We start from the raw sequence: 144,179 nt of genomic DNA, 5'->3' as shown, positions 1-144,179 counted from the left end.
TTGGTTTATTATACAGAACGTCTCTGGTTATAGACTGGAAGCCATAAGTAAGAGCTGCGCCAAATCCAGGTGTATGTGGGACCCTGAGTTTTTGTCTACCCCACCTTTGTATAGAGCTATTTTTGGGGTAGTCTAAGCCCAATGAGGCCTGGTGGCAAATGTCAATTTTACTTAGTGCTCACACTGGCCCCTTAGAAGAGAATATAAAAAAGAATGCTTTTCTAGTCAATTGTTCCTCAACCCAGTCCTTAATCTTAATCCTCCCAGTACTTATCAGCTGCTGTATGCTCCACAGGATGTCGTGTAGTTCTTTTCTGTCTGACCAGTCCACAGTGCTCTCTGCTGACACCTCTGTCCATGTCAGGTACTGTACAGAGCAGGAGAGGTTTGCTATAAAGATTTCCTCCAGCTCTGGACAGTTCCTGATATGGACAGAGGTGGCAGCAGAGAGCACTGTGTTCAGACAGAAAAAAAATCCCAAAAGAAAATAATTTCCTCTGTAGTATACAGCTGCTAATAAGTACTGGAAGGACTGGAAAGAACTGCACAACTTCCCCTAGAGCAGTGGTCCTCAACCTGCGGACCTCCAGATGTTGCAAAACTACAACTCCCAGCATGCCCGGACAGCCGTTGGCTGTCCGGGCATGCTGGGAGTTGTATTTTTGCAACATCTGGAGGTCCGCAGGTTGAAGACCACTGTCCTAGAGCGCACAGCAGCTGATAAGTACTGTAAGTATTAAGATTTTTATATAGAAGTAATTTACAAATCTGTTTAACTTTCTGGCACCAGTTGATTTGAAAATATTTGTTTTCCACAGGAGTACCCCTTTAAGGCCCACCAACATTCTGGGGGGATTTCAGTTTGTCCATTGGAAAAATTTAAATCCTGGACTTTTGGTGGCCTCGAAGACTTGGATTGGGGATCTCGTAAAACAATTTGTAAATTACTTCTATTTAAAAAAAATCTTAATCCTTCCAGTACTGATCAGCTGCTGTATGCTCCAGAGGAAGTTGTGTAGTTCATTCCAGTCTAACCACAGTGCTCTCTGCAGACACCTCTGTCTGTGTCAGGAACTGTCCGGAGCAGGAGAGGTTTGCTATGGGAATTTGTTCCTGCTCTGGACAGTTCCTGAAATGGACAGAGGTGTCAGCAGAGAGCACTGTGGTCAGACTGGAAAAAACTACACAACTTCCCCTGGAGCATAGATCAGCTGATAAGTACTTTTATTCTAGGTCCACACAATGACATAAGTCACACAATAAAGTATGATATATCTAGCATTTTCCATTTTCGGTAATATATCACAGAGAAAAATAAAAAGCTTCTATATGTTCCTCACTCAGTCATGCAGATGCTTTACATGCCTTTTTTTAATGTGTCTAGCTTCTGTATTTGGCTCACAAATGCCTTTTTTCTTCTGCTGCTTACTCATTCTGACATCCACTGCTCAGGAAAGGGCGTGTCCATGGCAAGCACTGAGCCCGCCCTCACTCACCACGCATTCACTTCCCCCCTGAGTCTGCTGTGCTGTACTGGGTCTCTTCATCGCTTCTCGGCCTTTTGGCTAAGATCAAGTGTAGTACCTTTCCTGTTAGTTGGCGGTGTCGAAGACCACCATGGCAGGATGGGGAACCACACAGTAGGATGGGTGTACCAGGGATGGCTGTATAGCACAGCAGTCATCCCCGATGAGACCTGTTCCCTGCTGGATCTGGCCTTAAGGTCTGGGTAGAGTAAAGGCCGAGGTGCGCCAAGTGCCCTGGGAGTGGTGACCCCAGGGTGCCGGAATTAACTTGGGATTGGCAACCCCACTTGAATGAAAGCACATAGCACGCACTTTTTCTCTCACTCTTCTGGGCACTCACCCTTAGTATCCCGGCCTTCCGGCTAGGATCGGGGAATTTTTATAGATCCGGTTGGATTGCCGGGCAGTATTACGCACTGCGCACATCCACTTATTTATTTATTTATTTTTGTCACTGTGTCCACTTTTTTTGTTCGTTTGTCCACTAGGATTTGGTAGGGTGCGGTAGCCCTTCTGGGTGTCCCTCCTGCCGGTCTAGGGGAGGTGTTTGTGGCCATTAGGTTCCTCACCTCCCTGCTATACCCCATGGCATCCTGTTTCGGCAGGATGCCAAACCGGTTTTACTGGTTCCTTGGTGACAACCTGGTTAACGCCTAGTTGTCTGCCGGGAACACCTTTCGGTCCCTGAGTAGCTTCGGTGAAAGGGGACATCGTACCTAGAACCTTGCAGGTGTCTTTTGGCCCGGAGGCGAAGGGTTTGGTTTGTTGGGGGGCCTCTCTCCTTTCGGAGAAGGGCTTGCGATAGACCGCATCCTCATGCACGTTTTTTTGTGTGAACACTTGCACTTTTTACTTGCACTTGGGTGATTTGAGAGCACGTACCTCGGCTTTCAATAAAAAAAAAATATTTAGCATTTTCCATTTTCGGTAATATATCACAAAGAAAAATAAAAAGCTTCTATATGTTCCTCACTCAGTCATGCAGATGCTTTACATGTCTTTTTTTTATGTGTCTAGCTTCTGTATTTGGCTCACAAATGCCTTTTTTACTCATTCTGACATCCACTGCTCAGGAAAGGGCGTGTCCATGGCAAGCACTGAGCCCGCCCTCACTCACCACGCATCCAATTCCTCCCTGAGTCTGCTGTGCTGTACTGGGTCTCTTCATCCAATCACTGCTGGCTGCTTTGTAACTTCCTCTTCTCTGTTTTCATGCTGCAGTCTGATAGGACAGGAGTGAGCACAGAGGAGTGTTAGTCCCACCCTCACTTCCTGGACTTTGTCCCAGCCTGTGCCCCAGCTGGGACAAAGATGATGCTGCAGCCGGACAGGATTATATTCTGGATGGTATGGGGACCCCTAGTGATCTTTGTTTATCAGCCCTGATTTCTATAAAAAGGAGAAACATTTTTTAATGAATTATATTAGAAAGGGTAATGTTTTGAGAAGATGCACAACATATAAAACGTTTTTGATTCTGACAGCGCCCATTTAAGAGTGTGTACAGCCAATAAAATGGTCTTGTGATGCGCCGGCCCACCTACCAGGGGCCTGCAATTAAGTAGACAGAAAACTCCAAATCAGAAAAAGTGTTTCTTCTCTTATTGCCCTTGTTTACATGCAAATGTTACGGCACTGTTTCTCAACCAGGGTGCCTCCAACTGTTGCAAAACTACAACTCCCAGCATCCCTGGACAGCCTTTGGCTGTCCAGGGATGCTGGGAGTTGTAGTTTTGCAACAGCTGGAGTATGCTAGTAGTTGTAGTTTTTGCAACAGCTGGAGGCACCCTGGTTGGGAAACACTATGTTAGTGTGGTACAATGGGTGGTGTAGGGAAATACCTTATCACTTCGTGACGCCAGGGCACTGTTATCCTATACACGGTCTTAGGTTGGAGACAGCTTCTCCTGGGCCAGACACAGGGAGTAAAGGGACAAACAGACGTCAGGTTACAGATAACTGTCCTTACTGAGCAGGGTGCAGATGTTGATACACAGACAGTATGGTGAAGAGTGGAGAGGATGCAGTGTAACCCTTTGGGTGCCTTGTTGCCTTACTGGGACTTGTAGTACTTTCACCCAATAAAGTGATACTGACTTGAGAGACTTGAAGATTGATCCAGGTAGCTAGGGTTCTGTCAAGGTCTTGTAGCTTCCTCCGCCAGGGCATGAACTTCCACCGTACAGGTGATCCTTGCAGAATGACCGGATAAAGTAGATTTGATTGTAGATTTGGGCTTTCTCTTGAGGCTTCTCCCCGCACCTTACACCTTTATCACACTGATTCTCAGAAACAACTGAACTCAACAGTGACTAGCACTGAACTTGGGAAACTCCTTCCCCCACTACACTCTATGGGCTAGAATTTAGGGTTTCCTATTGGCAGGCAGGGTCACATGGGCTCACACCGCTCTCTCTTAAATGGACCATAACACTCATAAATCACATACATAGAAATAACATACTGTATATACTCGAGTATAAGCCGACCCGAATATAAGCCGAGGCCACTAATTTCACCCCAAAAACCCAGGAAAAAGTTATTGACTCGACTATAAGCCTAGGGTGGGAAATACATCATCCCCCCATGTCATCATCCAGACCCCCGTCATCATCCCCCCCCTTCATCATCACCGCCTGTCAATCCCTTCATCAGTGGTCTTCAACCTGCGGACCTCCAGATGTTGCAAAACTACAACTCCCAGCATGCCCGGACAGCCATCGGCTGTACGGGCATGCCGGGAGTTGTAGCTTTGAAACCTCTGGAGGTCCGCAGGTTAAAGACCACTGCGGCCTTCGTCATCATCCAGACGCCCCCCCCCCCCCTTTAGTTTTCTACTCACCTCCCCTCGGTGGGAAGGAAGGGTGAGCTGGTCCGGGCCATCTATGCTGCAGGGACCGTCCGGTAGGGAGGGTTAGTCGTTCCGGGCTGTCCATTTTCACCGGGGGGGCCCCTCTTCTCCGCGCTCCAGGCCGGCCCCAGACTAGTGACGTTGCCTTGACGACGACACACAGGGATGTTCATGCGCATGCTGGGACTTGTAGTTTTGCAACATCTGGAGGTCCGCAGGTTGAAGACCACTGATGAAGAGATTGACAGGCGGTGATGATGAAGGGGGGGATGATGACGGGGGTCTGGATGATGACATGGGGGGGTCTGGATGAGGACATGGGGGGATGATGTATTTCCCCCCCTAGGCTTATAGTCGAGTCAATAACTGTCCGGGCCAATGGCTGTCCGGGCATGCTGGGAGTTGTAGTTTTTCAACATCTGGAGGTCTGCAGGTTGAAGACCACGGATGAAGGGATTGACAGGCGGAGAATTCACTCGAGTATAAGCCGAGGGGGCGTTTTCAGCACGAAAAATCGTGCTGAAAAACTCGGCTTATACTCGAGTATATACGGTAACAAAATAATTATAAAGATATATTAAGTCTTGGTAAAGTGCTGGGACATAATTACCGCAGCAAGAAGTCCCTCAGGGGGCCCAACACCTGTGCCGCAGGTCTGCCTGAAGCAGTCCGAAGCCACAGGACAGTCTGGGACGCCACATTAGGGTATGTCTTAACGGGGTTGTCTGATCATCATAGATGGTGAGACATCATAAAAAGTTAAAAAGTGTCCATCACTGTGTTAGACCCGGCCCATCCGTATATTCCATGGTTAGTCTTTTCCGCTGTATGATTTACCTGGTGATAACCGATCTCCAGGGACGTCTGAGAAGAACGATTGTCTGTCCTCAGTTGAGGTGGTTGATCTGAGAAATTAATCCGGTTAAGTACATTCTAACAGGCCCATGGGACCTTTCTGGAGTTAACCCCTTTAAGGACTTATATTTTTATTTTTGCACTTTTGTTTTTTTCCTCCCTACATTCTAAAAATGTTAAACGTTTTCAATTTTCCACCTACAGACCCATAATGAGGCTTGTTTTTTCTGCCACCAATTTTACTTTGTACTGACATAAATTATTTCACCACAAAATCTATGCCAAAACAATAAAAAAAATTACTTAAAAATAAAACAAAATGCCATTTTGTAACTTTTGGGTGCTTCTGTTTCTATGCAGTCTGTAGGTCCATACGATTACTACGATACCCAACTTATATAGGTTTTATTTTGTTTTACTTCTTTTAAAAGATTATAACTTTTTGCATGAAAATTATTTTAGATTTTTCTGTATGAGGGGATGTATGGGGGCTAATTTTTTTGCACCGTGATCTGTAGTTTTTAATCGGTATCATTTTGTTCTGATGGGACTTCTTTTTTTATGGTATATGAAGTGACCAAAAATATGCAATTCTGGACTGGGTTTTTTTTATATTTAAATTTTTTTTAACGTAAACACCATTGACCGTGTGATTTAATAATCATTGTATATTAATAGTTCGGACATTCTCGTACGTGTCGATTCCACATATGTTTATGTTTATTTTTGTTTACATGTTTGTTTGTTTGATTTTTATGGGAAAAGGGAGGTGATTCAAACTTTTGTTAGGCAAGGGGTTAAATCCCATTTATTAACTTTTTTAAATTTTTTTTTTTACAATTTTGTAGTCTTCATAGGGGACTATTACATGTAATGTTCAGATTCCCTACACTGTTCCATAGAGCAGCACTGACCAGTGTTATCGGCGCTCCATTGCTTCAGCCTGCCATGGCTGACTGGAGCATAGGAGCACCTATCAGACTGTGAGGAGGCAGGTAAGGACCCTCCTGCCATCTTCTCAGCTGATCGGAACACTGCAATCTCACCGTTTTTTTTGCATTTTAGACACCGGAATCAACTTTGATTGCGGCATCCAAAGAGTTCATGCGATCGGTGATGTCCAGCTTTAGCCATGGGTCCTGGCGACTGATATTGGCTGGGACCTTCCCACTATGTCATATGCTCAGCTCCTGAGTGTGTGTCATAGGAGGGGAGTGAGCGCAGAGAACAAGGGGGTAATATAATAGCACATGGGGGTAATGAAATGGCGCAAGAAGGAAATGAAATGGCACAGGGGGGGGGGCTGCCATGTCTTAAAGCTGTGACAAAATGTTTGTGGGAGCGGGCGGGATCGGACACATATTCTTTTCTTGTATAGTATTATCTGATCTTCTCATTACTTCGTCACCATTTTCCTTCAAAGCTAAATAGAACGCAGCGCATCCTGAGAGCTCCGATAGCTCGTTTACCAATGTGATGGCGGAGCGCAGATTAACCGATCTGCCAGTTTTCATGTGCAGCTTTGGCTGTAATGGAGCATAAAGCTGTTATATGTGGCTCTATTCCCACCAAGTGACATTTGGCAGCACAAACGTTCTAAAGTCAAGGAAACAAAACAAATTGTCTTAAACGTTTTACGAAGCAAAGACGACCACATGTTACGTGATCGGAGAACCGGCAGAAAACTGGCAGCTCATTCCTCCCTAACTGGTGTTAATCAACGGCAATAACTTCACCGCCCTCCCCGGCCCGGAGGACAGAGGTCACGGCGTAATATCACACATGGTCAGATCAGGTTTCCCAGCTGGGATTGGGAACAAACGATGATCTAAACAAAACTTTAAACACTCGAAAATAATTAGGTTTATGAACTTCACAAAAAAAAAAAAAGTCCTCTGGCAGTGAGATCCAACTCCGGAGTTAATGCTAATTTACTTTAATGACTTTACTTTAATCAGACTCTTATTTTATGGAAAGATCATAGAAAGTGATTTACTTCATGTTGATGAAGTGGATGATATGAAAATAAAAACTTGGATCCAGATCTGGCACTCCTCCAATAGATTTTTTCTTATAAAAAAGAGTGTAATAAAAGTAAAAGCATAGAAACGTTAGCACATCCAACACGTTTCGAGTTTGTAAGGAACTCTTTCGCAAGTGAGCGCAGATGCGTTTCTCCAACAGATTTTTTCTAAACAAAAATTTTGTAGGTACAAGTATAGAAATGTTAGCGAATCCACACGTTTTGAGTTCATATAGAATTCTTTCTCAAGTACGTTCAGACGCCTTTCGAGTTCGTTCTGAACTCTTTCTCAAGTACAGAAGTATTAGCGCAACCAACAACTTTCAAGTTCGTACTAAGCTCTTTTTAATAAGTGAATTTAGGTGCGTTTCGAGTATGTACTGAACTCTTTGTCAAGTATAGAAATGTCAGCCCACCATCGCGTTTCAAGTTCATACTGAATTCTTTCTCGTGTATATGCAGACACTTTTCGCGCTTGTACTGAACTCTTTCTCAAGTGCGTTCAGATTTGTTAGGAGTTCAGACTGAACTCTTTCTCAAGTATAGAAAGGTTAGCGCAGCCAACGCGTTTCAAGTTCGAACTGAACTCTTTCTCCAGTGCGTTTAGACGTGTTTAAGGATCGGACTGAACTATTTCTCAAGTATAAAAACGTTAGCACATCCAACGCTTTTCAAATTCATACTGACTGTTTTTCATGTGTGTTCAGACATGTTTTTAGTTTCTACTGAACTTTTTCTCAAGTATAGAAATGTTAGTGCACCCAACCCATTTCGAGTTCGTACTGAAGTCTTTCTGAAGTGCCTTCAGACGCATTTCCAGTTTGTACTGAACTCTTTCTCAAGTTTAGACATCCAACGTGTTTCGAGTTCACACTGAACTCTTTCTCAAGTATAGAAATGTTAGCATATCCAATGTGTTTCAAGTTCATACTGAACTCTTTCTCAGGTATAGAAATGTAAGCGCATCCAATGCGTTTCCAGTTTGCACTGATCTCTTTCCCAAATATAGAAGTGGTAGCACATCTAAAACATTTCAGGTTCAGGCTGAACTCTTTCTCAAGTGCGATAAGACGTGTTTCGAGTTCATACTGAACTCTTTCTCAGGTATAGAAATGTTAGCGCATCCAATGCGTTTCCAGTTTGCGCTGATCTCTTTACCAAGAGAAGTGTTAGCACATCTAAAAATTTCAAGTTCAGGCTGAACTCTTTCTCAAGTGCGATAAGACGCGTTTCGAGTTCATACTGAACTCTTTCTGAAGTAAAGAAAGGTTAGCCCACCCAAAGCATTTTTAATTCATACTGAACGCTTTCTCAAGTGCGTGCAGACGGGTTTTGGGTTCGTACTGAACCCTTGCTCAGGTACCGAAATGAAGTGTTTTGACTTCATACTGAACTCTTTCTCAAGTATAGAAATGTTAGCACATCTAACACGTTCCCAGTTTGTACTGAATGCTTTCTCAAATGTGTGCAGACACGATTCGAGTCCGTACTGAACTCTTTCTCAAGTATAGAAGTGTTAGCGCATCCAATGAATTTCAAGTTTGTACTGAACTCTTTCTCAAGTACGTGCGGACGCGTTCCGAGTTTGTACTGAACTCTTTCTCAAGTGTGTACTTTTATTACACTTTTTAAATAAATCTGTTGGGGAAGTGCCAGATCTGGTTCCAAGTTTTTTTTTTTCATATCGTCCACTTCATAGTATTCCATTGCTGAAACCCCAGAGGAGATGGGGATGTTCTAGGGCTGCTGACCAATGCTATCTTTGTGATATACTAATGGAAATGTTATGCTTTGAGCACAACGTAATTGTTATGTTCGGTGCTCCGGCCGCACATGCTGGCCGTGAGCGCATGGCCCCGTCTCCTTCTGTTGTTGGCGGGGCTGGGATTCGCATCGTGGGATGCGCCCGCATGCGAGTCCCAGCCTGTCACTCACCTCCTGTTCCTCCTGCCTCCTCTTCTGCCACTATGCTCCGGCGTGTGTGTAACTGCCCCCTAGGGCGCACGCACTGGAGCTCTGAGATTCAAAGGGCCAGTGCGCCCATTAATTAAGTAACACCTGTGGCTCAGTTAATAAATTCCTCCACCTCCCTCGCTTCCCTGCTGGATCTTTGTTTCCCTTGTGCCTGAGAGAAACCGTTCCTGAGTATTGCCTTGCCGTGTATCGTACCCTTTGTTTTGTGACATGACCTTGCTCCTTTGTCGCCCGCCTACTGACCACTTGCTACATTCCTGACTACGCTATTTTGCCACCTGCCATGACCTCCTGCTATCGAGTTGCCTTATCCCACCTGTACCTCGAATTTCCTCAGCCGCCTGTGTGGTCAAGCCGTGCCAGGGATAGTGACCTGGGTGCCGCCTGCCGCAGCAAGTCTATCCTACTTTGCGGCCGACTCTGGTGAAAACCAGCGGCACCTTAAACTCCACTCCCTGGTACGGTCCGTGTCATCTGCCACACAGGTCCAGCGGATCCACCACCTCCAGTGTTCCTGTCTACTGAAACGTGAGTGTTACAGTAATCTGGTAAGCACAATCGCTTATAACAAAAATTATTTATTATTTCATAGTTTTTCTTGTAGTTGCTTCATTTTGAAACTAAATCAAATTTAACAGCAAAAAAAAAAATTTGGTTAAAAAATAAAATAAAATAATCAGACTCGTCGACGTGGGTTAAAAAAAACATGATTCCCAGTGAAGGAAGTGCAGAAAGATGTCAGCTATGAAAGGTCACCCGGCCTCGGCTCTGTGCCGCAAATTGGGCGACCTGATCACACAGCTGTTACGGATCAGATTTCGGAGTCACCTGCCCTTACAAAATACAGGAACCTGCTTGTCAGCCCCGGACTAGTAATTGCATTACTCACATCCACCTCTCTAATATTTGTCTCCGCACTAAACTTTCTACTTTAAAAAAAACAAAAATGTGAAAAAATAATTTTAAATTGAAAAAAGTTCTCGGCAAGAACTAAGAAATGAAACCAGACCCGGTGAAATGCTCTATGTGGTTTGAGAGGATCCATCAAGCTGGGCAGATATCCCCGAATTGTACTTTGGGGCAATCCGCATTTTAGGTCCTAATAATAGCAACAATGTAAAAATTTTGGCTCCATCTGTTAAATAATACACTTGGAGGGTAAGGTAGAATTTCCATTTAGGGTGACATCTGCACATGGCCCATAAAAAGGTGGAGCAATATAGAAAGAAGGATCAAATGCTCCCGAATCACTGACAAGCTTGTCATAAAGTTTCAATAGCTGCCGGCTGAATGTTCTCTACTGGTAGATCGCCGCTACACATGTACATACGCATTCTGGGCTCGTGCATGTATTTTAAATGGTTAGAGGGGAGAAGCTGCTGCTAGACACCTCAGGTGGCTGCTCATCTCCCTGAGAACAAAAGGATCGAGCACGTTGACATCACATGATTCTGACCTCACTCTGTAACCCCTCCCATTCAATGTGCCATTTTAGCGTCTTTACGTCTTGTCTATAAACCTGGATGCGCGCAGGCTCCCGGGGACAAGGTAAAGTGTTATGACGGGGGGGGGGGTTGAGTGTTCACCTATACAGTATGCCTCCAGTTTCCCCACTACAACTCCCAGCATGCCCTGACAGCCAATAGGGCAAGCTGGGAGTTGTAGTGGGGAAACAACTGGAGGGACACTGAATAGGTGAACTAAGGGGGGCGGGGAAAGGGAGTGGGTTGAGCGGAGCGGCGGGGCCGGGGGGGTTGCGGGCTGTGCAGCGGGGAGGGCGTACTCTGAATGGGTGAACTAAGGGGGAGTGAGTTGAGCGGCGCGACGGGGCGGGGGTTGCGGGCTGCTGTCACAGTTCTTTTGGGGGGGTTGTGGGCTGCTGTCATTGTTCTTCTGCCGGGGAGTGGGTTGAGCGGCGCAACAGGGCCGGGGGGGGGGGTTGCGGGCTGCACGGCGGGGAGCGGTATGTGCAGCCATCACAGATCCGGTGTTCACCTATACAGGGTGCCTCCAGTTGTTTCCCCACTACAGCTCCCAGCATGCCCTGACAACCAATAGATGTCAGGGCAAGCTGGGAGTTGCAGTGGGGAAACAGCTGGAGGCACCCTGTATAGGTGAACTACTGGCGGAAGTGTCAGCCCCAGCAGGCATCAGTGACATGGTGCCTGCTGGGGAAGTCTGCCTGATAAGTGAGCACACTGCCAGGCAGACAAAAGGCATTTTTTATAGGTAAAAAAAAAAAATTAAAGGCAGGGAGGGGGTTAGGGATAGATGGGTAATAGGCAGGGACAGAAAAAAGAAAAAAAGTGATGGTGGGAGCTACCCTTTAAGATTTTTTAATAGAAGTAATTTACAAATCTGTTTAACTTTCTGGAGCCAGTTGATCTAAAACAAAAAGTTTTTTCCTGGAATACCCCTTTAAAACTGTGGATGTTGGGTATAACCCAGAGGGTTCTGGGTATTGTATTTCGGAGAACTAGTGCAGCACAAGCAAAGTCTTGGAGACGGTAGTGAGAGGTTCGCATTATGGAAGATGTTTTAGATTATTTGTAGAGAGCACGTGTAGGGTGGTAGACAGAGAGAAGGGAAGAGATGTCGGGAGGTGCAGCACTGCTGAGAGCTTTGTGGGTGGTTTATCATGATGGGGGCACTGGGGCAGATTTTTCACAGCGGAATTTACGCCGCAAGCCATTGAAGTCAGTAGGGACTGATTGAAGTCAGTCCCTACTGACTTCAATGGCTTGCGGTGGATTTTCCGCAGCGTAAATTCCTCTGCGGAAAACCTGCAAAAACAAATAGCGTGTGAACGCACCCTTAAGGTGTATTTCCTTATCAAGTGATGGTCTATCGCCAGGATATGACATGAATTTATGATAAGTGGGGTCTGACCTCATACATATAGTTGATCTTGGATCTGGCCAAGAGCTCAACCCTATTAAGACTCTAACTATCATAGGCATGCTCCTTATACTCTCTGTCCTGCCATTTTTAGGGTATCTGGCATATTCTATGGTATAATAAGCGGCTCTATCAGATTTCATGATACGAGATCAGAAGAGAAGCTTCTGCTGATGAAGACGCCATTGACAGTTGTCTGGACTGGAAATGCTCAATTACAAGGAATCTGTTTGCCAACTGCCTGTGGATGTTCTTCTCCGATCTGTCAGCCACTTAGAACTAAAGTGCAAGGTTACAATTAACCTTTATGCATTGCAGACTGTATGAAGTGATTCCCGGGGTCAGACGGGCACATCACAGGACCAGCACCAGCTGGAGGATTATTTCTTCATTATAAAATGTTTGGAAGTGTGAACGAACTATAAAGCATAATATAGTGCTAAATCAGCAAACAGCAAATTAAGGTAATTATCGGTAAAAACACCATAAATACACATTAATAACAACTGTTTTCATGACTCTTATTAAAGGGGTACTCCGCCCCTAGACATCTTATCCCCCATCCAAAGGATCCAAAGGATAGGGGATTGGATGTCTGATTGCGGGGGTCCAACCGCTACGACCCCCTGCGATCTCTGTTGCGGCACCCCAGACATCCGGTGCACAGAGCGAACTTCGACGAACTTCGACTGACGATTTGAGGCGGAGGCTCGTGACTTCATGGTCATGCCCCCTCAATGCAAGTCTATGCTGTACCCGACATTTGTTTAGAGCGTAGGGTGCAGCGCCAGAGGCTCGTGACGTCGCGGCCACACTCCCTAAATGCAAGACTATGGGAGGGGGCATGACATCCGTCACGCCCCCTCCCATAGTCTTGCATTTAAAGGGATATTCCAGGATTTTTTTTTTATTTGACTATGCTACAGGTGCTGTAAAGTTAGTGTAGTTCATAATATAGTGTCTGTACCTGTGTGCGATGGTTTTCTCACAATTCTTCTGTGATTTTCACCCCAATATTTATTTTTAACAGCATACAAAATGACTGTTGTCTCAGATTTTTCCCAGGTTGCAATGCGGCCGAGACCTGACATCACTAGTCAGCTGATGACAGGGAGCCTGTCTGCTTCAATGGGTGGAGGGATCGCTTGGTGGGAGAGAGATCAATCTGCAACTAATGCAACAGCTGTAGGCACCCTGATTGAAAACCACAGGTCTTTTGTTTCAATGGGTGGGCTGGCTGATGTGTGTGAGGGAGGAAAATGGAATCGTGGGATTTGTAGTAAAAAAAAGAAAAGTCAAACAGGAAATACAAGTTCACAAAAAGCTAGCCACAGTGTTATGGTAATCTCATGACATAGTCATTTATCCCCAAGACAAGCGCAGATCCTTCCTAAGCATGTCCATTACTGTCTACCAGGTACGTACTCAAATCACTTCATGGTAGAGAACCCCTTGAAGGAGCATGAGGCGGGAACCCTGCGCCATAGGCGGGAACCCCGCGATTAGACATCTTATCCCCTATCCTTTGGATAGTGGATAAGATGTCTAAGGGCGGAGTACCTCTTTAAACTATAATAAAGGGAATACATAGTACAATTGTTCCAGCTACTATCCCAAGAAAGTTGTTGTATAACTGAGAGTACAAGGTTTTGCATGATGTATAAACGTGTATGTATGTATAAAGGTGCTGGAAAGTTAATGTAAATGTATTTTTTGTGTTGCATCACTTTAGTTGACTACACTGAGGTATTCAAAGTGTAAAGTGTTAACAAATTGCATTTACTGTACACAGGAGAAGGATGATACTTTGGTCACATGATTCTCCTCCCCAGTGACTGCAAGGAACTTCTCTATCCCAAGAGAAGGGGTAGAAACCCGAAACCTTGTAGAGCCTGTTAAGGCCTGGTCCTAGCCTGTGCTATGTGCGCACTTTATAGCTCCGCTATTGCTAGGCATATGTACACCTAGGCCACATGTAACACAGTTCATAAGTAACACAGTTCATAAGGTTGAAAAAAGACCAGAGTCCATCAAGTTCAACCTAATGAGTCCCTACTGAGTTGATCCAGAGGAAGGCAAAATACCTCATACTAGAGGTAAAAATTCCTTCCCGACTCCAAATATGGCATCAGAATAAATCCCTGGATCAACGTTCTGTCCCTATAAATCTAGTATCCTTAACCAGTAATGTTATTACTCTCCAAAAATCCATCCAGACCCCTTTTGAACTCTTTTACAGAGTTCACCATGACCACTTCCTCAGGCAGAGAATTCAATAGTCTCACTGCTCTTACAGTAAAGAACCCCCGTCTGTGCTGGTGTAGAAACCTTCTTTCCTCTAAACGTAGAGGATGCCCCCTTGTTATAGATACAGTCCTGGGTATGTCTTATTCCTAGTTACAAATCCTGTCTACAGTCAAGTCACTGTTCCTGCCGATTCTGTGAGGATAAAAGTGCTACAAGTTTCTTTAACTGCGAGAGGGAGAATATTGTCTGTGCCAGAGAGAAGAAGTTGAACAAGGACCTCTCTGCAATACAATAGCCTTTTTGGTTGGAGATAGTGCTGCTTGGCTACCACGTCAAGAAGATTTATCTAAACACCTCCCTTCTGGTAATGTGTGTCAGAACCAGCGTTGAGTGAGTAAAGTCTGCATATTGCATCATTGTAAGCCAATCTGTGAAACTCTTCATCACTATTTTCAATAACTTGGGACTGAGAACTAGGAAACCTGAGCACATTTACATCTGCATTAGACACAACATGTACAAGTGCTAGGAAGCACCTCAAAAACCTGCAAAATGTAGTAAAGCTGGTAAAGAGCAATACTTAAAGGGACCGTGACTGAATATTTGTTCTTCTGGCTAAAAGCCTTTAACATTTTAAGCTTTACCAAAGCACAAGTTTAAGTACTGCACTTTTCAATAGGGAACAGCTTGACCAAAGATAGTAGTCAGGTCACAGGGAACAACACCCTGCCACGTTACAAATCAGATAAAGGACTACAACTCTCAGCTGACCTTCCCCATAGGTCTCTAGTTACTAGTGTTGAGCGGCATAGGCCATATTCGAATTTGCAATATTTTGAGAATATATGGACGAATATTCGTCATATATTCACAAAATTCGCATATTTGTAATATTTGTGTTTTATTTTCACATACGCAAATTTTTGCATATGCTAAAATTCGTACACCAGTCTCACACAGTAGTATTAGAGCCTTCTTTACACCACACAAGCTGGAAGTAGAGTAAAATTTGCATTGCGAATATTCGCGAGCAACACTACTAGTTACTCCTCGCTATGCATGTATATTGTCCAGATTTCAATGGACATGATGTATATAATGTCTGTGTTCTGTGTTTTTCTGTGTTGGTGTGTATTCACACCTGTTTTTCGCCAGTTTTTCCATGTTGTGTGCTTTGGTCAGGATGGTGTTAATGTTTGCAGCCAATAGGCTCCTGGGTGGGGTTATTTAGACCCCAGCTCTGTTGGTATTCTGAGCTGAGATGTATCTATGTATCCTCAGTTCAGCCATGGTGTCTTATCCTGTATTTGTGTATCTAGATTTTAACTCTGTTATGTTTGTACTTTGGGGTTTTAGTGTTATGCTTTGTATATATTAAGTGTTTCTTGGTTAAACCTGTGTTCAGATTGTATTCTGTTATCTGTTCTGTTTGGTTCGGTATTTAGTATTCCTGTTTAGAATCTTGACCTGTATTCCTCCTGTGATAGCCTGGGGGGATGTAGGGTATGGGGATGGTAGCTGTGCGGTGATTAAAGGGTGTTTGTTAACCCTTGCTATTCGTGACCCCAGGGTGTGGGCTCCTCAGTAATGGTTGTCCTACCGCCACCCTTCCCAAGAGCAATAGGGAGGTAGATAATAATGGAATGTCCACAACCGGAGAGTTTTCTGAAACAGGTATAACTTTTACTGAATATTTTCTGCAAGCTTCATAACCGGAACAGTCTCTATATATACAACTGCTTTCTTGGAGATTGACAAAGGTTGGGACTTTAGCAATTTAGAGTCTATGAGGTAATGTGCGCTGTTCCACTGGATTTAGGGGGTTTAGTTGCGGTCCAGTAGTCACGCTAGCTTTAGCGGGGGTAGTTTAGAACTCACGGTTTTAGTTCAGCTGAGGCCGGTAGGTTTTCAGGCCTAGCTTGTCTTTGCAAGATCCGTCCTGCTAGTCCGGCATGCACGAGAGCAGCAACCCAAGAGAGCGATAATTGGCTACAGCTCCCTTATATGGGCAGGGGCTGGTCCACACTTGTGTCAATCACCATTACAAAGGGTTGTGGGTAACATGTGACCCAAGGGCCTCCAAAGGTCCCCTAACATACCATAGAGGATAATAACATGGTCACATGACCGAAGGTTCTGCGACGTTAAACAAGGTAAGTACTATACATTATATTAAATATACATTATTACTAAATATATACAGGTATAAACAGTACAGAATTATAGTAAAGAAGAGGCGACTAGGGGCTGTCCCACTTGAGGGATCCTACCTGAGCGTAGTTATTCTGACTTTGGGGACCTCTACACTAGGTACGGTATGCAATACAGTAGCGGGACACCACACTCCATGTTATGGAGTTTGGCTTTTGAAGTTTTTCTTGTATAGGTCTAGTGTGAATTGTGTTCTAGTTATCCTGACCTGTATGGTGTCTGACCATCAGTTAACCCATACACCCCCTGCATATCCTGGTCCTGTTTAGCCGTGTTATTATCCTGTTATTTAGTCCTGTTCATATTATCACATCTTCTCTTTATCTTGTCTCTGGTTCCTGAACTGATTGTCACTATTTTATATATTGCCCTGATATTTAGCATTCCTACTGTGTATTAGGTCTTTAGTCCTGTTTGTTTTTAATTTGTTAACCCCTTGTGTTCTTGATGTGTTCACCGACTTTGTACAGTTTTGCTTACTATTTTGATCCTAATGCCCCAGCACATTAGTGCAGTGCATGGACTGGCTCCAAATTGTGATTCACCGCTAGGGTGTCTGTGCAAGTAGAAATTAATATAATATACATTATTATTATTATGATATATTACCAATCATTATATTATTTATTGTTTAAAAAAAATAATTTAGTTTACATTTTTTTTAACTGTAGTAAAATAAAAAGATATACAAATTGAGTATCACTGTTATTGTACTGACTTATTGTTACGCCTAGCGCTCCGGGTCCCCGCTCCTCCCCGGAGCGCTCACGGCGTCTTTCTCCCTGCAGCGCCCCGGTCAGTCCCGCTGACCGGGAGCGCTGCACTGTTTTGGCCGTTGGGGATGCGATTCGCACAGCGGGACGCACCCGCTCGCGAGTCGCATCCCAGGTCACTTACCCGTCCCGGTCCCCTGCTGTCATGTGCTGGCGCGCGCGGCTCCGCTCTCTAGGGCGCGCGCGCGCCAGCTCTCTGAGACTTAAAGGGCCAGTGCACCAATGATTGGTGCCTGGCCCAATTAGCTTAATTGGCTCCCACCTGCTCCCTGCCTTTATCTAGTCTCCTCCCTTGCACTCCCTTGCCGGATCTTGTTGCCTTAGTGCCAGTGAAAGCGTTTAGTGTGTCCAAAGCCTGTGTACCTGAACTTCTGCTACCCATCCTGACTACGAACCTTGCCGCCTGCCCCCGACCTTCTGCTACGTCTGACCTTGCTTCTGCCTACTCCCTTGTACCGCGCCCATCTTCAGCAGCCAGAGAGGTGAGCCGTTGCTAGTGGATACGACCTGGTCACTACCGCCGCAGCAAGACCATCCCGCTTTGCGGCGGGCTCTGGTGAAAACCAGTAGTGGCTTAGAACCGGTCCACTAGCACGGTCCACGCCAATCCCTCTCTGGCACAGAGGATCCACTACCTGGAAGCCGAATCGTGACAGTAGATCCGGCCATGGATCCCGCTGAGGTGCCGCTGCCAAGTCTCGCTGATCTTCCCACGGTGGTCGCTCAGCAATCGCAGCAGATTGCCCAACAAGGACAGCAGCTGTCGCAGTTGACCGCCATGTTACAGCAAATTCTGCCCCTGCTACAGCAGCAACCATCTCCTCCGCCAGCTCCTGCACCTCCTCCGCAGCGAGTGGCCGCTCCTAACCTCCGCTTGTCCCTGCCGGACAAATTTGATGGGGACTCCAGACTCTGCCGTGGATTTTTGTCTCAGTGTTCCCTGCATATGGAGATGTTGTCAGACTTGTTTCCTACAGAACGGTCTAAGGTGGCGTTCGTAGTAAGCCTTCTTTCAGGAAAGGCCTTGTCTTGGGCCACACCGCTCTGGGACCGCAATGATCCTGCCACAGCCACAGTCCAGTCCTTTTTTGCTGAAGTCCGAAGTGTCTTTGAGGAACCTGCCCGAGCCTCTTCTGCTGAGACTGCCCTGCTGAACCTGGTCCAGGGTAATTCTTCCGTTGGCGAGTACGCCATACAATTCCGTACTTTTGCATCTGAACTATCCTGGAATAATGAGGCTCTCTGCGCGACCTTTAAAAAAGGCCTATCCAGTCGCATCAAGGATGTGCTGGCCGCACGAGAGATTCCTGCCAACCTCCAAGAACTCATCCATTTGGCCACCCGCATTGACATGCGTTTTTCTGAGCGACACCAAGAGCTCCGCCAGGAAAAAGACTTAGATCTCTGGGCACCTCTCCCACAGCATCCTTTGCAGTCTATGCCTGGGCCTCCCGCCGAGGAGGCCATGCAAGTGGATCGGTCTCGCCTGACCCAGGAAGAGAGGAATCGCCGTAGAGAAGAAAATCTCTGTCTGTACTGTGCCAGTACCGAGCATTTCTTGGTGGATTGCCCTATCCGTCCTCCACGCCTGGGAAACGCACGCACGCACCCAGCTCACGTGGGTGTGGCATCTCTTGGTTCTAAATCTTCTTCTCCACGTCTCACGGTGCCCGTGCGGATTTCTCCTACAGCCAACTCCTCCCTCTCAGCCTTGGCCTGCTTGGACTCTGGTGCCTCCGGGAATTTTATTTTGGAGTCCTTTGTCGATAAATTCTGCATCCCGGTGACCCGTCTCGCCAAACCGCTCTACATTTCCGCGGTCAACGGAGCCAGATTGGACTGCACCGTGCGTTACCGCACAGAACCCCTCCTGATGTCTATCGGACCCCACCACGAAAGGATTCAGTTCTTCATTCTCCCCAGTTGTACCTCTGAGGTCCTCCTCGGTCTGCCATGGCTCCGGCTTCATTCCCCCACCCTTGATTGGACCACCGGGGAGATAAAGAACTGGGACTCTGCCTGCCATAGGAAGTGCCTCTCCCCCCCTCCCAGTCCCGTCAGGCAAACCTCTGTGCCTCCTCATGGCCCCCGTCCTGGTGTCACACTGCCCCGTGCCCGGCTTCGCCCTCTGCCCTCCCTCCCCATTCCCACTCCTGCTGTACTGCCTGCCGTTGAGGAAACCCTCCATTCTTTCCCGGGGTCCTCATCCCAGGGGAGGCAGTTGCCGGTCAAAGAAAAGGGGAGACCTAAGGGGGGGGTACTGTTACGCCTAGCGCTCCGGGTCCCCGCTCCTCCCCGGAGCGCTCACGGCGTCTTTCTCCCTGCAGCGCCCCGGTCAGTCCCGCTGACCGGGAGCGCTGCACTGTTTTGGCCGTTGGGGATGCGATTCGCACAGCGGGACGCACCCGCTCGCGAGTCGCATCCCAGGTCACTTACCCGTCCCGGTCCCCTGCTGTCATGTGCTGGCGCGCGCGGCTCCGCTCTCTAGGGCGCGCGCGCGCCAGCTCTCTGAGACTTAAAGGGCCAGTGCACCAATGATTGGTGCCTGGCCCAATTAGCTTAATTGGCTCCCACCTGCTCCCTGCCTTTATCTAGTCTCCTCCCTTGCACTCCCTTGCCGGATCTTGTTGCCTTAGTGCCAGTGAAAGCGTTTAGTGTGTCCAAAGCCTGTGTACCTGAACTTCTGCTACCCATCCTGACTACGAACCTTGCCGCCTGCCCCCGACCTTCTGCTACGTCTGACCTTGCTTCTGCCTACTCCCTTGTACCGCGCCCATCTTCAGCAGCCAGAGAGGTGAGCCGTTGCTAGTGGATACGACCTGGTCACTACCGCCGCAGCAAGACCATCCCGCTTTGCGGCGGGCTCTGGTGAAAACCAGTAGTGGCTTAGAACCGGTCCACTAGCACGGTCCACGCCAATCCCTCTCTGGCACAGAGGATCCACTACCTGGAAGCCGAATCGTGACACTTATAGTGTAATGATATCAAGTCAGTTTTACTCTAAAGTACACTTTTTAAAGACAAAGACAAAATGAAAATTGGCCCGATCATTAAGAGGTTAAAGAAACAGGTACATGGCTTTACACATATTTTTATGCTCCCTATTAAAAAAAATGACACTTTGGACGCGTTTCGCACCATTCCTAATGCAGATATACAGTGTACCACAATCTGGAAGGCAGGAGACCTCCATGCCTGATCTCACATACTTCTGCAGAGTTCCCCCCGGTGATTCCTGGAATGTATTGTAATCTGCTATTGCTGAGCCTGACAAGAACTATTATAGAGGGAGCAGTTATCAGACCAATAAAACCTCAGGACCTCCTGGTATTTCACTGTACACAAGTACTATAGCAGACACTCACTGAGTATGAGGTTATATGAGCGAGTGGAGGAAGGACGGACATCAGATGACATGGGGGGGGGGGGGGATTAGAGCTCTATCTGAGGGGTCACTGCTGATCCATAAGTAGATACGCAGTGGATACGCTGTAGATACGTGGGACAAGCAAATGCATTATCAAGGCATCTACATTTCTGAAGAATTGTTGTATAAACTTTTCCTGTTCCCTAACCTGCGTCTCTCCGGCTTGGTGAAGTTGGATGACCTCACTACATTCAGATACGAAATATATGAAGGAGGGGACTCGGTTAATAAAGGGGTACTCCGCTGGAAAACATCAACTGGTGCCAGAAATTTAAACAGATTTGTAAATAACTTCTGTAAATAAAATAAAAAATGTAAATAAAAATCTTAATCCTTCCAGTACTTATCAGCTGCTGTATGATCCACAGGAAGTTTTATCCTTTTGAATTTCCTTTCTGCCTGACCACAGTGCTCTCTGCTGACACCTCTGTTCATTTTTGGAACTGTCCAGAGTAGCAGCAAATCCCCATAGCAAACCTCTCCCGCTCTGGACAGTTCCTGACACGAACAGAGGTGTCAGCAGAGAGCACTGTGGTCAGACAGAAAGGAAATTAAAAAAGAAAAGAACTTCCTCTGTAGTATACAGCAGCTGATAATTACTGGAAGGATTAAGAATTTTTAAATAGAAGTAATTTACAAATCTGTTTAACCCCTTAAGGACCCGGGGGTTTTCCGTTTTTGCATTTTCGTTTTTTCCTCCTTCCCTTTAAAAAATCATAACTCTTTAAATTTTGCACCTAAAAATCCATATGATGGCTTATTTTTTGCGCCACCAATTCTAATTTGTAATGACGTCAGTCATTTTACCCACAAATCTACGGCGAAACAGAAAAAAAATCATTGTGAGGCAAAATAAAAAATAAAAAAACGCAATTTTGTAACTTTTGGGGGCTTCTGTTTCTACACAGTACATTTTTAGGTAAAAATGACACCTTATCTTTATTCTGTAGGTCCATATGGTTAAAATGATCCCCTACTTATATAGGTTTGATTTTGTCTTACTTCTTTGCATTGATAGGACTTATTGATCGCTTTTTATTAATTTTTTCATGATATAAAGAGTGATCAAAAATGCACTATTTTGGACTTTGGAATTTTTTTGCGCATACGCCATTGACCGTGCGGTTTTATTAACAATATATTTTTATAATTTGGACATTTCCGCACATGGCGATACCACATATGTTTATTTTTATTTAAACAGTTTTTTTTTTTTTTATGGGAAAAGGGGGGTGATTCAAACTTTTAATAGGGGAGGGGTTAAACGATCTTTATTCACTTTTTATTCCCACTTTTTTTTTCACTTTTTTTTGCAGTGTTATAGCTCCCATAGGGATCTATAACACTGCACACACTGATCTTTTACATAAGAAACCACTGATCGATGATTCTGACGCTTGATTGCTCATGCCTGGATCTGAGGCACTGAGCAGTCATTCGGCGATCGGACAGCGAGGAGGCAGGTAGGGATCCTCCGGCTGTCCTGTAAGCTGTTCGGTACGCGTACGTCATGGGTCCTTAAGAGGTTGACTTTCTGGCACCAGTTGATTTAAAAGAAAATGTTTTCCAGTGGATCTCCCTGCTGCACCCAGCGTTCGTTCACAGAACATACACGCATCCTATGATCCTAATAGTAGACCTCCCTTTGTTCCAGCTGAAGAGTCACAGGTTGGGGGCACTGGCATAGGAACTTACAAATGCTAAAAGAAGCATTCACATGTAAAAGATAATGGGATTCGTCCATGCTCCAGTTCCGATGCTCATGTGCAAATTGTAGGCACCTTAGGTGGACAGGGGGCAGCATGGGTATCCTGATTGGACTGTAGCTACACAGCCCCTTACACAGCAAGCTGGGATATCCTGTGGCAAAGGGGGCCCCAAAGCAAATTTCGACATGGCCCTCCTATTATGGCATCTGATTTAATCCCCACAGGAGTGAAAGGTCTGGTGTATATTTCCCCTTCATTTTCATGACCCACTGATTCCCAATCTCCTGAAGCCCAAGCACTGATAGACTGCTTGTCCTCCCTGCACTCCTCACTGCAGGACCACTGCCATCCCCTCTCCCTGCCCTGAACTGATGTCTTCTCTCCCCCTTACTCTTCTTTCAGCCCTCAATAAATCCCTCCTCAGCCTGTACCGTCCCCTCTCCTTGCCTTGCACTATTCTCTGCACCTGCCTGCCGGACAGTTAAATCACACTTTACCATGACATGATGTTGGTCTGGCAACAGGATGTTTCAAACTCCTAGGCAATCTCCACAGCTCCAGAGTAAAACCACCAAGGATGTATCGGAATCCCCATAGATTTGTATGGAAATCCTGATCACGTTACTCTTGGGCTTTGGAGATGGAGCTTGTCAGTATCAAGACATCCCTAAACTCTACTACACTTTTATTTGACATGTGAGAAAGATGTGTACGAAACTTAAAGGGGTACTCCGCCCCTAGACATCTTATCCCCTATGCAAAGGCTGGGGACCCTTGCGATCTCGGCTGAGGCACCTCAGACATCCGGTGCATGGAGCACACTTTGCTCCATGCCGGATGGCTGGCGATGCAGGGCGGAGTCACGGTCACGCCCCACTCGTGATGTTACGGCCATGCCCTCTCAATGCGTCTATGGGAGAAGGGGGGCATGCACGGCCTTAACGTCTTGAGCCTCTGGCACCAGTGGCGTCGCTAGGGGGGGGGGAAGGGGGCCCCCCTAGATCAGGCCGTGCCCCCCCCTTGTGCCCCCCCCAATTTATAATAAATAGGGATGTCCCAATACTAGTATCGGGGCCAGGGGAGGACTGACTGGCTGGGTAAAGAGCCCGCTGCAGCTACTGGGGATATCCCTGCGCTGCTCCTGGTCTGCGTATCATTAGCAGAGACAGGCAGAGCAGGGATGAAGGTACCTGATGATGGCTCCGCCCCAAGACTGGAGAGGACGGGGGCCGAGAGTAGTGTTGCTCGCGAATATTCACAAAGCAAATTTTATTCGCGAATATCGCATATTCGCGAATTCACGAATATTCGCGAATATAGCACTATATATTCGTAATTACGAATATTCGTATATATATATATTTTTTTTTTCACAGTACACATCACAGTGATCACCCCTCTCGGCTTCCAGCTTGTGTGGTGTAAAGAAGGCTCTAATACTACTGTGTGAGACTGGCGTGCGAATTTTCGCATATGCGAACATGTGCATATGTTAATTTTCGCATATGCTAATTTTCGCATATGCAAATTTTCGCTTATGCAAATTTTTGTCCATGCTAATTTTCGCATATGTTAATTTAAATAAAACGAGAATATTACGAATATGTGAATATTCGCGAATATATGACGAATATTCGTCCATATATTCGCGAATATTCGCGAATTCGAATATGGCCTATGCCGCTCAACACTAGCCGAGAGCTGACAGGCCTCCAGAACACAGAGCAGCTTCATGTGAGGTAAGTGATGTCCCGTATCCTCCCTCTCTCCCCCTGATCAGCAGTATATCCTGGGGCTGAGTAATGTGTATAGTAGCAGTCCAGAGGGGTCACTTTCCCTCCTCCAGTGTCCACAGGTCACCAACAGGTCACATTATCAGAACAATTTTTGGGGAAAATCGCGGCAAAATTGTGCGCTTTTACCGCGATTTTTCGTAAATCGTGGTAAAACTGCACAATTTTTGCCGTGATTTTTCCATAAATTGTTCTGGTAATGTGACCTGTTGGAGACCTGTGGACACTGGAGGAGGGAAAGTGACCCCTCTGGGAGGACAACATGTGAACACATTAACCCCTCATTAACCCCTCAAGGGTACATTCACATGTACAGGATCTGCTGCATATTTTTTCTGCATATTTTGTGCAGCTCATTTTGCAACCCATCAGCTTCAAAAGGTAACAAAATCAGCTGCAGAAAATATACAGCAGATCCTGTACGTGTGAATGTACCCTAAGGGCTCATTCAGGGATGGATCCACAGTGTATTTTATGCTGCAGATCCACCGACAATGGACCCTACAGTGCTGCCTCCATCTGTGCCTGATAATAACAGCAATCCTCCGCTACGAGCAGACACGCTTTGATGTGTATACTCGCGCACATCATGGACGCTCCTCCTGATCTCTGAGCTAGGCCGAGAGCAGCCGCGATGTGTGTGAGTATGCACATCAAAGTGTGTCTGCTCGTAGCGGAGGATTGCTGTTATGAGCAGCACAGATGGAGGCAGCACTGTAGGGTCCATTGTCGGGGGATCCATCCGTGTAAATGAGACCTAAGGACACAAGACGTATGTGTACGCACAGCGCCTGCTCCCACTGTGTTGTATAAATCATTAGCTAGAACCCTCAGCTAATGCCAGACATCACCAATCAGGCTGATGTTTAACATTAACACTTTAGATGCCGCTATCAAAGTTGATGGTAGTGTCCAAAGGTTTTAACCCCTTAAGGACATAGCGTTTTTCCGTCTTTGCACTTTAGTTTTTTCCTCCCCTTTTAAAAATCATAACCCTTTCAATTTTGCACCTAAAAATCCATATTATGGCTTATTTTTTGCGCCACCAATTCTACTTTGTAATGACATCAGTCATTTTACCCAAAAATCTATGGCAAAAACGGAAAAAAAAAAATCATTGTGCAACAAGAATGTATGAAGATTTTAAATTAAATTTTTTTACATTTTTTTTAATTAAATATGTTCTGCACAATGTGTGTGTATTTATTTATGATATATATTAATATATACATATATATATATATATATATATATATATATATATACATATTCACATACACACACACGTTTTAAAATTGCCTCCCCACTTTTGTCACTGGCCCCCCATGTGCCCCCCCTAAATATGAATGCTGGAGACGCCACTGTCTGGCACTGAACCCAATGCTCTAAACAAACGCCGGGTGCAGCATGGAGATCATGGGGGGGTCCCAGTGGCGAGACCCCTGCGATCAGACATCTTATCCCCTATCCTTTGAATAGAGGATAAGATGTCTGGGGGCGGAGTACCCCTTTAATCAATATATCTACAGCCATTTAGCAGATATGCTGGTACATACATATACACATTTGAGTTTTGCATATATATATATATTGTGAACCTTTCATTAATGTAAACCCAATAACCCTTGCGTACACCCTTCGGCATCATTCTCAATTACCATTAATGCATTTCCAAATCTGATACGATACAACGGTCCCTCCAGGTATCACAGTAGACGTTCCATCCCTCCGGGCCTCCATTGCTTCCCTCTTACGTGATCTCTAAAGATTGTCCCTTTTTTTTATAACCCTGAAGTGTCCTGTTATAAACATCAAAACTTCAGTTCATTCATCACAGGGTTTTCTTCGGCTTCCAGTTGAGATGTTAGCTCGGAAAACGACCGCGTGTAGAATTTTCCACATTCAGAAGAATGGCACGTTCCTTTGGGATACACTAAATTGAAAATAAGGCTGTGTCAGTCGGCCTACAGGATATGCCTGTAAATGTAGACATATTGAAATTGTGAAAAAATCTGTTTGTGCCCATTCATATAAAGTGAATGGATTAGAATGTTTGCAGCCCCGGGGAATGGTGGCTGGAGGGAGGAAAGACGGCAGGAAGATGGAGATGGATTTGACATAAGCGCGCTGCTGTGGGGGGGGGGGGGGGAGGCCTTCTCTCCTCTCCGCGGTTTAATTGCGGGGTCCTCTGGGCTTCGGAGGAAAAAAAATAGATTTCTGTAACTTGTGTCTATAGCAAATCCTTAAACAGGTGTGAGGAGAGAGAAGATCTTTAAAGGGCTTTTAATGAGTAGCTTTTTTGGCTCCGGAGCCAATGGGCTGTCATTGTACATATTTATACATGAAATATAAGGTATATAAAATCGGAGTTTACAGGCCATGCTGGAGCTGTGTACAGGGGGTGGATCCGTCTGCTTTATCTATTCATTCCATGGTATTTAAAAGGACCCAAACTAATATTATTTGCTTAGGCCATTAATGGGTAAATGGCCCAAGCATGAATAATGGGACTCCTACCAGTTATAAAAACAAAGGGGTCGAAGCATTGTCTGTGACCAGTAATAAAGCTTAAGCCCTTTGAGGTATTTGTTTGAGCTATAATCCCATTTTCTTACCTGGAAACCATCAACATGCTGTTAACAGATGTATTTTTCTTATTATGTACCTCTCAGGAGCACTGTATCCTGTATTTCCACTCCACAAGGGGTGGGCACTAGCTGCTATGATGTTCTCCCATGCTCAGAAGCATCGTATCCTGTACTTCAGCTCCACAAGAAGTTGGGCACTAGCCGCTATCATTTTCTTCCATTCTCAGAAGCACTGCATCCTGTACTTCAGCTCCACAAAGGGTGGCTGTACTAGCTACTATAATGTCCCCCAACACTCAGGAGTAATGTTACCTGTACCTCAGCTCCAAAAGGTACTGGTTAACTGCTATGATGATCTCCCCATATTTACTATTGCCATGAGCCATGATTTCTTATCCTCTGGTTTATAAGGGGTGGTGTCACGATTCGGCTAGCTGGATGTGGATCCTCTGTGTCAGCGAGGGATTGGCGTGGACCGTGTCGGTGGTTCGGTTCTAAGATGCTACTGGTATTCACCAGAGCCCGCCGCAAAGCGGGATGGTCTTGCTGCGGCGGCAGCAACCAGGTCGTATCCGCTGGCAACGGCTCAACCTCGCTGACTGCTGAGAAGGCGTGTGACAGAAGGACTAGGCAGAGGCAAGGTCAGACTTAGCAGAAGGTCGGGGCAGGCGGCAAGGTTCGTAGTCAATATGGATAGCAGAGGATCTGGAAACACAGGCTTTGGACAACACTAAACGCTTTCACTGGCACAAGGCAACAAGATCCGGCAAGGAAGTGCAGGGGAAGTGAGGTATTATAGCCAGGGAGCAGGTGGAAGCTAATTAGGCTAATTGGGCCAGGCACCAATCATTGGTGCACTGGCCCTTTAAATCTTAGAGAGCTGGCGCGCGCGCGCCCTAAGGAGCGGAGGACATGACAGCCGGGGGCCGGGACAGGTAAGTGACTTGGGATGCGATTCGCGAGCGCTCGGCGTAACAGTACCCCCCCCCCCCTTAGGTCTCCCCCTTTTTTTGTCCGGCAATTGCTTCACCTGGGACGAGGACACTGGGAGCGATTGTAGGGTTTCCTCAAAGGCAGGCAGTACAGCAGGAGTGGGAATGGGGAGGGAGGGCAGAGGGTGAAGCTTGGCACGGGGCAGGGTGTCACCAGGACTGGTCTGACCGGGGTGCTGCTGAGAGAGGAACGCCGCGAACGCTCCTGGGAGGAGCAGGGACCCGGAGCGCTCGGCGTAACAGTACCCCCCCCCCCCCTTAGGTCTCCCCCTTTTTTTGTCCGGCAATTGCTTCACCTGGGACGAGGACACTGGGAGCGATTGTAGGGTTTCCTCAAAGGCAGGCAGTGCAGCAGGAGTGGGAATGGGGGGGAGGGTGTCACCAGGACGGGGGCCATGAGGAGGCACGGCACGGTCCTGATAGGCCTTGGAGAGACCAGGTGTAGGAGGAGGCACTGAGGCTTGCCTGACGGGACTGGGAGGAGACGTGACGCATCTCTTGTGGCAAGCAGGACCCCAATTCTTGATCTCCCCGGTGGTCCAGTCAAGGGTGGGAGAATGATGCTGGAGCCATGGCAGACCGAGGAGGACTTCAAAGGTACAGTTGGGAAGGACGAACAATTCAATCTTTTCATGATGGGATCCAATGCACATTAAGAGGGGTTTTGTGCGGTAACGCACGGTGCAATCCAATTTAACTCCGTTGACCGAGGAAATGTAGAGCGGCTTGACGAGACGGGTCACCGGGATGCAGAACTTATTCACCAAAGAGTCCAGAATAAAATTTCCAGAGGCACCAGAGTCCAAGCAGGCCACGGCTGAGAGGGAGGATTGGCAGAAGGAGAAATCCGTACGGGCACCGTGAGACGTGGAGAAGCAGACTTTGTACCAAGAGACGCCACACCCACGTGAGCTGGGTGCGTGCGTGCGTTTCCCAGACGTGGCGGACGAATAGGGCAATCCACCAAGAAATGTTCGGTACTGGCGCAGTACAAAGATTTTCTTCCCTACGGCGAGTCCTCTCTTCCTGGGTCAGGCGAGACCGATCCACTTGCATAGCCTCCTCGGCGGGATTGCAAAGGATACTGTGGGAGAGGTGCCCAGAGATCTAGGTCGTTTTCCTGGCGGAGCTCCTGGTGTCTCTCAGAAAAACGCATGTCAATGCGGGTGGCCAAATGGATAAGTTCTTGCAGGTTGGCAGGAATCTCTCGTGCGGCCAGCACATCCTTGATGTTACTGGATAGGCCTTTTTTAAAGGTCGCGCAGAGAGCCTCGTTATTCCAAGATAATTCGGAAGCGAGAGTACAAAATTGGATGGCGTACTCGCCTCCTGAAGAATTACCCTGGACCAGGTTCAGCAGGGCAGTCTTGGCAGAAGAAGCTCGGGCAGGTTCCTCGAAGACACTACGGACTTCAGCGAAGAAGGACTGGACTGTGGCTGTGGCAGGATCATTGCGGTCCCAGAGCGGTGTGGCCCAAGACAAAGCCTTTCCAGATAGAAGACTCACTACGAACGCCACCTTAGACCGTTCTGAAGGAAATTGGTCCGACAACATCTCCATATGCAGGGAACATTGAGATAAGAATCCACAGCAGAGTCGGGAGTCCCCATCAAACTTGTCCGGCAGGGACAAGCGGAGGCTAGGAGCGGCCACTCGCTGCGGAGGAGGTGCAGGAGCTGGCGGAGGAGATGGTTGCTGCTGTAGCAGTGGCAGAAGATGCTGTAACGTGGCGGTCAGCTGCGACAGCTGCTGTCCTTGTTGGGCGATTTGCTGCGATTGCTGAGCGACCACCGTGGATAGGTCAGCGAGACTTGGCAGTGGCACCTCAGCGGGATCCATGGCCGGATCTACTGTCACGATTCGGCTAGCTGGATGTGGATCCTTTGTGTCAGCGAGGGATTGGCGTGGACCGTGTCGGTGGACCGGTTCTAAGATGCTACTGGTATTCACCAGAGCCCGCCGCAAAGCGGGATGGTTTTGCTGCGGCGGTAGCAACCAGGTCGTATCCACTGGCAACGGCTCAACCTCGCTGATTGCTGAGAAGGCGTGTGACAGAAGGACTAGGCAGAGGCAAGGTCAGACGTAGCAGAAGGTCGGGGCAGGCAGCAAGGTTCGTAGTCAATATGGATAGCAGAAGATCTGGAAACAGACTTTGGACAACACTAAACGCTTTCACTGGCACAAGGCAACAAGATCCGGCAAGGGAGTGCAGGGGAAGTGAGGTATTATAGCCAGGGAGCAGGTGGAAGCTAATTAGGCTAATTGGGCCAGGCACCAATCATTGGTGCACTGGCCCTTTAAATCTTAGAGAGCTGGCGCGCGCGCCCTAAGGAGCGGAGCCGCGCGCGCCAGGACATGACAGCCGGGGGCCGGGACAGGTAAGTGACTTGGGATGTGATTCGCGAGCGGGCGCGTCCCGCTATGCGAATCGCATCCCCGCCGGCAATGTCAGTGCAGCGCTCCCGGTCAGCGGGTCTGACCGGGGCGCTGCCGAGAGAGGAACGCCACGAGCGCTCCGGGGAGGAGCAGGGACCCGGAGCGCTCGGCGTAACAGGTGGGCACTAATTGCTATGATGTGATCCGAGACTCAGAAGCCCTGCATCCTGTAGTTCAGTAGCTACTATGATTGTCCGCAACACGTAGGGGTATTTCATCCTGTACCTCTGCCCAAATGGTGCAGGCTCTAATTGTTTTGATGTTCTCCCATAGTCACCAGCACTGTACCCAGTCCACGTATGGTGGGCACCTACTGCTATGATGTTCTTGCACTGCACCTGTACCTTAGCACTACAAGGGACATTCACTAATGCCTAATTTGTTTTCCCACACACAGGAGCACTGCACCCAGTCTACCAGCCCACAGTTCTGTCCCTACTTTTAAAGAACTTACAGAGGTTCTCATCAATGTGCTGATCAAGCTCCCTGTATTCTTTAAGCTTTAATACTTGCACAGTCTCTCTGCAGCTCTGCTGCATTTTATATGATCCCCGAGACAAGTCACCACGGCTTTGTTGAATTCAGTGAGTGCAGTGATTCTGGGCAGTTATATATAGAGTAATAGACAGTTACAGGAAAACAGAAGCTTATGTGTGACATTGCAGCTCAGTTCTATTAACGTGAATGGAGCTGATATGTAATACCACACACAACCTGAGGACACGTCTGGCTCTATCAACAGATTTTATGTTAAAGTTAAAGAAAGACACACCTCCATCAAGCTGAACCGAGGAGGTAAAGGGAAGGGGTATGGGTGGATGAAGAGCAGGGGATATTATTTTAGATTACGGCATAAGCATTAATGTAATTTTTCTTCTAAGCCTGTTTTGAAGCCCTCGATTGTTTTTGCTGTGAGCAGTTCCTGAGGTAGACTGTTCTATAAATTCACAGTTGTTACGCCGAGCGCTCCGGGTCCCCGCTCCTCCCCGGAGCGCTCGCTACATCCTCGCAATTGCAGCGCCCCGGTCAGACCCGCTGACCGGGTGCGCTGCGATACCTCTCCCAGCCGGGATGCGATTCGCGATGCGCATCCCGGCTCCCGTACCTGACTCGCTCTCCGTCGGTCTTGTCCCGGCGCGCGCGGCCCCGCTCCCTAGGGCGCGCGCGCGCCGGGTCTCTGCAATTTAAAGGGCCACTGCGCCACTGATTGGCGCAGTTAGCCTAATTAGTGTGTTCACCTGTGCACTCCCTATTTATACCTCACTTCCCCTGCACTCCCTCGCCGGATCTTGTTGCCATCGTGCCAGTGAAAGCGTTTCCTTGTGTGTTCCTAGCCTGTGTTCCAGACCTCCTGCCGTTGCCCCTGACTACGATCCTTGCTGCCTGCCCCGACCTTCTGCTACGTCCAACCTTGCTCTTGTCTACTCCCTTGTACCGCGCCTATCTTCAGCAGTCAGAGAGGTTGAGCCGTTGCTGGTGGATACGACCTGGTTGCTACCGCCGCTGCAAGACCATCCCGCTTTGCGGCGGGCTCTGGTGAATACCAGTAGCAACTTAGAACCGGTCCACCAGCACGGTCCACGCCAATCCCTCTCCACCACCTGCCAGCCGAATCGTGACAGTAGATCCGGCCATGGATCCCGCTGAAGTCCCACTGCCAGTTGTGGCCGACCTCACCACGGTGGTCGCCCAGCAGTCGCAACAGATAGCGCAACAAGGCCACCAGCTGTCTCAACTGACCGTGATGCTACAGCAGCTACTACCACAGCTTCAGCAATCATCTCCTCCGCCAGCTCCTGCACCTCCTCCGCAGCGAGTGGCCGCTTCCGGCCTACGATTATCCTTGACGGATAAATTTGATGGGGACTCTAAGTTTTGCCGTGGCTTTCTTTCGCAATGTTCCCTGCACTTGGAGATGATGTTTCCTACTGAAAGGTCTAAGGTGGCTTTCGTAGTCAGCCTTCTGTCTGGGAAAGCTCTGTCATGGGCCACACCGCTCTGGGACCGCAATGACCCCGTCACTGCCTCTGTACACTCCTTCTTCACGGAGATTCGAAGTGTCTTTGAGGAACCTGCCCGAGCCTCTTCTGCTGAGACTGCCCTGCTGAACCTGGTCCAGGGTAATTCTTCTGTTGGCGAGTACGCCATCCAATTCCGTACTCTTGCCTCCGAATTATCCTGGAATAATGAGGCCCTCTGCGCGACCTTTAAAAAAGGCCTATCCAGCAACATTAAAGATGTTCTGGCCGCACGAGAAATTCCTGCTAACCTGCATGAACTTATTCATCTGGCCACCCGCATTGACATGCGTTTTTCCGAAAGGCGTCAGGAGCTCCGCCAGGATATGGACTTTGTTCGCTCAAGGCGTTTTTTCTCCCCGGCTCCTCTCTCCTCTGGTCCTCTGCAATCCGTTCCTGTGCCTCCCGCCGTCGAGGCTATGCAAGTTGACCGGTCTCGCTTGACACCTCAAGAGAGGACACGACGCCGCATGGAGAATCTCTGCCTGTACTGTGCCGGTACCGAACACTTCCTGAAGGATTGTCCTATCCGTCCTCCCCGCCTGGAAAGACGTACGCTGACTCCGCACAAAGGCGAGGCAGTTCTTGATGTCAACTCTGCTTCTCCTCGCCTTACTGTGCCTGTGCGAATATCTTCCTCTACCTTCTCCTTCTCTGCTATGGCCTTCTTGGATTCCGGATCTGCAGGAAATTTTATTTTGGCCTCTCTCATCAACAGGTTCAACATCCCAGTGACCAGTCTCGCCAGACCCCTCTACATCAATTGTGTTAACAATGAAAGATTGGACTGTACCGTGCGTTACCGCACGGAACCCCTCCTAATGTGCATCGGGCCTCATCACAAAAAATAGAGTTTTTGGTCCTCTCCAACTGCACTTCCGAAATTCTTCTTGGATTACCGTGGCTTCAACGCCATTCCCCAACCCTTGATTGGTCCACAGGAGAAATCAAGAGTTGGGGTACCTCTTGTTTCAAGGACTGTCTTAAACCGGTTCCCTGTACTCCCTGCCGTGACCCTGTGGTTCCCCCTGTAACCGGTCTTCCTAAGGCTTATATGGACTATGCTGACGTGTTTTGCAAAAAGCAAGCTGAGACTTTACCTCCTCACAGGCCTTATGACTGTCCTATTGACCTCCTCCAGGGTACTACTCCACCCCGGGGCAGAATTTATCCTCTGTCTGCTCCAGAGACTCTTGCTATGTCTGAATACATCCAGGAAAATTTAAAAAAGGGGTTTATCCGCAAATCCTCCTCTCCTGCCGGAGCTGGATTTTTCTTTGTGTCCAAAAAAGATGGCTCCCTACGTCCTTGCATTGATTACCGCGGACTTAATAAAATCACGGTAAAGAACCGCTACCCCCTACCTCTTATCTCAGAACTCTTTGATCGCCTTCAAGGTGCCCACATCTTTACCAAACTGGACTTAAGAGGTGCTTATAATCTCATCCGCATCAGGGAGGGGGACGAATGGAAGACTGCATTTAACACCAGAGATGGACACTTTGAGTATCTGGTCATGCCCTTTGGCCTGTGCAACGCCCCTGCCGTCTTCCAAGACTTTGTTAATGAAATTTTTCGTGATCTCTTATATTCCTGTGTTGTGGTTTATCTGGACGATATTCTGATTTTTTCTGCCAACTTAGAAGAACACCGCCAACATGTCCGCATGGTTCTTCAGAGACTTCGAGACAATCAACTTTATGCCAAAATGGAGAAATGTCTGTTTGAATGCCAATCTCTTCCTTTCCTAGGATACTTGGTCTCTGGCCAGGGATTACAAATGGACCCAGACAAACTCTCTGCCGTCTTAGATTGGCCACGCCCCTCCGGACTCCGTGCTATCCAACGTTTTTTGGGGTTCGCCAATTATTACAGACAATTTATTCCACACTTTTCCACTATTGTGGCTCCTATCGTGGCTTTAACCAAGAAAAATGCCAATCCCAAGTCCTGGTCTCCCCAAGCGGAAGACGCATTTAAACGTCTCAAGTCTGCCTTTTCTTCTGCTCCCGTGCTCTCCAGACCTGACCCATCTAAACCCTTCCAATTGGAGGTAGATGCCTCCTCAGTGGGAGCTGGAGCTGTCCTTCTACAAAAAAATCCTTCCGGGCATGCTGTTACTTGTGGTTTTTTTTCTAGGACCTTCTCTCCGGCGGAGAGGAACTACTCCATCGGGGATCGAGAATTACTGGCCATTAAATTGGCGCTTGATAAATGGAGGCATCTGCTGGAGGGATCAAAATTTCCTGTTATCATATACACCGATCACAAGAATCTCTCCTATCTCCAGTCTGCCCAACGGCTGAACCCTCGCCAGGCCAGGTGGTCGTTGTTCTTTGCCCGTTTTAACTTTGAAATTCACTTTCGCCCTGCCGACAAGAACATTAGGTCCGATGCCCTCTCTCGTTCCTCGGATGCCTCGGAAGTAGAGCTCTCTCCGCAACACATCATTCCTCCTGACTGCCTGATCTCCACTTCTCCAGCCTCCATCAGGCAAACTCCTCCAGGGAAGACCTTCGTTTCTCCACGCCAACGTCTCGGGATTCTCAAATGGGGACACTCCTCCCACCTCGCAGGCCATGCGGGCATCAAAAAATCCTTGCAACTCATCTCTCGTTTCTATTGGTGGCCGACTCTGGAGACGGATGTTGTTGATTTTGTGCGGGCCTGTACTGTCTGTGCCCGGGATAAGACTCCTCGCCAGAAACCTGCTGGTCTCCTTCATCCTCTGCCTGTCCCCGAACAGCCTTGGTCACTGATTGGTATGGACTTTATTACAGACTTACCCCCATCCCGTGGCAACACTGTTGTTTGGGTGGTCGTTGATCGATTTTCCAAGATGGCACATTTTATTCCTGTTCCTGGTCTTCCTTCAGCGCCTCAGTTGGCAAAACAATTTTTTGTACACATTTTTCGTCTTCACGGTTTGCCCAAGCAGATCGTCTCGGATAGAGGCGTCCAATTCGTGTCTAAATTCTGGAGGGCCCTCTGTAAACAGCTCAAGATTAAATTAAACTTCTCTTCTTCTTATCATCCCCAATCCAATGGGCAAGTAGAAAGAATTAACCAGGTCCTGGGTGACTATTTACGGCATTTTGTTTCCTCCCGCCAGGATGACTGGGCAGATCTTCTACCATGGGCCAAATTCTCATACAACTTCAGAGTCTCAGAATCTTCTGCTAAGTCCCCATTTTTCGTCGTGTACGGCCGTCACCCTCTTCCCCCCCTCCCTACTCCCTTGCCCTCTGGTTTGCCCGCTGTGGATGAAGTGACTCGTGATCTTTCCACCATATGGAAAGAGACCCAAAATTCTCTTTTACAGGCTTCATCCCGCATGAAAAGGTTTGCCGATAAGAAAAGAAGAACTCCCCCCATTTTTGCGCCCGGAGACAAGGTATGGCTCTCCGCTAAATATGTCCGCTTTCGTGTCCCCAGTTACAAACTGGGACCACGCTATCTTGGTCCTTTCAAAGTCTTGTGCCAGATTAATCCTGTCTCTTACAAACTCCTTCTTCCTCCTTCTCTCCGTATTCCCAATGCCTTCCATGTCTCTCTCCTTAAACCACTCATCATTAACCGCTTCTCTCCCAAACTTGCTTCTCCCACTCCTGTTTCCGGCTCTTCTGACGTCTTCTCCGTGAAGGAGATTCTGGCCTCCAAAACGGTCAGAGGGAAAAAATTCTTCTTGGTGGATTGGGAAGGCTGTGGTCCAGAAGAGAGATCCTGGGAACCTGAGGACAACATCCTAGACAAAAGTCTTGTCCTCAGGTTCTCAGGCTCCAAGAAGAGGGGGAGACCCAAGGGGGGGGGGTACTGTTACGCCGAGCGCACCGGGTCCCCGCTCCTCCCCGGAGCGCTCGCTACATCCTCGCAATTGCAGCGCCCCGGTCAGACCCGCTGACCGGGTGCGCTGCGATACCTCTCCCAGCCGGGATGCGATTCGCGATGCGGGAGGCGCCCGCTCGCGATGCGCATCCCGGCTCCCGTACCTGACTCGCTCTCCGTCGGTCTTGTCCCGGCGCGCGCGGCCCCGCTCCCTAGGGCGCGCGCGCGCCGGGTCTCTGCAATTTAAAGGGCCACTGCGCCACTGATTGGCGCAGTTAGCCTAATTAGTGTGTTCACCTGTGCACTCCCTATTTACACCTCACTTCCCCTGCACTCCCTCGCCGGATCTTGTTGCCATTGTGCCAGTGAAAGCGTTTCCTTGTGTGTTCCTAGCCTGTGTTCCAGACCTCCTGCCGTTGCCCCTGACTACGATCCTTGCTGCCTGCCCCGACCTTCTGCTACGTCCGACCTTGCTCTTGTCTACTCCCTTGTACCGTGCCTATCTTCAGCAGTCAGAGAGGTTGAGCCGTTGCTGGTGGATACGACCTGGTTGCTACCGCCGCTGCAAGACCATCCCGCTTTGCGGCGGGCTCTGGTGAATACCAGTAGCAACTTAGAACCGGTCCACCAGCACGGTCCACGCCAATCCCTCTCTGGCACAGAGGATCCACCACCTGCCAGCCGAATCGTGACAACAGTTCTTATGGTAAAGAAGGCTTGTTGCCTCTGGAGACTGAACCTTTTTTCTCCTGAAGGAGGGAGTGCCCCCTTTTCTTTTGAGGGGGTTTAACCTGGAACAGTTTTTTCCCCCATATTTTTTTATGGTACATTTATGAGCTTAAAGCGTACCTGTCATATGTTAAGAAATAAAATAAAATAAATAATGCTTATATATGTGACTCACTAGGTCATGCAAATGGGTTACATGTATTTTTAATCTTACGTCTTTTTAAACTGTCTTTTGTATTTGTCTCACAAATCCCTCTATTCTACTGCTCACTCATTCTGATATCCACTGCACCGGAAGGGGCATGTCCAAAGCAAGCACTGAGCCTGCCTTCACTCACCATACATTCACTTCCTGTCTGAGTCTGCTGCGCTGTGCTGGGTCCCTTTCTGCAATTACTGCAGGCTGCTGTGTAATCCCCTTCTCTTTGTTTTCATGCTGCAGTATGATATGACGTTTTTGTGTTTTTTGTATTTTTCTGTCTTGGGGGTCTTGCACTAGTTTTAATGTCTGAGTAGTTTCTGTGCTATTTTTCCCAGGGTTGAAAGAGTTAATTCTCTCATTGCAGCTCGGGTGGGGCATTAAACCTGAGTTCTGTTGTAACTCTGGGGTGGTTATATGTTTTACCTTTGCTATGTTTGTTTGTCTGAGTTTTAACCATGGTTATTATTAGGTATCCCCCGATACCATTTTTTAAGACCGAGTACCAATACTTTTTCTTAAATACTCAGTGATAGCAATTACTGATACTTTTTTTCAATGTCATGTGACAGTTTTTTTTTTTCTCCTTAAGGGTACGTTCACACGGGCGGATCCACAGCGTATTTTATGCTGGGGATCTGCCGCTGAAGGACCGCTAAATGGTATTTTTTTAGATGTGCCTGCTCAGAGTGACAATACGCGGCTACGGGCAGAAACACTGATGTGCGAGTTGCAGCGCGCATGCGCTGTGCACTCGCACATCATGGCCGCTCTCGGGCTAGCTCATGAAGCAGGGGGAGCGGCCGCGATGTGTGCGAGTACACCACGCATGCGCAGCGACATCACTTCAGTGTGTCTGCTCGTAGCAGCGTATTGCCACGAGTAGGCACATCTAAAGGCAGCATGTAGTGGTCCTTCAGCGGCGGATCCGCAGTGTAAAATATGCTGTGGATCCACCCGTGTGAATGTACCCTTAAGGGAAAAAAAACCCTGTCACATGACATTGAAAAAAGTATTGGTAATCGGTATCGCCAAGTATTTAAGAAAAAGTATCGGTTCTCGTATTCGGTCTGAAAAAAAATGGTATTGGGATATCGCTAATAATAACCATAGTTAGAACTCAGACAAACAAACACAGCAAAGGTAAGACAAATAACCACCCCAGATGGGAAAAAGGGGTGTATTTATTTATTTATTTTTTATAAGAGAAAGGGCTTTTTTTATATAAAAAAAAATATTTATTTTATTTAAACTTTTTTGAAAAGGGGGTGATTCAATGTTTATTGGAAAGGGGTTAATTCACATAAATTTTTTTTTACAATTTTTTTCCTCAGTTTTTTTGTTCCCATACTGATCAATGCTATACCATCCACTATCCACGACTGTTTATTAGTGTTGCTTGCGAATATTCGCAATTCGAATTTTATTCACGAATATCGCATATTCGCGAATTCGCGAATATTCGCGAATATAGCGCTATATATTCGTAATTACGAATATTCGTTTTTTTTTTTTTTTTTCACAGTACACATCACAGTGATCATCCCTCTCTGCTTCCAGCTTGTGTGGTGTAAAGAAGGCTCTAATACTACTGTGTGAGACCGGTTTGCGAAGTTTCGCATATGCGAAAATTACAAATGCTAATTTTCACATATGCGAATTTGCGCATATACTAATTTTCGCATAACGCGAATATTCACATATGCGAAAATACAACGAGAATATTACGAATATTCGCGAATATGACGAATATTCGTCCATATATTCGCGAATATTCGCGAATTAGAATATGGCCTATGCCGCTCAACACTACTGTTTATACCAGGAAGGCTGCAGACCTTGACTTATCCACGCGATCTCCATTGTTGTGTATGGGCTACACAACTATGTCAGGTGAGCAGTGATTTTTTCCCCCTATACCTTCTACCATTGAAGTGAACTTACTCCACTAGGAGCGCCTCCGCCCTTTTCTTTTTCTACAATGCTATACCATGGCCTAGCAGTGATCAGTGTTATCGGCGCTCCTTTACTAATGCCTGCCATTGCTGGCAGCAGTAAACGAGCGACTATTGGACGCACAGAGCAGGGTAAGGGACCTCAGGCCATCCTCACAGCTGATCGGGACCCCGCGATTACACCGCAGTGATCCCGATCAGCATCTCTAAGCTAACCGTCAGTAAATCTCAGGACTTTTAGACGCCGCCAACTTTGATTGTGGCATCAAGAGGGTTAATGTGGATCTCGGCTATGATGCGTGCTCAGCTGCTGAGCGCACTGCATAGCTCGGAAGTGGAGAGTGCAGGCGGCTTACTGCACCTCCGTGATACCTGCTGGCGGGAGTCCAGGGGTGATACCTGCTGGCAGGTATCGGATCAGATATCGGGTAGTGTTGAGCGGCATAGGCCATATTCGAATTCGCGAATATATGGACGAATATTCGTCATATATTCGTGAATATTCGCATATTCATAATAATCTCGTTTTATTTTCGCATATACGAAAATTCGGATATGCGAAAATTTGCATATACGAAATTCGTTTATGCGAAAATTAGCATATGCAAAATTTTCGCATATGCGAAATATCGCACACCAGTCTCACACAAAAGTATTAGAGTCTTCTTTACACCACACAAGCTGGAAGCAGAGTGGGATGATCACTGTGATGTGTACTGTAAAAAAAACAAAAAAAAAACACGAATATTCGTAATTACGAATATATAGCGCTATATTCGCGAATATTCGCGAATTCGCGAATATGCGATATTCGCGAATAAAATTCGCATTGCGAATATTCGCGAGCAACACTAATATCGGGGACATTTGCAGGAGTTCAAGTACTCGTGCAAATGTCCAGTATCAGTCCCGATACCGATACAGTATCGGGACATCCCTAGTTATTTTGCCTGTTTATGATAGATTCTAGTTTGCTTGGTTTTTAGTACATCTGTCGGTTTTTAGGATTATGTATGTCCATTCTGCTTTAACCTTGTTATTTTAGTCTGTGTTCACACTGTGAGTCTTGTTTGTACCCGTGCTCTGTATTTAGTATTCCTGTTTAGAGTTCTGACCTGTATTCCTCCATGTTATGAAGTTTGGTTTTGTAATATTCCTGTTTGGTAGCTTGACCTGTATTCCTCCATGTTTTGGTGTTTGGCTTTTGAAGTTTGGCTTTCTCTGGAGTCTGTCCAGACTTATCTGGTTCTCAGTCTAGTGTTCCGTGTATTATATTTCTGTTTCCTTCTAGGCTAGTATTCTGATCAGACGTGGAGTGGGCCCGCTGGCTAGAAGTCTATTTGGCATTTGTATTGATGTCCCTTCATGTTTGGAGTGGAGAGAATAGTTTGTTCTTTGTTCAGTGTCCAGTGTGAACATTGTTCTATGTTTCCTGACCTGTTTAGTGTTTTACATTTAGTTAATCTGTTCTTCCCTGCATCTCCTGGTGTCTGCTTTATACTTTTTCCATATCTAGTCTTGTTAATTTATTCATGTCTGCCATTTATCTTGATTCCAGTTTATGAACTCTGTGTTAGTACGCTGTATCCTGCCCTGTTTGTACATTTATATCCTGTCTGGTTTATCTGGTTGTTTTCTCGTTATGTTTCTGACCTGTTCCTACTCTATACAGTATTATTTGTGTATCTTTACACCCAATGCACTTTAGCACAGGAAAGGACCGGCACTGTGGTTGTCGATCCACCGTTTAGGGCGGATGGGCAAGTATGCACCCCATCGGTCATGACAAGTTCTAGTTCCACCCTCACTTCCTGGACTTTGTCTCAGCCTGTGCTTCACCTGGGAAAAAGATGATGCTGCAGCCAGACAAGATTATGTTCTAGATGGTATGGGGACCCCTAGTGGTCTTTTTTTTATATATAATCCATGATTTCTATAAAAAGGAGATAACATTTTCTTGTGAAGGAACTTAGAAAGGTTAATGTCATCTTTTCCTCCCCTTTAAACATATCTTCTCAATACTAAATACTTTTTAACTCTATATCACAAAGATATCAGTTTTTACAACTTGACTTTTTGATCTAAAAACAAAAAAGAAATCTTCATTCATTAGACTTCTTCCGAGAAGTTTCTAAGTAATTTATTTCTTTGCTTTCACATTCTTATTGGAAGTTGTGGCAGCTTCTCAGAAGGCCTTCAGACCACCAACCCTCAGCAGAACTGCCTATTACCGAAAATCCATGTTGGCTGAGTCTACAGAACGTCCCGCTCGCATTTCCACGTGATCAATAGCGTGTGGTTTTGGTGGACCAATGAATTAAATCTCCGAGACATCTTAGGTCTTCTGCCAACAGAGTCGAGTGGAAATTTTTGTGCTGTATTTGAAAGCATAAGAAGTAAATGGATGGGCGGTTTTGGACATCTCTTTATTATGATATCAACTCCAAGACCACCGCTACCGCCTCCAACTTGCAACCCCCCACTAGCCTGGACTATTCTATAACCTTGTCTTTTTAACCCTTTAAGGACACAGCCCATTTTGACCTTAAGGACACAGCCAAATTATTTTTTTTGTTTTCATTTTTTCCTCCTCTCCGACTGCTGAGACACAATTAGCTCCTAGCAGGCTATAACTACCCATCCCCCTTACTACAATAAATACTTAAATAATAACTGACACAACAACAATTTAACTTTTCCGTGGGTGGGGATCGGCCACAGCTTTATTTATAAAATTACTTATATAAATAACAATTTAACTGTAACAAAGACACCGATTGGCTTCTTACCAACCCGAGAGGTGCTGCCACACCGTCCTGTGTGGAGGTCTACCCCGGGTTGACCCCGCTTTCACCGTCTTCTTACCGCCAAGCTGTGACTTACAATAAACAAAGATACAAAAAGGGAGGGAGGGAGGGCAAAACTCCGGGTCCTGGGCAGATTGAGGGGGGAAGGGAGGCACCACAGCTATAAATACCCAGGGGAGGGCCCCTGAAAGCCCGGGAAACTATTAAACCCCTGATTGGTGCACTCCTTCCCCCCCCACCCATGGGACATACCACTGTAGCCATTTGCAAGTTTTACAGGCGGGGGAGGGGGCTAAAAACCTTGCCTGTATATTTCTTAACCTCTTACTGCTCACCAGTCAGGGGGCAAGCTAGTTATGCACAGCTTGCCCCTCCATTCTAAAATCCATAATTCTTTTATATTTCCATTCACAGACCCATATGAGGGCTTGTTTTTTTTTGCATGAACAGTTGCACTTTGTAATGACATCACTCATTTTACCCTAAAATGTATGGTAAACTAAAAAAAAGGAAGTTTAAACGAAAATCATAATTTAGCAAATTTGTTTTTTTTTTTCGTTTTAACGCTGTATACTTTACAGTAAAAATTACATATTTTCTTTATTCTCTGGTTCAATACGATTAAAATGATACCCATAGTTACATGCTTTTCTATTATTGTACTGCTTCTAAAAAATAACTTTTTTTTTTACAAAATCAGTATGTTTAAAATTTCCCTATTTTGACCTCCTCTAACTCTCTTATTTTTCTGTATTGTATGTTTCAGGGCTTATTTTTTGCGCCATGATCTGTAGTTTTTTTTAGTACCATGTTTGTGCATATGGGACTTTTTGATCGCTTTTTATAAAAAAAATGTTGCAGTTTGACGTGACAAAAAAGCAGAAATTTTGGCCTTTTTCTTTTTAACGTTTACACCATTTGCCGTAGGGGATCACTAACATTATATTTTTATAGTTTGGACATTTACGCACACGACAATACCAAATATGTTTATTTATATTTTTTAAGCTTTTGTGTATTAATATGGGGAAAAGGGGTGATTTAAAACTTTATTGGTGGAGGGGCTTTTTCAAATTTTTTTCCACTTTTTTTTACATGTATTTTACACTTTTTTAGTCCCCATAGGGGACTATTTATAGCAATCATTAGCTATCATTAGCATTAGTGCAGAAGACCCCGGGAGACAGACGGAGGTAGGTGAGGGGACTTCCATCCACCATCTTGACTGAGCTGATCCCCGATCAGACCAGCCATTTTAAGTGCCGTACTGCTGCAGATTCCGTGATCTGTATTGCTTCTCTCATCCCTTGTGAGTCCCAGGGTAATAAACAAATCACATCATCCTTTGAGGTCACCCCCTCCGGAATAAGCCCTCTATTAAGGGATTCACTAAATCTTAACCTTTATTAAATTATATTAATATTTTTAAATCATAGAAAACCACACGTGAGTTAAAATCCTCAGTGCTGCTCATAATAATAATAATAATAATAATAAAAAATAGCCAAATAATAATAAATAGCCGAACGGGCGTCCGAGCGCCCATAAGCCTTAATAACCCTTGACAAAGCCAGGTTATAGCGAAACGTCGGGGAGGCTGTAGTAAGGATTTTAGTCAGTGCTGCCACTTTGCCATGAGAACAATAGAACAATAAGGAGCTGATAAATCTTTTGCATCCAAGTAGCACAATTGCTACCATATAGAGGGAAGGCAAGTAAGAGGCCTCCCATAATTGGATAACAGAGTTTCCATACTTGGATAGCAGGGGTTATTAGAGAGGCATCCAGAATATACATTATGGGACTATGTGGATGGTAGCCCAGGATACATATATAAAGCATAATATTACTAATAAGGTGTGAGAGACCTTCAATATTGGGGGACTACCTATCCAAAAAAGGAATAAAATCCCTATATATTGTTGGCATAAGTGAGCAGCACTGAGGATTTTAGCTCACGTGAGGTATTCTATGATTTAAAAATATTAATATAATTTAATAAAGGTTAAGTTTTAGTGAATCCCTTAATAGAAGGCTTATTCCGGAGGGGGTGACCCCAAAGGACGATGTGGAGTGATCTGTATTGATCACGGCATCTGAGGGGTTAATGGCAGACATTGGCACGATTACAGGCGTATCCACCAGGGCACCCCCCGAATGAAGCGAGCGCAGCTCCTGCGATCACGTCACAGCCGCACCGTAAATGTATGGTGCTGTGCGCGAAGTGGCGCTATGCAGTGCCATACATTTTCAGCGTGTGTCCTTAAGGGGTTAAATTAATACTCACAAATTGCAGCCATAGATACAGACCAAGGCCAATAAGATACCTTGTGAATTTTAACAGGTATTCTGGGATTTGTTTTATTTGACTATGTTACAGGAGCAAGTTAGTGTATTTCACAATATAGTGTCTGTACCTGTGTTTGATGGCAGCATACAAAATGAGTGTTGTCTAAGACCTTTCCCAGGTTGCAATGTGGCCCGAGTTATTACATCAATAGTCAGGTGTTGAAAGGGAGCCTGTCTGTGCTTCAGTAGGTGAAGTGACCACTGGGTGGGAGGGAGATCATTCTCCACTGGGCTGCAGGGAATTGTAGTTTCAAGCACAGCACTGCTGCAATGGGTGGGGTGACTGATGTGTGGGAGGGAGATAAGTCACCTCCCACCTAGAAACTATAGATCCTGGGGATTGTAGTTGGAGGGAGGGCAAAGAAACAGGAAATAGCTAGTTCCCACAAACAAGCCAGCAGCGTGATGGCGGATACAGGACACGTTCATTTACCACCAACACAAGCACAGATCCTTGGTAAGCATGTCCATTACTGGCTGACAGGTAATTAGTAAATTCACCTTATGTTGGATAACTTATGTTGGATCAACATATTGGTATGGACTTATATACCATTCAGGGTCTGTGAAAAGCTTGGTGACACTCCCGCAATGCAAGCAATGTAATAGATGCTGTGAGTATAGTGAAAGCAATGAAGACGCTAAGATGTCCTCTGGTTTGAAGTAGTTCAATATTTTATGCCACCATTTCTTGGGTTATTAGTCGGCTATAAGAATACCACATGTTGGTGACCACCCATAGTGGCTGCCATGACAGTGCCGAGACTGGGTGTTTCAAGTTCTATAGAAACTACAAATAGCACATAAACCTGAATTGTTCTGCAGTAACATTCCACCACCTGTTTGGACCCACTTTTTACTCAACCTATATAGGTGTCAGTCTTTACTTTAGTTCTAGCATTCTATTCATAAGGAAGGAAGATGATGTATTGATGGAAGGATAGATAAATTCTAAACCAGTGTTTCGAAACCAGTGTGCCTCCAGCTGTTGTAAAGCTTAAACTCCCAGCTGTCTGGGCCTGCTGGGAGTTGTAGTTTTGCAAAAGCTGGAGGCACACTGGTTGGGAAACACTGTTCTTCATTAGATCTGAGCTTGAAAATAAATAAGTAAATAACAAATTAAAGGGGTATTCCAGGCAAAAACTTTTTTTTATATATATCAACTGGCTCCGGAAAGTTAAACAGATTTGTAAATTAATTCTATTAAAAAATGTTAATCCTTCCAATAGTTATTAGCTTCTGAAGTTTTCTGTCTAACTGCTCAATAATGATGTCATGTCCCGGGAGCTGTGCATGATGGGAGAATATCCCCATAGGAACTGGGACGTGAGTCATCAGAAAGCAGTTAGACCGAAGACAGCAACTCAACTTCAGAAGCTAATAACTATTGGAAGGATTAAGATTTTTTAATAGAAGTAATTTACAAATCTGTTTAACTTTCCGGAGCCAGTTGATATATATAAAAAAGTTTTTGCCTGGAATACCCCATTAAGAAACATATATGTGGTAGCGGGGTGTGAGATGCAGGGTAGATGGAATTACCCTAGGGGCAGATGGCATTAACCCCTTGTGTTCGTGACGCCAGGGTGTGGTTTATCGTATAACCACCCAAAGGTATACCGCTGGATCCTGGGCTAGGCACGGGGACAATAAAGACTCCGACGCCAAGTTACGGACAACGATAGCTTTACTGAGGGTAGACAGATGGTAAAGTCTATACAGTGCAGCCAGGGCCCAAGGAGGTGACCAGTGACTCGGAGTCCTTGCAGGCTCGCTGGGACTTGTAGTAGGACTGGGTATTTTAGTGCAGGCCACGTTGACTAGACAGACAACTTGACTGATGACTGACAATTATTGCAGGTTTATCTTACTTGCACTTGACTGTGGCTGCAGACTGGGCTTGAAGCCTCCAATGCTCTGGACACACACACTGAGACGACTGCAATGGACCTCAGGAACAAGAGAGGGAAGCTCCGCCCAGGGCTTATATGGGGGAGACCAGCAGGGAGCCCATAGGTCACCATTGTGGTCAGCTGGTCACTGGTACCTCCTGGGTAACTATCACATGGTACATTATATAATACAAAACATATACACAAATGGGGAAACAACTACAGGGGACACTAAGGACACTGCCTGACAGGGCAGGAAAGGTACGGGGCAACACCATCCCCTACTGGGCACCACTTTATTGTGATTTGATTGTATGCAATATGAACTTTTATCACAACAATAATTCAGCTTATACGATATCTACACTTTGTTACTTGTACTTGATATCTGTGATCTACTGTATTTGCACTTTATTGTAATTTATTGTAGTTGAGACATTTAATTGTTACATATATATATATATATATATATATATATATGCTGCACAATCCACTTGTAACATGCTTGAAAATGGTTGCAGTGTGCAACCGAAACGTTACACTTTGGATGCAGTAAAACAAGTACCGTATTTTTCGTCCTATAGGACGCACCGGCGTATAAGACGCACCCAATTTTTAGGTGCAAAATCTAAAAAATTTAAGATTTTGAACCCAATAGTGGTCTTCAACCTGCGGACCTCCAGATGTTGCAAAACTACAACTCCCAGCATGCCCGGACAGCCGTTGGCTGTCCGGGCATGCTGGGAGTTGTAGTTTTGCAACATTTGAAGGTCCGCAGATTGAAGACCACTGCAGGAGGAGGTAATACTCACGTGTCCCCGCCGCTCCGGACCCGTCACCGCTGCCCTGGATGTCGCTCCATCGCTGTCGCCGTGTCCCCGTCGCTCCGGAACGTCTCTCCTGACGGCCGGGTATCCTCGCTCTCCGTCGCCGCCATCACGTGGTGACGAGGAAGGAGAGTGCCGGCCATACAGGGGGATCCCTGAACGGAGAAGACACCGAGGAGGCAGGTAAGGTCCCTCCCGGTGTCCTGTAAGCACTAACCCGGATATTCAGTCGGGCTGTTCAGGACCGACGCGGTGAAATCACGGCGGTCCCGAACAGCCCGGCTGCACAGCCGGGTTAGTGTCACTTTCCCTTCAGACGTGGAGGTCAGCTTTGATCGCTGCGTCTGAAGGGTTAATACAGGGCATCACCGCGATCGGTGATGTCCTGTATTAGCAGCGGGTCCCGGCCGTTGATGGCCGCAGGGACCGCCGCGATAGGTGTGTGTATTCGCCGTATAAGACGCACCGACTTTTTGGGGAAGAAAAAGTGCGTCTTATACGGCGAAAAATATTGTAATTTTTTTCACCCTAATGATTTGTTTGGAGTGCTGCAATTTGCTATATATATATATATATATATATATATATATATATATATATATGAAGAAAGATTAGGAAGTGCAGTAAATAGACCCTACTCACTTATGACAATCACAGAGGGGTACACATATTAAAACATAACTTTTACTAGATCAAAGTAAAATATCAAAAATAAGTGCTGCATCCAGTGTGGATGACTCAGTGCAAATACCGGACAAACATGAAAACAATCTTCTCAATACTCATTATGGGTATATGGATTGAATATGCCCCAATTAGAAAAGTATGAAGAAATATAAAATAGTATTAAATCCTGTCACAAATATTGTGAACTTGCTCATACAATAATTCTAGAACAAAGGTTTCTCGACGTGTTTCTGCCGAAGTGCCTCGGCGTCCTCAGGGGAAACCCTTATAGATTATTATTTTAAATCAAATACAGCCCTCACAGACTAATGCAGGTCCGATGCTTATAATGTCAAGCATACCCAGACCTTTGATACTGTAGGGGTGGCCACAGGACATCAGGTACCTAGAAAAAAGAAAAGGCACATGATAGTGTATGGTGGGGGAAATAGTTTCCATTTTTTAGAGATAATTCCCCACTTCCTCTACTTACATACAGATATTGCTGCCTAGGTTTACCTGGAAAAAAGCACAGAGGAAAAATAGCCTTTTTACTAACTCTCCTGGAAAGGCCGACTGTGGAGAAAACTGTACGCTCGACAGATAATCTACTCACGGTTACGATGTCCGGGCAAAGAATAGATGCGGTGATGTGCAAACCTGCCGAAGCAGGGAGCCGCGATCCTCGGCTTCACTGCACATACCGCATAGCGACGGCATCTGACGTTATATCCGGTCGCCCAGACACACGCGTCAGAAGGCCGCGCCCCGCCAGACGCCTCTGAGAGGCGCGGCTAAGATAGTCTATGCGCGTGCGCAGATGGCGGCGATCCCGATCTCAAAAAAGTAACTAAGTGTTTACATGGGCTCAATGTTACTCAGTCTTGTCAGTGGGCGCAACAATGTGGATTATAAGAATATAGAGTAAGTGTTGGGGATGTAAGAACAACACCGTACCCAAAGTCCATGTTTTAAAGAAGTATGAGATGCTCAAGGCAGAACCACGCATATGTAGATTCACAACAGCTTTGGACAATTACTAGGGGGGTCAATAATGACTGATTTGTGGACATGTAATGTCCATATATTATTTTTCGCACATATGAGGCCAAGCACTCCACGGATCGATTACTTCTTCAACAAGAGAGCAGATGGATACATAGACTTGATATGACATTTCCTAGAGGTTTAAATGAACAACTTAACTTTGCTTGTTTTTTGTGACATAGTTTGGTGACTGTTAGGCAGTTAGTGAGGGTCTTAGATGATCCTCGGAGCTAGTGTCACCATTCCATATAGTTAGGGTTTGTAGGGAACCTCAGGAGGTTGGCGAGCGGGACCGGCCTTTTTAGGGCTGACCATCCTGCCTAGGGTTAGGGCCTGTTAGTTAGTGTAGGGATTTACAGGCTCCCTTAGGCCCAATCTAATCCCCGTCACCATTCCCTCCTAGGGACTCCCACCCCTGATAGACCGTGTCACTCCCCCTTTTATCTATCTAAATTTGCCGTCTCTATTATTGGTGCACATATGACGCCTACCACTCCATGGTCCCATTAGTCACCTTAGTGGCTCTGTGCCCAACTTAAATACAGGGCACCTCTTGGTATCCGTGGAGTGCTTGGCCTCATATGTGCAAAAAATAATATATGGACATTACATGTCCACAAATCAGTCATTATTGACCCCCCTAGTAATTGTCCAAAGCTGTTGTGAATCTACATATGCGTGGTTCTGCCTTGAGCATCTCATACTTCTTTAAAACATGGACTTTGGGTACGGTGTTGTTCTTACATCCCCAACACTTACTCTATATTCTTATAATCCACATTGTTGCGCCCACTGACAAGACTGAGTAACATTGAGCCCATGTAAACACTTAGTTACTTTTTTGAGATCGGGATCGCCGCCATCTGCGCACGCGCATAGACTATCTTAGCCGCGCCTCTCAGAGGCGTCTGGCGGGGCGCGGCCTTCTGACGCGTGTGTCTGGGCGACCGGATATAACGTCAGATGCCGTCGCTATGCGGTATGTGCAGTGAAGCCGAGGATCGCGGCTCCCTGCTTCGGCAGGTTTGCACATCACTGCATCTATTCTTTGCCCGGACATCGTAACCGTGAGTAGATTATCTGTCGAGCGTACAGTTTTCTCCACAGTCGGCCTTTCCAGGAGAGTTAGTAAAAAGGCTATTTTTCCTCTGTGCTTTTTTCCAGGTAAACCTAGGCAGCAATGTCTGTATGTAAGTAGAGGAAGTGGGGAATTATCTCTAAGAAATAGAAACTATTTCCCCCACCATACACTATCATGTGCCTTTTCTTTTTCCTAGGTACCTGATGTCCTGTGGCCACCCCTACAGTATCATAGGTCTGGGTATGCTTGACATTATAAGCATCAGACCTGCATTAGTCTGTGAGGGTTGTATTTGATTTTTATCACCTATTTGATTTTAAATAATAATCTATAAGGGTTTCCCCTGAGGACGCCGAGGCACTTCGGCAGAAACGCGTCGAGAAACCTTTGTTCTAGAATTATTGTATGAGCAAGTTCACAAATTTTGTGACAGGATTTAATACTATTTTATATTTCTTCATACTTTTCTAATTGGGGCATATTCAATCCATATACCCATAATGAGTATTGAGAAGATTGTTTTCATGTTTGTCCGGTATTTGCACTGAGTCATCCACACTGGATGCACCACTTATTTTTGATATTTTACTTTGATCTAGTAAAAGTTATGTTTTAATAGAGTCACTCCCCATACTCTGTGTGTGCTATACTAAGGGTTTTTTCAGACTAATTGTTTATTGTTGACTGGGAGCTAGAGGTCTTCTGCCAGACCTGCATATCCTGAGCAGTAGTGTACTAAGTACTGGACGGATTAAGATTTTTTAATAGAACTTTCTGGCAACAGTTGATTTAAAAAAAATATATTTTCCAGTGAATACCCCTTTAAGCGTTTGCATTAAAAGTTATATTTAAAATGTGTACCCCTCTGCGATTGTCAATCTACATTGGTACCAGTCCTCCTGATTGGAGCTTTTCTCTGTGAACCTACCCACTTATGGAATGAATGGAAGGAAAGATAAACCAGTGTATTTCAAACAGTGCACCTCCAGCTGTTGCAAAACTACAACTCCCAGCATGCCCCCACAGCTAAAGGCTGTGGGGGCATGCTGGAAGTTGTAGTTTTCCAACAGCTGGTGGCACAACGGTTTGGAAACACTGTTTCTCATCAGATTGGAACCTGAAAATAAATAAATAAATAAAAATAAACAAAAAATAAAAATAAATGGTTAAAAAGAAATATATATATATATATATATATATATATAAATATATAGGTGAACACAACAACAACAAAAAAAACATTGTTTGTTGTGGTTTTAGTAGATCATTCTCATGGCTGAAGACGGTTATTAACCTTTTACATAGCTGCGCGATGCGTGCAAAGCTAATAAGCGCATTATCACTCTCGTTAGCGTTTAGCAACTTTTCCAAATCACACGCAGAAAAAAAGATGGAGTGAAGTTTAATTTTCCCTCCATATTTATCAGTGGATATGAGAAGATTTTATCTGTGTTTGTCACAATTTTGTTAGTTAAAGGAAATCTGTAGACAAAATAGATACATTGGCCCAGATTTACTTTTTTCACCACACTTGCCCGATAAAGTGGGCATGTGCAATGTTTTTTTCCAATACCTTATCAATTTATCATTGAATCCTACACAAGAAGGCTATTATTAAAAGCAACTCAAAATAGGGCAAACACATATTTTTAGGGTGTAACTGTAATAACTACTATAATACTGCTCCTATATACAAGAATATAACTACTATAATACTGCTCCTATATACAAGAATATAACTACTATAATACTGCTCCTATATACAAGAATATAACTACTATAATACTGCTCCTATGTACAAGAATATAACTACTATAATACTGCTCCTATATACAAGAATATAACTACTATAATACTGCTCCTATATACAAGAATATAACTACTATAATACTGCTCCTATATACAAGAATATAACTACTATAATACTGCTCCTATATACAAGAATATAACTACTATAATACTGCTCCTATATACAAGAATATAACTCCTATAATACTGCTCCTATATACAAGACTATAACTACTATAATACTGCTCCTATATACAAGAATACAACTACTATAATACTGTCTCCTATATACAAGAATACAACTACTATAATACTGTCTCCTATATACAAGAATATAACTACTATAATACTGCTCCTATATACAAGAATATAACTACTATAATACTGCTCCTATATACATGAATATAACTACTATAATACTGCTCCTATATACAAGAATATAACTACTAGAATACTGCTCCTATATACAAGAATATAACTACTAGAATACTGCTCCTATATACAAGAATATAACTACTGTAATACTGCTCCTATATACAAGAATATAACTACTATAATACTGCTCCTATATACAAGAATATAACTGCTATAATACTGCTCCTATATACAAGAATATAACTACTATAATACTGCTCCTATATACAAGAATATAACTACTATAATACTGCTCCTATATACAAGAATATAACTACTATAATACTGCCTCCTTTATACAAGAATATAACTACTATAATACTGCTCCTATATACAAGAATATAACTACTATAATACTGCTCCTATATACAAGAATATAACTACTATAATACTGCTCCTATATACAAGAATATAACTACTATAATACTGCCTCCTATATACAAGAATATAACTACTATAATACTTCTCCCTATATACAAGAATATAACTACTATAATACTGCCTCCTATATACAAGAATATAACTACTATAATACTGCTCCTATATACAAGAATATAACTACTATAATACTGCCTCCTAGCTGAGAGGTTGTGTCTGTGTAGCTCTCCTGATGTCTGGAGAAAGCCCAGGGAGGGGCCACCCTGGGTGGGGAAGCTCCCCAAGCAAGGCCCAGGCTTCTCGGCCTATTCTGGGAATTAATCCCCTGACACCACAAACCATGGATGAAAATCCTAAAGTTTCTATGGATGTGAGAAATGTTCAGAATGTTGTCAGTTCTGGTGCAGCAAGAAGCACAGATGAAAAGAAAGTCTTGGAAGCTAAGAAGGAATCATCAAGTAAGGTAATGGCTGCAGGTACAATCCACCCCTCCTGCAGTCAGACAGAGGAGAACATCCCTGGAGAAGCAGACCATGCAGGAGAATCTGCAGCAGCCTGTCCTGATACGTTCTGACCGCACACGATACGGGAGCGGGAGCAGCGCAAAAGTTACAAGCACGCCAGAGGGGACCAGAGGGAATACACCAGGAAGGCTTCAGGGGGCCACAAGTGCGGTCACTGGGAAGAACCAGGGGCCCGGTCCCCAGTCTGGAGATTGTAACCCCGCAGCAGTGACCACAGCCGCACCGAGACAGATCCCACCTCAGAAGCAGAGTCCTGTGAGTACCCCACCAGCACGGCCCCCCAATACTCAGCGGGCGCCTGAACTATGTCTGGCCGAGCAGATCCCAGCTCTGGTAAAGAGACTTGAGACTTTAAAAAAGACAAAGTTACAGCTGTAGAAACAGATAGACTGTATATACAAGCTAAAGGCAGCAAACCCCAATAACCATGCTGTACATGACAAGAAGCTGAGCTCCCTCGCTGTGCAGCTCGCTGACACTGTGCAGGACATGGAGGACGTATTGGACCAGATGGGACCAGTCGCTGAGACCTTCAGAAATCAGCAGCGATTTGAGGGATATAAGGAAAGACCAGCAACAAAGTCATCTACATCTACTGCTGCACCCAAGTCTTCAGCCTCACCAGGGGACACCCAGCAGTCCTGTACAAGACAAGAGGACATCCAGCAGTCCTGTGCAAGACCAGTCCTCAGACCAGCCAGCTTCCCTTTTGAGAAAGGAAATTTGTACAGACAAGCAGAAGCAAGCGTCCAGCAACATCAGAGACCTGCAGAGACTCCTCCAGAGGTACCACAAGTCCCAGCAGTCAGCACGGTGAAGCAGGACTATGGACACATACCTGAAGGTAACTCTGTAACCGTTGTGCAGTCACCACAAGCCCCTGGGGGCAGTAGAGAGCAGCAGGACTGTGGACTCTTACCTGAAGGCAGCAGTGCAGCAGAGAGTTCACAGGACATGGCTCTGCAGGGCTTGCTGGGCTCTGTAGTGCAAGATCATTCTGCCAGTGACTGCAATGATATGACTGTATGTGATATTACTGATAATGTGTCTGCAGAGGGGAGCGCTTCACAGTCTGTGTGGGATCTGGGGTCAGGTCCACCATTAGTTCAGCCTTCAGAGGCTTGTGACCCCCAGAGTATAGAGGTTGATGGTGGGGAGGGGGCTGTACAGTCTGATGCACAACACTTCCCCCCTTTAGTCACACAAGTGTCAGACCCCCCTAGTACAGCTGGTCAGCAGCCACCACAGCGCCCCCAAGTACAGCAGGAGGGTAGAAGTAGTGGCGCCTCCTCTGGTAATGCCTGGAGTCGTGGGTCACCATTCATGTCTAATGTAAACTATACGGGTCAGGCTTTCAAGAGGAGGAACGTGGTCAGGTTCAGACATAGAGGGGCCAAGGAGGAGCTGCCTGACAGGAGGTTTGTGGTCCGTGAACTTCTGTGCCACCAAATGGGCTTCCTGCCATCTAACATCCTGGCAGTGATAAACCTTCCTGACAGGCAGGGCTATGACGTCAGCTTCAAACTCATGTCTGACCTGGACCGCTTCTGGGCCCATGTCACCCGGGTGAGAGATGCTGATGGCTGGAATAAGTTCAGCTTTGTCCCCATCTCCAGACCAGACACAGCAAACGTTACAATAATATTCTGGAACGAGTCTGTCCCCCCCCCAGGATATTGTCGTATGGTTAAAGAGACACTGTGACCTAATGTCAGACCTGACTAAGACCAGGGATGAGGACGGCATATGGACGGGCGGGTGGAAGGTCCTGGTAAAGTTACGGCAGATTAATAACATTACCCAACATTTGCCCAATTCTTTCTTCATTGGCCGGGAGAAAGGGGTTTGCTTCTATGCAGGTCAGCCCAGAAAATGCTTCAAGTGTGGGAAGACCGGTCATATTGCGAGTGTGTGCACCCTGGTGAAGTGTAATTTATGTGGGGAGATCGGCCATGTCAGCGCCACCTGCCAGAATATCCGCTGCAACCTCTGTGGTAAGACCGGCCACTCCCACAGGGACTGTCCTGACGCCTGGCATAACATCTGTAAGGACTTCCCTGATGAGGACCTGCTGGAGGGGGCAGAGGACCTGGAGGAGGAGACGTTGGTGTCAGGGTCAGCAGTGACACAGCCCAAGCCTCAGCATAACATGGGTGACACTAGAGGTGACGATATGGGTGACAATATTGGTGACACAGTGCCCGACCAGTCCCAGCCAGGAGCCACTGAGGGGAACAGGGAGGTCACTGAGCAGGTTGTGGCCATGTCTTCTTCTGCCCCAGCATCAATAAACCCACAGAAGAGACGGAAGAAAGACAAAACCAGCCATAAGCCTGAGGAGGGATGGACCACTGTCCAAAAACCTTCCAAAAAGAAAGTAGACCCCGGGTCAGGTGTCATGACCATCACAAATAGGTACAGTGTGTTGTCAGAGTCAGACGCTGAGGAAGAGATGGAGAGGGAGCTAAAGCGAGTGGTAGATGAATTTAATGAAGACCAAGAGGGTGATCCCCCCCACAAAAAGGAGACCCCCACGAGCAAAACGTCTGTCCGAATCGGACATGGAAACAGGTGGTCAGCAGGAGGGCTCAGACTCAGATCTGTGATGATGGGGGTGACATCTCTGCACTTTCTTCTTTCCTTTGTTATGATGGCCGACTTTACCCTTAAAGTCTTCTCCAGTAATGTGAACAGTGTCAGAGTGAGGAGGACCAGACACGTCGTATATGACCATCTAAAGTCTATTGATGCTGACATCTTCTTCTTACAGGAGACACGTTTAAATACTCAAGGACTGTTACGTGAGGCAGAGCGGGAATGGCGGTCTGGTCCATCCTTTTGGTCACTGGCTGTGGAACCAAGTGCCGGGGTCTCTATCCTCTTTACCACCAATGATGTAACTGTACATAGGCTGACAGAGGTATTGATGGGAAGGTGCCTAATGCTAGAAGTTACTATTAGTGTTGCTCGCGAATATTCGCAATTCGAATATTATTCGCGAATATCGCATATTCGCGAATTCGCGAATTTCGCGAATATAGCGCTATATATTCGTAATTACGAATATTGTTTTTTTTTTCTTTTTTTTTTTCTTCCCAGTACACATCACAGTGATCACCCCTCTCTGCTTCCAGCTTGTGTGGTGTAAAGAAGGCTCTAATACTACTGTGTGAGACTGGCGCATTAGCATATGCTAATTTTCGTATATGCGAATTTTCGCATATGCTAATTTTGAATATGCTAATATTCACATATGTTAATTTTCGCAAATGCGAATGTTCGCATATGCGAAAATAAAACGAGAATATAACGAATATGCGAATATTCGCGAATATATGACGAATATTCGCCCATATATTCGCGAATATTCGCGAATTCGAATATGGCCTATGCCGCTCAACACTAGTTACTATTCGGGGTAGAAGGCTCCGACTCATTAATATCTATGGTTCACAGACAGTGACTGAAAGGGTTAACCTTTATAATGAAGTGAAACCATATCTCTTCACGTCTGTCCCTGTCATCTTGGCCGGAGATTTTAATGCCTCCAGAACAACTAGTGACAGATCCTCTAATAGACCTCTAACACGAGACTCCAAGGTCTTAAACAGCATCATTCTACAGGCCGGGTTGTTAGATGTGTTTGTGCAGGGTGGTCGGAAACCAAAATTTACCTATTTCTGTGGTGGAAGAAGTAGTCGTATAGATTTAGCTCTGGTTAGTCCCACAGAGACCATTGGTGAGAAGAATGAGAAGATCGTCCCTTATTCTGACCATCTGGCCTTATATTTCTGTTTGGGTGTCACACAGGGTCCTGAGACAGGTAGAGGGTTGTGGAGACTGAATTCCAGCCTATTAGAGGATCCTTCTGTGCAGAGACAGGTTCACTCTCTTATACAGGGTCAGCTAGAGAGGGTGGACTTCTATGATGATATGGCCGCCTGGTGGGAGGATGTCAAGGATGAGATCAGAACCCTCTTAAAGAGACTGTCAGTTATAAAGGGGAAGAGTAAGTATGGCCAGTATCTCAAGCTGCGGAAAGAATTGGAGTCACTATATTCGGCGGGTGGGGACTAGACTTGTGCACTAGAAAAATTTTCGTTTAATTTCGTTTCGTTTTGGAAAAAAAATTCTGTTCCGCAATATTTTCGGTTTAGATTTTTCGGATACATTCGGTATTCGGGTATTGGTGTTGTTTTTTTCGGATACATTCGGTATTCGGGTACATTCGGTAAATCTTTTTAGTCTTTTTTTGGACTTTAGCGATCCTAATAAACAATGGAGATACCTTTTTTATTAAAATTTCGCAGGGTATCATAAAAAAATCATAATAAAAAAGATACAGTGGTGATGGAAAAAAATTGTATCTAATGAAATGTATGATTTTTATTATGAAATGTTTATTCATTTTTAAACAGGCATCAATTTATGTGAGCGGGTAAAGCACTAAAAATGTAGCCGACAATAGTAAAAATGTAGTGTGTGCGTGTTTTTCACTTTTTTTTAAAACATTTTTTACGTAGTACTACTACTCCCAGCATGGAACACACTCTTCCATGATGGGAGTAGTAGTTACCTGTACTAATTGACAGATCGCAGGTGTCCCCTGCGATCCTCTTGTATAATATATAGATGCGGCGGCTGCTCTTCTATGGTCCCCTGCACTCACGTATATATACACATATTCATATTTCCCGCAGAGCTGTGATTGGCCAGATGGTTCCAGCCAATCACAGCTCTCTGTGACAAATAGGAATATGTGTATATATACGGCCGTGCAGGGGACCATAGGAGAGCGGCCGCCGCATTCATACATTATACAGGAGGATCACAGCGGGTGCCAGGAATGATACCCGCAGTGATCTTTCCTTTACTACAGGTACTACCACTCCCAACATGGAGTACACTCTGCTCCATGCTGGGAGCTGTAGTACCTGCATTAATAGACAGATCGCAGGGGGTGTCAGAAGTTACACTCGCTGCCATATGTCTATTAATGCAGGTACTACAGCTCCCAGCATGGAGCAGAGTGTACTCCATGTTGGGAGTGGTAGTACCTGCAGTAAGGGACAGATCCCAGGGATGTCACTCCTCCTGACACCCGCTGCGATCGTCCTTATGTGAATGTCGGGATCAGCTGTTCTCAGGGCTACAGAGCCGGGAGAACAGCTGACGCTGAGCCGTAGGTATACATCGTATATCTACTGCCAAGCAAGAACTTACAGTGAGCCTGCAATGTGTATATACAGTATACACATTGCTGGCTCACTTAACCCCTTGCTGAGCTGTGCGCTATGCGCAAGCCCAGCAAGGGAAGAGTTAACTTACACTGCTGGACAGTGTAGGTTAACCCTTTGGGCGCTATACACTTTATACAGCTATCTATAGATAGCTGTATACAGTGTATACAGAAGACGAAGTCCAGCTTACTTCCCTCGAGTCCCGGGCCGGGTTCGTGTAGCTCCGCCCCTAGTGATGACATCATTAGGGGGCGGAGCTACAGAAGGGAACAAGGCTAGTTAATCTGAAGCTCTGTTCACATTGTACGTTTTGTATAATGTGAACAGACCCTTCTGGCAGTGTCTACCCAGACAGGGAGACTCCAGCTGTTGCTAAACTACAACTCCCAGCATGCCCAGACAGCCAAAGGCTGTCTGGGCATGCTGGGAGTTGTAGTTTTGCACCAATTGGTTGCTCCCTGTTTGGGTAGACATTGCATCATGGGTGCTCTCCCCAGCGGACAGCGCCAAAAATGTCATAACCAATTTTTTGTGTTTTTTTTCTTCTCTTTTCATATCCGTGTATGCAGAGGATTACTGCGAATTCGATGGATTACGGCGGATTATTTATTTTTTCCTTTAATAAAATGGTTAACGAGGGCTGTGGGGGAGTGTTTTTTTAAATAAAATAATTTTTCCAATGTGTTGTGTTTTTTTTTTATTTTTATAGAATTTTCAGGGTTAGTAGCGGAAGCTGTCTTATTGACGGAATCCATTACTAGGCCAGGGCTTAGTGCTAGCCCCAAAAACAGCTAGCGCTAACCCCCAATTATTACCCCGGTACCCACCGCCACAGGGGTGCCGGGAAGAGCCGGTACCAACAGGCCCAGAGCGTCAAAAATGGCGCTCCTGTACCTAGGCGGTAACAGGCTGGCGTTATTTAGGCTGGGGAGGGCCAGTAACAATGGTCCTCGCCCACCCTGGTAACGTCAGGATGTTGCTGTTTGGTTGGTATTGTGCTGAGAATGAAAATACAGGGAACCCTATGCGTTTTTTTTTTTTTTATTTAAATAAAAATTTTTTTTTAAAAACGCATAGGGTTCCCCGTATTTTCATTCTCAGCACAATACCAACCAAACAGCAACAGCCTGACGTTACCAGGGTGGGCGAGGACCATTGTTACTGGCCCTCCCCAGCCTAAATAACACCAGCCTGTTACCGCCTAGGCCCAGGAGCGCCATTTTGACGCTCCGGGCCTGTTGGTACCGGCTCTTCCCGGCACCCCTGTGGCGGTGGGTACCGGGGTAATAATTGGGGGTTAGCGCTAGCTGTTTTTGGGGCTAGCACTAAGCCATGGCCTAGTAATGGATCCCGTCAATAAGACAGCGTCCACTACTAACCCTGAAAATTCTATAAAAAAAAAAAAACCACAACACATTGGAAAAATTATTTTATTTAAAAAAACACTCCCCCACAGCCCTCGTTAACCATTTTATTAAAGGAAAAAACAAATAATCCGCCGTAATCCATCGAATCCGCAGTAATCCTCTACATACACGGATCTGAAACGAGAAGAAAAAAACACAAAAAATTGGTTATGACATTTTTGGCGCAGTCCGCTGGGGAGAGCACCCATGATGCAATGTCTACCCAAACAGGGAGCCACCAATTGGTGCAAAACTACAACTCCCAGCATGCCCAGACAGCCTTTGGCTGTCTGGGCATGCTGGGAGTTGTAGTTTAGCAACAGCTGGAGTCTCCCTGTCTGGGTAGACACTGCCAGAAGGGTCTGTTCACATTATACAAAACGTACAATGTGAACAGAGCTTCAGATTAACTAGCCTTGTTCCCTTCTGTAGCTCCACCCCCTAATGACGTCATCACTAGGGGGGCGGAGCTACACGAACCCGGACGGGACTCAGGGAAGTAAGCTGGACTTCGTCTTCTGTATACACTGTATACAGCTATCTATAGATAGCTGTATATTGTGTATACCGCCCAAAGGGTTAACCTACACTGTCCAGCAGTGTAAGTTAACTCTTCCCTTGCTGGGCTTGCGCATAGCGCACAGTTCAGCAAGGGGTTAAGTGAGCCAGCAATGTGTATACTGTATACACATTGCAGTCTCACTGTAAGTTCTTGCTTGGCAGTAGATATATGATGTATACCTACGGCTCAGCGTCAGCTGTTCTCCCAGCTCTGTAGCCCTGAGAACAGCTGATCCCGACATTCACATCAGGAGGATCGCAGGGGGTGTCAGGAGGAGTGACATCCCTGGGATCTGTCCCTTACTGCAGGTACTAATACTCCCAACATGGAGCACACTCTGCTCCATGCTGGGAGCTGTAGTACCTGCATTAATAGACATATGGCAGCGAGTGTAACTTCTGACACCCCCTGCGATCTGTCTATTAATACAGGTACTACAGTTCCCAGCATGGAGCAGAGTGTATTCCATGTTCGGAGTGGTAGTACTTGTAGTAAAGGGAAGATCACTGCGGGTATCACTCCTGACGCCCGCTGCGATCCTCCAGTATAATGTATGAATGCGGCGGCCGCTCTTCTATGGTCCCCTGCATGGCCGTATATATACACATATTCCTATTTGTCACAGAGAGCTGTGATTGGCTGGAACCATCTGGCCAATCACAGCTCTGCGGGAAATATGAATATGTGTACATATACGTGAGTGCAGGGGACCATAGAAGAGCAGCCGGCGCATCTATACATTATACAAGAGGATTGCAAGGGACCCCTGCGATCTGTCAATTAGTACAGGTAACTACTACTCCCATCATGGAAGAGTGTGTTCCATGCTGGGAGTAGTAGTACTACCTAAAAAATGTTTTAAAAAAAAAAGTGAAAACACGCACACACTACATTTTTACTATTGTCGGCTACATTTTTAGTGCTTTACCCGCTCACATAAATTGATCCCTGTTTAAAAATGAATAAACATTTCCTAATAAAAATCATACATTTCATTAGATACAATTTTTTCCATCACCACTGTATCTTTTTTATTATGATTTTTTTATGATACCCTACGAAATTTTAATAAAAAAGGTATCTCCATAACTTTTTAGGATCGCTAAAGTCCAAAAAAAGAATAAAAAGATTTACCGAATGTACCCGAATACCGAATGTATCCGAAAAATCAAACTATCTGTATAATTTTTATTAACTTTATCAGAATTAATTCTTCACGTTCGTTTACGGATAACGAATGCATTCGTTATTTACAGGTCGGTAAATAACGAATGTATTCGTTACTTTGCTATTCGTATTATCGTGGCTATTCGGGAATGTTCAAAATATGTTTTCGTGCATTCGGATGGGTCCGAATGCACGAAAACGGTAAAATTCGGTAATTTAGACATTCGTGCCGAACCGAATTGCACATGTCTAGTGGGGACCAACAAAGGATAGACCGGCTGAAATCTGAGATAAGGCAGTATCAGTACAGCAGGTATACCTCCCTGGTTCTTGAACGGGATTATGGGTCCTTAGGGTCTCCTGATCCCTTTGAGAATTGCCGGGAGCGGGTGGCAAATAAATCTGTCACCGGTCTCACTGACTCCCAGGGTGTTTTGCAGGAATCTCGGGAGGGTATCCTGGGGGTGGTGAGATCGTACTATGCTGACTTGTTTCAGAGGAAGGTTTTGGATAGAGACAAGATGACCCAATTCTTGGAGGCGACTCCGCTCCCTGATACTAATGATTTGGACTTTTCTCCTTTGACAGCAGAATTGACGGTGGCAGAGGTCAAAGAGGCCATTGATAAATTACATCTGAAGAAGGCACCAGGTCCAGATGGGATAACAGCAGAATTCTATAAGACATTCAGAGACCTCTTGGCCCCAATCCTCGTGGATGTTTACACAAATTGTCTAGAAAGTCACCTGATGCCTCCATCCATGAGAGTGTCCTCGCTGATTCTGCTGTCTAAAGGTAAAGAGCCGAGTGACATCAAGAACTGGAGGCCAATTGCCCTCTTGAATCTCGACAGGAAGATTCTGGCAAAAATCCTGTTTTCTAGGTTAGTTTGTCGGTCCCCGGCACTGTTGGCAGGCTGTCAGTATGGCACAGTAAAAGGGTGGAACATCTCTGGGGCAGTGATCTCCATAAGGGAGATGTTTGAGAGATGTAAAGTCCTGAGGTGTGGGAGATATGTTGTGAGTCTTGACCAGGCTAAAGCCTTTGACAGAGTAGATCATGAGTATCTATGGGCCACTTTGTCAAAGTACGGTATTCCGGGACAATTCATTGATTGGCTGAAGACTTTGTATTGTGAGGCCGAGAGCTTTCCTCTGATCAATGGTTGGCAGGGTGACACCTTCAGGGTTGAGGCGGGGGTGAGACAAGGTTGCCCACTGAGTCCGCTGCTGTATGTATTTGCCTTAGACCCGTTTCTGAGGTCACTGCAGGAGTGTGGTTTTCAGGGGGTGCCGGTCCCCCACTGCCTACCCCTGAGTGTTGTTGCCTACACGGATGATGTGACTGTAGTGATATCTGAGCCTCGTGAGGTGGAGATGTTGTCTGCGGCCATCAGAAGTTACTCGGAGGCCTCAGGGTCTCGGGTCAACCTTGAGAAGAGTCAAGCTCTCTGGGTATCAGATACTGATCCAGATTTTGATCTGCCCCAATTTGTGAGAGCCTCCTCCTATATTAAAATCCTAGGGGTCAAATTCGGGAGGGACGATAACGCCAAACTAAATTGGGAAGAGAAGTTGGAAGCCGGAAATGCAAAGGTTCAGCGATGGAAGAACTGGAGGCTGACCTATAGAGAAAGGGTTAAAATGTTGAAGACTTACCTGGTCCCCGTCTTCTTGTATGTCTCTGTTGTTTTTCCTTTGCCAGAATCTTTCTCTGCTCGGCTCTTTAGCCTGTTCTTCCAAATGTTCTGGGGGAACAGGTTGAACCTGATAAAAAGAGGGGTCACCTACCTACAGAGGAGAGAGGGTGGGTTGGATATGCTGAATCCAAGGGTGTTCTTTGACTCCATGTTTCTAAAAGTTAATTTTGGTTGCATGGACTCAAACAACAGCTCCCTGTGGGCGAATAGTATCAGGGACTGGATATTGCCTTTTGCAGAGTCTTGGGTGCGAGGCGGCAGTCTCAAGAGGGGGAGATGGACGTGTGACTATCTCCCCCCGTACCTGGAATACGGGCTCAGATGTCTGAAGAGATGGCGCATTGAGAAGTCCTATATAGAGAGTAAGCCAAGGAGGGATCTATACGTAAGGGTTTTTAGGGCTTTCTTCTGCTCTCCGCTTGCCTTGAGGGATTGTGTGACCAGCACTTTACAGGAAAGTCTAAAGTTCCTCAATGGGAAACGACTCCACGCAAAATTCTTTGACATAGCTTGGCTGTCGCTCCATGGGAGGCTCTTTGTCAGGGGTAACCTGAAATATCTAAGCGTTTCTGATAGGAACTGTCCTCTGGGTTGTCAGCAGGAGGAGACCATGGAGCATTTCATATCTGACTGCAGGGCCGGGAGGAGGATATGGGAAGAAGTGTCCGGTAAGCTGAACATCCCATTACTGCAGAACCTGACGTATTCTGACATCATCTACGCTGTACCATCCAGTAACAGGACTGTAGACAGAGAGACTATGTACATAATAATTACTATCATTAAATATTAACATTGGCACATGAGAACCAGAGTGTCCATACACAACGAGCCATTCCACCACATCACAGCAGTAAGACAGATCATGTCCGAGCTCCAGTGGGTAAAGTCATTAGAGATACGGAGGAACCAAAATAATGGGAAATTATGGAGGAATGTCTCTTTGGTTTAACACGGATGATGTCATGTTATTTTATTAAAAAATTTTTTGTGTTTTTCCTTTTCCAGCAAATGTGGACTTTCTAAGTTTAATATTACTCTGTACATACTCTAGTTGAGTAGTCATTGTGTGTACAATGCTTGTTATTTTTGGTTTGCATTGTAAGAATTTATGTTAATTGTAATTTTGTTTGTTTTCACAATAAAAATTGCCTCCTTTATACAAGAATATAACTACTGTAATACTGCTCCTATATACAAGAATATAACTACTATAATACTGCTCCTATATAGAAGAATCTAACTACTATAATACTGCTCCTATATACAAGAATATAACTACTATAATACTGCTCCTATATACAAGAATATAACTACTATAATACTGCTCCTATATACAAGAATATAACTACTATAATACTGCCTCCTTTATACAAGAATATAACTACTATAATACTGCTCCTATATACAAGAATATATCTACTATAATACTGCTCCTATATACAAGAATATAACTACTATAATACTGCTCCTATATACAAGAATATAACAACTATAATACTGCTCCTATATGCAAGAATATATCTACTATAATACTGCTCCTATATACAAGAATATAACTACTATAATACTGCTCCTATATAGAAGAATCTAACTACTATAATACTGCTCCTATATACAAGAATATAACTACTATAATACTGCTCCTATATACAAGAATATAACTACTATAATACTGCTCCTATATACAAGAATATAACTACTATAATACTGCCTCCTTTATACAAGAATATAACTACTATAATACTGCTCCTATATACAAGAATATATCTACTATAATACTGCTCCTATATACAAGAATATAACTACTATAATACTGCTCCTATATACAAGAATATAACAACTATAATACTGCTCCTATATACAAGAATATATCTACTATAATACTGCTCCTATATACAAGAATATAACTACTATAATACTGCCTCCTATATACAAGAATATAACTACTATAATACTGCTCCTATATATAAGAATATAACTACTATAATACTTCTCCTATATACAAGAATATAACTACTATAATACTGCTCCTTTATACAAGAATATAACTACTATAATACTGTCCCCTGTATACAAGAATATAACTACTATAATACTGTTCCTATATACAAGAATATAACAACTATAATACTGCTCCTATATGCAAGAATATATCTACTATAATACTGCCCCTATATACAAGAATATAACTACTATAATACTGCTCCTATATAAACGAATATACGGTAACTACTATAATACTGCCTCCTATGTACAAGAATATAATTACTATAATACTGTTCCCTATATACAAGAATATAACTACTATAATACTGCTCCTATATACAAGAATATAACTACTATAATACTGTCCCCTATATACAAGAATATAACTACTATAATACTACTCCTATATACAAGAATATATCTACTATAATACTGCTCCTATATACAAGAATATAACTACTATAATACTGCCCCTATATACAAGAATATAGCTACTATAATACTGCTCCTATATACAAGAATATAACTACTATAATACTGCCTCCTGTATACAAGAATATAACTACTATAATGCTGCCCCCTATATACAAGAATATAACTACTATAATAGTGCTCCTATATACAAGAATATAACTACTATAATACTGCTCCTATATACAAGAATATAACTACTATAATACTGCTCCTATATACAAGAATATAACTACTATAATACTGTCTCCTATATACAAGAATATAACTACTATAATACTGCTCCTATATACAAGAATATAACTAATATAATACTGCTACTATATACAAGAATATAACTAATATAATACTGCTCCTATATACAAGAATATAACTACTATAATACTGCCCCCTATATACAAGAATATAACTACTATAATACTGCTCCTATATACAAGAATATAACTACTATAATACTGCTCCTATATACAAGAATATAACTACTATAATACTGCTCCTATATACAAGAATATAACTACTATAATACTGATCCTATATACAAGAATATAACTACTATAATACTGTCTTCCATATACTAACATAATGAACGCTGCACAGTGTATAGATTGCTCCAGTTACCCAATGCTTTGCTTTTTTTTTTTTTTTTAATATTTCTTCATCTTAAAAAAACTACCCTCCAAGTTATGTAAACCTACCCCCCCCCCTCCCCATCCTTACATAATAGATCTGTGACATTAGGTAAAGTGACTTTTTAGTAAGTGTCCCTCCTATGTAAATGTCCCCCATAACATGAAGTCTCTCCGCAGTCAGGGATAACACAGCCGACTGGATTTTCCATCTCCTCGATAAGCTCGTTCCACATTGTTAGGGAGTCATTATTGTATAATGGGTCCTGATAAATCCATCTACATTATAAATCCCCCCAGAGGTTGGCGTTTCAATCACGAGCAGTGGTCAGATTATGGGAAACACAAATCTGGTATATGGCGGGGGCAGCGGTAGTCCAGATGCTGAGCTTCGTGTAGGGGATAAACGCTCACATGTGCAGGGCCTATTATTTTTAATGGACACACGCATAAAGTACATGATTCCTGTAGACCTCAATGGTCCGCACACAGATGGTTCACATATGTAAGTATTATATTAGGAGTACAAGCATCGCTATAACCGCAGCGTCACGCCGATATTTACTGCCCTAAAATCACAGCTATATCTGTCCTTTGTGTTTTACAACCGAAATACAATCTCTGCATAATGAATACAGACAGTGAGCGGGAGAGAACAGGCCCTCGGGGTATGTTCACAGGTTCAGTAGTAATGTGGAGGGAGCCGCACCATTATTGTGCCACTACTGCTCCAATATATTACTGCTACCACTCCGCTACCTTATCACTACCAAACAACTACATTGCCACAACCACTCAACTACCTTTTTTCTTCAGCACCACAACGACTACTCCACTACCCTATACCTACAAGGACCATTACATTGCTCACTGCCATGCCATTATCACCTCTTACCCATTAACATACCACTACCTTACCATTCCTACACCACTACATCAGCACTACCACTCCACTACCCCATCACTACCACTCCATTACCCCATCACTACCACTCCACTACCCCATCACTACCACTCCACTACCCCATTTCTACCACTCCACTACCCCATCACTACCACTCCACTACCCCATCACTACCCCATCACTACCACTCCACTACCCCATTACTACCACTCCACTACCCCATCACTACCACTCCACTATTCCATCACTACCACTCCACTACCCCATCACTACCACTCCACTACCCCATTACTACCACTCCACTACCCTATCACTACCACTTCACTACCCCATCACTACCACTCCACTACCCCATCACTACCACTCCACTACCCCATCACTACCACTCCACTACCCCATCACTACCACTCCACTACCCCATTACTACCACTCCACTACCCCATTACTACCACTCCACTACCCCATCACTACCACTCCACTACCCCATCACTACCACTCCACTACCCCATCACTACCACTCCACTTCCCCATTACTACCACTCCACTACCCCATTACTACCACTCCACTACCCCATCACTACCACTCCACTACCCCATCACTACCACTCCACTACCCCATCACTACCACTCCACTACCCCATTACTACCACTCCACTACCCCATCACTACCACTCCACTACCCCATCACTACCACTCCACTACCCCATCACTACCACTCCACTACCCCATTACTATCACTCCACTACCCCATCACTACCACTCCACTACCCCATCACTACCACTCCACTCCCCCATCACTACCACTCCACTACCCCATCACTACCACTCCACTACCCCATTACTACCACTCCACTACCCCATCACTACCACTGTACTACCCCATCACTACCACTCCACTATTCCATCACTACCACTCCACTACCCTATCACTACCACTCCACTGCCCTAACACTACCACTCCACTATTCCATCACTACCACTCCACTACCCTATCACTACAACTCCACTACCCCATCACTACCCCTCCACTACCCCATCACTACCAATCCACTACCCCATCACTACCACTCCACTACCCCATCACTACCACTCCACTACCCCATCACTACCACTGTACTACCCCATCACTACCAATCCACTACCCCATCACTACCACTCCACTACCCCATCACTACCAATCCACTACCCCATCACTACCACTCCACTACCCCATCACTACCACTCCACTACCCCATCACTACCACTCCACTACCCCATCACTACCACTCCACTACCCCATCACTACCACTCCATTATTCTATCACTACCACTCCACTACCCCATCACTACCACTCCACTGCCCTATCACTACCAAACTACTACCTTACCATTACTGCAACTTTACATCAGCACTACCACACCACTATTTTACTAATTCTGCACCTCTACATCAGCAGTATCACCCCACTACCCTATCACTACCACTCCACTACCCTATCACTACCACTCCACTACCCTATCACTACCACACCACTACCTTACCAATACTGCACCACTACATCAGAACTACCACTTCACTACCCTATCACTGGCCTTTTTATCACCTCAAACCCTTTACACCACTAACATATCACACTACCCTATCACTACCACTCCACTACCCTATCACTACCACTCCACTACCCTATCACTACCACACCACTACCTTACCAATACTGCACCACTACATCAGAACTACCACTTCACTACCCTATCACTGGCCTTTTTATCACCTCAAACCCTTTACACCACTAACACATCACACTACCCTATCACTACCACTCCACTACCCTATCACTACCACTCCACTACCCCATCACTACCACTCCACTACCCCATCACTACCACTCCACTACCCTATCACTACCACACCACTACCTTACCAATACTGCACCACTACATCAGAACTACCACTTCACTACCCTATCACTGGCCTTTTTATCACCTCAAACCCTTTACACCACTAACACATCACACTACCTTGCCAATAGTGCATCATCACTACATCTACACTACCTGATCTGTATCACACCATTGCCAAATCACTACTGCACCTTCACCATACCAGTGCTACACCCCTACCACATCACTTCATACCCAAAGGGGTAAGTTTTAAACACCTATAATTGTACAGATATCCTCAAGATAGGAATGCAACTGAAAATTGTGACAGAACAAAGAACCATTGGCCCCCTTCTCCAAAAACTACCTACCTACTGGGGGACCTTTTTATCCCTTAGTGTAGGACCCTATGGAGGGAGTTATAATTGTTTGGGGCACCATGGGTTCGGCAAAGGGTAGGTTGGTGCTGGAAAAGTGTGGAGACTTTTATCTGGCAGATTCTGTGGGGGGAACCTACCTACTAGGGGCTATTGAAAAGGGAACACCACCTTCTAGAGTCTGTCTATAGGGGAACATTACCTTACATAGACTATCTAATGAGGAATCCTAGTTACTAGGGGACCTCTACAGAGGAAACCTACCTACTGTGGGCTATCTAAAGGGGAAACTACCCACTAGGGCAAACAACCAAAAGAGGGAACTTCCTACTGAAGGATACCTACAGGGATTATCTACAGGGGAAACCTACCTACTGGGGGCTGGCTAAAGAGGAAACTACCTACTGGGGGCTCTCTACAGAGGAAACCTACCTATTGTGGGCTATCTGCAGGGGAAACCTACCTACTGGGGGCTCGCTACAAAGTAAACCTACCTGCTGTGGGCTATCTGCAGAGGAAACCTACCTACTGAGGCAAATAACCAATGGGGAAACTTTCTACTGAAGGATATCTACAGGGGTTATCTACAGGGGAAACCTACCTACTGGGGGTTATCTAAAGGGGAAACTACCTACTGGGAGTTATCTGAATTAAACCTACCTACTGGGGGTTATCTGAAGGAAAGTATCTACTGGAGCTATCTGAATGGGAAACCACCTACTGGGGCCTATAAGTAGAACTACCATCTATAAGGGGAACTTCCTACTGAAGGATGTCAACAGGGGGTGATAATTGGGGGTACCTGTCTGTTTACTTAAGCAACCTACCTATTGGGGTGATCTACCTACCCTTTGTATATGTATAGCATTTATATATATTATTAACAGAAAGGTAACAGAAGGAAAAATGTAAGTAACCGATATATAAAAAAAATAAGAAAAAAAGACATAATGTTTCATACACCAAGCATATAAAACACAATGTAACAAATGCATAAAACATGTAAAAATAAAAATGACTAGTCGTGGCTGTTAAAGCTGTTGAAAGTCCTACACGAGGAGCCTGAAGTCACCGCATGGTCCTCATTAGATGCGGAATTGGGCTCCCGAGACGTCTAATAGGAAATCTAATGACACTGCGCTTTAATTTATTTTATTTTGTGTTGTTGCATTTGACACATGGAAGGAAATGCTATATGTTTTCCTAAGGAAGTGTAAATTTCTCCACTTCATCCATTTAAACCCTCATCCTGAGGCTTTGGTAGAAGAGTAAGAAATATGGAGACTTCAGATAGGCTGAAGCAGTAATGGATCCCCGTAGAGAGCGTCTTAGGAGGAGAGACGGCGTTTAGTTAGGACGAATGTGAAATCTATACGGTCCATTTAGGAATTGGGTTTCATATGGAGCGTACGTTTATTTCACCGTCTCTGAAAACGATTTATGGGGAAATTTTATATGCAATCGGAGTAAGTGACCAAAAAAAAAAAAAAGTAATACAGAAAAAATCTATTAACGTGATATGATATCGGGATTCGGAAGCAAAAAATTACTTTTACCTTAAAAAAAAATAGAGAAATTTTTATATATATATATATATATATATATATATATATATATATATATAAAAATTTCTCTATGTATATATATATATATATATATATGTATACATATATATATATACATACACACATATATATATATATATATATATATGTGTGTATGTATAAAAAATTTTATATACATAATGTGTATATAAATCATATATATATATATATATATATATATATATATATATATATATATATGAATCAGAGGAAAAAAATTATAATAATACAAAAAAAAATTAAAAACCTGACATAAATGATGTTGAGTCACTAGATCAGTTTTCTCAAACTGTGGCCCTTCAGATGTTGCAAAACTTCAGCTCAACATGCTTTTACATTTACGTCATGCTTTTCTGGGTTTTTATTTATTTATTTTTTTTAATTATTATTGCTTATTTTATATTTTTTCCATATATATATATTTTTTTTTTGCCAACGGCTGTCCGGGCATGCTGGGAGTTGAAGTTTTGCAACATCTGGAGGGTCACAGTTTGAGACCACTAACTTAATTGTGACTAAACATTTACATCATTTTTTTCAGTTTTTCTTTTTGTATTATTATATATTTTTTCCTCTGATATGCTCCATAGGAAAAAAAAACAGGAAAAAAAAAAGAAAAACAATAATAAAAAAAAAAACAATAATAAAAAAAAAACAATAATAAAAAAAAAAGAAAAGCATGACCTAAATGTTGAGTCACCAGGTTAGTGGTCTCAAACTGTGGCCCTCCAGATGTTGCAAAACTTCAACTCCCAGCATGCCCGGACAGCTAACAGCTGTCCGGGCATGCTGGGAGTTGAAGTTTTGCAACATCTGGAGGGCCACAGTTTGAGACCACTGATCTAGTGACTCTCATCTCTCAACAATTGTAAATTTGAAAATAAAGAAAAAGTATTTATAACAATCATTTGCCACTGGGGGCACTGTTTCATTGCCCACTGAACTCTCTCTTGGGGGGGGGGGGCTGTACTCATTTAGCTATTTTAAGCAATAAACAGTATACTACAGTATACTACTGTTGCTGCAATCTCTATGGGATCAGGATATATATATATATATATATATATATATATATATATATATATATATATATATATAGTAGATATACAATTCCTCTCCAGCTTTATCTGCATACTTCTACTATCTCTATGGGATCAGGATATATAGTAGTTATACACCTCACCTCCAGCTCTATCTGTATACTGCTGCTATCTCTATGGGATCAGCATATATAGTAGTTACACCCCTCCTCTCCAGCTCTATCTGTGTACTGCTGCTATATTTATGGGATCAGGATATATAGTAGTTATACCCTTGTAGCTCTATCTATATACTGCTGCTGTTATACAATTGTGAAATTACTTTTACCTCAAATCATTTTCCTCTCATGGCAATTTGTATCTTTGAAGAAGAAAATGCACTAAAACTGCACATAATGTGAACTTACACCAAGTAAGTCTAAACAGTTCACCTGTTTGACCTCCCGCACCAGGTGCAGTGATAAGACTTGGCCTCTCTGGATGCAAAATCACAGAATGTTGCAGAATCTTGTAATACCTTTTTTTATTGGGCTAATGCCATATTTTACCGTGTTTCGCAAGAAACCAAAAATTGCAGCAGAATGAAATGTTCCAAAGATCTAAAACAATTTTAATAAACTAATAATATCCAATGATTCTGCCATTCTGTACCAGGCAGTAGCTGAACCCAATCATTACAACAATAAAGTCTTAAGGAAAGAAGCAGACAACTTGTTTGCAGCCGTCTTATTAATGAACTAGAAAAAAAAAAAAGCCGCCAGGTTTCCTGAATCCCGAAACATTTCGCAGCAGATTACCGGCCCATTCAAATTTTTATGCCATTAAAAAAATATCAAACAATGTCTCCCGGCCGAGCCAGCTGAAAAGGTTTACGTAGCTTTACTGCAGTGTATCTGGTGTTATTGTCCTACCAGAGCACCTGGAAAGGTTTAAGTACGGGCCGTATATGTATCAGTCAAAGAGCTGGATCCCGAGAACGACAGCCCACTTATTAAATTATTTTTTAATACATGGGAATGGAAAAATATTAAATTGTTCTGTATATATATATGTCTAGGTTAGACACTAGCTACTTAAATTTAAATTTTTCTAGTAATATATTACATAGGGGACAACTGTGCCAATAAGCTGTAAACTGGGAAAGTATAAAAAGTATCGGGAATGTAGTACCTCCGATGCCCTGTATCCCATGGTGGCACTAGAGAGCTATTCACTTACAATAGGAATAGAAATTCAATACGGTTCAAAACTGCACTTTTGGAACGCAGGGCGCTGGTTCTCAAGTACTAAAGGATTTTGTTTTGTAGAGAAGTTGTCTTGGCCTACATCTCTAGTATACTTATACTTGTATACAGTTAGAGTCATCAGTAATCAAGAAATGGAACAGGAACAGGTAAACAAAACTGATTTCTTCCAAACATGGTTTTGTGGCACAATACCCTATGTGTGAGGACCATAGGTCACTGAACAGATTAGTGAATGCAGAGAGGTCCTTGTTCAGCTCTCTCCTCCTCTGACTAAGCAGCAGTCCCTCTTGGAACTTGAACTTTAAAGGGGTACTCTGCCTAAAGGCATCTTATCCCCTATTCAAAGTATAGGGGATAAGATATCTGATCATGGGGGGGTCACATTATGCCCCCTTCATTCCTGTCTATAGACATGAATGGAGTGGGCATGACAGCTGTGGCCGACAGTCATCTGGCACGGAGCGGAGTTTGCTTCGTGCACTAAATGACTGGAATGCGGTGCCGGAGATTGCGGGGAGCCCCCTGCGATCAGACATCTTATCCCCATGATGGTTAGTGCCCTTAGTGCATCTAGAAATGCCTCCCCGTAAGTTAGTCTGATGCCACCAAGATACTGAGAAAACCAGCATCGGTGAGTGCTCTCCTAGCTAGTCATTCTTTATATAGAAAAGCAAATGGAGCAGCACTCACGAATAGGAAAAGATGCGATGGGTGCAAGCTGTGGATGGGCCCTGGTCCTCGGGCCCCAATTAGATACAGCAACCAAGTAGACGCAGCACTCCAGCGTAGTGAAAAGAGTGACTTTTATTTATCACCAAAATGCAATAGCGACGTTTCAACCACCTCACGTGGCCATCCTCAAGCAGTGCAAGTTACATAATATGTGCATTCTTTATACAGATATATTATGCATATTCCTCCTTGAATGCGAGCACCCGCACTTTGGTTAAGAAGAATATAGTTCCGGCCACTAGCCCACTCTGTCCCACAATCGGACCTTATAGGTAACCGGCAACTGCTGAGTCCTCCTTGTACTCTCTCTATTGTAAACGTTTGTAAATTTTGACCTTCTGTGTTTCTGACCCTCGGTTGGATTCCTAACTCCCCTCTTGCTTGCTGATTTAGCTTCTATGTGACCTCCTGGCTACTTCCCTCTTGGACTGTACCCTATATACCGATCACAAGAATGGAGGAAACCTGTTGAAAGAATGATGTGCAGTAGAGCCCCACATCGGGACTGGGATCCCACGGGTCCCGCAGGAGTAAATAAAAAAAACTTGCGGGCGGGAGTATGCGGTCACAGGAAATACAGTGGGACCCGCAAAATGTTGCGCAGTCCCACAAACCTCTGTCCTATCCTCTGTGGATGGGGATAACTTTGTAAAAAGAAAGGTACATTTCAGTTTTGGGTGATGTCGCCCTTTCACACAATATCTATTGACTTGACAGTATAATAAGAAATGTGTTCGAAGGGATAAAAATACTCCACGCCATGTGTCAATGTCAAATACTCAACATTCCTCGGTACACGATCAGGCCACTTCCTTCCCTGTAGATCTAATACTTGACTTTCCCAAACCCGATATTAATATCACAGGCCATTACAACGTCCATGGCAGCCGATGAAGGAAGTCCCGTGTCATTTAGGGCTCTCCAGTGAAGTGAAGGCTTCCATTTCGCTTGTTGTTTTTAGGTGAACGTCCGCCTCTATGGTGGAAATGCGGAGGAAGCAGCAGCGATTGTCTTGAATAGCGGCCCTGTTTAAGTCATGAATTATTACCCCTTTGTACTTTGATGACCAGATGTGGGAGATTACATGAAGGTCGTGTGCCTTGTTTTTCCAAAACCATCGACTTATTAAAAGCTTTTTTTACACCTCCGAGCAGATGAAGTGAGACGTAAGACATAAACGCTCTACCCCGTACTAAAAACCTCAGCACATCCGCACATTGAGAGGTTTCCATAAAAATCTGTGCAAAAAAAGAATGTAATTCAATCATTATTAACTCAACAGAAAAGGGGGAAAATGTCACCAAAATGTTTCCAGAATATTGTGCAAAAAAGAAAGAAAATTGGATGAAATGTTTTATACATGTTTTAAGAGTTTTGAAATCTATAAGCCCACAAGGGTGAATGACCAAGTGGCCAGGCAGCCCCATTGCTGTCCGACCAAGCCCTCGGCTCTGGGCCGCACCACAGCAATAATGGCCGCCGCAGAGCACCACACCAGTGTGAACACCTACCATGTGCTCCCTGCCAGAGGGCTAGGAGAATGCTAGGAGGAAACCCGTATGCAGTCTCCTGCTAATTAAAGGGGTACTCCGGTGAAAACCTTTTTTCTTTTAAATCAACTGGTGGCAGAAAGTTAAACATATTTGTAAATTACTTCTATTAAAAAATCTTAATCCTTCCAGTACTTATTAGCTGCTGAATGCTACAGAGGAAATTCCTTTCTTTTTGGAACACTGATGACATCACGAGCACAGCGCTCTCTGCTGACATCTCTGTCCATTTTAGCAACCATGCATAGCAGATGTATGCTAAGGGCAGCATGGTGGCTCATTGGTTAGCATTGCTTCAAATCCCACTAAGGACAACAATAAATAAAGCGTTATTATTATTATAATAACGTCAGCAGAGAGAACTGTGGTTGTGATGTCATTAGAGAGCATTCCAAAAAGAAAAGAGTTTCCTCTGTAGTATTCAGCAGCTAATAAGTACAGGAAGGATTAATATTTTTTTAACAGAAGTAATTTACAAATATGTTTAACTTTCTGCCACCAGTTGATTTAAAAGAAAAAGGTTTTCACCGGAGCACCCCTTTAAATATGTCTGGGGCGAATGGGTGTTTTTAGAAGCATATGGGTTTCCTCCTAGCATTCTCCAAGCCCTCTGGCAGGGAGCACATGGTAGGTGTTCACACTGGTGTGGTGCACTGCGGCGGCCATTGTTGCAGTGGTGTTTGTCCCATGACCTATTTATAACCAGGACTGTATCTAAAACAAGGGGGCATCCTCTACGTTAAGAGGAAAGAAGGTTTCTACACCAGCACAGACGGGGGTTCTTTACTGTAAGAGCAGTGAGGATGTGGAACTCTCTTCCGGAGGAGGGGGTCATGGTGAACTCAGCTCAGCTCAAGAGAGTTCAAAAGGGGTCTGGATGCATTTCTGTAGAGGATGAACATTACAGGTTAGGCTGCGTTCACACGGCCGTTCTTCTCCTTTCAAAAATAAAAATGGACTTTAAAAAATAGATGGAAAATAACGGATGCAAATGAATGTTATCCCTTTGTATCTGTTTGGATCCATTATTGTTCAGTTAATAAACCAAAAAAAAATAAAATAAAAACTTTTTTTTGTTCTGAGCATGCTCAGAAGTAAAAACGGATTGAAAAAACAGATGCAAACGGATGACATTAAAGACTCATCCGTTTTCCATAGACTTCAATGTTAAATTTACTGTATCCAGTTTTTCTTCTGTTTTTTTGATGGAAGAAGAAATACTGCATTTGCCGTTTTTTCTGCTTTCAAAAAAATGAAAATGAGCGCAGACGGGTGCAAAGGATGTAAACAGATTGAAAAAAAAATCCTATTGACATGAATGGGATTTTTCAAAAACCATTTTAAATCCGTTTACAGCCTGCAAGAACGGAACCGAAACGGGGATAAAAAAACGGGGACAGACGGCCGTGTGAACGCACCCTTATGGATAATCATTTATAGGGACAGAACGTTGATCCGGGGATTTATTCTGATGCCGTATTTGGAGTCGTGAAGGAATTTTTACCTCTAGTATGAGTTTTTTTTTGCCTTCCTCTGGGTCAACTCAGTAGGGACTCATTAGGGATATAGGTTGAACCTGATGGACTCTGGTCTTTTTATACCCTAATAAACTATGTTAGGCTGGGTTCGCATCACGTTTTTTCTAAAGAAAACCATATGGCAAAAAAACGGATGGAAAAGTATCGGAAAAAGTCAACCGTATGTGTTTTTAAACTGTATACTGTTTTTAAAAGTGCATACAGTTCTGTCTGTTTTTATTTTTTTTTAAAACCCATAAGTTTTTGAAAATTTTGTCCATTTTTAACCCCTTAAGGACAATTGACGTACCGGTACGTCATGAGTCCGCTCCCATTCTATAACGCGGGGCCCGGCCTCTAACAACGGCTGGGAGCCGTGCCTAATAGTGCACGGCATTGATAGCGCTGCCGCGCGCTATTAACCCTTTAGACGCGGTGTTCAAAGTTGAACGCCGCGGCTAAAGTGAAAGTGAAAGCATGCCGGTTAGCTCAGGGAGCTGTTCGGGATAGCCGTTCTGAAATCGCGGCATCCCGAACAGCTTACAGGACAGTCGGAGGGTCCCTACCTGCCTCCTCGCTGTCCGATCGCCGAATGACTGCTCAGTGCCTGAGATCCAGGCATGAGCAGTCAAGCGGCAGAATCATCGATCACTGGTTTCCTATGAGAAACCACTGATCAATGTAAAAGATCAGTGTGTGCAGTGTTATAGGTCCCTATGGGAGCTATAACACTGCAAAAAAAAAAGTAAAAGATCATTTAACCCCTTCTCTATTAAAAGTTTGAATCACCCCCTTTTCCCATAAAAAAAAAAAAAAACTGTGTAAATAAAAATAAACATATGTGGTATTGCCGCGTGCGGAAATGTGCGAATTATAAAAATATATTGTTAATTTAACCGCATGGTCAATGGCGTATGCGCAAAAAAATTCCAAAGTCCAAAATAGTGCATTTTTGGTCACTTTTTATATAAAGAAAAAATTTATAAAAATTGATCAATAAGTCCTATCAATGCAAAAATGGTACCGCTAAAAACTTCAGATCACGGCGCAAAAATGAGCCCTAATACCGCCCCATACGCAGAAAAATAAAAAAAAGTTATAGGGGTCAGAAGAGGACAATTTTAAACGTATACATTTTCCTGCATGTAGTTATGATTTTTTCCAGAAGTGCGACAAAATCAAACCTATACAAGTAGGGGATCATTTTACCTGTATGGACCTACAGAATAAAGATAAGGTGTCATTTTTACCGAAAAATGGACTGTGTAGAAACGGAAGCCCCCCAAAATTTTTTTTTTCAATTTTGTCTCACAATGATTTTTTTTTCCTTTTCGCCATAGATTTTTGGGTAAAATGACTGATGTAATTACAAAGTAGAATTGGTGGTGCAAAAAATAAGCCCTCATATGGATTTCTAAGTGCAACATTTTTTAAGTTATGATTTTTTAAAGGTAAGGAAAAAGAAAACAAAAATGCAAAAACGGAAAAACGCTGAGTCCTTAAGGGGTTAATGGGAGGGGTGTTGGGTGGGGACTATAGGATGCAAATGCGCATGTGCAAAGTAAAAACCGTATACGGTTTCCCGTATGGAACCATATACATGTGCGTTTCCCATTGACGTCCATGTTAAAAAAAATGTATGCAACCGCATACGTTTCTTTTAACATGGACGTCAATGGAAAAAGCACATGTATACAGTTTCATATGGGAAACCGTTTTTACTTTGCGCAATTGCATCCTAAAGTCCCCACCCAACACCCCTCCCATTAAAAATGGACCAAATTTTCAAAAACGTATGTTTAAAAAAATGGGAATAAAAACGGACAGAACTGTATGCACTTTTAAAAACAGTATACAGTTTAAAAATACATACGGTTTACTTTTTTCCATACTGTTCCATCCGTTTTTTTGCCATATGGTTTTCTTTAGAAAAACGGATTGAAAACAGTATGGCAAAAAACGTGATGGGAACCCAGCCTTACTATGTCTGTGGGGCAGTGTGGCCCGGGGCTTGGTTGGGCAGCAGTGGGGCTGCCTGGCCACTGGGTCATTCCCCCTCGTGGGCTTGGCGCCGTAGTGGCGGTGGTTGCCACCAGGCGTTACGGCAGTGTTAGTTCAGGGACCCGCTCTTATCAGGGGGCCTTGACGTGGCGAGTGGGCTTACACGTCTTGATCAAAAGGTACAATAACAAACAACCTGTTAGTTTTTGAAATTCTGCTGAGCAAATAGATCATAGTGCAAGTTGTGGATGTGCGGCCATCTTCTCTTTCTCTAATGGTGAGAATAAAGATAAAAGGGGGAGATTTATCAAAACCTGTGCAGAGGAAAAGTTGCCCAGTTGCCCATAGCAACCAATCAGATCGCTTCTTTCATTTTTCACAGGCCTTTTCAAAAATGAAAGTAGCGATCTGATTGGTTGCTATGGGCAACTGGTCAACTTTTCCTCTGCACAGGTTTTGATAAATCTCCCCCAAAGTGTCAGCTTAACCCTAAGGCGTACTGCGTAGAAACAAAACACCCCAAAAATTGCACAATTGCGGGTAGAATTTTCTTTAGTACCCGCAACAATTTTTTAGGGCCTCTCGGTAGATTTTGTGGAAAAATGAGCGATTTCATTACAAAGTTCAATTGGTTCCACATAAAACAAGCATCATGTGAGATAAAGGGGTATTCCGGCCAAATACATCTTATCCCCTAACCGAAGGATAGGGGATAAGATGTCTGATCGCGGGGGGCCCGCCGCTAGCAGCGGCGGGCCCCCCCGCGATCAGACATCTTGTCCCTTATTCTTTGGATGGGGGATAGGATGTATTTGGCCGGAATACCCCTTTAACTCAAATTTTTTTGGGTGTAAAAAAGTCGCAAAAGTTTTGCAAAAGTAACTTTAAAAAAATTGTCTAAAAAAATTTTTGGCCGGAGACATTCAAATTTTTTCTTATCTATTGCCCAATCTTATACCAACCCGGATCACACTTAGGCTGGGTTCACACTACGGAATCTCTGAGCAGAATTTCTGCCAGAGATTTATCCGGCGGCACTAAGACCGCACGGACTGCATTGCCGTCCCCATAGACGGCAATGCATTTCTGGGCAGATCTCCCAAAAGATCAACCCAGAAATGCATTGCCGTCTATGGTGATGGCAATGCAGTCCATGTGGTCTCAGTGCCGCTGGCTTAAAGGGGTTATCCAGGGAAAAACATTTTTTTTATATATCAACTGGCTCCAGAAAGTTAAACAGATTTGTAAATTACTTCTATTAAAAAATCTTAATCCTTTCATTACTTATGAGCTTCTGAAGTTAAGGTTGTTCTTTTCTGTCTAAGTGCTCTCTGATGACACGTGTCTCGGGAAACACCCAGTTTAGAAGCAAATCCCCAGAGCAAACCTCTTCTAAACTGGGCGTTTCCCGAGACAGGTGTTATCAGAGAGCACTTAGACAGAAAAGAACAACCTTAACTTCAGAAGCTCATAAGTAATGAAAGGATTAAGATTTTTTAATAGAAGTAATTTACAAATCTGTTTAACTTTCTGGAGCAATTTGATATATATATATATATAAAAAAAAGTTGTTTCCTGGATAACCCCTTTAATCTCCGGCAGAAATTCTGCCCAGAGATTCCGTAGTGTGAACCTAGCCTTAGAAACCTGTCCACATATAAATTACTTTGCTTTTTATTTGGGGGAGGGGGGTTGAGGAGAACCTGATTTTCTTAAACCAGTGTTTTCCAACCAGTGTTTGCCTCCAGCTGTTCCAAAACTACAACACCCAGCATGCCCGGATAATGTAGTTTTGGAACAGCTGGAGGCACCCTGGTCGGGAAACACTGACTAAGACAATGACAAATCCCCCCCCCCCCCCCCCAATGTTCCTACCTTAGATAAAATAATTTTTTTGGGTCTGGAATTGCAAAAATAAAGGTGTACCGTATTTTTCGCCGTATAAGACGCTCTTTTTCTTCTCTTTGAGGGGATAAAGTCGGTGCATCTTTTACGGCGAATACACCCCTATCGCGGCGGTCCCTGCAGCCAATAATGGCCGGGACCCGTGGCTAATACAGGACATCACCGATCGCGGTGATGCCCTGTATTAACCCTTCAGACGCGGCGATCAAAGCTGACCGCCGCGTCTGAAGCGAAAGTGACACTAACCTGGCTGTTCAGTCGGGCTGTTCGGGACCGTCGCGACTTCACCGCGATTACACCGGGAGGGACCTTACCTGCCTCCTCGGTGTCTGCTCCAGAATCTTTTTTTCCTAGATTTTGCACCTTTAAAATTGGGTGCGTCTTATACGCCAGTGCGTCCTATAGGGCGAAAAATACGGTAATTTATACCATTTTTTAAAATTAATTATTCTGCCACTTATCAATAAGATAAAATTATACGAACTACATTGTTCCTGAGCATTTGGTGTAAATTCTCTTATCTTTTAGGTGCTTAGACTTTACTTAAGTATCACTTGAAAATGAACAACAAATATTTTTAGAATGTTGTTCTTCTATATTTCATCTAACAGTGGAAATAAGCTGGAAATAACAATAATTGTATCAGTTTATCTCAAGTATGTCCTGTAATGTACAGGTCCCCACCGCCGCCCCCCTCCCCCCCCCCCCCTCCAAAAACAAAAATGGTCATTTACAAGGAAAACAAACCATAAAAACAGATTGTCGACCAATCGGAGATCTGCACATTGTGACAAAGATAAAACAAATCTTGTGTTTTGTTCTCTCAGATACAAACGAGCTGAAAAAAACAGGAAGACGATAACAATAGTGATTTATCCATCTGAAGCGCTGACCTTTCTGTGTTCTGCTGTTTACAACAAGAGATCTTGCAGGCCGGGGCTTTCTGCTTACTATAGTGCACATGGCGTCTGCTAATGGGCCGCAAGTGCAATGAGACCAAACCCAGAATGGGGGAAGAATTCTCTGGAATTTAGAACTCATGTAATGATAAGATATGAATTTATATAACAAGTTGAGTTACTGTGTAAATAGTACTTATCCTTTACTGAACCCACGTTACATCCTGTATTATACTCCACACCTGCACTCACTATTCTGCTGGTGATGTCACTGTGTACATACATTACATTACTTATCCTTTACTGAACCCACGTTACATCCTATATTATACTCCACAGCTGCACTCACTATTCTGCTGGTGAGATCACTGTGTACATACATTACATTACTTATCCTGCACTGATCCTGAGTTATATCCTGTATTATACTCCAGAGCTGCACTCACTATTCTGCTGGTGAGGTCACTGTGTACATACATTACATTACTTATCCTTTACTGATCATGAGTTATATCCTGTATTATACTCCAGAGCTGTACTCACTATTCTGCTGGTGAGGTCACTGTATACATACATTACATTACTTATCCTGTACTGATTCTGAGTTATATCCTGTATTATACTCCAGAGCTGCACTCACTATTCTGCTGGTGAGGTCACTGTGTATATACATTACATTACTTATCCTGTACTGATCCTGAGTTATATCCTGTATTATACTCCAGAGCTGCACTCACTATTCTGCTGGTGGGGTCACTGTGTACATACATTAAATTACTTATCCTGTACTGATCCTGAGTTATATCCTGTATTATACTCCAGAGCTGTACTCACTATTCTGCTGGTGGAGTCACTGTGTACATACATTACATTACTTATCCTTTACTGAACCCATGTTACATCCTGTATTATACTCCACAGCTGCACTCACTATTCTGCTGGTGAGGTCACTGTGTATATACATTACATTACTTATCCTGTACTGATCCTGAGTTATATCCTGTATTATACTCCAGAGCTGCACTCACTATTCTGCTGGTGGGGTCACTGTGTACATACATTACATTACTTATCCTTTACTGATCCTGAGTTATATCCTGTATTATACTCCAGAGCTGTACTCACTATTCTGCTGGTGAAGTCACTGTGTACATACATTACATTACTTATCCTTTACTGATCCTGAGTTATATTCTGTATTATACTCCACAGCTGCACTCACTATTCTGCTGTTGAGGTCACTGTGCACATACATTACATTACTTATCCTTCACTGAACCCACGTTACATCCTGTATTATACTCCACAGCTGCACTCACTATTCTGCTGGTGAGGTCACTGTGTACATACATTACATTACTTATCCTTTACTGAACCCACGTTACATCCTGTATTATACTCCACACCTGCACTCACTATTCTGCTGGTGATGTCACTGTGTACATACATTACATTACTTATCCTTTACTGAACCCACGTTACATCCTATATTATACTCCACAGCTGCACTCACTATTCTGCTGGTGAGATCACTGTGTACATACATTACATTACTTATCCTGCACTGATCCTGAGTTATATCCTGTATTATACTCCAGAGCTGCACTCACTATTCTGCTGGTGAGGTCACTGTGTACATACATTACATTACTTATCCTTTACTGATCATGAGTTATATCCTGTATTATACTCCAGAGCTGTACTCACTATTCTGCTGGTGAGGTCACTGTATACATACATTACATTACTTATCCTGTACTGATTCTGAGTTATATCCTGTATTATACTCCAGAGCTGCACTCACTATTCTGCTGGTGAGGTCACTGTGTATATACATTACATTACTTATCCTGTACTGATCCTGAGTTATATCCTGTATTATACTCCAGAGCTGCACTCACTATTCTGCTGGTGGGGTCACTGTGTACATACATTAAATTACTTATCCTGTACTGATCCTGAGTTATATCCTGTATTATACTCCAGAGCTGTACTCACTATTCTGCTGGTGGAGTCACTGTGTACATACATTACATTACTTATCCTTTACTGAACCCATGTTACATCCTGTATTATACTCCACAGCTGCACTCACTATTCTGCTGGTGAGGTCACTGTGTATATACATTACATTACTTATCCTGTACTGATCCTGAGTTATATCCTGTATTATACTCCAGAGCTGCACTCACTATTCTGCTGGTGGGGTCACTGTGTACATACATTACATTACTTATCCTTTACTGATCCTGAGTTATATCCTGTATTATACTCCAGAGCTGTACTCACTATTCTGCTGGTGAAGTCACTGTGTACATACATTACATTACTTATCCTTTACTGATCCTGAGTTATATTCTGTATTATACTCCACAGCTGCACTCACTATTCTGCTGTTGAGGTCACTGTGCACATACATTACATTACTTATCCTTCACTGAACCCACGTTACATCCTGTATTATACTCCACAGCTGCACTCACTATTCTGCTGGTGAGGTCACTGTGTACATACATTACATTACTTATCCTTTACTGAACCCACGTTACATCCTGTATTATACTCCACAGCTGCACTCACTATTCTGCTGGGGAGGTCACTGTGTACATACATTACATTACTTATCCTTTACTGAACCCACGTTACATCCTGTATTATACTCCACAGCTGCACTCACTATTCTGCTGGTGAGGTTACTGTGTACATACATTACATTACTTATCCTGTACTGATCCAGAGTTATATCCTGTATTATACTCCACAGCTGTACTCACTATTCTGCTGGTGAGGTCACTGTGTACATACATTACATTACTTATCCTTTACTGAACCCACGTTACATCCTGTATTATACTCCAGAGCTGTACTCACTATTCTGCTGGTGAGGTCACTGTGTACATACATTACATTACTTATCCTGTACTGATCCTGAGTTATATCCTGTATTACACTCCAGAGCTGTACTCACTATTCTGCTGGTGAGGTCACTGTGTACATACATTACATTACTTATCCTGTACTGATCCTGAGTTATATATCAGACAGGAGGCTCATATCTTATGCATTATTCTTTCTTTAATAATGCCCATAGCAGAACAAAATTCGATAACAATCAGTGTAAAGAAAAAACTACAACTCCCAGCAGTCCCGGGACCACAGCAGCCACTCCTCGTCTGTAGCCCCTATATAAGGACTGCCCACATATGGATCCTCCTCTTTCTTTCTGCTCATGGCAGAGCATACAAGCTAAGTACTACCTGTGATTAATACTTGATATTTTCCTTAATTGTTAGTCATACCTATTATAGATATTGTGGTGTTGGGAGAAGATATTCGCGATTATCTTCTCCCATTCGCATTCTATGCGATTTTTACTCCGTTTCGGACATCTGTTTCCCGCTAGTTTTCTCATTACTCCGGTTCATCACCTCACTCTCTCTCCACTCTCCGCTCCTCATACCTTCCACCGCTTTCCATCCCCCCCCCTCTCCCGGCGCCATTTTACCTTCTTCTCCTAAGTTTCTGCGCTTCGCGCGCGCGGGATAGGGGCGGATCTTCGCGTGCCGGCCGCATTTCTTCGCGGCCTACACGCTGAGAGGGGCGGAGTTTTCCTTTCGTCACTGGACCGCGCTCCTGCGCCTTCCAATCAATGCCCAGCCGGACGTAGTCTCGCGAGACTTCGTCCCCGGGTACAAGGACTCTCGGGCTCACCTCCCACCGCTGCGTCAGTGCAACGCTAGCGGTGTGGAGGACGGAGCCTGTACCAATACTTCCCTTATATATATTGTAGGTAGATTTCAGGAATTTATTCCTTCCCCTCATCTACCATTCTCTCTTCCCTCTAGTTTCTCCTACAGATAACCTAGCAGATTTCAGGAATTTATTCCTCCCCCTCATTAGTTCTCTCACAGATTACCTAGTTAGTCACTATGGCTGAGGAACCCTCATCTGTCCCCAATAGAGGGGAGAGCTCTTTAGACTCGGCCCAATTTATGACCGCCAACCAGATACAAGACTTAATTAATAAGTCTGTTCAGGCGGCTTTGGCCTCCGCCATGGTAACCTCTGGATCACTACCAGCGGTATCCTGTGCATCTGTCCCGCCATTCCAAGGCGGTGAACCGCCAATTAAGAAGGGAAAGGTTTCCCATAAAAGGAAACACACATTGGCGGCATCTGACTCCCCGGCAGGGGAAGATAATAATGTGCTCCAGGCAGCCCCTACCCCGGCCTGCCAACCCCAGCATCCATCAGACTCCACTAGACCCCTGGGCCTCAGGGAGTTACATGAGAAGAGGCACAGATCCGCTAGACGGACCAAACCCGACTCTTACGTGGATTCCTCTGACGAGGATTCGTCGGGATCATCCAGCGAGTCTGACGACTTTGAATCAAACCCTAATATCGAGGATGCTGGGGATACGGCGTTCGACACCGACGCCAACCCTGTTACACAGGGCACTGTGATCCTAGACTCCCTAGGTGAACCCCTTTTTCACCCTGATTCCATATCTCATCCACGATCGGGTGAATGGTCCCCACTTCCTCACGTGACCCAGTATGTGGAGCTCTGGGCTCGTAAGTCCCTAGACAGGACCAGCCGTAACAAGCTGAGAGCTGAGTGTCCCAGGCCCTTTATTCCCAATAAAGTAGTGGCAACCCCCGAAGTGGACCCCATTTTGATGAAATACCTGATGAAATCGGGTAAATTCCCTAAGAAGGGAATAGAACGCTCATTTAAAACTATCCAGGAGCGTATCTTAGACTTAATGGGCCCTCTCACTAAGATACTCAACCTGTCTGAGCAGGCCGCATCGACAGATCAGCCCGTCGATACCCGTCAACTCCGGGGGTGGGCCCAGAGGGCCATATGCCTGGCAGGTACGGCCAACACCACCTGCTCGACTGAACGTAATAGGTCGATCCTTATGCGCCTCGACCCGCAGCTGTCCCACCTTGCTGAAACTGAGTCTGGGCCTGCAGCAGCAGGAATGCTATTTGGGGACAACTTGATGAAAGACATCAACAGGTTTGTCGGCCTGTTTACAGGGCTGGATAAAGCCCAAACCTCATTAAAGAGATCGGGGGCAAATAAGCTTTTTCCTCGGGCCGGCAGAGGTAGAGGCCGATCTGCCGGCCGCACCCCCTCCTATAGGCCACAAGGCAGACCCTCTGCCCAATACCAGTACCCTCAGGCTCCTCCGTCCTACACTGTCCCAATGGCACAACCGTCGCCTTTCTTCCCTCCCAGAGGTCGACCTTGGCGCGGACGTGGCGGACGCGGATATCCCCGTTCCCGTCCAACTACCGGTAAGTGTGCCAGATATTCCACATGCTCACATCCCTGTGGGGGGGCGCCTGATGTATTTTTCCCACGCCTGGTCTGCGATCACGGCAGACGCGTGGATCCTACAGACAGTAGCGGGGTTTCACATAGAACTCCAATCTCTACCGGTCCTGGGTATACAACCAGCCCCTATCCGTTTTTCACAACACAACATGTCGCTCATAGACAACGAGATTCAAGATCTCCTGTCCAAGCAGGCGATCCGAGAGATCGACCCTTCTTCCCTGGGGTTCGTAAGCAACCTTTTCCTAGTGAAGAAAAAAGGGGGCGGTTACCGTCCGGTCATAAACCTTCGGGAACTAAACCAACATGTCACGTATCGCCATTTCAAGATGGAGGGAATTCACTCCCTTCGCGATTTGTTACAACCAGGCGATTGGCTGGTGAAGGTGGATTTGAAAGACGCTTACCTCACCGTCCCTATCCACCAAGATTCCCAACACCTTCTTCGTTTCCTCTGGAGGAACCACATGTGGCAATTTACTTGCCTTCCGTTCGGCCTGTCATCAGCTCCGTGGTGCTTCACCAAACTGATGAAACCAGTGGTGGCATCCTTGAGGAGCAGAGGGGTCCGTCTGATCATTTATCTGGACGACCTCCTCATCATGGCCCACTCCAAAACGCAAGCTTCTCTCCACATGTCATGGACGGTGCTACTTCTGCAGAATCTGGGATTCATAATCAACCGAGAGAAATCGGTTTTGATCCGTCTGCAAGAGATGGAGTTCCTTGGCTTTTTGGTGGACACCAATCAAGCCGTTCTCCGCCTTCCCAAATCCAAACTGGCCCTGATCCGCAAGGAAATCAGAGCGGTCTTACGCAGAGGGTCCTTATCCTTAAGGGTACTGGCGCGCTTGGTGGGCCTATTAGCAGCCTCTATCCAAGCCATCTTCCCGGCCCCCTTACATTACAGGGCCCTTCAGAGACTCAAGATTATGCACCTGCGCCAGGGCCTCAGGTATGCGGACGAAGTTCCTCTTTGTCCGGCAGCCATCGAGGAGTTACAGTGGTGGCTTCGTCATGCCGTCGAGTGGAACGGCAAAACCATATTCAATTCCTGCCCGGACGTCATCATAGAGTCGGACGCGAGCCGTCTCGGCTGGGGCGCACGGTGCGGGGAGGCTTCCACAGGAGGGACTTGGTCCGCCACGGAGGTCGCCCTGCACATCAATGCCTTGGAACTCTTAGCGGCATTTTTTGCCCTCAAGAGCTTCTTGCCACAAGCGTCCAATTGTTGCGTTTTGTTACGCATGGACAACGTGGCGGCGGTCCAATACGTCAACCGCCTTGGGGGCACCAGGTCCAAGATGCTTGCAGATCTTGCCAGGGACTTCTGGCATTTCTGTCTAGATCGCAACATTATCCCGGTGGCGGAATATATTCCGGGGGTCTCCAACACGGTGGCCGACTGGAATTCTCGCTATTTGCTAGACTCCAGCGATTGGCGGCTGGATCGATCAGTTTTTCTACGGTTGAGACAGCTTTGGGGTCCGTTGTGTACGGATCTTTTCGCTTCTCGCCGCAACCATCAATTACCTCGTTTTTTCAGCTGGAGACCGGACCCAGAGGCGTCGGCAGTCGACGCTTTCCGTCTCATCTGGCCCAGGGGAACGCACTACGCGTTTCCCCCATTCCAGATGATCTCCAGGGTTCTTCTGCATACGATGAACCAGAAGGCGACGATTGTACTGATCACCCCCTGGTGGCCCACACAACCGTGGTTCCCTCTCCTTCTGGGGATGGCAGTGGACTACCCCAGACTTCTGCCCCAATTTCCACAGCTCCTCTCCAACCCGGCCGGGGATCTCCACCCTCTAGTGTTGGAGGGCAACCTTCCTCTCCTAGCGTGGTTGGTTTCGGGGTCCCGGATGCGGACCAGGATCTTTCAAGATCAGCTAGGGATCTCCTTGCCCTGGCCTGGGCCCCCGGGACTAGATCGGCTTATCGATCAGCCTGGAGGCTCTGGGTTCGTTGGTGTGATCAACGACAGATTGATCCCGTACATGCACCTGTGTCTGTAGTGGTGAACTACTTGGCGGATTCCTTTGAGTCCGGCAAATCTTATAGTTCCATCAACGTTTACCGATCGGCTATCGCGGCTTACCATTGCCCAGTGGACTCTTTGCCGGTGGGCAAACACCCACTGGTATGTAGACTGTTGCGTGGCATTAAGTTTACCCGGCCCCCGCGGCCGAGATATCAGTCGACCTGGGATGTCTCCAGGTTGCTCGAGATGTTTGTCTCTTGGGAAGACAATGACGATCTTCCCCTAAAACTGCTGTCGTATAATCTGACGGTCCTTTTATGTTTGGTGTCTATCAAACGCGTCTCGGACGTGAAGGCTTTGGACATCTCTAGGCGACAATTTTCGCCTCAGGGAGTCAAGTTTTCCGTGGTCCGACGGACCAAGACAGGTATCCACTCGGTTTTTTACCCGTTTTTTCCCGCGCATCCTCGACTTTGTGTGGTTCGTTGCCTACAGGCGTATGAATCGCAGACTGCAGATTTACGGTCTCCGGATTTCTCTCAACTTCTTATATCCTATGTCAGACCTCACCATCCGGTGGCCTCCGCTACCTTGGCTCGTTGGGTGCGTTCCGCCATGGATATGGCGGGCATAGACGTCTCCCTGTTTGGAGCTCATTCTTCTAGGGGTGCGATGGCTACCAAAATAGTCACAGCAGGGGGCTCCCTTTCTGACTTGCTCATGGCTGCTGACTGGTCTTCAGAGTCTACCTTTCGCCGGTTCTACTTCAGACCGGAGGACCATGTTTCCATGTCAGTTTTGTAATACTATTTCTGATTTTGTTTCTCTGTCGATACTTATTAGCTTTCAACTTGCATAAGATATGAGCCTCCTGTCTGATATATAAATCGAGATTTTCCTAGCTTGTGACGGAAAATATTAGTTATATGAAGACAGGAGGCGAGTATCTTCCCTCCCTACCCACCCTGTTATGATTTTTTATTGTCTTTTCAGGATACTGAAGGCATTGGCTGGTTTCCTGTCTACTAATAACCTGTTGGTTAAGCACTGCTGGAGTTCTCTACAGTCCCCGTTGGGACGAAGTTAGGCCGTCGAGTGGCCTCGTTTCCTGAGTTCTGGCCTTACTGGCCGAAGATTGGAGGAGCGATGTGGATGTCTGGCTGGCGTTTCGGCTTCCTATGCGGCTCTGATTCGCGTGAAGAAAGAGGAGGATCCATATGTGGGCAGTCCTTATATAGGGGCTACAGACGAGGAGTGGCTGCTGTGGTCCCGGGACTGCTGGGAGTTGTAGTTTTTTCTTTACACTGATTGTTATCGAATTTTGTTCTGCTATGGGCATTATTAAAGAAAGAATAATGCATAAGATACTCGCCTCCTGTCTTCATATAACTAATATTTTCCGTCACAAGCTAGGAAAATCTCGATTTATATCCTGCATTACACTCCACAGCTGCACTCACTATTCTGCTGGTGAGGTCACTGTGTACATACATTACATTACTTATCCTGTACTGATCCTGAGTTATATCTTGTATTATACCCCAGAGCTGCACTCACTATTCTGCTGGTGAGGTCCTTGTGTACATACATTACATTACTTATCCTGTACTGACCCTGAGTTATATAATGTATTACAGTGGGGATCAAAAGTTTGGGCACCCCAGGTAAAAAAAAAATGATTAATGTGCTTGAAGAAGCCAAGGAAAGATGGAAACATCTCCAAAAGGCCTCAAATTACAGATTAGACATTCTTATAACATGTCTACAAGAATTAGATTTTATTTTCATCATTTACACTTTCAAAATAACAGAAAACAAAAAAAATGGCGACTGCTAAAGTTTGGGCACCCTGCAGATTTTATAGCATGCACTGCCCCCTTTGCAAAGCTGAGACCTGCCAGTGTCATGGATTGTTCTCAATCATCATCTGGGAAGACCGGGTGATGTCAATCTCAAAGGTTTTAAATGCCCAGACTCATCTGACCTTGCCCCAACAATCAGCTTTAGAGATGAGCGAACTTACAGTAAATTCGATTCGTCACAAACTTCTTAGCTCGGCAGTTGATGACTCATCCTGCGTAAATTAGTTCAGCTTTCAGGTGCTCTTGTGGGCTGGAAAAGGTGGATACAGTCATAGGAGACTCTTTCCTAGGACTGTATCCACCTTTTCCAGCCCACCGGAGCACCTGAAAGCTGAACTAATTTATGCAGGATAGGTCATCAACTGCCGAGCCGAGAAGTTTGTGACGAATCGGATTTACTGTAAATTCGCTCATCTCTAGTCAGCTCCATGGGTTCTTCTAAGCAGTTGTCTAGAAATCTGAAACTGAAAATAGTTGACGCTCACAAAGCTGGAGAAGGCTATAAGAAGATAGCAAAACATTTTCAGATGTCAATATTCTCTGTTTGGAATGTAATTAAGAAATGGCAGTCATCAGGAACAGTGGAAGTTAAAGCAAGATCTGGAAGACCTAGAAAAATATCAGACAGGACAGCTCGCAGTATTGTGAGAAAAACTATTCAAAACCCACGTTTGACTGCACAATCCCTCCAGGAAGATCTGGCAGACACTGGAGTTGTGGTACACTATTCCACTATAAAGAGATACTTGTACAAATATGGTCTTCATGGAAGAGTCATCAGAAGAAAACCTCTTCTACGTCCTCACCACAAAAATCAGCGTTTGAACTTTGCAAATGAACATATAGACAAGCCTGATGCATTTTGGAAACAAGTTCTGTGGACCGATGAGGTTAAAATCAAACTTTTTGGCCGGAATGAGCAAAGGTACGTTTGGAGAAGGGGAACAGAATTTAATGAAAAGAACTTCTGTCCAACTGTTAAGCATGGGGGTGGATCAATCATGCTTTGGGGTTGTATTGCAGCCTGTGGCTAAGGGAACATCTCACGAGTAGAAGGAAAAATGGATTCAATACAATTTCAGCAAATTTTGGATGCTAACTTGATGCCATCTGTAAAAAAGCTGAAGTTAAAGAGAGGATGGCTTCGACAAATGGATAATGATCCTAAACACACCTCCAAATCCACGGGGGATTACTTCAAGAGGCGTAAACTGAAGGTTTTGCCATGGCCTTCACAATCTCCTGACCTCAACATAATTGAAAATCTATGGATAGACCTTAAAAGAGCAGTGCGTGACAGACAGCCCAGAAATCTCAAAGAACTGGAAGACTTTTGTAAGGAAGAATGGGAAAAGATACCTCAAATAAGAATTGAAAGACTCTTGGCTGGCTACAAAAAGTGTTTACAAGCTGTGATACTTGCCAAAGGGGGCAGTACAAGATATTAACTCTGCAGGGTGCCCAAACTTTTGCAGACACCATTTTTTTGTTTTCTGTTATTTTGAAAGTGTAAATGATGGAAATAAAATCTAACTTTTGTTGACATATTATAAGAATGTCTTATCTGTAATTTTATACATTTTGGATATTTTTCCATCTTTCCTTGGCTTCTTTATGCACATTATTACAAATTTTTACCTGGGGTGACCAAACTTTTGATCCCCACTGTATACTCCAGAGCTGTACTCACTATTCTGCTGGTGAGGTCGCTGTGTACATACATTACATTAGTTATCCTGTACTGATCCTGAGTTATATCCTGTAAATCTTTTATTAAAATTTTAAACATAACAAGAAATAATTACAAAACATTAACATACTACAGTATATCTGACAGAAAATATCAATAAAACAAATCATAAAACCAACACTGTAGCATTAAATACATCACCGGTCCATCCCACACTCATTCCTCCACACAAACAAATATATACAATATTTACAAGATATTTCCTATAATACCCATACTAATAAACTATATACACTAATATTAAATGTGAATTCTCTGGCCCAGTTGCAATACCAAAAACCAAATAATTAAGCAAAACCCAACACCAAAATGTATAATAACAACAACAATAATAATGACATATACAAAAATAGTATAAACCAACACAAACCAAATAACACCATTTTTGGTGACATCACGCCCCGTGATGTAACACCCCACCTCCTCAATGCAAGCCCATAGACTTTTATTGAGGTAGCGGGGCGTGACATCACGGGACGGGGAGTGATGTCGCGAGAGGGTGGTGCGTGAACACGGAAGCCCGTACCCTGCATTCGGAACTCAATGTTCCGGACGCTGGGGAGCGGAGTAACCCTTTAAAGGCAGAGCCCCTCCATAGACGAGAAGCCCTGCCAGCACCCAGCCTCTCCCACTCCAGAGAACGCACCTTCACCAGGTCACCGAGAATGTTCCTAACCACCTCACCCACAGGGAGGATTTTACTCTGCGTCGACACTCAACACCGTGCATTCCACGTGTAGTACCTGACCACTGAGCTAACTAGGAATAAAGTGCACCGGTCCCAGCCTTCAAGGTTTCTGAATGCCCTATTGACCCATTTTGCATAGGAGAGACTGGCCAGCCTAGGCCAACCAGCGCCCACCCTGGTGTAAACCTCTTTGTTAAAAGAACAATGAAGCAGAAAATTCACCATGCTTTCCAACATGCCTCCACACTCTTCGCGGGGACATCCTCGGTCCTCAGAGCTCCTGCACTTCATATTGTCCCTCACACACAGTTTCCCATGGAAGCAGCGCCAAGTCAAGTCCCAAAACTTCAAGGGGATCCTGATATAATCCAAAAGCCCTAAACCCACCTCCAGATCCAGACTTGGGCAGTCCTTGAGCGCCAATGGCCTCTGGAAATGAGAAGACAGGACCCTCTTTTCAAGGAATTTCCTCATCAGAGTACTAATCTCCCACATCCCCAGACCCCACCGACGAATAGCCTTCAGAACCGGGGTAGCATAAGCCGGGAGATGCCAGTGTGGTGTGCGAAGATCCTTCACTTGCCCTCCTGTCTCCCATTCCTGGAAGAAAGGCTGAAACCATCCCTTACAGGAGGATACCCACGGAGGAGCCCTCTCTTTCCAGAGGTTTGTTATATTGGAAATCCAAACGAAAGAAGTGAGGAGGCACTCGAGTCTTTCGAAAACACCTTTATTGAAGACTGGTCATACAAAGCCTGGCCAGGCTTTGTATGACCAGTCTTCAATAAAGGTGTTTGCGGAAGACTCGAGTGCCTCTGTCAAGGATGGTTGCGGATAAGGCTTTAAAATGTGCCTGACTGCTGCTGTATAATAAGTGTCGACATAAAGAAATACACAACAGACAAAATGTTGGTTTAAAGCTCTTTCTCAGCAAGAAAACTCAGAGTTCCCAAGGATTATCCGAGAGTTCTCCAAGAGAGTTCTTGTTTATTTTACAGAAGCACATTAGTTTTTACATTTGACAAAAAAAAGGAGGTTGGTTATGACGTCAAAATCATCATGTTACATTTTGATTGGATAGTTGAGCTTTATCTCTGTATATATTAGCATATTTAAGCATTCATTTCTTTCTTGGCCAAGGTTCACTTATGAGGCTCTTTCACTCTAAGCCTGGAAAAACCCAGATCTTTGCCCTTCTATACAATCTGTATTTTCTTCAAATGTTTTGTCTTCTGACGTCTCATCTTGGGCCTCCTGGCTTCATTCCAAGGTCTCTTTCTTAGTTGCAAGCAAATGGCAAGCTAGATATAGGTTAAGAGTAGGTAACATATATCTTTTTTCAGCATTAGAAATGGCATATAAATATATAAGTATTAATATATAATGACAGGCAGTCAGAATCATTTTAATCAACTTGTCACCTCCTCATTTCTTTTGTTGGATTTTGGATCTATGATTCGGACAAACACCGAGAGTATGTCCGCAGTGAAGGGTCCATGAGTAGTGACTGTAATGGCTACAGTATTGTCTCGTAGTAGCGGTGCCAACACAAACTGTATTTCTTATCTAAAGTTTGGTATATTGGTCTTAAGAAAAGTATTCACTTGGAATACCACGGGGTTGACCATATACAACCCGGAGTCTACACAAGCTGCTCCTTACTTCCTCATACCCATGAAGTACCTCTGCCACCCGGGACCCATAGGTGGTTCCAGGCTCCCGGGCCCTTGGAATTCACAAATCCTCTTCCACACCTCCATGGGCATTTAGCTTTGTTCCTGAAGGAGTATCACAGTCCATATTATCAAAATTTGTCTTCACAGTACCTGTAGTACCTTTTGTAGCTTTGCTGCATATTGGAGCAGCCTTGCAGCTACTCTTTGTCTCCATGGGCTCAGGAGGTGCTGGAGATACATCGCTTCATCTCCTGGCAGAGCGCCTTAACCCAGAAACCTCTGGTGTAGTTCCTGACGCTGGTCTCTCTGCAACTGGTCACTGGCTCCCCCTGCCCCCGTGGACCTGTTTCAGGGGGTGGGTGTTGGGGTTCTCCGCTCCTTGCTCATACCAGGAAACAAACTCTCCTTCTGGGGAAAGGAAAGTTGCTACTGGGAGACAGATGAGATCACCGAGAACACCGAACACTCACAGCAAACCCAAACAAAAGATGCTCTCTCTAGTGGCCAGACTCCAGAGCTGTACTCTCTAGTCTGCTGGTGGGGTCACTGTGTACATACATTACATTACTTATCCTCTACTGATCTCACGTTAAATCCTATATTATGCTCCAGAGCTGTGCTCACTATTCTGCTGTACTGATCTTGTCCACTCTCAACCTTGGAGGAGATGGTCCTGTCTAGAGAGGAGGTGTCAGATCAGAAGTGGAGTAGAGATGTGAGGAGAGGGGGAGAGGACATAGTAGGGTTGCAAAGTGAGAATACAAAGAGTCAGCCGAGACTTGGGTTGCCTGGCCTAGATCCAAGCAAAGTGGCTGAAATACCCAAGGATTTCTAGTCCTATTCAAGGGGTTCTTCACTACAATATTCAGGACTAGTGTTGCTCGCGAATATTCGCAATGCGAATTTTATTCGCAAATATTGCATATTCGCGAATTCGTGATTATTCGCGAATATAGCACTATATATTAGTAATTACGAATATTCATTTTTATTTTATTTTTATTTTTTTCACGGTACACATCACAGTGATCATCCCTCTCTGCTTCCAGCTTGTGTGGTGTAAAGAAGGCTCTAATACTACTGTGTGAGACTGGCGTGCGAATTTTCGCATATGCGAAAATTAGCATATGCTAATTTTTGCATATGCGAATTTTCGCTTATGCTAATTTCTGTATATGCTAATTTTCACATATGCTAATTTTCGCATATGCAAAAATAAAACGCGAATATTACAAATATGTGAATTTAGCGAATATATGACAAATATTCGTCCATATATTCGTGAAAAATCGCTAATTCGAATATGGCCTATGCCGCTCAACACCATTCAGGACATAACTCATGTTTACTGGTCTGGAAAACAGGGTTACTTCAGTCAGCAAGGATAAGACAATAGATGCAAGTACCTTGCTGCAATCCTGGGCTTCTGGACGGACCTGTTAATTTAAGATTGGCTAAAAAGAAACTATAAAAAAAGTTAAGGAACTATAAATTATAGCAGTAGACCACTGAGAGCCAATCGTCATGAATGTGGTACAACATACAACTTTCTTTCATGGAAAAACCCTGTACATCCCTAGTAGTATGGTTAGAGGTTTGAAGTGTGCACCCCTGGGGGCTTAATTAAACTGGTATTAAAGGGGTACCCTGCCCCAGACATCTTATCCCCTATCCAAAGGATAGGGGATAAGAATTCTGATCGTGGGGGTCCCACCCCAGGGGACCCCCGCGATCTCTGCAGCGCCACCCTGCCATCATTACTATAGAGCAAACTGGTTCTGTGCATGATGACGGGGCGATGCAGGGGACGGAGCATCGTGACGATCGCCACGCCCCCTCCCTTAGACTTGTATTGAGTGGGCGGGACATGACATCACAGCGGCAGAGTTGTGACATCATGATGCTCCATCCCCTGCATCGCCCCGTCATCACGCACAGAGCCAGTTTGCTCTATAGTGATGACGGCGGGGTTGCGCTGCAGAGATCGCGAGGGTCCCCTGCGGTGGGACCCCCACAATCAGACATCTTATCCCCTATCCTTTGGATAGGGGATAAGATGTCTGGGGCAAAGTACCCCTTTAAAGGGGTACTCCAGCGCTTAGACATCTTATCCCCTATCCAAAGGATAGGGGATAAGACGCCTGATCGCGGGAGTCCCGCCGCTGGGGACCCCCGTGATCTTGAAACACTGCACCCCATTAAAATCAGTCCCCGGATTGTGTTCGCTCCGGGTCTGATTACTGTTGATCACGGGGACAGAGCGTTGGGACGTCACGGCCCCGCCCCTGTGTGATGTCACACTTCGCCCCCCTCAATGCAAGCCTATGGGAGGGGGCATCACAGCTGCCACGCCCCCTCCCATAGGTTTGCATTGACGTGCGGAGCCGTGATGTCACACGGGGGCGGAGCCGTGAAGTCACAACGCTCCGTCCCCGTGATCGACAGTAATCAGACCCGGAGCGAACACGCTCCGGGGACTGATTTTAATGTAGTGCGGTGTGCAAGATCATGGGGGTCCCCAGCGGCGGGCCCCCTGCGATCAGACATCTTATCCCCTATTCTTTGGATAGGGGGATAAGATGTCTGGGACAAAGCACCCCTTTAAGGTTAATTGTAATGTTCATGATTCTCTAGGGGTTCACGTAGTCCCCGGGTAAACTAGGGTTAGTGGTTGATGGTCCAGGTTGCCAAATTTTTTTTTCTAAATATGTCCAACATTTCTTAAAAAATATTTTTGACCTAAAAAAAAACACAAACCCTATGGCACCAGAAATGTACATTTTCCTGTGTCATTTCAGGGGTTCAATTCAGGGGTCTTCCATTTAAGATTGTCTTAGATGTTCAATATATGGGTATTTACCAACCAATGTGCCTCCAGCTGTTGCAAAACTACATCTCCCAGCATGCCCGGACAGCCTTCAGCTGTCCGGGCATGCTGGGAGTTGTAGTTTTGCAACAGCTGGAGGCACACTGGTAGGGAAGCGCCGCAATAGATTTTTTGCTCATCGTATACTATATGCAGTTCCCGGATCTATGCACCAGTTGTGGACCTGTGGAGATTTGGTGACTCTCCAGCCCTATATTATCTCGCAGTGACGCACAATGATGGAATACAGGGAAATGACCCATTCTGAGGACATCTCCTCCATAACTTCCAGTAAGAGCGGATCGTGCACTATTGTGACTGGCAGTAAACCTCTGAGTCCCTTTGTCTTCAGCCGAACGTTCATTGGTGCGGAATCTAATATTATATCACATTGCTGGGTTTTCCTGAATTTATTATTGTTCTTTTATATGAAAATTCTGTTCTTTTTATATAGAACTGAAATGACTTAAAGGGGTACTCCGGTGGCAAACTTTTTTTTATCAATTGGTGCCAGAAAATTAAACAGATTTGTAAATTACTATTATTAAAAAATCTTAATCCTTCCAGTACTTATTAGCTGCTGAATGCTACAGAGGAAATCCTTTTCTTTTTGGGACAAAGTGCTCTCTGCTGACATCACAACCACAGTGCTCTCTGCTGACATCTCTGTCCATTTTAGGAACTGTCCAGAGCAGCATATGTTTGCTATGGGGATTTTTTCTCCTACTCTGGACAGTTCTTAAAATGGACAGAGATGTCAGCAGAGAGCACTGTGCTCGTGATGTCAGCAGAGAGTACTGTGTTCAGAAAAGAGAAAAAATCCTCTGTAGTATTCAGCAGCTAATAAGTACTGGAAGGATGGAGATTTTTTAATAGAAGTAATTTACAAATCTGTTTAACTTTCTGTCACCAGTTGATTTAAATAAAAAAAAATTCCACCGGAGTACCCCTTTAATGAAAATTCATTATAGCGCAGCTCACATGAACACACATACACACGTATACACACTGTTACGCCTAGCGCTCCGGGTCCCCGCTCCTCCCCGGAGCGCTTACGGCGTCTCTCTCTCCGCAGTGCCCCGGTCGGTCCCGCTGACCGGGAGCGCTGCACTGTCATGGCCGTCGGGGATGCGATTCGCACAGCGGGACGCGCCCGCTCGCGAATCGCATCCCAGGTCACTTACCCGTCCCGGTCCCCTGCTGTCATGTGCTGGCGCGCGCGGCTCCGCTCTCTAGGGCGCGCGCGCGCCAGCTCCCTGAGACTTAAAGGGCCAGTGCACCAATGATTGGTGCCTGGCCCAATTAGCTTAATTGGCTTCCACCTGCTCCCAGACTATATCTGATCACTGCCCCTGCACTCCCCTGCCGGATCTTGTTGCCTTAGAGCCTAGTGAAAGCGTTACTGTGTTTGTCCATACTGTGTACTTGACCTCCTGCTATTGCCTTATTGACTACGATTCTTGCTGCCTGCCCCGACCTTCTGCTACGTCCGACCTTGCTTCTGTCTACTCCCTTGTACCGCGCCTATCTTCAGCAGTCAGAGAGGTTGAGCCGTTGCTAGTGGATACGACCTGGTCACTACCGCCGCAGCAAGACCATCCCGCTTTGCGGCGGGCTCTGGTGAACACCAGTAGTGACTTAGAACCGGTCCACTAGCACGGTCCACGCCAATCCCTCTCTGGCACAGAGGATCCACCTCCTGCCAGCCGGCATCGTGACAGTAGATCCGGCCATGGATCCCGCTGAAGTTCCTCTGCCAGTTGTCGCCGACCTCACTACACTGGTCGCCCAGCAAGCCCGACAGATTGCCCAACAAGATCACCAGCTGTCGTACTTGACCACCATGACACAGCAACTCCAGTCGCAGCTACAGCAGCTTCAGTCACAGCTACAGCAATTTCAGTCTCAGCTACAGCAGCAACAACCATCTCCTCCGCCAGCTCCTGCACCTCTTCCGCAGCGAGTGGCCACTCCTAGCATCCGCTTGTCCCTGCCGGACAAATTTGATGGGGACTCTAAGTTTTGCCGTGGCTTTCTTTCACAATGTTCCCTGCACTTGGAGATGATGTCGGACCAGTTTCCTACTGAAAGGTCTAAGGTGGCTTTCGTAGTCAGCCTTCTGTCTGGAAAAGCTCTGTCATGGGCCACACCGCTCTGGGACCGCAATGACCCCGTCACTGCCTCTGTACACTCCTTCTTCTCGTAAATTCGAAGTGTCTTTGAGGAACCTGCCCGAGCCTCTTCTGCTGAGACTGCCCTGCTGAACCTGGTCCAGGGTAATTCTTCCGTTGGCGAGTACGCCATACAATTCCGTACTCTTGCTTCTGAACTATCCTGGAATAATGAGGCCCTCTGCGCGACCTTTAAAAAAGGCCTATCCAGCAACATTAACCCCTTAAGGACCGGAGGTTTTTCCGTTTTTGCATTTTCGTTTTTTGCTCCTTGCCTTTAAAAAATCATAACTCTTTCAAATTTACACCTAAAAATCCATATGATGGCTTATTTTTTGCGCCACCAATTCTACTTTGTAATGACGTCAGTCATTTTGCCCAAAAATCTATGGTGAAGCGGGAAAAAAAATCATTGTGCGACAAAATTTTAAAAAAAACGCTGTTTTGTAACTTTTGGGGGCTTCCGTTTCTACGTAGTACATTTTTCGGTAAAAATGACACCTGATATGTATTCTGTAGGTCCATACGATTAAAATGATACCCTACTTATATAGGTTTGATTTTGTCGGACTTCTGGAAAAAATCATAACTACATGCAGGAAAATTAATACGTTTAAAATTGTCATCTTCTGACCCCTATAACTTTTTTATTTTTCCGTGTATGGGGCGGTATGAGGGCTCATTTTTTGCGCCGTGATCTGAAGTTTTTAACGGTACCATTTTTGCATTGATAGGACTTATTGATCGCTTTTTATTCATTTTTTCATGATATAAAAAGTGACCAAAAATGCACTATTTTGGACTTTGTAATTTTTTTGCGCGCACGCCATTGACCGTGCGGTTTAATTAACGATATATTTTTATAATTCGGACATTTCCGCACGCGGCGATACCATTTATGTTTATTTTTATTTTTATTTACACTGTGTTTTTTCTTTTATGGGAAAAGGGGGGTGATTCAAACTTTTAATAGGGAAGGGGTTAAATGATGTTTATTCACTTTTTTTTTGCACTTTTTTTTTGCAGTGTTATAGGTCCCATAGGGACCTATAACACTGCACACACTGATCTTTTACATTGATCACTGGTTTCTCATAAGAAACCAGTGATCAATGATTCTGCCGCATGACTGCTCATGCCTGGATCTCAGGCACTGAGCAGTCATTCGGCGATCGGACAGCGAGGAGGCAGGTAGGGGCCCTCCCGCTGTCCTGTCAGCTGTTCGGGATGCCGCGATTTCACCGCGGCTATCCCGAACAGCCGACTGAGCTAGCCGGCATGCTTTCGGTTTCACTTTAGACGCGGCGTTCAACTTTGAACGCCGCGTCTAAAGGGTTAATAGCGCGCGGCACAGCGATCAATGCCGCGCGCTATTAGCCACGGGTCCCGGCCGTTGTTAGAGGCCGGGCCCGAACCGCTATGACGCGGGGCCACGCCGTGGCCCCGCGTTATAGATCGGGAGTGGACACATGACGTTCCAGTACGTCATGTGTCCTTAAGGGGTTAAAGATGTTCTGGCCGCACGAGAAATTCCTGCTAACCTGCATGAACTCATTCATCTAGCCACTCGCATTGACATGCGTTTTTCTGAGAGACATCAAGAGCTCCGCCAGGAAAAAGACTTCTCTGGGCACCTCTCCCACAGTCTCCGTTGCAATCTACGCCTAGGCCTCCCGCCGAGGAGGCCATGCAAGTGGATCGGTCTCGCCTGACCCAGGAAGAGAGGAATCGCCGTAGGGAAGAAAATTTTTGTCTGTACTGTGCCAGTACCGAACATTTCTTGGTGGATTGCCCTATCCGTCCTCCACGTCTGGGAAACGCACGCTCGCACCCAGCTCTCGTGGGTGTGGCGTCTCTTGATGCTAAGTCGGCTTCTCCACGTCTCACGGTGCCCGTACGGATTTCTCCTTCAGCCAATTCCTCCCTCTCAGCCGTGGCCTGCTTGGACTCCGGTGCCTCTGGGAATTTTATTCTGGATTCCTTGGTGAATAAATTCCGCATCCCGGTGACCCGTCTCGTCAAGCCACTCTACATCTCCGCGGTCAACGGAGTCAGGTTGGATTGCACCGTGCATTACCGCACGGAGCCCCTCCTAATGTGCATCGGACCTCATCACGAAAAAATTGAGTTTTTGGTCCTCTCCAATTGCACTTCCGAAATTCTCCTTGGACTACCCTGGCTTCAACACCATTCCCCAACCCTGGATTGGTCCACAGGGGAGATCAAGAGCTGGGGTACCTCTTGTTTCAAGGACTGCCTTAAACCGGTTCCCAGTACTCCCTGCCGTGACCCTGTGGTTCCCCCTGTAACCGGTCTCCCTAAGGTCTTTATGGACTCTGCCTGCCATAAGAAGTGCCTCTCCCCCCCTCCCAGTCCAGTCAGGCAAGCCTCGGTGCCTCCTCATGGCCCCCGTCCTGGTGTCACACTGCCCCGTGCCAGGCCTCGCCCTCTGCCCTCCCTCCCCATTCCCACTCCTGCTGTACTGCCTGCCGTTGAGGAAACCCTCCATTCTTTCCCGGTGTCCTCATCCCAGGGGAGGCAGTTACCGGACAAAGAGAAGGGGAGACCTAAGGGGGGGGGGGGTACTGTTACGCCTAGCGCTCCGGGTCCCCGCTCCTCCCCGGAGCGCTTACGGCGTCTCTCTCTCCGCAGCGCCCCGGTCGGTCCCGCTGACCGGGAGCGCTGCACTGTCATGGCCGTCGGGGATGCGATTCGCACAGCGGGACGCGCCCGCTCGCGAATCGCATCCCAGGTCACTTACCCGTCCCGATCCCCTGCTGTCATGTGCTGGCGCGCGCGGCTCCGCTCTCTAGGGCGCGCGCGCGCCAGCTCCCTGAGACTTAAAGGGCCAGTGCACCAATGATTGGTGCCTGGCCCAATTAGCTTAATTGGCTTCCACCTGCTCCCAGACTATATCTGATCACTGCCCCTGCACTCCCCTGCCGGATCTTGTTGCCTTAGAGCCTAGTGAAAGCGTTACTGTGTTTGTCCATACTGTGTACTTGACCTCCTGCTATTGCCTTATTGACTACGATTCTTGCTGCCTGCCCCGACCTTCTGCTACGTCCGACCTTGCTTCTGTCTACTCCCTTGTACCGCGCCTATCTTCAGCAGTCAGAGAGGTTGAGCCGTTGCTAGTGGATACGACCTGGTCACTACCGCCGCAGCAAGACCATCCCGCTTTGCGGCGGGCTCTGGTGAACACCAGTAGTGACTTAGAACCGGTCCACTAGCACGGTCCACGCCAATCCCTCTCTGGCACAGAGGATCCACCTCCTGCCAGCCGGCATCGTGACACACACACACACACATGCACAGATATACACAAATACACATACACAAACACACATTAATGTACACACTTACATACTTAGATACATATACATACACACATATAAGCACGGACACACACACATATACATACATACACACACACGTGCACACTATAGATGTGAGAATTTTTGAGATATTCGATTCGGCTGATTCGCCAAATTTACCGAAAAAATTTGGTTTGGTCCAAATTTATTTGCAGCAAATCTGTATTGAAAACGGCTATTTCTGGCCTACAGAGAGCCTCAATAGGGATGTAGAACACTTTGCCTTGCTGTAACACGCATAGGGTGTGTGCTGGGTTAGTGAAATTGCTGTTATTCGGTATGACATGCAGATCAGAGGTGTCACTATTAGAATCACTGTCGCAGAGCGGCACAATGACAGAGCCTCGAGGTGGCATCAGTGTCAGGAGACCATATAGTATCTGAATGGCACAGCCTGGAGTTGGCAGCAGCATGAGGAGACCATATAGTGGCTGAATGACACAGCATGGAGGTGGCGGCAGCAGGAGGAGACCATATAGTGGCTGAATGACACAGCCTAGAGGTGTTGGCAGCATGAGACGACCATATAGTGTCTGAATGACAAAGCCTGGAGGTGGCAACAGCCTGACGAGACCATAGGGCCTCACAATTGAACATTTTAAAGATATTTGGATTTCAAATAGATGAACTTAAAAAGTTTTTTTTATGTGCCAGCAGCATGAGGAGACCACATGGCAGTACAGTGACACAGCCTGGAGGTGGCGGGAGCATGATGAGACCATATAGTGGCTGAATGGCCCAGCCTGGAGTTGGCGGCAGCAAGAGGAGAACACATAGTGGCTGAATGATACAGCGTGCAGGTGGCGGCAGCATGAGGAGAATATATAGTGGCTGAATGGCAGAGCCTGGAGTTGGCAGCAGCATGAGAAGAACATATAGTAGCTGAATGGCACAGCCTGGAGTTTGTGACAGCAAGAGGAGACCATATAGTGGCTGAATGACATAGCCTAGAGGTGGCGGCAGGATGAGGAGAGCATGTACTGGCTGAATGACACAGCCTGGAGTTTGCAGCAGCAAGAGGAGACCATATAGTGGTTGAATGCAACAGCCTGAAGGTGGCAGAAGCATGAGGAGACCATATAGTGGCTGAATGGTACAGCCTGGAGTTGGCGGCAGCATAAGGAGAACATATAGTGGCTGAATGACACAGTGTGGAGGTGGTGGCAGCATGAGGAGACCATATAGTGGCTGAATGGCACAGCCTGGAGGTGGGGGCAGCATGATGAGAACATATGGTGGCAGAATAAGACAGCCTGGAGGAGGCAGCAGCAGCAACAGGAGTGAAAGTGACCCAGTGACAGAATGGTGCGATGGATGGCAATACCAGTACCCGGTGACGAAGGTGGGTGAAAAAAGGTCTGATGCAGAGGAATGTTTGTAACTGGGGAGCAACGCCTTAAATCTGTTTAGCACTATGCATACTTGTGAAGTGTTGGTATGGCACCATGGTCAATCTACTCTGATGCATCAGGCATTGGTGGGTGGAAATCCTGGCTGATCCATGCCTGATTCATCTTAACAAAGGTCAGTCTCTCCACATTTTTCGTGGACAGACTAGATCTCCTTGGGGTAACTATGGCCCCTGCCGCACTAAACACCCGCTCTGATGGCACACTACTGGCCGGGCAGGACAGCTTTTCCTGGGCAAACTCTGCTAGTTACGGCCACAAATCAATATTAGCTGCCCAGAAGTCCAGTGGATCTTCAAGGTGTGTTGGCATGGGCATGTCAAGGTATGCCACCACCTGCTGGTTTGGGTCCTGCTCCAGGTCTACCTGCTGCTGATGAGTTGCTTCACTATGCGGGTGAAGAAAGCTACTCATCAGCGACTATAGACTTAGGCTGCTGCTAATGGAGCTGGTACTGCTCCTGCCACCCCACCTCGCCCCAGCAGCCATGGCAGTGGAAGGTGAGCACAGAGGGCCCATGAGTCAGACCTGTGAGAGGATGGACGTTGGCGCCGATAGGCATCGGCCAACTGACTACGTAGGATGTCTCTGTAGTAGGTCAATTTGTCCTCCCTCTCAGTGGATGTAAAAAAGGCCCCCATTTTGTGCTGGAAGCGAGAGTCCAATAAGGTGGAGCACCAGAAGTCATCCCGCTGCCGAATGGTGACAATTCGGCTGTCACTATTCTGAGCATGCATTGTGCAATTTGTGCAAGTGACTCGGAGGGACTCCCTGCATCCATCTCCACTGCATACTACCAGATTCAACACGTGTGCCATGCAGGGCACATGGCTCAGCCTTCCTTGTTGCAGCGCAGACTAGATGTTCTTCCCATTGTCAGTCACCATGGTTCCCATTTCCATTTTTCGTGGAGTACGCCAGGCTCCGATTTCTTTATGAATGACTTTTAGCAGTTCCTCCCCTGTGTGACTCTGTTCGCCAAGGCAAACCATGTGAAGAACAGCGTGACATCGCCGTGCCCTGCACACATGGTATGCTGAAGGGGCCCTGAGACTTGTCCATGCAGTGGAGGCTGAGGACACGGTGGAGGCGTGACCTGTCCTTTACCCAGTGGGCCATAAAGGACATGTATTGCCCCTAACCATAGTTACAGCTCCAGACGTCGGCACTGCCGTGCACTTTGATACACACCGGCAGGCTCAAGGACTGGCCTACCTTCTCTTCCACAAAATTGTGCAGGGCGTGTACTGCCTTCTTCACAAAGAAAAGACAGCTTGAGACTCTCCACCTCAGCTTGGCACAAGCCATCAATTATCTGAAAGGTGCAGAGTCCACCACTTGAAAAGAAAGGGACTGCAGCACCAGCAACTTGGACAGGAGCACATTAAGCTTCTGCCCCATTGGATGAGTGGGCGCATACTGTTGTCCCATGGACATGGCTTCGCCCATGGATTGCTGGCGGAATGGCTGACTAAAAGTAGGAGGAACAGGAGCATCTGGAGCGACAGAATGAGGGTATGACACACAGCTCCCTTTGGCTGAGGTGGTGGAGCCTTGGCTGGCTGAAAGAGGGAGCGGCGTACCACTGGGTGATGCCGCAGACTGGAACCCCACATCGGAGCCACGGTTCTCCCAGTCCGCTTTACGATGGTGCAGCATATGTTGACGCAGGGCCGTGGTGCCAACATTGGGACCCTGGCCACGCTTCACCTTCTGCTGACACATCTTGCATGTGGCTATGTTATCCTCCTTCAGATGCTTGATGGAAAACTTCCCAACCGCCGAGTAGCTGATTTTCCCACCAACCGTCCGCCCTAATTGACTGCTACTGCCACCGTCTCCAGGAACCCCTGTTCCACTATCTCCCGGAAAGGTAGGCTGCCGCAAAGCAGGTGGTCTCCCCCGGGCATGTTTGGGTCCAGAATTTCCACTTCTGCCACCATGCTGACTGCCAACCATGCTACCACCTTGCTGGCTCAGCTGCTGCCTCATAGGCAACCTGCAACCCTCTTTTCCTAATGATGATGAAGCCCCTTCTGCACTAGCTCCCAATTATGATCGGCTTCATCATCATCAACAAGTGTCTGCACGTCACTGATGTCCCCCTCAGGTTCCTCAACAGTGTCTTTTTCAGGACCCTGAACGCTGGCAACAACACCTCCCACGTCACTCTCCTCATCACTACTTGGCAGCCTAGTGGAGGAAGTGGCGGATGTCTCCTCCACTTCTTGGGTGGGCAGTAGCTGCTTACTGCCCTCTAGTAGATTATCCTCACTAAATAGTGGAGCTGAACCCACAGCATAAGATACTTCTGTAGGGGAATGAACAGCATAGGACAGAGGCAATGGGAGGACAGGGACTTCTCCCAGACCATGCCAACTGAGGATTGTGTCTGAGGAACCCACCGACTGTTGACTGGGGGTGTCAGATGTCACTTGTGATGAAGTGGATGACCGTGTTAACCAATCGATGACGGCAGATGGGTTGCTTGTCGAGACACGACCACTAGCTGATACCGGGAGATCAGGCCTCTCACTGTGACTGCTGCTGCCACTCGCCCCTAGTCTGCTGTAACCTCTGCCTGTCCTTGATGAATTTAGGCCTCTGCCACTCCTCTGTGCACATCCTGGCACTTCTCTGGCTGACATACTTAGTGTGTATATGAGGGGAGTACAATACGCTTCACTAAGCTTAAAACAGTATTTGTCTTGAACAGCAGCAGGTGTGTAGTTTTGGCTGGATTTTTACAGTAACTAGGCCCTTAAGACTTTATCAGGAACAAAATGGTACAACGTATGTACGTATGTGGTATGCACTTATTATGGCAGAAAAATGCGCTACAGTACACTTAAAAAAGTTTTTGTGCACAACACCAGCAGGAGACACCTACGCTGCAGCACACAGTCGCTGTGTAGTACAGCCAAAATTGCACTCTCAATCTCACTCCCTTCCCTATCAGTGCTTCTAGGCAGGATTTGTGCTTGAGCTTAATCACTGCTGTTCTTCTGTGTAACACACTGCTCTCTGATCCTCTCTATAATAGTGCGCATGTACAATTATAACTTTCACCAAAAAGAAGGGAGGGATCAGTGTTGCATATCCTCCCCCCCCCCAAAAAAAAAAAAACGGAATATTCATCATTACAAATATATATAATTAGAAGAAATGGAGGTCCAGCGCAGAAACTCGAGAAATATTGTAGTTTATTCACATGCTTATGGAACATCACAGAGAAACGAGGTACAGGTGACGCATTTCGGCCTTGCACAGAGGCCTTAGTCATTACTAAGGCCTCTGTGCAAGGCCGAAACGCGTCACCTGTACCTCGTTTCTCTGTGATGTTCCATAAGGCATGTGAATAAACCACAATATTTCTCGAGTCTCTGCGCTGGACCTCCATTTCTTCTTCTGTTCCACGTTTGGGTGTTGTCCACGCCCGGCCCGTGCCGCACCTGGGGTGAGCTGAAGCACTGCAATTGCCTTTGTTGTTTCTTTGCAGAATATAGATCATTATATTCTAATTATTTGCGGAATCACGAAGTGCTGATATTTGTAGTAAAAATTAGCATTTCGAATATTCGCGCTCAACACTAGTCCTGTCTGCCTGTAGCAAAAGGGACCCACCGGGTTTAACCCGTTCTTTGCCGGTGAAAACGGTTTAAACCCGTTAAACTGGACCAGGGCGTACAGGTACGCCCTGAGTCCGTAAGGATCGGGGATGCAGGGCGTACACCCTGCGTCCCCAAGATGTTAAGTGCAGTACCAGGCACAACCGCAACCAACTACACAATGCTTGGCCTGGTAAACAAACCCATTAAAGGGTACTCAGGAGAAAAAAAAAATTTACAAATCAATTGGTGACTGAAAGTTAAAAAGATTTGTAAATTACTTCTATACAAAAATCTTATCCCTTCCAGTACTTATCAGTTGCTGTATGCTCCGGAGGAAGTTGTGTAGTTCTTTTCAGTCTGACCACAGTGTTCTCTGCTGACACCTTTGTCCATGTCAGGAACTGTTCAGAGCAGGAGCAAATCCCCATAGCAAACCTCTCCTGCTCCAGACAGTTTCTTACAGCTTTTGCTGCTTACGGACTCCAGGAAATGAAAATTTCTGTAAGTAAATTTTTTTCTCGTGATCGTCCTATAGCAGCACAATAACAGCCTGTGCTGTCTACGGACTCCAGGAAAAAAAAATTTGGTAAATTTTTGCTTTCCCGATCATCCTACAGCAGCACAATAACAATTTTGGTAGTACATTTTTGTATACCTTTTGAAATAAATAATGGCACCACCATTATTTATGGTCCAGGTTGTTATGGATGGAGCAATACCGAGTATATATATATATATATATATATTTCTAAAACCTCATTTGCAATTGAAGAAAATATGGATTGTTTATTTTAAATGATATTTATTTTTACTTTGTATCCCACCAGGGGATTAGACTGTGTGACCTCCTGATTGCAGACATAATACAGTGCAGTACAGATCTGCCTCGAATAGAGCTAGATCAGCCTTTGTAGCAAGCAGACCCGATCACTTTACAGGGTGCCGACCACAGCATCTAAAAGGTGAGCTGTCAGGATTGGAGCACAACTATGCCCCTGACTGTTGTGGCAGGATCCCGGAAATACATGGCAGTCGATTCCAGCCATGGACGACTACACAAGTGACTACTACTATAGTGTCAGTTTAGCACAGTGACAGAATGCCGTTCATGTACTGAGTTATGTCTCAATGGACATGACTCCCCGCTGTACATGTACAAAAAACTGCAGTAAGGGGTTAAAGGGACACTCCGGAGGAATAGAAAAGTTGTCAAATCAACCGATGCCAGAAATGTTGACAGATTTGTAAATTACTTCTATTTAAAAATCTTAACCCTTCCAGTACTTATCAGCTTCTGTATGCTCTAGAAGTTGTGTAGTTCTTTCCAGTCTGACCACAGTGCTTTCTGCTGCCACCTCTGTCCGAGTCAGAAACTGTCCAGAGGTTTGCTATGGGGATTTGCTTTTGCTCTGGACAGTTCCTGATATGGTCAGAGGTGTCAGCAGAGAGCACTGTGTTCAGACTGGAAAGAACTACACAACTTCCTCTGGAGAATACAGCAGCTTATAAGTACTGGAAAGATTAAGATTTTTAAATAGAAGTAATTTACAAATCTGGATAACTTTCTGGCACCAGTTGATTAGAATTTTTTCGTAAATGTTGGCACCCCTGACATTTTTCAAGAAAATTAAGTATTTCTCACAGAAAAGGATTGCAGTAACACTCATTTTGCTATACACATGTTTATTCCCTTTGTGTGTATTGGAACTAAACCAAAAAAGGAAGGTAAAAAGGCAAATTGGGCATAATGTCACCAAACTCCAAAAATGGTCTGGACGAAATTATTGGCACCCTTTCCCTGAGCCACGGAGGAGAACCCCCTGCAAACCTGGAGGGTTCCCCCAAGGGACACCTGCAATTCCCAATTGATATTAGTAAACACTTCCTTTCTACCATGTGCCCCTGTACAAATAAACAGGTAATGGTATTATTGCACTTATTCCAAAAAAATCTATAAAGAGTAGGACTAATAAATATTTCCATAATAAACAATAACCTACACATTCTTAGATAGCAGCAGTGTGAGCAAAAAATATTAATATAAAAGGTTAGCAATACATCACATAGGTACAGGAGCAAGTGATCCCCCAGAAACAGGTCCCCACATGTTCCGTCACAAGCAGTAACTTCCTCCGGGGCGCATGGCTAACTGATCCACATATCCCCATTATATACATATACGTTTAAGTACCTCAATGCCAGTAGGTGTGACGGATACTGGTGAACTGCACAAACATTCTCACGCATGACTCCTTTACTTCCGGTTCATGCACATCTATTTTACCTTCAGTCCTTGCTATCGCATATGCATCTGATTCCGGTGCATGGATCAACCGCCATGTTGCGCAGGCACAAACATGCATCTAGTATGTATTCACCTTGTAATCCAACGCGCAAGCGCGCTGCGCCTGCCATTTTGCGCAGGCGCACATACATATCGTGCGCATCCTTGTTGTGATGCCGGACGCATGCGCACCATCAATTATTTTAGTAAAGAACATAAATCCCGCGCATGCGCATTGGTTCAACAGTGAGTTACACCTATAACAAACGGCACGTGTGCACAAATGTTGGCACCCCTGAAATTTTTCAAGGAAATTAAGTATTTCTCACAGAAAAGGACTGCAATAACACATGTTTTGCTCTACACATGTTTATTCCCTTTGTCTGTATTGGAACTAAACCAGTGGTTCGGGGTCTGCATATTTAAATTGGCGCGTCTTCTGTAATGTAATACTGACTGCCTGACGAAGAACCCGGTCCGGGTTTGAAACTTTAAGTTGCACCGGTACCAATGAAAATTGCCTTTTTTATACAAACGTGGCAAACCTTTTATTCGGGAAAGCGCCGACCTGGAAGTCCTATCTTTTCCTTCTGTTTTCTATATCTCCATACTGGCTCACAGTCCTCTGTCTCAATGGTCTCCAAACTGTGGCCCTCCAGATGTTGCAAAACTACAACTCATAGCATGTGGAGACCACTGCTTTATCACATACACACCAGGAAAGCAATTCACATATCATCATTCTTAGTCTGCATGAGAAGAAACCAAAACAGCCACAAAGAGAATACAAAAACTCCATGCTGACGGTCTCCTGAGGGTTCCAAACCCAGGACCCCCGAGCCACCGCGCCGCCCCCTTTACAATCATTTACCAGCTCCATACAAAAGCTATAATAATAAATCAGCCGTATCCAAGGGAAAGGACCAAAATATCCAGGACTATGTAATATGTAACCTCACAGCAGGAGTAACAGCTCGGCTTCTCGAGAGTTTTTTTTTTATTTTTATTTTCGACCTTCCAGCTTTAGAGAAGACAACCCACTTAGCTCATAGAAACACTGTTACAAGTACGTGTCGCTCCTTTCTGCAAGTAATAGTAGAATATAGCCAACAGTGGGATTATATGAAAACATGAGGGTAATGCAAAAAGTGTTTGGGTGGAGAAGACGGAGAGAAGCAGAGAGGGTGGAAGGAGTTATATTACTTATTAGAGGAGTTGCGGCCAACTTTTTTTTTTTTTTTTTCTTTTCATTATGGGTATCCATAAATAAAACTTGGAAGGAATAGTGTGAGTTGAGCAAAGGAAAAAAAGTTATTTCCAAGTATCGTAATATAAAAATAACAACGACAATCAATAATAATGCTACGAATAATACAATTATAATAGAATCAAGAAGTTATTTCCAAGTGTTGTAATATATTAAAAACAACAACTATCAATAATAATGCTACTTGTAATACAATAAGAATATACCGTATTTATCAGCGTATAACACGCATTTTTTAGGCAAAAATTTTTAGCCTATAGTCTATGTGCGTGTTATACGCCGATAAGCCGCTGCAGTTCAATAATTTAAAGCGGGCGCTTTAAATCAATGAACTGCAGCGGCTTTTGCAGGTGCAAAGACCTGCTGTCGCTGCCGTCTTCACTGCCCCCTGCCTATCCTGGGGCCTACGGCCCTGCTGCCGCCGCTTCTCTCCCCTTGCTATCGGCACTGCTGCCCCTTCTCTCCCCCTGGCTATCGGTGCCCCTGCCCCATTGCCGGTGCCGATAGCCAGGGGGAGAGAAGAAGTGTCGGCAATGGGGCAGCGGTTCCGATAGGCAGGGGGAGAGAAGGGGCAGCGGCACCCATTGCCGGCGCCGCTGCCCCGTTGCCTCCCCCATCCCCGGTTGTATAATTACCTGTTGCCGGGGTCGGGTCCGCGCTGCTTCTGGCCTCCGGTGTGGCGTCCCCTGCGTCGTTGCTATGCGCTGCACGGCGCGACGCAATGACGAGTGACGTCACTCGTCATTGCATCTCGCAGCGCATAGCAACGACGCAGGGGACGCCACTCCGGAGGCCAGAAGCAGCGCGGACCCGACCCCGGCAACAGGTAATTATACAACTGGGGATGGGGGAGGCAACGGGGCAGTGGCGCCGGCAATGGGTGCCGCTGCCCCTTCTCTCCCCCTGCCTATCGGCGCCGCTGCCCCATTGCCAGGGGGAGAGAAGGGGCAGCAGCGTCGATAGCAGGGGGAGAGAAGTGGCGGCAGCAGGGCTCTAGACCCCAGGAAAGGCAGGGGGAGAGAAGCGGGCAGCGGCGGCCTCTCTCCCCCTGCCTTTCCTGGGGGATTCTGCATGGTCAGAAACAGTGTATCGGGGTATACACATGCACACACACGCACCCTCATTTTACCAAGGATATTTGGGTAAAAAACTTTTTTTACCCAAATATCCTTGGTAAAATGAGGTTGCGTGTTATAGGCCGGTGCGTGGTATACCCCGATAAATACGGTAATCGAAATATGATATAAAAACAACTATCCATAATAATGCTACTTATAATACAATAATAATATAATCAAAAATTTGATTTCCAAATATCGTTATATAGTAACAACTATCAATAATAATGTTACTAATTATACAATAATAATATCAAAAAGGTATTTCCAAGTACCGTGATATAATAAAAACAACAATTAATAATAATGCTAATAATACAATAATAATATAATCAAAAAGTTATTTCCAATTTTTGTAATTTGATTAAAAACAACAAAAATCAATAATAATGCAACTAATAATAACAATAATAATATAATCAAAATGTTATTTCCAAGTATTGTAATATAATAAAAACAACAACAATCAATAATATTGCTACTAATAATACAATAATAATATAATCAAAATGTAATTTACAAATATTGTAATATAATATGTAATAAAATAAAAACAACAATCAATAATACAATAATGATATAATCAAAATGTTATTTCCAAGTATTGTAATATAATAAGTTATAACAAATGTTATTAATAATAATAATAATAATTGTTATTATTATTATTATAATGCAATAATAATAGAAGAAACATTGTATAATATGCAATAAAAAAACAACATACAAAAAAAATTTGCACTCAATGGGACTCATTTACTGAGGCTTTTCCGAGTAGATTTTGGAGAGTTTTTGGAGCCACGCCCACATGTGTCCTGTGACAGAATTCACACAAAATCCAAAAAAACCCTAACTAACTCTCCACTTTACTCAGAACACCCTACAAAGGGACGTGGCCATCAGGGAAAATCGGTGTGCCCCCCCCCCCCCCCCCAATAAATAAAACAAAGAAAGAAACCCACAAATTTACTAATGTTTCCACATAAAATGTGGTGGAATGTGGTGTAAAAAGAGCAAAACATAGGGAAAAATTGCCAAATACAAAGATACAATAGTAAATACCATGGAAAAAATACCTGTCGGGGGAAAAAAAAAACCACAAAAAAACTACATTCCACTCTTAGTAAATGAGGCCCGATAAGTTTGATTGACAGCAGTAGACCCATCTTTGATTTATACAGCAATAGATACAGATACCTTCTGTTGACTCCTCATTGCAGCTGCATTAAAGCAAACACTCAACACACCCGAAATATTATGTCTATCTCTCTTCCATTTCCTTCTGCTTTTTTGTTTTACTATTTATTTTTTATTTTTTTTACTATCCTCACGGTAATAGAAAATTAGGGCTCTCAAATTCTAAATGGATTTTCCCTGATCCGGCAGAATAAAGTGTATATATATATCCAAAGTGCTCTCTTCCATCCCCGAGGGTCGATGTGGTTACGAGCCACAGCCAACTTTTTTATCCGTAGCTTTGAGCAATGCTGAAATATCTCCCCCCCCCCTCCCGTCCCTAACGTGAAAGCTTCTCATAAAACAGACAATACATCAGAAGTGCATTACATTGTCCTATGATAATACAACTTAAAATGTTAAGAAAAGTAAGTTATCAAAAATTCTTCTATTCTGACCTTATTCTGAATTTTTTTATTCCAACTTTTTCCTTAGTGATTTGTTACTGGGGCTTATAGGAGAACAGAAAAATAAAGTCCTCCCCATTAATAATGAATTTATTATTTAAAAAAAAATTCAGACAATTTCAAATTTCAGACACAAAAAAAAAAAAAAAAGTATAATAATTTTCTGGCCTTTTATTAAAATTCAACCTTCCAGATAATACTTATGGCAAACCCCACAATCATCCTGATTCGGTTAAGTCCCATTTAATGATCCCTACATAATGGAGACATCATTAAAAAAGCCCGGGACATCGAGGGCCCGAGATATTCAACTTCTCTTAAATAACATGTCTGATTTATTTTAGGGGAAGATTTAATATCGATGAGTTCATAAAGTATATGGAACACCTGTTCGAATCCTTGGAGTGTTCCGAAGCCATACAGAACAATAAAAAGAGCTTATCTTGAATTTAGGATTTGGTAAGTCAATTTCTCATAATGACTAAAAATTGCATCTCGATTGAATTTTTCGAGGGCTCGTTCACTTAAACAAAGACTGTAAGTCAGGTGTCACCCTAAAGCGTGAGAACCCTGACCTCATAAACAAAGATTCTCATGACAGTCTATGAACTGCGTTTGCCACTCCATAAATATGTCAGGTCTAGTCCGGGGTAATATTCGAGAGAACGTTCCAAAATAAAAAACGCAAAAGAATTGGAACCAAATTATCCGATTTAAACTTAGATAAAAAAATATTTACAAATCTATTTTTAAAAACAATTTTTCGAAAAAGTTTTGTTTGTAAAATAGTCTTTACATTGATTTTGTTTCATAAAGAAAGATTTGGTCAACGGATTCTAAATTCGTCTGTTTTTTTGTAAATTGGTCCCTGAGTAGAATTTACAAGCTGTGAGGTCTTAGAATTATTATGTAATAAAACGTCTCGATATTGTGTTTATAAGGCATTTGTGTGGTCTGAGAGGTATAATACATGGTCCTACTATTGGTTTGTAGGGTTTTATTTGATTTTATCCTATTTGTGTTATTAGAAGATTAAAGAGGGTTTCCCACAATAGATATTTATGGCACCTCTGGGGTCTTGGGTTCAAATCTGACCAAGCACAACATCTGTATGAAGTTTGTATGTTTTCCCCCATCTTTGTATTGGTACTTTCTGGGTTCTCTGGTTTCTTCTCACACTCCTAAAATATACCGATAAACTAAGTGGATACCTGTGAAAATGACCCCAGTATCTAAGTTACGTTGGATAGATGCCTAAAAATATGTTGGTGCTATAAAAGTAACTAAAATATAAAATAAAATAATAAAATAATAATTACTAATACACAATAGAAAACTGTAATATAATATAATATTAAAAACATAAAATTACTTGACCATCACAATATAATTTGCATTATTATTTATTAAATTCTGTATTTTCTCGGTAAATTGTATTAAACTTAAACCTATTAATATAATTCCAACATCACGATAAAACAATAAGTGGAATTTTTAAAATCAGTCATAAATTACCCCCGATCATTAAGAGCAGCGCGAACAAGCGAGAAGACACGATCACAATAGCTACAATGTTTCTGTCTGACGGAACGCAATTAAAATAAAGTCGCATAATAAAATTATATAAAATGGGCAGCATAAATCTGTGAAACTTTACGGCGGGATTTGGAAACAAAGTAAACTCCGAAATGGCGCGTTCGATATTTGATTTTTAGTAATTACTTTTAACTGCTGCAGAATTGAGGGAAATCAGTTCTAGTTTAGGGTTTTATGATGGGGACTGACTATAAAGCCCAGAATTAATAAGATACATAATAAAGGGCATATGTACAGTCATAAAAACATAGACATTATGTGCTTTACAACGGCGTAGCGCACTGAAGGTTTTTTTCCCCCTAACTTTTAATATAATATTCCCTATAACCTGACCGTGTCTTATGATATGTTCCCGTCACTGAGTAATTGAAGCTTGTGAAGCATCTAAAACATGAGTTCTGATGTTGTTGGATAAGTTTAATAAAATAAAATAAAAAAACTAGAAATAAAAAAATGAAGGAATATCTTTTGCAAAACTACATTTTATATATGAGTTTTGTTACGGATTTTACATGGTTTTTCAGAAAGTGTTAACACACTGAGGATTTCAAAAGTAAATATTATTTTAACTAATTTCCTATACATTTTGGAAGATGATTAGTATTAGTACCAAATTGCATAATCATGGGTCCAGAACTAAGCTCAGCACATTTATAAAGTACCAGATCCAAACTTAGTACATAAATACCATTCAAGAACCAAACTCTTTACATACAGTGGAGCAAAAAAGAGTACCGTGTTTAGTCAGCCACTAATTGTGCAAGTTCTCCAACTTAAAAAGATGAGAGAGGCTGTAATTTTCATCATAGGTATACCTCAACTATGAGAGACATAATGAGAAAAAAAATCCATAAAATCACATTGTCTGATTTTTTAAGAATTTATCTGAAAATTATGGTGGAAAATAAGTATTTGGTCAATAACAAAAGTTCATCTCAATACTTTGCTTTATACCCTTTGTTGGCAATGTCCGAGGTAAACGTTTTCTGTAAGTCTTCACAAGGTTTTCACACACTGTTGCTGGTATTTTGGCCCATTCCTCCATGCAGATCTCCTCTGGAGCAGTGATGTTTTGGGGTTGTCGGTGGGCAACACAGACTTTCAACTCCCTCCAAAGGTTTTCTTTGGGGTTGAGATCTGAAGACTGGCTAGGCCACTCCAGGACCTTGAAATGCTTCTTACGAAGCCACTCCTTTGTTGCTCGGGTAGTGTGTTTGGGATCATTGTCATGCTGAAAGACCCAGCCATGTTTCATCTTTAATGCCCTTGCTGATGGAAGGAGGTTTTCACTCAAAATCTCATAATACATGGCCCCATTCATTCTTTTCTTTACACAGATCAGTCGTCCTGGTCCCTAAGCAGAAAAACAGCCCCAAAGCACGATGTTTCCACCCCCATGCTTCAGAGTAGGTATGGTGTTCTTTGCATTCTTTCTCCTCCAAACACCACGAGTTGAGTTTTTACCAAAAAGTTCTACTTTGGTTTCATCTGACCATATGACATTCTCCCAATACTCTTCAGGATCATTCAAATGCTCTCTAGCAAACTTCAGACAGGCCAGGACATGTACTGGCTGTTAAGAGTCGGCTAGCTGGATGTGGATCCTCTGTGTCAGCGAGGGATTGGCGTGGACCGTGTCGGTGGACCGGTTCTAGGTTGCTACTGGTTTTCACCAGAGCCCGCCGCAAAGTGGGATGGTCTTGCAGCGGCGGTAGCAACCAGGTCGTATCCACCGGCAACGGCTCAACCTCGCTGACTGCTGAGAAGGCGTGGGACAGAAGGACTAGGCAGAGGCAAGGTCAGACGTAGCAGAAGGTCGGGGCAGGCGGCAAGGGTCGTAGTCAATAGCAGAAGGTCAGGTACACTGGTAAGGCAAACACAGTAATAGCTTTCTCAAGGCACAATGGCAACAAGATCCGGCCAGGAAGTGCAGGGGAAGTGAGGTAAAATAGACAGGGAGCAGGTGGAGGCTAATAGACAGATTGGGTCAGGCACCAATCATTGGTGCACTGGCCCTTTAAATCGTAAAGAGTCGGCGCGTGCGCCCTAGGGAGCGGGGCCGCGCGCGCCGGGACAGCACAAACGGGGAACGAGTCTGGTAAGTGACTTAGGATGCGATTCGCGAGCGGGCGCGTCCCGCTATGCGATTTGCATCCCCGCCGGCAGTGTCAGTGCAGCGCTCCCGGTCAGCGGGTCTGACCGGGGCGCTGCAGAGAGAGGAACGGCGCGAGCGCTCCGGGGAGGAGCAGGGACCCGGAGCGCTCGGCGTAACACTGGCTTAAGCAGGGGGACACGTCTGGTACTGCATGATTTGAGTCCCTGGCGGCATAGTATGCCACTGATGGTAGCTTTTGTTACTTTGGTCCCAGCTCTCTGCAGGTCACTCACTAGATCCCCTCACGTGGTTCTGGGATTTTTGCTCACCAATCTTGTGATTATTTTGACACCACGGGGTGAGATCTTGCATGGAGCCCCAGATCGAGGGAGATTATCAGTGGTCTTGTATGTCTTTAATTGCTCCCACAGTTGATTTCTTCACACAAAGTTGTTTGCCTATTGCAGATTCAGTCTTCCTATTGCAGATTCAGTCTTCCCAGCCTGGTGCAGGTCTACAATTTTGTTTCTGATGTCCTTCCACAGCTCTTTGGTCTTGGCCATAGTGGAGTTTGGAGTGTGACTGTTTGAGGTTGTGGACAGGTGTCTTTTATACTGATAACAAGTTCAAACAGGTGCCATGAATACAGGTAATGAGTGGAGTAATTTGTGCGCTGGTTCCTCACTTCCCCCTCCTTCCCTATAAAAGGCACCTGCCCCTTTCTGCTCTTGCCGGATCTTTGTGCCCTAGTGCCTCTGAGAAAGCGTTCCTATTGTGTGTATTAGGCAGAGAAAGGAATATCCAGCGCAGACTCTTGTGCAAAAGGAACTTCTTTTATTGGCTAAAATGCATGTTGCTATAGGATACAACAAGGATTCATGCGGTGTGACGCGTTTCAGCCCGTTGGGCCTTAGTCATACACATAAAACAATTTTGTGTGAGTCTGCTTATATATGCTAGGTGGAAGTGACGACACCACAGGTGACGCCTCTGCCGCACCTGCATATGTAATTAGCATCACCGTACAATGGTAAATATATATACTACAAAATGAAACATAGTACATTGGCGATGCCTTAAATCTACTTGGATACTCAGGATTTGTCGTATAAAGAGCTTATGAAATAGATAACAAAAACTATCATAATCGTGAGTGATCACACAAAGAGAAAAAAAATATATATATATAAAAAAAGACACATTAATATCCATAAAATTAGATGGGAGAACATGTAACTTTGATATTTTTTCGACTTGGGTAATCTCAAACAACAATCTACTTGAGGTGAAACAGATAAATGTTGATGAACATGAACAATCGCTATGATATAAAACAAAAAGTATATGGTACGACCTCCTGTTTATCTGGGGGTCCGATGGGACGGCCATACAGGGGTTTACTGAATTCCTCAACTCCAATGACCTGAATTTACAGTTTACGGTGACATCCAAAATTGAATCAGTTAATTTTCTTGATCTTACATTGCGGGGTGACTTGACCACGGGCAAAATCAATACTGCAACATTTCGTAAGGAAACTGCAGTTAATTCCATACTCCATGCCAGGTCATGCCACCCCGCACATGTCATAGAGAATCTTCCAGTAGGTGAAATGATCCGCACACGACGTAACTGCTCGCAAGATAGCGACTTTGAATCTGAGGCCGTTGCCCTAGGCAACAGACTCAGGCAAAGACAATATCCCGAATGGACTATATCTAGAGCTAAAACCATTGCAGAAAACCGTGATCGTGACGAACTTGTGGTCTCACAAAAATTAACCAGTAAAAAAACCCCCTCCTTAGTTTTTTCAACGCAGTATAGCACTGACTTTACAGCTATCAAAAAAATCATTGAGAAAAATATACCGATTGTCCATACTGACCCTGACTTTAGGGAGGCTCTTGGTGATGGCTTCAGTTGTGTTTCACGAAAGGCCCCCACTCTCGGTCAAAAATTGTCACCGAGTTTATATTTGGAGTCTCCTTGTACAAAACCAACATGGCTTAATCACCCTGGATCATACAAATGTGGGTCTCAGCGGTGCATATGTTGTAAATATATGCATGTCTCCACATCGTTTGTATCATCCAGCAATAATCAGACATACAATATTAAACAATATATAAATTGTAAAACTGTTGGAGTTATATACCTGTTCACATGCCGCGTCTGTAATGTGCAATATGTTGGATGTACTATTAATCCACTCAAGGTGCGTATACGCAAACACCTGTCTGACATTGCCCATTTTCAGAGGCGGCATGTGTCTATGGTAACGAAACATTGTGTAGATATGCATGAAGGGAATACCTCCAGCCTCATGTTACAAGGTATTGAAAGGGTGAATAAACCACTACGGGGAGGTGATCTCAGACAAAAGGTCCTTGATAGAGAAATTTTTTGGATCCTGACACTTCAAACACGCATGCCGCAAGGTTTGAATAGACGACTTGACACCATACTGCATTATTAGTGGAAGTCCGTTCAAAATAAAAATTATTATTATATTTTTTTACATAAACATTTATTCTTATGCAATTTGACATACTTCCACTTTATATGCAATTATATGGTCTTCAAGTTTAGTAAAAATAACTCCTTCCTCCGTTTTCTTTATCATTTTGTACCATATACTTTTTGTTTTATATCATAGCGATTGTTCATGTTCATCAACATTTATCTGTTTCACCTCAAGTAGATTGTTGTTTGAGATTACCCAAGTCGAAAAAATATCAAAGTTACATGTTCTCCCATCTAATTTTATGGATATTAATGTGTCTGTTTTTATATATATATTTTTTTTTTCTCTTTGTGTGATCACTCACGATTATGATAGTTTTTGTTATCTATTTCATAAGATCTTTATACGACAAATCCTGAGTATCCAAGTAGATTTAAGGCATCGCCAATGTACTATGTTTCATTTTGTAGTATATATATTTACCATTGTACGGTGATGCTAATTACATATGCAGGTGCGGCAGAGGCGTCACCTGTGGTGTCGTCACTTCCACCTAGCATATATAAGCAGACTCACACAAAATTGTTTTATGTGTATGACTAAGGCCCAACGGGCTGAAACGCGTCACACCGCATGAATCCTTGTTGTATCCTATAGCAACATGCATTTTAGCCAATAAAAGAAGTTCCTTTTGCACAAGAGTCTGCGCTGGATATTCCTTTCTCTGCCTACTACTTACCTGGATTAGTCCAATCCTATCCGCGCGCTTACAGGAGTGAGCTGGCACCTTTGCTTTTTTGCTATTGTGTGTATTGCCTTGCCTGTTGCCAAACCCGTTGCTACCGCCTACTCGCCTGTGAACCCTTGCCGCCTGCCCTGACCTCTGCTACGTCCAACTACGCGGCGGGCTCTGGTGAAAACCAGTAACCACTTAGAACCGGTCCTCTGGTACAACCCGTGCCATCGCCTCTCAGGTCCAGAGGATCCATTACCAGTCCAGCCGGTACGTGACAGTAAGATCTGGCCATGGATCCCGCTGATGTTCCTTTGCCAGACTTAGCGGACCTCACCTCCATTGTGGCCCAGCAAGGTCAGCAGCTGGCCCAGCTAACCACCATGATGCAGCAGCTCCTGCCATCTCAGCAACAGCCAGCTCCTCCTCCTGCATCTGCTGTATCTCCACCGCCTACAGTTATCTCCGGTTCCCAATTCCATCTATCCCTGCCGGACAAGTATGACGGAGATCCAAAGCAGTGCCGAGGGTTCCTCTCACAGTGCTCTCTCCACCTCGAACTACTGTCTGACCAGTTTCCTTCCGAACGAGCCAAGGTAGCCTTTATCCTCAGTCTGCTCTCCGGGAATTGGTGCGCTGGTTCCTCACTTCCCCTGCCTTCCCTATAAAAGGCACCTGCCCCTTCCTGCTCTTGCCGGATCTTTGTGCCCTAGTGCCTCTGAGAAAGCGTTCCTATTGTGTGTATTGCCTTGCCTGTTGCCGAACCCGTTGCTACCGCCTACTCGCCTGTGAACCCTTGCCGTCTGCCCTGACCTCTGCTACATCCAACTACGCGGCGGGCTCTGGTGAAAACCAGTAACCACTTAGAACCGGTCCTCTGGTACAACCCGTGCCATCGCCTCTCAGGTCCAGAGGATCCACTACCAGTCCAGCCGGTGCGTGACAGTAAGATCTGGCCATGGATCCCGCTGATGCTCCTTTGCCAAGCCTAGCGGACCTCACCTCCATTGTGGCCCAGCAAGGTCGCCTATACGCCAAACTTGAGAAATGCCTTTTTGAACGGTCCTCCCTGCCTTTCCTGGGATACATTATCTCAGCCCAAGGACTTCAAATGGATCCAGACAAACTCTCTGCGGTACTGCATTGGCCACGCCCCTCTGGACTCCGATCCATACAAAGATTTCTGGGCTTTGCTAATTACTACAGACAGTTTATTCCGCAGTATTCCACTCTCGTGGCTCCTATCGTGGCTTTAACAAAAAAAGGAGCCAACCCCAAATCTTGGCCTTCTCAAGCCGAAAAAGCCTTCCAGTCACTGAAAGCTGTCTTTGCCTCTGCATCGGTTCTCTCTAGGCCAGATTCCACCAAGCCCTTCTCTCTCGAAGTGGATGCCTCCTCGGTGGGCGCTGGAGCTGTTCTTACCCAAAAGACTCCCGGGGGCAAAACAGTAACTTGTGGCTTCTTTTCTAAAACATTCTCCCCCGCAGAGAGAAACTATTCGATTGGAGACAGAGAACTTTTGGCCATTAAATTGGCACTGGAGGAATGGAGGCATTTACTCGAGGGCGCCTCACACCCTGTGAACATCTTCACTAATCCCAAGAACTTGGCTTATCTCCAGTCCGCCCTGCGACTAAATCCCCGCCAAGCTCGATGGTCCTTGTTCTTCGCCCGCTTTAATTTTGAAATCCATTTCCGTCCTGCATGCAAGAACATTAGAGCAGATGCTCTGTCTCGCTCTTCTGATGTAGTGGGCGATGAAATAACACCTCAACATATTATCCCACCTGAACGGCTGATTGCCGTAGCTCCCGTGGACCTGAGTCTTCTTCCTCCCAGCAAATCTTATGTACCACCACGTCAGCGGTTGCAGGTACTCAAGTGGGGCCACTCTTCTCTTTTTTTTACCGGGCATCCAGGGATAGAAAAATCCCTTCAGCTGATCTCCCAAAGATACTGGTGGCCATCTCTGGAGAAGGATGTCTTGGACTTTGTCCACGTCTGTGTGATTTGCGCCCAGGATAAATCGCCCTGCCAGAAACCAGTGGGTCTTCTCTTGCCTCTACCCGTTCCTGCAAGGCCCTTGTTTCACATTGCCATGGTCTTTGTTACAGACCTTCCCTCCTCCCATGGCATGGCTGTTATCTGGGTTGTGGTAGATCGCTTCTCCAAAATGGCTCACTTTGTACCTCTCTCCAGTCTACCTTCTGCACCCATGTTAGCCAAACTATTCTTCCAACACATCTTCCGTCTCCATGGCCTCCCGAACATATCGTCTCAGATCGTGGGGTACAATTTGTCTCCAAGTTCTGGAGGGCCCTTTGTGGGCAATTTGGGATAAAATTGGACTTCTCTTCTTCCTACCACCCTCAGTCCAAAGGCCAAGTAGAACGGGTGAATCAAATTTTGGGCGACTATCTGCGCCTTGTATCCTCCCGCCATGACAATTGGGTGGATCTCCTTCCCATGGCGGACTTTTCTTACAATTACAAACAATCCTCTGCTACTAACAAATCTCCTTTTTTTGTAGTTTTTGGCCAACATCCTCTTCCACCTCTGTAGCAGTCTTCCACTCCTTCTTCTGTACCTGCTGTTGACAATCTAGTGCAGGACTTTTCCACCATCTGGCATGATACTCAAACGGCTCTTCTCAGGGCATCTGCTTGTATGAAGGTCCAAGCTGACACGAGACGCAGAGCTCCTCCGGAATTCCGCCCAGGTGACAAGGTTTGGCTCTCCTCGAAATACATCCGATTCAAGGTTCCTAGCTGGGTCCTCGCTACTTGGGACCCTACAAAATCAAGAGTCGGATTAATCAGGTCTCCTACCAGCTCCCTCTTCCTCCCTCCCTCCGAATCCATAACTCTTTACATGTCTCCCTTCTTAAACCTGCTGTCTTCAACCGTTTCTCTCCCAAGCTTTTTTCTCCCACCCCTGTTGCCGATACCACAGATATTTTTTCTGTTAAGGAGATCTTGGTGACCAAGATCTCTCGGGGGAAAAGATTTTTTCTGGTGGATTGGGAGGGTTGCAGTCCTGAGGAGAGGTCTTGGGAGCCTGATGAGAATATCTTGGACTGCAGTTTCATTCTCTCTTTTCTGGGCACCAAGAAGAGGGGAGACCTAAGGGGGGGGGGTACTGTTAAAGCGTGCGCTCCGGTCCCCGTCCCCGGACCGGAGCGTCCGCCCCCTCGGCCTTCTGCCCCAGGATCCCGGCGTCTCCCGGTCAGTCATACTTCGGTTCCCTTGTGTCGGGGACGCGGCTGCCGTGACGGCTGGCCCCCGTTCCCGCGCCGCGTCCCTGCTCCACTCACCTGGCTCCCCGCTCCTTGCGCCGTCCTTCTCTGCCTCCCGGCGCGCGCGACCCCGCTCCCTAAGGCCCGCGCGTGCCGCCTTCAGTAAATTTAAAGGGCCAGCGCACCGGTAATTGGTGTGCTGGTTCCTCACATGCCCTGCCTTCCCTATAAAATGCACCTGCATCTTCCTACTCTTGCCAGATCTTTGTGCCCTAGTGCCTCTGAGAAAGCATTCCTATTGTGTGTATTGCCTTGCCTGTTGCCGAACCCGTTGCTACCGCCTATACGCCTGTGAACCCTTGCCGCCTGCCTTGACCTCTGCTACGTCCGACTACGCTCCTGCCTACTCCCTGTGTACCACGCCATATCAGCTGCCTGAGAGGTTGAGTTGCTACTGGAGGATACGACCTGGTGGTTACCGCCGCAGCAAGACCATCCCGCCTTGCGGCGGGCTCTGGTGAAAACCAGTAACCACTTAGAACCGGTCCTCTGGTACAATCCGCGCCATCGCCTCTCAGGTCCAGAGGATCCACTACCAGTCCAGCCGGTACGTGACATAAATACAGTACCAGAACCAATCTCTGTACATAAATACAATACTAGAATAAAGTTCAGTACATAAATACAGTACCAGTGCCAAGCTTAGTATATAAATACAGTACCAGAACCAAGGTCAGTACATCAATATTGTTCAAGAACCAAGCTCAGTACATAAATACACTACCAGAATCAAGCTCAGTACATCAATTCAGTACCAGAACCATGCTCAGTACAGAAATACAGTACCAAAACAATGTTTAGTACATAAATACAATACATGAACCAAGCTCAGTACATACAGTACCAGAACCATGTTTAGTACATAAATACATTACCTGAAACAAGCTCAGTGCATAGATACAGTACCAGAACCAATATCTGTACATAAGTACTGTACCAGAACCAAGCTTAGCCCATTCAAAACAGTGCGTTTTGCCATTAAGGACACATCCAATTTTCCTTCTCGCCTTCTAAGACCCCTGTAACTTTTTCTGTTTCAGTATATAGGGCTGTATGGGAGCTTAATTTTTGTGCCATGACTTGTTTTTAAGGGTACTATGTGTCTTTTTGATCACATTTTATTTATTATAAAAAAAAAAAAAAAATTCTGGGATGTGAGCAAAAATAGACCCTTTTTTAAAAACATTAACGCCATTCACCATATGGGATATATTATATTTTAATAGTCCAGACAGGTAAAGAGAGCTCTGGCCTGCATTTTAACTTGGACCCCCACAAATTGTGCTGAGGGTAGTCCTATGAAAGCATCTATACACCCCAACTGCTTGATATTTTGCGGTGTATAGATGCTTGAAATGCATCACCACATCTAAAGGGTTAAAGGAGAACTCCGGCCAAATGCAATTACCTTTATATAGCTAGACATGATAAAGTTATATAACTTTGTGAAGTGTAATCTTTGCTTCTCTCCAGGCGGGAAGTCCAGGAGATCTTATCACACTGATTACTAGCATGTACCATAGACAACACATCACTCTCCCTTCTTCCTAGCTCACAGAGTTGACAGCTTCAGTGTGCTGTGTTTGAGTGTCCCTGATTGGTTGAAGGGCACCCCCCCCCCCCCTCCCAGCTCACTCTTACAGCAGCCCCTCACAGCAGGATTTTCAAAAGCTTTTTATGGGGGCTTTGGGGGTCAGATTTTGAAACAAATCAGCTGGGATGCCTTGTGGAGTCATGTTGAGCTCATATATATATATATATATATATATATATATATATATCTTATTTAAGTTTGTTTTTTTTTACCACTTTTGGCTGGATATCTCCTTTAATGAATGACATCAGCATGTTCCCCATTAGCGGAGAGGCTCCTGCACTCACATCATAGTAAGAATTCTGCTTAGGAAGTAAATTTACATTCTGGTGCATTGAATACCAGGGTACCAGGAAGTACATTTATGTCTAGTGTTGTTAAGGGGTTTATACATAAGCTCTGTACAGAAATACAGTATTAGAACCAAGCTCTGTACATAAATTCAGTACCAGAATATAGCCCAGTACATAAATACAGTACTAGAACAAACCCCAGTACATAAATACAGTACTAGAACCAAGCTCAGTACATAAAAACAGTTCTAGAACCAAGCTCAGTACATAAATACCTTACTAGAACCAACCCCAGTACATAAATACAGTACCAGTAGTGTCATGTTACCTTCTACCATATAAGCTTATACTGTGTTTGTGTTAGCAGCTGTTTCACAAACAGGAAAGGTACACATATTATCATGCTACAGACAAGCCAGATGTAAAACAAACATTTATATCCACTAACTCACAGGTGGCGTTTTCTCTGATAAGAATTGTTCCTTTTTCTTTTCCATCTGGCCCAAACTACCATGATGACTTCTCCAGGACACAGATTTTGCCCCCCAGATGTCTTTGAATCCTCACTTTTGGAGCATATCCCTTATACTTCTCCACTTGACTATTATAATGCCACAAACCATGCCCTGTAAGTATAACACCGCTACACATTGTGCCCTCTGAATATAATTGTGTTGCACACTGTGACCCCGTAATTTAACACTTCCACACACTGTGCTCTCTGAAAATACCAGCGGCGCACACAGTGCCCCTGAATACAATAGTGCCCTATATGTGCCTCTTTTAAAAAATTAGCACGATCTATAGTGCCCCAAAAATATATTTGATGCACAGTACCTTTAAAAATATTGTGCCACCGAATCTGCCCCTAATGATATTTGTGCCACACAAAATACGTCATTTCCACTCATAGTGCCATTGAAAATCCTACTGCTATGCAAAGTGCCCTTATAACTAGTGCATGAAATATTGATTCCTAAAAAATGATTGCCAACCATATAGCCAAGGTACACAGTGCCTTTGAAAATAGATGTGCCACCTGTGTGCCACCAAAGTGGTACCTATAGTGTACTCTATCTTTGTGCCACCTATATTGCACCCGAAAATAAAACTGCTGCTGATAGTGCCGCTTATAAATATTACTGAGTATAAGCCAACCCAAATATAAGCCGAGTCCCCTAATTTCACCCCAAAAACCCAGGAAAAGTTATTGACTCGACTATAAGCCTAGGGTGGGAAATACATCATCCCCCCATGTCATCATCCAGACCCCCGTCATCATCACCCTCTTCATCATCACCCCCATCATCATCCCCCCCCTTCATCATCAGCGCCTGTCAATCCCTTCAGTGGTCTTCAACCTGCGGACCTCCATATGTTGCAAAACTACAACTCCCAGCATGCCCGGACAGCCATCATTCATGCGCGTCCCTGTGCATCGTCGTCAAGGCAACGTCACTAGTCTGAGGCCGGGATCGGAGCGCAGAGAAGAGGCCCCCCCCCCCGGTGAAAATGGACAGCCCGGAACGACTAACCCTCCCCACCGGATGGTCCCGGCAGCATAGATGGCCCGGACCAGCTCACCCTAACTTCCTGTCAAGGGGAGGTGAGTAGAAAACTAAAGGGGTGTCAGCCGATGGCAGTGCAGTGTTATAGGTCCCTATGGGATAACAATGATCAGTATAAGAGATCAGTGTGTGCAGTGTTATAGGTCCCTATGGGATAACAATGATCAGTATAAGAGATCAGTGTGTGAAGTGTTATAGGTCCCTGTGGGAGCTATAACACTGCAAAAAAAAAAGTGGGAAAAAAAAGTGAATGAATATAATTTAACCCCTCCCCTATTAAAAGTTTGAATCACCCCCCTTTTCCCATAAAAAAAAACACAGTGTAAATAAAAATAAACATATATGGTATCACCGCGTGCGGAAATGTCCGAATTATAAAAATATATTGTTAATTAAACCGCTCGGTCAATGGTGTACGCGCAAAAAAATTCCAAAGTCCAAAATAGTGCATTTTGGTCACTTTTTATATCATTTAAAAATGAATAAAAAGCGATCAATAAGTCCTATCAATGCAAAAATGGTACCGTTAAAAACTTCAGATCACGGCGCAAAAAATTAGCCCTCATACCACCCCGTACACGGAAAAATAAAAAAGTTATAGGGGTCAGAAGATGATAATTTTAAACGTATTAATTTTCCTGCATGTAGTTATGATTTTTTCCAGAAGTCCGACAAAATCAAACCTATATAAGTAGGGGATCATTTTAATTGTATGGACCTACAGAATAATGATAAGGTTTCATTTTTACCGAAAAATGTACTACGTAGAAACGGAAGCCCCCAAAAGTTACAAAACAGTGTTTTTTTTTTCAATTTTGTTGCACAATGATTTTTTTTTCCATTTCACCGTAGATTTTTGGGCAAAATGACTGACGTCATTACAAAGTAGAATTGGTGGTGCAAAAAATAAGCAATCATATGGATTTTTAGGTGCAAAATTGAAAGAGTTATGATTTTTTAAAGGCAAGGAGCAAAAAACGAAAATGCAAAAACGGAAACCCCCCCCGGTCCTTAAGGGGTTAAAATAATGTCTACCACCTACTGTACAATGCCCCTTGAAAGAAGAACGCTCCCCATAGTGCACTGGTGCCATTTATAGTGCTCCCTGGGAACACAGAAATCTCAAATTTGGTGCTACATTTCCCCCGCAGCTTTAAAGAATAGAACACGCGAGACATTAGAAATTACCTTAAAGAAGCACTGTGAGCTTTTTGTTGCCCATATCGTGCACACTCACTGTCACCAGTCATACAGAACCGTATGTTTTATTCCAGCACATCTGCATCCATGTATTTTATTAATATAACTTGGTCATGTGATCACTATTCTGACTCTCCAAATTTTCCAGTGCTTAAAGAAAATCAAATCAACTGGTACCCAGATTTATAAATTGCTTCTATTTAAACATCTTAATCCTTCCAGTACTTATTAGCTGCTGTGAAGTTCTTTCCAGTCTGACCACAGTGCTCTCTGCTGACACCTCTGTCCATGTCAGGAACTGTTCAGAGCAGGAAAGGTTTACTATGTGGATTTGCTCCTTTTCTGGACAGTTCTTGACATGGACAGAGGTGTCAACAGAGAGCACTGGGGTCAGACTGGAAAGAACTACACAACTTTCTCTGGAGCATACAGCAGTTATTAAGTTGATAAGTAAGGATTAAGATTTTTAGATAGAAGCAATTCACAACTCATTTTAACTTTCTGACAACAGTTGATTGGAACATTTTTTTCCTTCCAGAGTACCACTTTAAGAGTCAGAAAAGTATGTCAGAGTCTGACTTCCTGCACACATGACATCATCACCTACCAAATCCCTCCCCTCCAGCTCTATCTGTATACTGCTGTTATCTCTATGGGATCAGGATATATAGTAGTTATACACCTCCACCAGCGCTATCTGTATACTGCTGCTATCGCTATGGGATCAGGATATATAGTAGTTATACCTCTCCCCATCCAGCTCTATCTGTATACTGCTGCTGCTATCTCCATGGTATGAGGATATATAGTAGTTATACACCTCCCCCCAGCTCTATCTGTATACTGCTGCTGCTATCTCTATGGGGTCAGGATATATAGTAGTTATACACCTCCCCTTCCCATCTCTATCTGTATACTGCTGGTGCTTTCTCTATGGCATCAGGATATATTAGTTATACACCTCCCCTCCAGCTCTATCTGTATACTGCTGCTATCTTTATGGGATCAGGATATATAGTAGTTATACACCTTTCATCCAGCACTATCTGTATACTGCTACTATCTCTATGGGATCAGGATAAAGAGCAATTATACACCTCCCCTCCAGCTCTATCTGTATACTGCTGCTATTGCTATAGAACCTGGATATATAGTAATTATGCACCTCCCCTGCAGCTCTATCTGTATACTGCTGTTATCTCTATGGGATCAGGATATATAGTAGTTATACAGCTCCCCTCCAGCTCTATCTGTATACTGCTGCTATCTCTATAGAACCTGGAAAAATAGTAATTATGCACCTCCCCTGCAGCTCTATCTGTATACTGCTGCTGCTATCTCTATGGGATCGGAATATAAAGTAGTTATACACCTCCCCTCCTGCTCTATCTGTATACTGCTGTCATCTCTATGGGATCAGGATATACAGTAGTTGTACACCTACCCTCCAGCTAGATCTGTATACTGCTGCTATCTCTATGGGATCAGGATAAAAATTAGAGAGAGAGGAGAAAGCATTGACCGCTCACCCAGGAATCACACACCTTCTGTGCGCGGATCCACCAGTCCCGCCTCCGGTTTCAAGTAGCAGACAAAACGAAATTATTGTCCAGCACCAGGATGTGGATAAAAACGGGTTTCTTTATTCAATGAAGACAGCTACATACATGAAATCTCTGACGCGTTTCACGCTTTCGTGCTTAGTCATAGAGTCAATGAGTCTATGACTAAGCGCGAAAGCGTGAAACGCGTCAGAGATTTCATGTATGTAGCTGTCTTCATTGAATAAAGAAACCCGTTTTTATCCACATCCTGGTGCTGGACAATAATTTTGTTTTGTCAGGATATTAATTAGTTACACCTCACCTCCAGCTCTATCAGTATACTGTTGTTATCTCTATGGGATCAGGATATAAATTAGTTACACCTCACCTCCAGCTCTATCTGTATACTGCTGCTATCTCTATGGGATCAGGATATAAATTAGTTACACCTCACCTCCAGCTCGATCAGTATACTGCTGCTATTTGTATGGGATCAGGATATATAGAAATTGTACACGTCCCCTTAAGATCACTTTAAACAAGTTTCTATTGATTTAGAGCAATGTTTCCCAACCAGCATGCCTCCGCCCTCTTCAAAACTACAACTCCCAGCATGCCCGGACAGCCTTTGGCTGTCCGGGCATGCTGGGAGTTGTAGTTTTGCAGCAAGCGGAGGCAGCCTGGTTGGGGAAACATTGCTCTAAATCAATAGGAACTGTACAAGCCTGAGGTTACAAAAAGGTTGATATCATCCCTATCGGACCCCCACCTATCAAAGCGTTAGAACAGATCATAAAATCGTTTGGGGGGAAAATCCCTTTAATGCGATCAATGTCACCTCCTGTCATCTTACACTTAGAGTAATTGCTCGTCCTGTGTTGTCCACAATGGAGGCCCCATTACATAACCGGAACATTGGGACTAAGGGGTAAAAAGTTAGAGAGAGACAATTCGTACGCAAATCCCGAATGAGCATGACTGCAACTTCATTAGGAGGACGTATAAATCAGAGTCCATAAATGTTCTTTATAGGGCCAGCTCCAAATCTGAGCCAGCGACTTTCCTACAACACCATGACATCATCCCCTTAATGAAAACAATATAACGTGATCACGGCGTGAACTCGGCGAGAGGGAGCCGGGCACGGACCATCACCGGCGCTGTCCTGGGACCGGAGGGAATCGGGGCTGGGAATGGGGACAGAACCCAACACCTTCTCCTCCAGCCAAGATCACAGCTCTGCGCTTGTTACTACTTCATCCATTATGAAACAACTTTCAGCTCTTTTTGGGATTATTGGGATTATTGTGTTCCTTTGGTATGTGGAGGCAGCGCAGTCCAATATTATGGTGGCCAATTACTATGGCAGAAGACGCTGTTATGACGCCCAATAGAACTGTTTAACATTTCTTGTCTCGATTTAGGTTGTTTTTGTGGTGTTTAGCTCATGGATGTGATGTGTTTTGTCACCATAGGAGCTAGCACTCTGATAGTATTGTCTATATGTATGCACACAAGTGCTTGGAGCTGTTCTCTAGAAAGGTATCATGGAGGATTGTTGGGCTATGGTGCTGAATAGGAAGGCACAATCCATATAGACCAAAGTCAATTAGATAGATATGAGATAGATAGATAGATAGATATGAGATAGATAGATAGATAGATATGAGAAAGATATGAGATAGATAGATATGAGATAGATATGACATAGATAGATATGAGATAGATAGATAGATAGATATGAGATAGATAGATATGACATAGATAGATAGATAGATAGATAGATAGATAGATATGAGATAGATAGATAGATAGATAGATAGATATGAGAAAGATATGAGATAGATAGATATGAGATAGATATGACATAGATAGATATGAGATAGATAGATAGATATGAGATAGATAGATATGAGATAGATAGATATGAGATAGATAGATAGATAGATATGAGATAGATAGATAAATATGAGATAGATAGATAGATATGAGATAGATAGATAGATAGATATGAGATAGATATGACGTAGATAGATATGATATAGATAGATAGATATAACATAGATAGATATGAGATAGATAGATAGATATAAGATAGATAGATATGAGATAGATATGAGGTAGATATGAGATAGATAGAGATAGATAGATATGAGATAGATGGATAGATAGATAGATATGAGATAGATAGATAGATATGAGATAGATAGATATGAGATAGATAGATATGATATAGAGAGATAGATATGAGATAGATAGATAGATGTGAAATAGATAGATAGATAGTACTCCAGAGAATAGCAGCACACAAATGTTTTTGAAAAAATGTGAATTGCATTATTTTGCACTGGAATAATGCAATAAATTCAAATTTTTTCCAAAATTTTTTGTGTGCTGCTATTCTCTGGAGTACTATCTATCTATCTATTTCATATCTATCTATCTATAGATAGATAGATATGAGATAGCTAGATAGTTGATAGATAAATAGATAGATAGATATGAGATAGATAGATATATATGAGATAGATAGATATGAGATAGATAGATAGATATGATACAGATAAATAGATAGATAGATGGATAAATATATGATAGATATGAGATAGATAGATACACGGCCGGTGCAAGGATTTATGCCTACACAAGCGAAGCTACATTTTGACACCCCCCCCCCAAAAAAAAAACAGCACCCGCTATACAGTGCCCCTATATAATGCCCGTGTCCCCATATATACATTTCACCAGCCCCCATATAGTACCCAATATATTCAGTGCCTCCATATATACAGTGCCTCTGCTGACTGCCCCGTATATACAGTGCTCAATAAATATATAGTGACTAGAAAATAAAGAAATGAGTAAAAATAATAATAATAATCATAATAAAAAAAAAATATATATATATATATATATATATATATATATATATATATATATCGATTTCCACGTAGTAATGGAAAAGAGCTAAAGATGTTTTTACCATGTAAAACTACAGCTCCCGGTATGATCTTAAGTATGTGGTAAGGTTATGCTGGGAGTTGTAGTTTCAGTCATCATAACTGCAGAGCTTACAAGTGACTCCATCTCTGATAGGACAAAGTAAGGAGAATACAGAATGATATCAGTGATTAGAGTTGACATCTTCTCTATAGTGAGGAAAATACACAATGATATCAGTGACTACAGGTGATGTCTTCTCTATAGTGACGAGAATACACAATGATATCAGTGACTACAGGTGACGTCTTCTCTATAGTGAGGAGATTAGACAATGATATCAGTGATTACAGGTGACGTCTTCTCTATAGTGAGGAGAATACACAATGATATCAGTGGCTACTAGTGACGTCTTCTCTATAGTGAGGAGAATACACAATGATCTCAGTGACTACAGGTGATGTCTTCTCTATAGTGAGGAGAATACACAATGATATCAGTGACTACAGGTGACATCTTCTCTACAGTGAGGAGAATACACAATGATATCAGTGATAACAGGTGACATCTTCTCTATAGTGAGGAGAATACACAATGATATCAGTGACTACAGGTGACATGTTCTCTATAGTGAGGAGAATACACAGTGATATCACTGACTACAGGTGACGTGTTCTCTATAGTGAGGAGAATACACAATGATATCAGTGATTACAGGTGACGTCTTCTCTATAGTGAGGAGAATACACATTGATATCAGTGATTACAGGTGACATCTTCTCTATAGTGAGGAGAATACACAATGATATCAGTGATTACAGGTGACGTCTTCTCTATAGTGAGGAGAATACACAATGATATCAGTCATTAGAGCTGACGTCTTCTCTATAGTGAGGAGAGTACACAATGATATCAGTGTATACAGGTGACGTCTTCTCTATAGTGAAGAGAATACACAATGATATCAGTGATTACAGGTGACATCTTCTCTATAGTGAGGAGAATATACAATGATATCAGTGTTTACAGGTGACGTCTTCTCGATAGTGATGAGAATACACAATGATATCAGAGACTACAGGTAACATCTTCTCTATAGTGAGGAGAATACACATTGATATCAGTGACTACAGGTGACATCTTCTCTATAGTAAGGAGAATACACAATGATATCAGTGACTACAGGTGACGTCTTCTCTATAGTGAGGAGAATACACATTGATATCAGTGACTACAGGTGACGTCTTCTCTATAGTGAGGAGAATACACAATGATATCAGTAACTACAGGTGATGTCTTCTCTATAGCAAGGAGAATACACAATGATATCAGTGACTACAGGTGACGTCTTCTCTATAGTGAAAAGAATACACAATGATATCAGTGATTACAGGTGACGTCTTCTCTATAGTGAAGAGAATACACAATGATATCAGTGATTACAGGTGAAGTCTTCTCTATAGTGAGGAGAATACACATTGATATCAGTGACTACAGGTGACGTCTTCTCTATAGTGAGGAGAATACACAATGATATCAGTAACTACAGGTGATGTCTTCTCTATAGCAAGGAGAATACACAATGATGTCAGTGACTACAGGTGACGTCTTCTCTATAGTGAAAAGAATACACAATGATATCAGTGATTACAGGTGACGTCTTCTCTATAGTGAAGAGAATACACAATGATATCAGTGATTACAGGTGAAGTCTTCTCTATAGTGAGGAGAATACACAATGATATCAGTAACTACAGGTGATGTCTTCTCTATAGCAAGGAGAATACACAATGATATCAGTGACTACAGGTGACGTCTCCTCTATAGTGAGAAGAATACACAATGCTATCAGTGATTACAGGTGATGTCTTCTCTATAGTGAGGAGAATACACAATGATATCAGTGATTACAGGTAAAGTCTTCTCTATAGTGAGGAGAATACACAATGATATCAGTGGCTACTAGTGACATCTTCTCTATAGTGAGGAGAATACACAATGATCTCAGTGACTACAGGTGATGTCTTCTCTATAGTGAGGAGAATACACAATGATATCAGTGACTACAGGTGACATCTTCTCTACAGTGAGGAGAGTACACAACGATATCAGTGATTACAGGTGACGTCTTCTCTATAGTGAGGAGAATGCACAATGATATCAGTGACTACAGGTGAAGTCTTCTCTATAGTGAGGAGAATACACAATGATATCAGTGATTACAGGTGAAGTCTTCTCTATAGTGAGGAGAATACACAATGATATCAGTTATTACAGGTGACATCTTCTCTATAGTGAGGAGAATACACAATGATATCAGTGACTACAGGTGACGTGTTCTCTATAGTGAGGAGAATACACAGTGATATCACTGACTACAGGTGACGTGTTCTCTATAGTGAGGAGAATACACAATGATATCAGTGATTACAGGTGACGTCTTCTCTATAGTGAGGAGAATACACATTGATATCAGTGATTACAGGTGACGTCTTCTCTATAGTGAGGAGAATACACAATGATATCAGTGATTACAGGTGACGTCTTCTCTATAGTGAGGAGAATACACAATGATATCAGTCATTAGCGGTGACGTCTTCTCTATAGTGAGGAGACTACACAATGATATCAGTCATTAGAGCTGACGTCTTCTCTATAGTGAGGAGAGTACACAATGATATCAGTGTATACAGGTGACGTCTTCTCTATAGTGAAGAGAATACACAATGATATCAGTGATTACAGGTGACATCTTCTCTATAGTGAGGAGAATATACAATGATATCAGTGTTTACAGGTGACGTCTTCTCGATAGTGACGAGAATACACAATGATATCAGTGACTACAGGTAACATCTTCTCTATAGTGAGGAGAATACACAATGATATCAGTGACTATAGGTGACGTCTTCTCTATAGTGAGGAGAATACACATTGATATCAGTGACTACAGGTGACGTCTTCTCTATAGTGAGGAGAATACACAATGATATCAGTAACTACAGGTGATGTCTTCTTTATAGCAAGGAGAATACACAATGATATCAGTGACTACAGGTGACGTCTTCTCTATAGTGAAAAGAATACACAATGATATCAGTGATTACAGGTGACGTCTTCTCTATAGTGAAGAGAATACACAATATCAGTGATTACAGGTGAAGTCTTCTCTATAGTGAGGAGAATACACAATGATATCAGTAACTACAGGTGATGTCTTCTCTATAGCAAGGAGAATACACAATGATATCAGTGACTACAGGTGACGTCTTCTCTATAGTGAAAAGAATACACAATGATATCAGTGATTACAGGTGACGTCTTCTCTATAGTGAAGAGAATACACAATGATATCAGTGATTACAGGTGAAGTCTTCTCTATAGTGAGGAGAATACACAATGATATCAGTGACTACAGGTGACGTCTTCTCTATAGTGAGGAGAATACACAATGAACTCAGTGACTACAGGTGATGTCTTCTCTATAGTGAGGAGAATACACAATGATATCAGTGACTACAGGTGACATCTTCTCTACAGTGAGGAGAGTACACAACGATATCAGTGATTACAGGTGACGTCTTCTCTATAGTGAGGAGAATGCACAATGATATCAGTGACTACAGGTGAAGTCTTCTCTATAGTGAGGAGAATACACAATGATATCAGTGATTACAGGTGAAGTCTTCTCTATAGTGAGGAGAATACACAATGATATCAGTTATTACATGTGACATCTTCTCTATAGTGAGGAGAATACACAATGATATCAGTGACTACAGGTGACGTGTTCTCTATAGTGAGGAGAATACACAATGATACCAGTGATTACAGGTGACGTCTTCTCTATAGTGAGGAGAATACACATTGATATCAGTGATTACAGGTGACGTCTTCTCTATAGTGAGGAGAATACACAATGATATCAGTGATTACAGGTGACGTCTTCTCTATAGTGAGGAGAATACACAATGATATCAGTCATTAGAGGTGACGTCTTCTCTATAGTGAGGAGAGTACACAATGATATCAGTGATTACAGGTGACGTCTTCTCTATAGTGAAGAGAATACACAATAATATCAGTGATTACAGGTGACATCTTCTCTATAGTGAGGAGAATATACAATGATATCAGTGTTTACAGGTGACGTCTTCTCGATAGTGAGGAGAATACACAATGATATCAGTGACTACAGGTAACATCTTCTCTATAGTGAGGAGAATACACATTGATATCAGTGACTACAGGTGACATCTTCTCTATAGTAAGGAGAATACACAATGATATCAGTGACTATAGGTGACGTCTTCTCTATAGTGAGGAGAATACACATTGATATCAGTGACTACAGGTGACGTCTTCTCTATAGTGAGGAGAATACACAATGATATCAGTAACTACAGGTGATGTTTTCTCTATAGCGAGGAGAATACACAATGATATCAGTGACTACAGGTGACGTCTTCTCTATAGTGAGGAGAATACACAATGATCTCAGTGACTACAGGTGATGTCTTCTCTATAGTGAGGAGAATACACAATGATATCAGTGACTACAGGTGACATCTTCTCTACAGTGAGGAGAGTACACAACGATATCAGTGATTACAGGTGACGTCTTCTCTATAGTGAGGAGAATGCACAATGATATCAGTGACTACAGGTGAAGTCTTCTCTATAGTGAGGAGAATACACAATGATATCAGTGATTACAGGTGAAGTCTTCTCTATAGTGAGGAGAATACACAATGATATCAGTTATTACATGTGACATCTTCTCTATAGTGAGGAGAATACACAATGATATCAGTGACTACAGGTGACGTGTTCTCTATAGTGAGGAGAATACACAATGATATCAGTGATTACAGGTGACGTCTTCTCTACAGTGAGGAGAATACACATTGATATCAGTGATTACAGGTGACGTCTTCTCTATAGTGAGGAGAATACACAATGATATCAGTGATTACAGGTGACGTCTTCTCTATAGTGAGGAGAATACACAATGATATCAGTCATTAGAGGTGACGTCTTCTCTATAGTGAGGAGAGTACACAATGATATCAGTGATTACAGGTGACGTCTTCTCTATAGTGAAGAGAATACACAATAATATCAGTGATTACAGGTGACATCTTCTCTATAGTGAGGAGAATATACAATGATATCAGTGTTTACAGGTGACGTCTTCTCGATAGTGAGGAGAATACACAATGATATCAGTGACTACAGGTAACATCTTCTCTATAGTGAGGAGAATACACATTGATATCAGTGACTACAGGTGACATCTTCTCTATAGTAAGGAGAATACACAATGATATCAGTGACTATAGGTGACGTCTTCTCTATAGTGAGGAGAATACACATTGATATCAGTGACTACAGGTGACGTCTTCTCTATAGTGAGGAGAATACACAATGATATCAGTAACTACAGGTGATGTTTTCTCTATAGCGAGGAGAATACACAATGATATCAGTGACTACAGGTGACGTCTTCTCTATAGTGAAAAGAATACACAATGATATCAGTGATTACAGGTGACGTCTTCTCTATAGTGAGGAGAATACACAATGATATCAGTGATTACAGGTGAAGTCTTCTCTATAGTGAGGAGAATACACAATGATATCAGTGACTACAGGTGACGTCTCCTCTATAGTGAGAAGAATACACAATGATATCAGTGATTACAGGTGATGTCTTCTCTATAGTGAGGAGAATACACAATGATATCAGTGATTACAGGTAAAGTCTTCTCTATAGTGAGGAGAATACACAATGATATCAGTGGCTACTAGTGACGTCTTCTCTATAGTGAGGAGAATACACAATGATCTCAGTGACTACAGGTGATGTCTTCTCTATAGTGAGGAGAATACACAATGATATCAGTGACTACAGGTGAGATCTTCTCTACAGTGAGGAGAGTACACAACGATATCAGTGATTACAGGTGACGTCTTCTCTATAGTGAGGAGAATGCACGATGATATCAGTGACTACAGGTGAAGTCTTCTCTATAGTGAGGAGAATACACAATGATATCAGTGATTACAGGTGAAGTCTTCTCTATAGTGAGGAGAATACACAATGATATCAGTGACTACAGGTGACGTCTTCTCTATAGTGAGGAGAATACACAATGAACTCAGTGACTACAGGTGATGTCTTCTCTATAGTGAGGAGAATACACAATGATATCAGTGACTACAGGTGACATCTTCTCTACAGTGAGGAGAGTACACAACGATATCAGTGATTACAGGTGACGTCTTCTCTATAGTGAGGAGAATGCACAATGATATCAGTGACTACAGGTGAAGTCTTCTCTATAGTGAGGAGAATACACAATGATATCAGTCATTAGAGCTGACGTCTTCTCTATAGTGAGGAGAGTACACAATGATATCAGTGTATACAGGTGACGTCTTCTCTATAGTGAAGAGAATACACAATGATATCAGTGATTACAGGTGACATCTTCTCTATAGTGAGGAGAATATACAATGATATCAGTGTTTACAGGTGACGTCTTCTCGATAGTGACGAGAATACACAATGATATCAGAGACTACAGGTAACATCTTCTCTATAGTGAGGAGAATACACATTGATATCAGTGACTACAGGTGACATCTTCTCTATAGTAAGGAGAATACACAATGATATCAGTGACTACAGGTGACGTCTTCTCTATAGTGAGGAGAATACACATTGATATCAGTGACTACAGGTGACGTCTTCTCTATAGTGAGGAGAATACACAATGATATCAGTAACTACAGGTGATGTCTTCTCTATAGCAAGGAGAATACACAATGATATCAGTGACTACAGGTGACGTCTTCTCTATAGTGAAAAGAATACACAATGATATCAGTGATTACAGGTGACGTCTTCTCTATAGTGAAGAGAATACACAATGATATCAGTGATTACAGGTGAAGTCTTCTCTATAGTGAGGAGAATACACATTGATATCAGTGACTACAGGTGACGTCTTCTCTATAGTGAGGAGAATACACAATGATATCAGTAACTACAGGTGATGTCTTCTCTATAGCAAGGAGAATACACAATGATGTCAGTGACTACAGGTGACGTCTTCTCTATAGTGAAAAGAATACACAATGATATCAGTGATTACAGGTGACGTCTTCTCTATAGTGAAGAGAATACACAATGATATCAGTGATTACAGGTGAAGTCTTCTCTATAGTGAGGAGAATACACAATGATATCAGTAACTACAGGTGATGTCTTCTCTATAGCAAGGAGAATACACAATGATATCAGTGACTACAGGTGACGTCTCCTCTATAGTGAGAAGAATACACAATGCTATCAGTGATTACAGGTGATGTCTTCTCTATAGTGAGGAGAATACACAATGATATCAGTGATTACAGGTAAAGTCTTCTCTATAGTGAGGAGAATACACAATGATATCAGTGGCTACTAGTGACATCTTCTCTATAGTGAGGAGAATACACAATGATCTCAGTGACTACAGGTGATGTCTTCTCTATAGTGAGGAGAATACACAATGATATCAGTGACTACAGGTGACATCTTCTCTACAGTGAGGAGAGTACACAACGATATCAGTGATTACAGGTGACGTCTTCTCTATAGTGAGGAGAATGCACAATGATATCAGTGACTACAGGTGAAGTCTTCTCTATAGTGAGGAGAATACACAATGATATCAGTGATTACAGGTGAAGTCTTCTCTATAGTGAGGAGAATACACAATGATATCAGTTATTACAGGTGACATCTTCTCTATAGTGAGGAGAATACACAATGATATCAGTGACTACAGGTGACGTGTTCTCTATAGTGAGGAGAATACACAGTGATATCACTGACTACAGGTGACGTGTTCTCTATAGTGAGGAGAATACACAATGATATCAGTGATTACAGGTGACGTCTTCTCTATAGTGAGGAGAATACACATTGATATCAGTGATTACAGGTGACGTCTTCTCTATAGTGAGGAGAATACACAATGATATCAGTGATTACAGGTGACGTCTTCTCTATAGTGAGGAGAATACACAATGATATCAGTCATTAGCGGTGACGTCTTCTCTATAGTGAGGAGACTACACAATGATATCAGTCATTAGAGCTGACGTCTTCTCTATAGTGAGGAGAGTACACAATGATATCAGTGTATACAGGTGACGTCTTCTCTATAGTGAAGAGAATACACAATGATATCAGTGATTACAGGTGACATCTTCTCTATAGTGAGGAGAATATACAATGATATCAGTGTTTACAGGTGACGTCTTCTCGATAGTGACGAGAATACACAATGATATCAGTGACTACAGGTAACATCTTCTCTATAGTGAGGAGAATACACAATGATATCAGTGACTATAGGTGACGTCTTCTCTATAGTGAGGAGAATACACATTGATATCAGTGACTACAGGTGACGTCTTCTCTATAGTGAGGAGAATACACAATGATATCAGTAACTACAGGTGATGTCTTCTTTATAGCAAGGAGAATACACAATGATATCAGTGACTACAGGTGACGTCTTCTCTATAGTGAAAAGAATACACAATGATATCAGTGATTACAGGTGACGTCTTCTCTATAGTGAAGAGAATACACAATGATATCAGTGATTACAGGTGAAGTCTTCTCTATAGTGAGGAGAATACACAATGATATCAGTAACTACAGGTGATGTCTTCTCTATAGCAAGGAGAATACACAATGATATCAGTGACTACAGGTGAAGTCTTCTCTATAGTGAGGAGAATACACAATGATATCAGTGATTACAGGTGAAGTCTTCTCTATAGTGAGGAGAATACACAATGATATCAGTTATTACATGTGACATCTTCTCTATAGTGAGGAGAATACACAATGATATCAGTGACTACAGGTGACGTGTTCTCTATAGTGAGGAGAATACACAATGATACCAGTGATTACAGGTGACGTCTTCTCTATAGTGAGGAGAATACACATTGATATCAGTGATTACAGGTGACGTCTTCTCTATAGTGAGGAGAATACACAATGATATCAGTGATTACAGGTGACGTCTTCTCTATAGTGAGGAGAATACACAATGATATCAGTCATTAGAGGTGACGTCTTCTCTATAGTGAGGAGAGTACACAATGATATCAGTGATTACAGGTGACGTCTTCTCTATAGTGAAGAGAATACACAATAATATCAGTGATTACAGGTGACATCTTCTCTATAGTGAGGAGAATATACAATGATATCAGTGTTTACAGGTGACGTCTTCTCGATAGTGAGGAGAATACACAATGATATCAGTGACTACAGGTAACATCTTCTCTATAGTGAGGAGAATACACATTGATATCAGTGACTACAGGTGACATCTTCTCTATAGTAAGGAGAATACACAATGATATCAGTGACTATAGGTGACGTCTTCTCTATAGTGAGGAGAATACACATTGATATCAGTGACTACAGGTGACGTCTTCTCTATAGTGAGGAGAATACACAATGATATCAGTAACTACAGGTGATGTTTTCTCTATAGCGAGGAGAATACACAATGATATCAGTGACTACAGGTGACGTCTTCTCTATAGTGAGGAGAATACACAATGATCTCAGTGACTACAGGTGATGTCTTCTCTATAGTGAGGAGAATACACAATGATATCAGTGACTACAGGTGACATCTTCTCTACAGTGAGGAGAGTACACAACGATATCAGTGATTACAGGTGACGTCTTCTCTATAGTGAGGAGAATGCACAATGATATCAGTGACTACAGGTGAAGTCTTCTCTATAGTGAGGAGAATACACAATGATATCAGTGATTACAGGTGAAGTCTTCTCTATAGTGAGGAGAGTACACAATGATATCAGTTATTACATGTGACATCTTCTCTATAGTGAGGAGAATACACAATGATATCAGTGACTACAGGTGACGTGTTCTCTATAGTGAGGAGAATACACAATGATATCAGTGATTACAGGTGACGTCTTCTCTACAGTGAGGAGAATACACATTGATATCAGTGATTACAGGTGACGTCTTCTCTATAGTGAGGAGAATACACAATGATATCAGTGATTACAGGTGACGTCTTCTCTATAGTGAGGAGAATACACAATGATATCAGTCATTAGAGGTGACGTCTTCTCTATAGTGAGGA

This window comes from Hyla sarda, chromosome 3 (genome assembly GCF_029499605.1).
Source record: "Hyla sarda isolate aHylSar1 chromosome 3, aHylSar1.hap1, whole genome shotgun sequence".
NCBI lineage: Eukaryota > Metazoa > Chordata > Amphibia > Anura > Hylidae > Hyla > Hyla sarda.
Note: the sequence above shows the minus strand (reverse complement) of the source record.